Here is a 118,199-nt window from a genome sequence, read left to right as displayed (position 1 = left end):
GTGGCTTTTCATTGTTTCTGGAGGAGCCCCGAGGGTAGAGATTCAATCTCCTGGCTCGGCCAATTGGGGTTTTGCCAGAAGACGTCATAGACGCCTGTCCCCCCGGGGCCTCCGGCACAGACACAGACAGACATACACAGACAGACACAGACACACACAGACACATACACACATACACAGACACACACACACATACACAGACACACACACAGACACATACACACAGACACATACACAGACACACACACAGACACACAGACAGACACAGACACATACACACAGACACACACAGATACACAGACACACACAGACACACATACACACAGACACATACACAGACAACAACAACAACCGCCATTCGCCACTAAGCGGCGGTGACGTCACCACGACGCTTGTGCCAGGCCATGTGCACCTTGAGGCCACGTGAAGTGTCGAACGCCCGCTGGCAAGAGGTCACAGGGCAGACCCAGGTGCCACGGGTCGACTGACTGAGATGACTGGCTGATGCACCACCTGTGCCCCCTACTGTGCCAACCTGCTGTGCTTTAGCCACCCGGCGCTCCGCTCGTTGTTGTGAGCGTCGCTCCTCCGCCCTCCGTTGTTGTTGGAGGGCGACTGCCTCCAACTGTCCAGTAGCGTCCTTCACGAGCCTCCTCCACAGAGGCCGATCTTGACACCGCTGGTACCAGTCATCGGCAAGTCCACTCAGCTCCACGTCCTCCTGTACCACATCACTCAATCTCTTCTCTAGCCAGTGCCGCGCCCGTCTAGCCCCCTCGATCCGGCCGAACAAAAGCTGTTTCGGCATGCGGTGGTTGGGCATGCGGGCTACATGACCCAGCCAACGCAGCCTTCCCCGCCGGAGGAGCTCACCGATGGGACATTGCCCAGATCTTTCAAGGATTTGTGAGCTCCTCACACAATCCAGCCTGGTTAAACCCAGGATGGATCATAGGTAGGCCGGCCTAAATGTTTCTAACCGGCGAAGATGTTCCATACACAGACACACACACAGACACACACACATACACACAGATACAGACAGACACACACACAGACACAGACACATACACAGACACACACACAGACACACAGACAGACAAACACACAGACACACACACTGACACATACACAGACACACACAGACACATACACACACACAGACACACACACATACACACAGACAGACACAGACAGACACACACACAGACACACAGACAGACACACACAGACACACAGACAGAAAAAGATAAAGACAAAGATCCCCCATATAGCCTTAACAGACTGTAGGGGCAAGTGCTGTTAGCGAGCACCTATGAAGGCCGGAACGGTACACAAGGGGATCGGTGGCCAGCACCAGGGGGGTATACTGTTAATGGATTTCCGCCCACCCTATACACAACACCACAAACACACGTTCCCAGTAAACATGAAACGTTGGACCCCAAAGCTTTCGACCACACTCCAACGTTCACCCAACGTTGACTACACTGTTGTTGTTTTGGGGGTGCAGGGGGGGGGAGCTGCTGTTACATATTTGTACTATGCCGAAGGCCTCCAATTAAGGTGCTCATCTCACTCCACTTGCCCCCATCAGTCCCTTGACGGCTGTACGGGGGGAGGGTATCTTTGTGCGGTGTCGTCTATCTATGGAGATGGACGCGTGAGTCGTGGGTTCTTTCTTTTTTTCTCCCGGCCACCTGTACCGTTGAACTTCTTTCGCACCGTACGTAGTTGACCGCGCGGGAATCGGGAGGTGCGGCGGAAGGACACCAAACTAAACACGCGCACGCACACACACACACAAAAAAACCCCGGTGCTGAACAAAATACAATTTTCAATCTCGACGATTTACAACAACAACAAAAGTGCACAGCTCCACAGTGGCGTCTGAATGTCGGGACGGAAGAACGTTCCAGACGGCCCGCAGAAGCGCATCTGAAAGCGCGCGATGAGACGGCGACCGTCTTTGTTCGATGGGCTGCCAAAATCCGCTGCTGCTGATGATGGTGATCATGACGACGACCAAAGTTCACGCGATTGATGGTTTATGCTCCTCGACGAGATAATCGGCAAGGTAATCAATCAATCAATGAACCGTGGTTGATTTGTAGCGAGCACTAGGTGTTGTAACGAGCGCGACCACTATATTTAACGTATTCGCTCGGCAACCAAGAAGCCGATGCGAGAACATGTTTGGTTTTGATTTAAAGTTCTCGTGACTGCAGGGATTCATATTCTTGGTTCTTTCGGTAAAGTCACCACGTTAGAAGGGAAACAATAAAATAATTAAAGAAAAAATGTTCTTGCAGTTGGTTTTCACACCTGATGATGACTGCTTGCGTTGCAGTCGAAACGTCGTGAGAATTTTATTGTTTTTATATATATTTTATTATTTTATTGTTTCCCTTCCACGTGACTTTACGGACAAAGAACCAAGAATATGTTTGGTTTTCACACCTGATGATGATGATGACGATCGCTTTGTGTCGCAATCGAAACGTCGTGAGAATTTTGTTTTATATATATTTTATTATTTTACTATTTCCCTTCTACGTGACTTTACCGACAAAGAACCAAGAACATATTCTTAGCTCTTTCGGTAAGTCACGTTGTTTTTTTATTGTTTTATATATATTTTATTATTTTGTTTCCCTTCAACGTGACTTTACCGACAAAGAACCAAGAATATTAATTACTGCAGTCACGAAAGCTTTAAATCAAAACTTAACCAAGAACATGTTTGGTTTTCACACCTGATGATGATGATGACGATCGCTTTGTGTTGCAATCGAAACGTCGTGAGAATTTTATTGTTTCATCTGTTATTATTATTATTTTACTATTTCCCTTCTACGTGACTTTACCAAACAAAGAACCAAGAATAAGAATCCCCCTGCAGCTTGGAGGTGCGTGGCCAGGTGGAGGGGTGGGTGACACTCTGCGTTCAAGTGGGCAACACTCGGTCTGGCGGACTGCTGCATTGTCACAGAGCGTGTGTCCGCCAAAACCGATGGCTTCTACTGGCTCAACAGCCTGACTCTCTTTTGTCTGAATCATTACTGACATTAACATTTGTTTAATGTCACCCCGGGGATGGACAAATCCTGGCTCCGCCCCCTTGCAGGCTGCAGTCACGAAAGCTTTAAATCGATGTTTAAGCCGACTGCAAGTTTGGCGTGCCACAGAGTGTTTGCTGCACACAAGCCGCATCTTGATAACGGGGTTTTATTGTTTTATAAAAAAATATTATTTCATTGTTTCCCTTTCTACGTGACTTTACCGACAAAGAACCAAGAATATAAAAATGTTTTTTTGTGTGTGTGTGTCGTGTGTGTTTTGGGCTATAGCCAGACCGTCCAGTTTCAGAGCGGTGACTTTTGGAATCATCCCGAGTCGTCGAGCGACAGCCCTCTTGGTGCACGCCACACCGTCGCCATGGTAACAACGACGACGACAACACCGTCGCCGTGGTAACAACAACAACAACACCGTCGCCTAGGTGATGGACGCGCCGCGCTTTGCTGAAGGCGCGAGGCCTGCTCCGTCGTGATCAACTCGGCAGCATTCAGTGGACCGACTCGCGCGTGCTCCGGTACGTTCATTCTTATTCTTTCAACGCTTTGCATACATCCCTCCACAAACACGGCAACCCGAGTTCGAGTCCCCCGCTCACCGCTGACGATCAACTGAACCAGTAGCTGATCTTGGGTCTCTCTCCCCTAGGTCGACTGAGCCTTAAAAAAACGAGTACCTGGTGCGATGTTGCGGGAGGGGTTGTGGGGGGAAGAGCAGCATTTGTGGGGAGATAAAGGCGACCTGGCGTGGTGCCTATCTTATTACAGAACCAATTCAGACCCTTATTAAAGCTCAACGTTCATCCTACAAGCTCCCATCGCAAGGGAGAAACACAAACTAGACACTCACCACTAGTACACTCACCACTGGTACACTCACCACTAGTACACTCACCACTACAAACCGGTCAACCCCTTATCAGTGCCTACCTTTTTACAGACAAATTCAGGCCGTATTGGTCACCCCGTGCGCTCATACATCTCACCGTTCATCATACAAAGTCCCATCACAAGAGAGAAACACAAATAGACTTAACAAAATTTGCCCGTATTCAAACGGCTGTAAGCCGTATAGACCTGAAAACTCAATTTCCCTGTACAAGAATACGGGGTAAACCTTTATGGGTTGACAGGTGAGCTGTGTGTGTAACAGTATACACACAACTAAGCTACATGGTACTGCATTTGGGTGCAGTGTACCAGCTTATGCAACATGCTGGACTGCAGGTACTATAGCGGCTGGGTTGTTCTATGGAAGGACTTCCCCCGTCATTGTAATGCGGAATGTATAAAACTGCCTCTGATTTTTTAAAATAAAAACATGAGCGCCGTTCCCATGTTCTTTTGATAGGGAAACCACTTTGGATTTTTTGTTTATCACAGCACAAAGGATGCATGGTTTACGTGTACAGCACAGGATATTTGAATACATGATGTTAACATATATCTGAAAAGATTCAAAAGGTAAGCTAATCTAGATCAAAATATAACAGCCCTTTACCAACCTACTGCTGGATAAAGGCCCTATCTACGCCATGTTGGTCATGGGGGTTGTTTGACCATACTTCACCACGGCTGGTCAGTGCGGGTGGTAGGAATGGGAGAGGTGTGGGTAGGACTCGTTCAGAAATCACTCACCACTGATGCTACACGGTGCTGGGAATCGAATTCATCAGGATCATATTGCTAACCACTGTGCTAAGCACTGCTCCACAAATATTTTATGAAGATTCAGTGGTTTGATGACTTTCTTAATGTCGACTTGTTGATGCAGTAAACACATGTAATGTTCAAAACCAATGGCCGGTTGGATAAAATAACTCGAAAGAAACATACCCTCAGTTTTACCATATAAATCAGTGCAACTTAGGGTAACATTCTACTTCAGGTGCTTTGTGCGACTGACCACTACACTAAATCCATTGAGACATCTGGAGAGCTGTAATTATTTACAGACTTTAGCTTACTATTTACAGCACTGTAATTTCAGATAACTTTCAAATTCTGTGTGGGAATATGACACCATCATATTTCCAATTCTCAACTTGTAATGTACAGAATACATATATATATTTTTATGCATAAACATGTTCAGATCACATGAAGTAATTTTATTTTTAAAATGTTCTTTGATGTACAATTTTGACATTTGATTATGTGAATGTTATGGTTGCCCTATGCAGCTTAATAACATCGCTGTCTGTGCAGGCTGCACCAGTTATAATGGATCAGGAAAGTGAAGGTGCCCTCTCCCATCTTCGTGCGAGTGAAGAGGCCATCAACTTCCTCGCCTCCATCGGTACGAACACTGGGTATAAGCTCCTTATATAGTGATCATGAACCTGTTTTAACCCTTTACGACTAAGGTTGGAAACGTTTATGCATTAGCTCTGCCCACCCATCTGTCCGTAATGGGCTGGCACTATGACACTTATATAAATAATCGAATGTTAACTAAATTTGGGACTTACTTTTTTGAAAACTGGCCAAATTGATGAAAAGAAGTTTGCTCAAAACTTGGAGACCCAGTTACATTAAAAAAAATCCTATATGTAAATATACGAATGAATTTTTCCTTGACAGCTACCAGTTGGCTTCCATGCTGCTGATGAAACACAAATAATCAATGCACGTTGAAACGCAATGCATAAAGCAATAAAGCATGCATATTTATTATTTTTCCTGACTTGTTCATCAAATAACAACCTTATCAGAACGGTGTGGGCCGCAACTTTAAATAGGATACACTATTTAAGTTGTGTTGTAAATTGGGAATAGTTTTATTTAGATTTACAGAATTGTTTCATGAAATCTATTGTATTTACATTAATGAAAAAAGGCCATGTATTGCCATGCAGATAACACTAACCTATAGTGGTCCACCCTTATGAATAGCATCACAGCATAACAAACACAGCAGCAGAGCACTGTGGTGAAGGTGAGCGTATGTTCTCCCTTGTGAGTGCAGACCCACAGGAACTGAGCCACTGCCTGTTTGGAGATGAGCTGATGACCATGTCACGGGACGGCACGCACCTGGGCGAATTCAGGATGCGGGTTTATTCTGCGCCATACCGCGAACACCCCGACAGTGGTGGAGGCACGCGCTTCCTCGTGCACGCCACCAGCAAGGGAGCCATCAACGACATTCCATGCGGCACAACCGTGTGTGGTGGGTTTTCACGTGGTGTGCCACTTTTCACCTATTTTTTTTATCACGCAGAATACGCCAGAGCTCGTCAGATCTCTGAAGCTCAACAGGGATGAGCTTGATTAGTACTTGGATGGAATATTTCATGGGTATACCAGGTGTGTGTAAGGTTAGGCTGAAAGGTAGCCAGCAGATAGTAGGACACCAAAGGATTATTGAATCTGTGTGGAACTTTGAAAGTTACTCCCTAATGTGTGAGGGTTTTCTCCGGGTACTCCACTTTCATCACACTTGCCAAATACTCATGAGCGGATTGGCCAAGCAACCCAGTGCAGAACCCACCTGAATAAGAATTGTCATACTCTTTACTGATTAAATAAATAGATTATTTGGTGATACCGCATTGTCAGTGGTGCACAAGTTCCAAAAAACTAATGCATGACATTTCAGGTAATGCCCTTTCTACATAGTACGTGATGGAACACAATAGCTGGTGTTCATAGCACATGTGCTATTAAGAAGGACCATTATCCTTTTGTCACCAATTATATATCTTTATATTAGGGCAGTGTTATTGATAAATGTATTTTTTGGATAAGTAAATTACATGAGCATTAATTAACAAAGTAGTTGTGACAGCTCCGAAAGCAAAATGTAGGGGGTTTGCCTAAAATGGAAATAAGAACAAGAAACCAATGTAATGTAACAACCTTCTTGAAATATATATTCTTGGTTCTTTCGGTAAAGTCACGTAGAAGGGAAACAATCAAATAATAAAAACATAAAACAATAAAATTCTCACGACGTTTCGACTGTAAATTTTCTTGCTGTGGGTTTCACACCTGATGATGAGTGCTTGTGTTGCAGTCGAAACATTGTGAGAATTTTATTGTTTAATATTTTTATTATTTTATTGTTTCCCTTCTACGTGACTTTACCGAATGAACCAAGAATATGAATCCCTGCAGTCACGAAAGCTTTAAATCAAAACCTTCTTGAAACTTGTATAGCTAAACGGTATTCCTGCCAATGGATATAACAAGCTGCTATAAATATCTACATTAGAGGAAATATATTTACCTAATTATTATGGCAATATTGTTTTTCAGCATATGTCACCACCAACCTTGCGACACTGGAACAACACCATCATGAATATCTTGAGGTATGGAAAGTCATTTAAGAAAACTGAAGGGTTTATTGTTAATTCAATTTTGATATCTGAAGCTCTGAAGAAAGTTGCAACATCGTCGGTCATAATGACGACTCATTGCCAATGGCAGAGGCATTAACATATAATCTTTAAATGTGAAAATACAACCGTTTTCTCGAGTGAGATTCTTTTATGAAGACCAATCAAGTTTTACTTCTCCTTTATATTGGGCAAGCCTATGTACTTCTGAGCTCCTCAGATCTCATAAAGTACATGGGGTTGAGGATGAATAGTGCTTGGATGAGTAACCACCATAAAGCAGGTGTTACAGGCTCCTCTGAAACTACTGTATGTTGTGGACAGCAGAGGGCAATGCAAAAAAGTGCATTGTTGTACACTACTCTACTCCCATTCAATTGCTTAACCCAAACCCGCATATAGTCGAATAACCGTCATGACCCACGTCCCATGGGGAGGTCTTCATCCATCAGTGGATTGTAAATGTATAACATTGCATAAAGGCTTTAAGAGTTTCAACAAATATGCTTTTTAATTTATTGCACGTGCCTAGTTTTAGTATGTGCCTCTGGTAGTTATGCAATGTGTTCCCCATATACTGTAGCTGAATGAGCAAGCCCTGGACAGGAAGGTGGAACTGGTGTGGCAAGAAGAGTCACTACTTGTGAACAAGGTCGTGACTGAGGGAGAGGTGAGAATGTATATTTTAATGAAATGATTAATTGCTCTAAAAATGGAAGTTATCACAGTTTTCCATGATACATCATCCATTTCTGTTTCATTGACACTGCTTTTGACAATGGTGCATTATTTTTCTATGACATTTGCTATTTTATCGATTCATTCAAATGATAATACCGTTACACTACATTAATGGAAACATTTGAATGCTTTGACCTAACCAATTTGGCATGGATGATAACATACTGGCTTAATTTAGACTCCTCTTAGTCATATATTGCCGAGCAGCTGGATTGCAGTGTCATTACACCGTTGAAAAAGTGAGTATGAGTTTAAAGTTTTAACGTACTTTTATCAAACTTGTCTTTTTTCCCAAAATGTATTCCATTTGTGCTTTCAGCGGGAATCTATTCAGAACTCGCGCAGAACACTGCATTACCCCGTGATAGAGAATAGATTGCAGAAGGTGATAGCATAGAATAGCTTCTGAGACAATAAGTTGGCAGCACTTTTCCGCCTACGCTGTGACAGATATTTTTTTTCACATGACAGTCAGACCATATGTTAACTGTCAGAGCTGAAGTTAGCCATATTGACTGAAAACCAAATTTATTTATTTATTTGAAGAATTATAGGTGGTATTTGGTGATACTTGAAAACCCAGTTTCATCACAAAGCACCTTGGCGGATTCGAACCCAACATGAAAGCATTTTGTTTTAACAAACTTGAATTATGACATTGGCGTCTTTTTAACATATGGTTTCTTGTTTATGAACACTTGCATGCAGGAGGTACTACGGGAGTCTGTGCGCCTGGAGATGAGCCATCTGGCCGGCTTTCTCTCGGAGGCATCGTGCCTTCTCCTAACCAGGCTGTTGACACGGCGCGCACACGTACCCCATGACCTCACCTTCCTGTGCCTCGACTCCGAGTCCTGCCTTGCGACCTGCACTTTCGTACGTGCGTGCACACCACTCAAGTGGCTTCAATTACATCATTATATTGAAGTTTTCCACCAGCTTCTTGAGCCACTCGTCTAAGCCTGTGTTTATACTTCCTAATAGTGATAATAATCAATATACACACAAATCTAGAATGAAGCGGTAAAGAATCTCACTGGCATTAACCACTGCTATTTTTGTCAAACAAAAATATAATTTTGGGTTTGAAATGTTAATATTTAATTGCTAATAGCAAATAACTCAATTTGATTTGGTGTCACTTTCCAGGTTTTCTAAAGCAACTGCACGAGCAAAATTTAAAGCTCAGAACAACACATTGACAAGCGTCATGCTTGATAGTTCACAGGTAATAGTAGCAATATTTTGGAGGCACATTTGAATGACATAAATAATTAAACAAAACTGTCTTGCCTAGAGATCCTTGGGTACAGAAGAGCTGAGCATTGGCGAGAAAAAGGTAGAAGTGTTTGGAATCGAAAGGACACTCTACTCTCAGACAGCTCCACCAACCACGTGGCATAGCTATTATTTATTAGATGGGTGAGTTGTTTTTTTTTATTGTCACCAACATCATTTGGACTAATATCACTTGTGTTAATTTGAAATAAAATACTTCTAAATGTACCTGCATGTACCAACATCAGAAATACTCTAACACTCCTCTCGGACAGAATGGTTTTGCCCATGGAGGTGCTGCTCAGAATTTGTGTGTGCGCTCACGTGTGAACTTACGACACCTCTGCTTTACAGGCACCTGGTGAGGCGTGAGCAAGTGGGCTCACCTACCACCATGATGATTGTACGCCTGCCCGCACAAACACCTGCAGCAGGTACAGTCATGCTTTTAAAAAATATATTGATGATAATGATCAGAATCACAATCTTTATCCCGGAGAAATCCAATGAGCTATGAAGCTTTTTTCACAGATGTCCAGTAGGGGCCGGTCAGAAAATTACAAGAACAAAATGATGATGGTCATAATCACCCTCGTCGAGTCCAATATTTTACACATGAACAAATTGTAGTTATGCTATTTGAGTCTTGATGTATTGTTGTTCTGCACATGATTATTATTGTCTTCATTTCATAATACAGAGGAGGCTGAGGAGGAGGTTGACACTGATTCAGGGGTGGAGCAGCAGACACTGAATTGGGAGGAAGACATGCAGATGTACTCCCGTTTCCTCGACAGAAAGGTTGTAACCCCAAACATGACACTGCTCCCATTTCATTCTTGTCTGCTTCGATCATAGTGTAATTAGACACAATTAACTCATTATAGACTATAGCACATTTTATGGCCTCTCACCTGGACGTGAAGTATCTGATATATAAATGTAAATTGTATGATAATTATTTCCACAGTTGTGAAATGAACACCGTAAGAAGCATATTATAGCAAATTAGCTTCTTGGACTACGGTGGAGATACCCTACGTAGGCACGTTGATGTAATTTTTTTATTGATTAAAAAGACCATACACTGTTTTATCAAACTTAGTTCATGTGGATTAAAATACGGTATTGCACTTACAGTTCACGGAAAAACTAGATACTCTTCATTATTTTACAGATAGGAAAACTGCAAACTGGAAACATTTCCATGACTTTTGGAAAAATACACCCATTTCCGTTGGATGCCTGTACAACGTATAACTTTTATTTGTATTAAGACTAGATGTTTCTTAGCTTATTCAGGGTTAGTTTGTATACTGTGTAGTTTTATACGAACTGCATTGTCTTTTTGTGATGATTTGTAAATATAATGTTGTATTTATTAACATAAACAACAGCCAATCATCTGTGTGATATTAGCTTTGCTTCCCATTTATCATACCAAAGGAATGACCTTGTGAACAAGGTACAGAACCTGTATTCATTGATGCTCTACCATTTAATAAGCGTAAAAAATACACAGAATGTATGTAAATATCGTATTAGTCATGATCTATTCACTGCTGGATGAAGGCCAACATGCTATCACCATTGCGAATGGCTTTGCGATACAATAATTAATCGACTGCACGAGCTGCTTGCATCACTCTATCTCTGTGGTGAATGTTCCTTCTTTAAGCTGCTTGCGGGAAAACAATAATTATGTCTTTAACTTGGGTTTGCTCTCAAATCCATTTGATCCTCTTCACGTCTCACAATTTAATTCCAAGATTGCACCTCTTCATGCTACTTTGCATACTTGTCAGCTTTCCGTTTTTTTTTGTCGAGTAAATTTTGTATATGTATGTATATTATGTGTATTTTACATCCATTGGGATTATCGTGGTGGGACAGATATAGCAAAATATTTTCCGAATGCAATCACTGCTGTACCTATGACTCAGTCCATAATCGCTGCTTTGTCGATTGAGTACCACTTTATGGGGAAGTCAATAGTAGTTGTCCTATGGAGAGATTGCCCTCTGTCATATGAATGTAAAACTTTCACCGTTGACTCAAGGCTGTAAATAGAAGATGAAGACTGCCTCATTACTCATTTGAGCAGGAAATTACTTTGGCAACATGAGACGCTGTTGGTATCTTGCTGCAGACCGTAGTAATTCGGGAGGCTAGCGTGGCTGGCATGGCTCCTGGCACAATGAATGATTTGGGGCCCATGTCCAATTTCCCACCTTTATAGCTGGGAGCCTGGGCCCTTCCTGTGCGTGGGCCCTGGTGTAGTTGGACTGAAACGCCACTGCTGTAATTTGTAAGCTGGCTGCTGATTAATTATGGACTTTAAATTGTAAGCAATTATTGCCTCATACAGTATTTACTAAGTGATGCAACTTCCTCATGGATGTTTGGAACCTATTTTAAAGGGGTCAGTTTTTCAGGGGTGGGGAGTGGAGAATGCCCTGGCTGGAAACTTTACAAGAGCATCTTCCTTTGTGGAATCCACGGCACTTACCTGTACATGTATCTCCTTGCGTGATGTACAGTGAGGGAAAAAAGTATTTGATCCCCTGCTGATTTTGTACGTTTGCCCACTGACAGAGAAACGATCAGTCCTTAATTTTAATGGTAGGTTTATTTGAACAGTGAGAGACAGAATAACAACAAGAAAATGCAGAAAAACGCATGTCAAAAATGTTATAAATTGATTTGCATTTTAATGCGGGATATAAGTATTTGACCCCCTCTCAATCAGAAAGATTTCTGGCTCCCAGGTGTCTTTTATACAGGTAACGAGCTGAGATTAGGAGCACACTCTTAAAGGGAGTGCTCCTAATCTCAGCTTGTTACCTGTATAAAAGGCACTTATCCAAAGAAGCAATCAATCAGATTCCAAACTCTCCACCATGGCCAAGACCAAAGAGCTCTCCAAGGATGTCAGGGACAAGATTGTAGACCTACACAAGGTTGGAATGGGCTACAAGACCATTGCCAAGCAGCTTGGTCAGAAGGTGACAACAGTTGGTGTGATTATTCGCAAATGGAAGAAACACAAAAGAACTGTCAATCTCCCTCGGCCTGGGGCTCCATGCAAGATCTCACCTCGTGGAGTTGCAATGATCATGAGAACGGTGAGGAATCAGCCTAGAACTACACGGGAGGATCTTGTCAATGATCTCAAGGCAGCTGGGACCATAGTCACCAAGAAAACATTTGGTAACACACTACGCCGTGAAGGACTGAAATTCTGCAGCGCCCGCAAGGTCCCCCTGCTCAAGAAAGCACATATACATGCCCGTCTGAAGTTTGCCAATGAACATCTGAATGATTCAGAGGACAACTGGGTGAAAGTGTTGTGGTCAGATGAGACCAAAATGGAGCTCTTTGGCATCAACTCAACTTACCGTGTTTGGAGGAGGAGGAATGCTGCCTATGACCCCAAGAACACCATCCCCACCGTCAAACATGGAGGTGGAAACATTATGCTTTGGGGGTGTTTTTCTGCTAAGGGGACATGACAACTTCACCAAATCAAAGGGACGATGGACGGGGCCATGTACCGTCAAATCTTGGGTGAGAACCTCCTTCCCTCAGCCAGGGCATTGAAAATGGGTCGTGGATGGGTATTCCAGCATGACAATAACCCAAAACACATGGCCAAGGCAACAAAGGAGTGGCTCAAGAAGAAGCACATTAAGGTCCTGGAGTGGCCTAGTCAGTCTCCAGACCTTAATCCCATAGAAAATCTGTGGAGGGAGCTGAAGGTTCGAGTTGCCAAACGTCAGCCTCGAAACCTTAATGACTTGGAGAAGATCTGCAAAGAGGAGTGGGACAAAATCCCTCCTGAGATGTGTGCAAACCTGGTGGCCAACTACAATAAACGTTTGACCTCTGTGATTGCCAACAAGGGTTTTGCCACCAAGTACTAAGTCATGTTTTGCAGAGGGGTCAAATACTTATTTCCCTCATTAAAATGCAAATCAATTTATAACATTTTTGAAATGCGTTTTTCTGGATTGTTTTGTTGTTATTCTGTCTCTCACTGTTCAAATAAACCTACCGTTAAAATTATAGACTGATCATTTCTTTGTCATTGGGCAAATGTACAAAATCAGCAGGGGATCAAATCTTTTTCCCTCAGTGTACATATCCAACTCCCTGGGGACTCAGATATTGAGGGATATGTGAAAAGGTCAAATATGTGAGCATTTATATAAAATGACAGTTACATCATGCACAAATCTGTAAGTTTACCAGACAAAAACAAATCGCTTACTTTTAACGTACGGAAAGACCACTCTACTTTAAAAGTAGGCGATGTACAAGATATAAAAACAAACATTGCTGCGTATGAAAATGTCAGATTAAGTGAACAGTTATGGAAAATTACATTTGCACCATGGGAAACTACCACACTGGGTGGGGGCAGATAAAGAGTGCCACGGTAGCGAAATGTGAACTACCTCGCCTGGTAAACATGAAGTCGTGGGTTCGATCCCGACCCTGATGCCTGCATATTTGGAGTTTGCGTGTTCTCGCAATTGCGTGGATTTTTGTCCGGGTCCTCTGGGTTTTTCCTCCACATTTAGAAACATGCCTTTCGAGTATTTGGCTACTATACATTTGCACATGATAAACCACTTCGTTGAGCTATCATTTGCGGCCAAATCGCTACTGAAAAGAGCTATATAGCTCAGTGGGCCTTACCTAGTAAAACAATTTAGATTTAATTTGCTGGGACAAACTTGTGATGGTGGAATACACACCGTTGTACGCATCTGTGCCTCGTGGCAGGAGGAGTTGCTCTCAGAGCATGCGGAGTATGCAAGGGCCCACCCTGAGCTGCGGGCTTTGCTCGGCGATTTCCTGCAGTACCTGCTGCTCCGCAAGCCGGCTGACCCTGTGGCCTGCGCCGCGCCCTACTTCGCCTCCTTCTCGGCACTGGACCGCGACATTCCCAGCACTCGCAGCCCTCCCACCCCTCAGTCCACCACCGACGCCACTGCTGCCGCATCACCAGGGGATGGGGTTGTTGCTTAGCATCCACGCATTAGCTGCTGCCAAAGCAATTCTTACAAAATGACTGCGCCTGTTTACAATTACAACACAATGCTCTAATGCACTTGTTTCCCCCCATAACTCAACAATAGGCCCGCTTACTATTTTTTTTACAATTGAAACAATTCACATAATTCAGGGAGTACATAAACATTCTGTAGTTGACTCAGGCCAATTGCTGATGTAATTTTACATGCATGTTATATACTCTACTGTACATTCAACCATTTGTTTAGTTGAAAATCTAATTCCACATCATCTTTTAGGAAATACAGTAAAAGTAGGCCTACGGGAGTGAAATGTAATACGATACAGTACTTACATGATGTACAGGTGTATATTTCCAAAAGATGCAAAGCCTTTATTCTTATTTTGGTGAAATTCATTACTTTTTGGCCAAATGTTCACAATGCAAACTCCTGTATTCAGAAGATCCATTATTCAAGATTTTTATTGGCCACATTTCAGAAAGCACGTGGAATGTGGGCTGTAACCCATCTGCAATTGATTGTTGCCTCTTTCCACCATCTGGCCAATGTACAATTTATACCTTGGGGTTACTGGACAAACATGGTAATATACTGTATATTTGATTTAATGCTTACAGTAAATGTGTAAATACAATATAACATCTACATTGGTTATTAAGCCAACAGATTTAGACGTTAAATATCTGCTGACATGTCTACACGCATAATAAAGTCTTGTTAAAACATTCTCTTTTCTGATTTTGTCGCATAAGTGACAGTGTAATTACATTACTGTATAAAATGTACTACGGTATGTAACATTTTCCAAAATACAAAGCACATCAATGAATGTATATTGAGTAGCAGAGAACGGTGGTATTTTTTGAAGGATTGCATTCAGACATACATGTATGACATTTACTATGCAGTACAAAGTCATATGGGACTTATTTTTGACCAATAATCTCTTTGAAACACAGGGAATGGCATATTGAAATTAACTAGATTTGGGCAGGTGATAAAACTGAGCTGCCACTGCTGAGATTCTAGTTTCGAATTTGGGTGTCAGCCACCTGCCATTAATCCAGGTTCTTCATTTGAAGTACTTGGTCTGAACCCAGTTACCAATTACTATTCGAAATAACATTACATTTAGCATTTCGTTTTAATTTATTCAAAAAATAATTAAAAGTTCAGTTTAACTGCCATACAACGATCGCTCCAACAGGACATGTGAGAAGGTGCAGTCGCCGCCTCGTGTGGATAGGCAATATAACGTTCTATGGTGCCAAACAATAGTATTTCTTATCTTGATTTTAAGCTTTCTTGACTGCAGGAATCCATACTCTTTGGTTCTTTCGGTGAAGTCACGTAGGTATAAAATAAAATAAATCACGACGTTTCGGGCGCAACACAAGCGTCCGTCATCAGGTGGGAAAGCATGGTATTTTTAATGATAAAATAAAACAAATTTCCGTGAGCATTTCAAATAGTCCATGAGCCCAGACCAGATATTGCACTTGCCAATACAACCTGATGTGGGCATAACTTTAGCGGTTCCAATTTGGAGTCGATTATAAAGTTATTCACTCGTATAGCCCATAATTACAATCTGGTATGGCAAACAATGTACTCCCTTAAAGTGATACCAATTTCTGATTTGACCCCATGGACTAAAACGTTATAATTTTGGACTCGAGAGATAAAACTTTGTCTCATATGAGATGTAAACAATAATCTGGACATTGCAGTGGGGGGAAAAGTCAAAATATTGCTGAGCTATTGACCCCATGGACTAAAAAGTCTAAATTTGGAGTTTAGAGACAAAGCATAATTATGCCTCGTACGAGCTGCAAACAAGAATATGAACATTGCGGTGTATGGGAGTCGAAGAAAAAGTCGAAATATTGCTGAGCTAAAGTGTTTTAAGTGGCTTTGACTGCACAGCGGGAGGGGAGGCGTGGCCAGAAGTGGAGAGGCGTGGCCAGAAGTGATGTCATGGGGGGGTCAAAGGTAGCGGCGGCGTTCGCATGGCGGGAGGTTACGAACCCGAAGTGCGTGCAGCTTACAGCGACTTTACAACTTTGCTATTGTTGAGCGAATTAAAGTGTTGTTTAACTGTCGTCGCAGACCGTGCTAAAGGGCCGCTCTAATGCGCAGCGGCGGTGATTTGAAAAAGCTAAGTGGCGGCCGGTGATGAATAGTTTGTATATAAATGTGATGAAGTAAGTTAGTGTGTTCTACTGTACTTGGGTGTTATACTGTACTGCACAGTAAACATAGGCCGAGCGTTCGTGTGTTAAGTTTTAAAGCGAACGTATTGTTCTTTGTGTGCTTATTATTATTGTTGCTCTTGTCCATATTTGACTTGGGCCGCAGTTTGAACGCGTTTGCCCCGTAAATAATTCTCAATTTAAGTGGAATCGCCGATCATTGCACAGAGCTTTGATGAATGTACTGTACGCCGAACTTCTTTCGCACCGCACGTAGTCAACCGTGCTCATCGGAGGTGCGGGAGAAGAGAATCGATTAATCTCTTCATGAGTACGCGAATCTCCGATTGAATAAATGAACAAATGCATACAATCGAATAGTTAGGTGAGTGGATACATGATTGCATGATAGTTTGAATCGGTGAATACATGATTAAGTGAATGAATGATATCCGGAGGAAGAGGAGGTAGGAGGAGCAGAAGGAAACGGGGAGTCGAGGCTGAATACGATGGTAAGGTCCGACACCGTCACCACCACCCATTACAATCCTTATCAATCCACAGCCAGATGAAGGCTTCCCGATGCATTTCAATACGACGATTGACCTTGTACCACGCTGGTCCCTGCAAGTTGGTGAAGGTGATTAACGCCAGGAGTGATTAAAACATTACTCAGCCGAGCTTAGGTTTCCCGGGCTTGCAGCGCAATGCCCTAACCACTAGGCCAGCCGTTTCATCTCCACGCTCCCGTCAAATTTCCATGTGTTCGTTGCTTGGCCACTTCCTCTAAATGTGCTAATTTTAAGATGCACCGTACCCTGTGTCAACCGAATAAACTCGACGGGGAAAGCCTTCCCACATGGATTCTTAAATTACAGTCCCAATAGATGCATAGCAAAAGCCGTTCGCTCACATTGACAGTAATTGAGGAAAGTTTTATAAACATATGTTTAGATTATTTGGGTGCGATTTTCACGTGATAAGCCACTTTGAGTTAGCATTTGTCGCTTATGAAAAATAGCTATATAACTCAGTGGACCTTACCTGGTGAAATAAAATACAATTGTTTTGGTCCATTGGCTTTTTTCCCTTCTAGTTAAATGTACCAATGTTCACTTTTCTTTTAAGTTTAAATTAGGTATTTAACTTGTGTATGTTCTCCAATGCATGTGTTAGTATTAATTAAAGTAAGAAAAGAGTTAATCTTAATTTTGATAATGCGCTGCCGTAATACAGTTTTTGTTTGGACATTTCGAGCACTGTATATTGTATTATTAACGATGTTTTATTTCGTAGGCTCTGGACACAAAAAACATGTTCAGCACGGGGGTTGAGGACTTCGACCTTGAAGATGAGGTATTCATCTCCTCACATGTTCAGCAGACTGTTTGCAAAACTGCAAAGCTTGGAAATATTTAAAAAATCAGCCAGCAGTGTGTTTCTGATGGGGATAAAAAAAGGGTTAAATGTTCTTGCTGACAGGCCTAACACAAAAATAGGCAATTTTATCTGACAACCAAAATAACTCCCTTCTTGCTTCGTCAAAACATTCATGTGACTTGGTGTCGGTTTTTCACAGTGTTCCAAGCCCACATGCATTAACAGTATAATTAACTTGCTTTAGGATGCTGAATGAGGTGCTTTGATAAAATTATTTGTTTTTAAAGTCACAATCCCATTTTGTCACAGGAGTTCATGTCGATGCTGGTGGACGTGGAAGAGAGGATTGCTGGTGGAGGGCGGCCGATGTGCAATTCAACTGGTGGAGCCATGCATCCACCCATTGTGCAGACCGTGACACCATCCACGAGCAACCACCAAGGCCCTGCAGCTTCCGCAATCCATGCTGATGATGTGGCCCAGGGTGTGGCACCACGAGATCCTTTCGGCGATGCGGACTTTTCAGACCTGGATGATGAAGTTTGGTTGAACTTCACTCAGGAACTAGATGTTAACGGTAGAGAAAACTCAGGTGCGAAAGAAACGGCAGGAACAGATGAAACCACGAAATGCCCAACTGTGGGTTCCTGTGAAGCTTCTGACTTTGGTCTGAGTGTTAGGACTATCACTGTCCCACCTGAAAAGAAGCTGCGGATGGCATCAAATTTGGAGAGTGTTCAGATACGTTCTGGACAGAGCACGGTAAGCATTGGACATAATGGGTCAGGCAAGGTGTCGGTTCAGAGGTTAAGAGGACCTGCTAATGAGAGCAGTGAGAAATCGGTTATGTTTATGGCATCTGCACGGTTAAACCCTGTTCCAGTTGCTGATTCAGAAAAAATTGGCCACTCTGGCACGATGCAGGGTGCCGCTTGGACGAATTCCCTTCAGCAGCCAAGGCCATCTTCAGCGCAGATTGCACCATCTCACATTGGACTGCAGAACAGAACTTCCAGGCCGCATGTAGGAATCGCAAGTCACAGGCCGTTAACTCCCATGACAAAATCTCCACTTGTGCAATCATCTCGGGGCCCCGCCTTCTGCAGCCCCCCCATGCGCACCCCTGGTCAAATGAGAGGCCATCTATTTCAGGGCCATGGAGAAAATCCGTGCTTGCCCACCACACCCACGATAAGGCTCCACAACCCGAGTGCATCGGGACAGCGCTCGGCAGCCACTACTCCAACGTGGCTCATGACAAACCGGCTCGTGCAACTCGTCTCGGCCTCCAACAATGTGACTCCCCGGCCCTCGCCTGCTGCTCCCTCTGCAGTGCCAAAGGCACGCCGGTTCCCTGGCCCTGCTGGCCTCCTGCCTCAACAGGTATTTTCTTTGCCATTATGGAAGCAGAATTTGTTTTTGTGTATAATAATTTTAGTGCCTTAGAGTTTTCAGAAAATATGTACATTAAAAAATCCTTTTGTTTCATCCAAACATTTCCAACAGCTGAGCAGAAAAATGGATGACATCATGATTTCTGCTCCACAAACCCCAGCTCATGGAGCCGTCGCAAAGCTTAGCTCATTGGTAATGTCCCTTTGCAGAACCACCGCACATGCTGTTACTTTTCTCATGTGCAGTTCATTGCTCCCAACATGATTTGCTGGACCCATGTGTCTCTCAACTCTCCCATACATGTTCTGTAGCCCTCTTCACAGCAGTCATCATTTGAGGAAGACTTTGGCCGGGGGCCGTGGGTTGCCATGAAAGCAGCACTGGGTGTCGATGAGAGGAACCCTTCCTCTTTTTTGTGCACGCACAGCATCATCATGGTGCTCCGCAAGGTACTGCGGCTTCTGGAGAAAATACTTGTTGTGTGGCATGAGTTTTCTGTTATGTCCATAACCTGCAATGACCACGATTGAACAAAATACTCATTCATCAGGGTATGAAATAGAAAGTCACTGACTTTTCAATTTTTTTTTATGTTATAGAAGCCGTTAAAATCTCACGGTGCTGATATTGGTTTCCTATGAAGTTCAGTGAAACCTTTGGCCACAGATTATTCAGCTACCATTGTGTGTGTCCATCCAGCAGTAACCTAGGCACTGTATTAACTCAAGTGATCCGTCATTTTGTGGGATAAAATGTGGATTCTGGTAATCTGTTCTCACCCATTTCACAACACGATTTGACCTACATTTATCTTGAAGGTGGCCATCTGCCTGCACTTGTGTGAGCAATGTCAGGGCACACAATTATTTTCATTGGTTTTTGTTCAGGCCAGCCTCAAGCAGCTGCCAAAGGGAAAGGTGCCGATCATGTGCATCCTACTGAAATCTCTCGTCCAAACCGGCAGTGATGCAAAGGCCGTCTTCAAAGACCCCACTGGTAATCACATTGAAAACATGAAACGTGTCTTTATTGTGATGCCACTGTGCATATTGCAGAACATGTAGTTATTAAGTACTTAGGGACAATGTGCTTATGAGGCATTGTACAAAGAGTAATAATGGAACTAGCAACCTTTTCCATATACTAAGGCATTGCAAAATCAAGTCCACCGTCTGCTCCATTGAGCGAGTTGTGCGTTTTTTGAGTTTAAGATGTATTTTGTGCATGCAGGGGAGATGCAGGGCACCATCCACAGGCAGCTGGTTGAGCAGCATCAGTCACAACTGAGGGCTGGTGTGGTGTTGCACTTGCAGCAGGTAATAATGCATTTGAACAAATAGGAATGCTACGTGGGGATATGACATACGTGTCTAACATACGTGAATATGAATGTATTTGAGGAGTAGGCCAAGCTGTGAACAGGTCATGGCAGTCATCACTTGTGACTCCAGCTTGAGGAGTTCACAAATGCTAATGTTACTTTTACAATTTCAAATACCACATGCACATGATTAAACTGACTAAATAGTAAGGAAAATAAATGTATTTACAAAGCACACTTGCTAGACTGTCACATTCAAACCTCAGGATATCTTAATGGCTCTGAATTTGCAAAGAATGGTGAAATGTCTCCTTTGAAACTACTGCTGTCATTTGAATACATCCCATAAGGGTTTCTTTCAGTGACGTTGCTGTCAAGTGGACCTCCTGGCTTGCAGTAACAACTACTTGTGTGTGTATGTGTGAACGGACAGGTGGGAGTGCTGTCCCCGAGCTGCAGAAACCACTACCTGAACATCACTCCTCGGAATGTGGTGCGGATATTTATGTCAGAAGGCTGTACCGAGACCAATTCAAGCTGCAGCCAAACAGCCAGTGAAGTAGCCCAGGTAAAGAGAATAACATAAAGTGCACTTGCACGACACAAATCAAGAGATGTGGAACATTGTGTGTATGCATCATATGTAAACTGTTGTTCAAATTATTTTTTGACCTACATAACGTACATTGTCCATAGAAGGTGATCTAGCAGTATATATACTGGTAGTGTGTTTGGATCTAATTTTTAGATTTTGTCTCCTGTCTCAAGATTGATCAAGAAAGCATCCACAAGGTGACAGCTGGGGTAGTGGAAAATCAGGCTGAGAGCTCAGCAGTCACGGAGCGAGGAGGAACAGTGATGAAAGGAGGCTCACGACAAACGGATGACAATCTTTCGGGCTCGGGTAATGCATTGCAACAAATGCCACATTAGACCTCCCTTTGAGCTACAATGATTTTGTGGCCACAAAAAAGGTGCAACTCAAGTGTATGTGTGCGTATGTGCGTGTGAGAACAGATAATCTGGACAGCTTTCTGGAAGACCTTCCAGAGGATGCGTTTGCAGATTTCTGACAATGCAGTGTAAGAAGACCCAGTGCCTACAAAATCACGAAACTTGAAAAGTGCTGTCAATGAAGATTGAAAAGTGCTGTCTGTGGATATGCTTCTCCTTATATATTTAGCATTTTTCAATTTGCATTACAAAAAATGCTGTGTTTGTTATACTTGCCAAGACCAATGTCATTTGATTAACAGTCATGGCAGGAGACTGATTCTTTATCAAATGCTCAGACAGACACATACTGTGTACTTTCAATGCTGTTTATGTCACTTATTACTTTATTTCCCTTCGTTTGAGCTTGTATTTGAAGATCATACACACTTGATGAACATGATCAGTTTTGTCATTTGTTACAGGAGCAATACCAGGAATATACATTTGTTGGCGTTATAGTCAATATTCTATAAAGCATGTCCACGTTTATTAATGTCTATGGTGTCACCTGTCATGTTGAGGTGCTTTACAAGTCACAGCTGATGAATGAAAAAGCTTTCTAAAGCATGACTATCATATTGCATTTCACTCGATCTAAGAAAGCTTCCCACACAAAAATGTACTACAGTACTGTACTTGGCAACGTCAGTACAACGTGCTGGCAAAAACGTGTTTTGCATAAATGTACCAATGGTATATTTTGATTTAAAGCTTTCGTGACTGCAGGGATTCATATGATTGGTTCTTTCGGTAAAGTCACGTAGAAGGGAAACAATAATAAAAATATTTTATTGTTTCTCTTCTATGTGACTTTACTGAAAGAATCAAGAATATGTACTAATGGTTTGTTATAAATTACATGCTGTTGATGAGTTAAGCACATGTTTTTGAAAAGCAACAAAAACATACTCTTACTGAAGTGATTAAAGTGGCATTTTGTTGAAGCTAAAGCAATTTACAGCTCGTCATTTAAGGTTAGCTCTGGACATGTCTGCCGTATTTTTAATTGAGAGGGAGTAATTTTAGTTCCTGTGGTTAGTAATACTACACTGTTCTGTCATTTATCTGGGAAATCCTCAGTACCTCTACATTATTTTTAGGAGAGGGTTTCTGCATGTTTATTAATTATGGAGCATTGCGGATGGAAACTGAGGAATAGCACAAGAACATTGAATTTGTGAGATTTTAGAAAGCAGTCTTACCTGTCAGCAATGCCTTCTAAAAGGCAATGGGAGTGCCAGTTCTCAAGGAGTGGTTTACATGGGGCAAAGAAACAAGTTCCCAAAGAAACTCCACGCATACTTCGGGACAGCATTGAAAGGTCTGCGCAGACCGGTTCACCTCCCATTTTTGTACTGCTATCTGGCCACTTCCAAGCCCGAGGGGATTTGGAGGTTTCAGAAATCTCAGCATGCTCCACAAACTTAATTCCAAAGAGGTGGACCACAGGAATGTGCCACCACACCCGATATGCGGTCGCACATGGTGTCAAGTTCGCAGCCACGTGCTTTCTTGAAGCTTGTACAGACCAGTGCGGTGCGGTCAATGGCTGGGCAGGCACTTGTTAAGAACACGCCCCCCTCGGTGAGGCAGATGTGATCGCTGCCTCCCCTGGTGCTTTTTCATTGCAGTGTTATGACGAGACCAGCGAGCCTAAATATACATACGTGAAATAAGTTACCTGGACTATGGAAGGCGAGGACATGCAATGAAGGGGTCTACAAACATTACATTGGTGACAGAGAGAGATAGTAACAGGCGCAATCAGAGGGGGGAGGCTGAGCGCGTCGCTGCCTCACCTCTCGTCTCTCCCTGTATTTGCGGCGAAGCTCCGCAAATTGGGCGATTTTGACTCGAAAAAATTATTGGAATCATAGAAATTACATTTATAACAAGATCAGTGGAAAAATCTTATTTATTTTATTGTTTACTTTTCGTAACAGCTATGACTGCACGTCCCTGGTACAGACCACCCAGGCTTTACGCCCTATCAACTATTAATCATACACTAATGTGTGCATGTTCACTTGTGTAACAAATACATGCAATATTAATTTACATATTTTGTTACATCTACATAGAGGGTGTGTGGGGGTTAGGAAGGGGGTCTTGTGGTGGTGGAGAAGCGGCCTTGCCCCCACTACACCAACACACACACAGTCAAAACAACCCCCTTGATAAATTATAGCGTGTGGAGGCATGAACATTATTGATTGACAAAGGGTTGTCAATTATGATTACTGACGACCACTACATGATACAAGTACGTTCCATAAAGTGGCGTGTGATTATAGTGCTGAACCATAACGCCCTCGTTACATGGAGGAATCCAACATGTTCTGTTCTGATCTTTTCCGTGGTTCGAGAGCCGGAACAAGTATAGGGCAGTGCACACACACATGTGTGTTCACAACCAGCGGTGGTAATTCCACATTTCCATGACGGGGCAGAAGCAATCAATGGGATTGTCGCTCTTCGTCTGGTGACAGCTTGCCGCACTGATTGCCGCGCGGCGTCGTGATAACGAGTGATGATGCTCAACAAGACGATTACAGACATGTATAGTTGTTGACCTCTAGGGGGCACGAGAACACCACACGTTCCCCGCAACATCCGTGTGTGTGTGTCTGTGTATCAACATAGTTTCTGCACCACCACCACCCCCATAATAATAATACAAAACGTGACATCGGGAAACTCTTTAACAGACCCCGCCGCTCGGTGGCGACAAAACAGTCTCGTGGGAACGCACGCAACTCCGGTCACACTGTAACAACACGCGTTACATAACCATAATTAACGCGATAGAACGTTGTTTTGTTTCGTGTTTTTTAAACCAATATAACACGGGCAACCTTTGCTCGCCCAAGCCAAGCCACCGAGGAGCACAGCTCGCTGCCATCGGCCGCTCGCACAACAACAACAGCAGCTTCAGCAGCAGCAGGAGCAGGAAGTTTAATTAACATCGACAAGCTTTTTAGTTTGTGACTAATCTGAGTTTGGGTGAACCCTGAGAGACTTGAGGGCCCCAGACATGGGACCTGCTTACGGCGTTCTGCTGCTGCGCTGCGCCGGGGTGGACCTTGGGGTCCAATGGGCCCTGGGTCTGGTGGCAATCGCATTGCGCACAGAAGTCTTCTTTGATGCCGCAGGTGAGATGATAATGCTTAAAACTTTGCTTTGTTTTACAGACAACAATGCTTTGCTCCGGGGAATTATATTTGTAGTCTGTGCACGAGTCTTTTTTTTGTTTGGGTAAACCACCGCTTCAAAGTTATTAGGTTACCCATACCTGTCAGCTATTACAGACCAATTCAGACCTTAAAGGTCACCCAGTGTCTTTTACAAATGTCAAAGTTCATCCTGCAAAGTCTCATCACAAGGGAGAAACACAAACAAATCGACAAAATATTATTTCCCCCCCCCCCCAGTATTGAAACGGCTGTACGCCGTATGGCCCTGAAAACTCAATTTCCCTCTACAATAATTCAGGTAAACCGTATGGGTTAACAGGTATAAGTTAAATTTTGTCATGCGTGCCTTTTATAAGTCGTAGTGCCTTACGCCGGTAACCCCAAGCAAGCTTAGCTCGCAGCGTTTCGGACTATATCGAGTGAGATGTGAATCCCTTTGTTGGTAATCGCTTTGACATGGGATGATGGACCTAGCAGGGACAATGGAAGTGCTCTTGTATTTGCGTCGTCTTCTACAGAGGTGAACAAACTCGTGCGTTGTTGTGAAGCATTAATGGACAAAAGCATGTACATTTTCGCAGATTTAAGATATTTTAGTCCATCGCCCAATATTCGGCAAAATTCGTGGAAGCGCACCGCTACAGAATTTATTTGCTGGCAGGTTCATGATCACTTCCAATTTGTTGAGAATATTATCATCAGCCATGATCTATCCACTGCTGATGATGGCCGAGAATAATACTTTATGAAGATACATTTCTTGTTACTCCAGCGTGAATGTTGATCACCGAGTAGAGTTACTCTACCGTGTTTATTAATGTAGATGAGAGTTTATTGAGATTGAGACATGAGAGGGAGTAGGAGTGGAAGTTGTTTTGACCATACTTCACCACGATGGTCAATGCGGGTTGGTGAAGGTAAGAGGGCATTGACGTGGTAGTTTCTAAGTCCGGTATAACAATGGATTTTGCTTCACTACTGTATACCCAAAGTGTAGTAGCCGTGTAGCTTCTAACACATTCTGCATCCAAGAACACCCTATAAACAAATGGGCTGAGAGTTATACATCTATGTGTATAATGCATCTGGTCTCTAATCCGAACACTGCTTAGCTTCTGCGATTTGCCGGTATAATTCCGGATGATTTGGTCGTAGCTGGCGTGTATTAAAGGAAGACCTGTGGTTAAATAAAGAGGCCCACGAGCTGATCTGTAGGAGCTGTAATGCAGGAACATCCCAATATTTACGCAAACATACAAACACACCCGTACACATACACATGGACAGCTGCTATAACATTCTCAAGACTAATGAAAAGCCTAAATATTTGCAGCATAAAAATTAGGTTTTAAAATGTTTTATCAATTTTTCCTAACGTGAAGAAACTGAGTGAGTTCAACCAAAATACATAATACATTTTAAGCTTCAACACATGAGAAATCCCACAACACCTCGTGGGATGGAGAACCTATGATCTGGGCCCATACAACCCATGACTTAATTTCATACGGGCCTTGGGCACATAAAAGCGTCTCACTTCAAAACGACTCATCAACGATATTTATCCGCAAGCATCTTAGCTGCACAAATCGGGTATTAGAGGGGAATATGTTTGACCTGGCAACAATGTTTCTCATTTGAACACGCTCAGTCACTTACGTAAATGCGAGGACTTCATGCAATGACAAAAAAAAACAACTGATGTACTGTATGTGTTAATGTGGTTGTCTGCCAAAGGTGTTTGAAAGTCCTATTTAGCCCTTGGTAATGAATAGGTGTCCCACCCCTGCATTAGCATGTACGTATGTCACATTCTTTTAAATGTCATTTAATGCACTATAATCTCTATGAACTCATTCCCCGTTGCTCCTCTTTAAATCCTTTTGCACTTATGCCCTGACATTGTGGATGCTGCTTTATCTAGGTTCTGGTACATTTCTGCTGCTTACGTACTTAAGCCGGAAATGGAGCAGCACCAAATTCCTGCGCCAGCAAATCCAGAGTGGTCTCGTGTCCGTCTGGGGACTCCGGTGGGTGCATTTGTTCGTATGTGATGTCACTTTATACAGGGAAATAAGGATAACTCTATTCTGCGTCTTCACATAAATAAAAGCATATTATAGTGCACCAGCCTCATTGAGAGGTGATTACACGCTTACTAGTGAATGTTGTACATGTTCAGTCATAAACTTAATACCACTGATGTTTCTTGTTTTAAGGCTGGGTATGTACCTGTTCCTGCGAATCCTCCGCGAGGGGAAGGACAGCCGTTTTGACAAGGTGCGAGACAAACCGTCCATCTTCTTCATGTTCTGGACATTGCAAGGTACCCAGCTGGGAATGTGTCCACCAGAAGTCAATGCAACATCGCATCAGACGACAACACCATATTCAGCACAGAACCTCAGTTTTTTTTTTGCTGCGTTATCTTGGACTTTGAGCAAATGGGCAGTGTCATTTAAAAAAGTATTACGGTTGTCTCCAAAAGTAACTTGACAATTCAGAGCCTTAATCGAGTGAAGCTTGATGAAGCATAAGAATAGCGTGTTTCTGCAATCTCTGGTCAGAGTCTAGCAATGTGAGTGTGCCAACACTTTTTCTGATGCGATCAGATAAGGCTGTAGCATAGTTAGCCTACAGACAAGTAACTAGGCATACCAGAACAACACCAAAGTATATAATGTTCTTACGCTGTCCGTTCCATCCATGGTCGTGGTCTAGCTGTGTGGGTGTTCGTGACGCTGCTGCCCACGCTCATCGTTAACATGAAGAAGCAAGACTCGCCGCTGACACTGCGCGACTATCTGGGTTGGGCTGTGTGGGTTCTCGGCTTCACCGTGGAGATGCTTGCCGATCACCAGAAGTCCATCTTCCGCAGCGACCCCAATAACGTTGTGCGTTTCTTTTCTCTCATGTCATCAAGGGTTGTTGTCAGTGTGTACATAGTACACAATCATTAGCATCCAATGTTGGGCCTATAGTGCAGGTGTGAGGAATATTTTTCCTTGAGGGCTAAAGATGAATTTTAGATACCTATGGCAGGCCACAAATTGACACACACCTTAGTGACTGCAAGAGGCCCTTGCAGTGACAGAATTGATTGAGGGTGCTATAATTAGAAACACAGTATGTTCAAGTGTAAAATATCCCTTCTAGTACCCAATTAGTGTGGTTAAGATGCTTGCAATGATCGATGAATATTGTTGAGGTGATTTTTTTTAAATATTAAATGAAAAGAAAAATAAGTTGTCATGTCATTGCAGAGACATTAAAAAAATTATAGGCCTCGTGGCACGACAGTGCGAAGCAAAGCCACATTTAATGTTTTGATTCCTTAATAACGCACAGCGCTTTTTCAATCTACTACTGGGATGATGGCCTCCCCAAACTGTGTTGGGCATGGCAGTTATTTGTTTACCTTACTTCACCACATTGGCCAATGCAGGGTGATGTAGGAGACCCAAGACGTTTAGCTGTGGCCAGCAATTGAATTAAGATCACTGGCATCATAGCACAATGTGCTAACCACTGCACCACCACTCCACCCCATAATTATTCAATCTTGATGCTTCAAAAGCCACATCACCTTATCGCATGTTGTTAACCTACAACTTTAATTTGAAAATTCCATGCAGGGAAAGTTCATCCAAAGCGGACTGTGGGCATACAGCCGACACCCCAACTACGTGGGTGAGATCCTGCAGTGGCTGGGCCTCTTCGTGTCAGCCTCGTCGGTGCTCTCCGGCTGGGAGTGGTTGAGTGCCGCATCGCCGCTGCTCGTGTGGCTGCTGTTGTCGCACGTGAGCGGCGTGCCCATCCTGGAGCGGCAGGCGATGCGGCGTTGGGGTCTCGATCCCGCATACCGCGCCTATGTGAAGCGCACGCCCGTGCTCTTCCCATTCAGCCCCTGGTGATGACAAGTTTCCAGCAACATCCCCACGGTTGTGGTGCCGTGGGCCATTGCCATGGGGAGGCACCCGCAGGGATAATTTTGTTTATGAATATAGTGATGAAAATACCCATCAATAAAGTGTCTTTTACGTTGCTCAACGATGATTATAAGTGGGCAAATATCATTCAGCATGACTGACTTGTGATCTAAAGACCAAAATATGACTGAACATGAAAATATGAAATTAACTAGTCTGAAAATGAAGACTAAGATAATTTAGAAACTTTAGTTGAAACTGCAGTGCATTAAGGATTGAGGATAGCAAAACAATTGTAATTGGCTATGTGTGGAAAAATATTTATAGAGTTCACTGATTGACATAACATCGGGGAGGTATTTGCGCACCCCTCAAACCAATATTTAATAACTAAGACTTTGAATTATTTTTTTACTGCGATAATAACTTAGTTGATGAAAATAAAAATGTTGCCGCGATATCCACGACTACTGTGTATTTTATAATTTGCCTCGGAAATGTATTTTATTGAGGTGGCCAGGTGGCTCAGTGGGCGAATACCATTTCAGAGCACTGAGCCAGCACGGTTGAGCTGGATTTAAATAGGCATCTGTGAAAAAGAGCTTTATACCTCATCGGATTCTTCCAGGATATATCAAGATTCGGATACAAATTTGGTGTGGGCTATTTAAAGCAGAATCTCGAGTGGAGTTAGTTGATGTTTTCAGTCTGTTCCCCCAAAACTGCCCGAACTTTAGTTTTTTTTTACTTTGGCTTTTTCCTGCTCCCAGGACTAAATATTTTAGTATTTATTTGCAGAATACGAACACCTGCATAGCAGGTACATGTGAGGAGTTGTGTGGATAAGAGGTAATTGAAGAGACCTCCGTAAGTAGTTATGTGATGTCATCTTCAGAGGCCATTCTCGGACAGAGTAATGCACCGCTCTCTGTCATTTCCTCGTATGCATTTATTTGTATCCTATCAAGATGCTGACAGTACATTTAGTGTATAGTAGTGAAAAATACATTCTACAATGAGTCGGTAATGTAAAATTGTCAAAACATTCTTGGTTCTTTCGGTAAAGTCACGTAGAAGGGAAACAATAAAATAATAAAAAAATATAAAACAATACAAATTCTCACGACGTTTCGACTGCAACGCAAGCAATCAAAATGTTGCTGACTTCACTCAATGCCCTCTCCAATTGACAATTTGTCTTTATCCTCTTAAAATATAAACCAGAGTTCATACGTAATAATTGCGCGCTGGTTTCGGGAGGCTCTCATCCAGCGGTAGATTGACACCTACAATTTCATAACGACAAATCTGTTGCCCTTATGTCACAGAATCTATTTTTAAAATATTTGATTTTATACTCTACGTGACTTTACCGAAAGAACCAAAGAGTATGAATCCCTGCAGTCACGAAAACTTCAGATCTAGATTTCACACCAGGTTGCGGTTGCACCCGACTTAAGAGCCGCATGGCTCACAGGGCTATACCTAATAAATGAAACTTGAAATTTATATTCTTGGTTCTTTATGGTAAAGTCACATAGAAGGGAAACAATGAAATAATAAAAATATAAAACAATACATTTTAAAACAATACAAAAATATAAAACAATAAATGTTGTTTTATATTTGTATTCTTTTATTGTTTCCCTTCTACGTGGTGACTTTACCGAAAGAACCAAGAATATTAATCCCTGCAGTTACGAAAGTTTTAAATCAAAATTTAAACTTGAAACTTGTCAAGAGATACCTTGGAGCTGCTCATGCGCTCTACCAAATACAATCTGGCCATTTAGCCCCGCCCCTCGGTGACTTAGCCAATCACATTCTCAAAATATCCTGAGCGTTACCTATGCGCGCTACCAAATACAATATACATACTCGCTGGTTCGAACCTCCGTTGACCTTACGAAATTGTCTCTACCGGATTTAATAATGAAAATTTAACGTACATGTCATTGACGCAATGTTCACGACGAGAGTTTTAGTAAGTTTGGCCTCCATCGCCGAGTGCGGGAGGCCGCGCTCCCTTTTGGTTTTGGCCGATCGAGTAGGCCTGAGCGGGAGCCTACGAACTTTCCTGAGCGCCCTGCCCGGCAGCTGCAGCGGCGCTCGTTCAAAGCCGCCCCCGCGACGAACTCGGACCCCGGGTCGCGTCGTCGTCTGCGCTGGGGAGTCGCAGGGAACGTTTGACTTGAAAGCTTCTTCCAGTGGTGGAGCTCAAGAGAATGTGAGGAATAATGGGTTCTGGTTAATTGGTCACACTAATAACAATAGGTGGAGATTTGATGGTGGTGGTGATGATGATGGCAAGGTCTTTAATGCGCCACTGCCCGTCGCTGCTGCGTTCGGTAAGAGACAACTTTCGTGGGATACTTTTTGTAGAAAAGCTTCGTGATTTAAGTTGCACTATTACTTTTCGTTCACCAACCTGCACCGATGAAGTATGGTCAAACAACTCCCCCCCCTTCGTGACCGGTTGCCGGTCATGACCGCTTGCTTTGACCGCACTGCGTCGAGACACTGTTACAGTAACGTCGATGCAAATTATAATGTAGACGTTATGCAAACGTTCACGTTTAGAAGAAGACGAAAAAAGCGATGTTAAATATCGATGTAAAGCTTTCGTGACTGCAGGGATTCATTCTCTTGGATCTTTCGGTAAAGTCACGTAGAAGGGAAATAATACAATAAAAATAAAACAATTTCTCACGACGTTTCCATTGCAACACAAAGCAATCGTCATCAGGTGTGAAAACTACAGAAAGAATTTTTTTTTAGCTGAAGTGGGAGAGATGCTGTGGTAAGGGGTTATACAAGTTAGAAGGAACCAAGAATACAATGTTAAATACGCAAGGCGTAATTTGCACTGTGCTGCTGGTGTTAATCCTTACACTTCTCACAGGTCTGTCATTCTTGTCAAAGTTCTGGGGCAACGAAGACGACGAAGAGAAGACGCCCGAGGAGAAAATCATTCATTTGCTTAAACAAGCAAAGGTACAATAACCGCACCGGTTTGCGCAACTTAAACCTTGATACAGTACACTTTGGTGTGCCGTTTCCATTTATGGTGGCAATGGATTAAGTAATACGTGGCCACATTTTGGGTTTATAAAAGGCGTTTATAAACGTTTATAAATGGAGAGATACTATCCAGTCGCGTTTTACTGTTTAATGGCTTGATTTGAGGCTATCGTGACTGCAGGAATCCATACTCTTTGGTTCTTTCGGTAAAGTCACGTAGAGTATAAAGTAAATCACGACGTTTCGGTCGCAACGCAAGCGTCCGTCATCAGGCGTAAGAAAGAGGAGACGATTGCTTGTGTTGCGATCGAAACGTAGTGATCGATTGTTTGTTCTACCTACGTGACTTTACCGATAGAACCAAAGAGTATGTTTAATGGCTGTGTTGATGTTTTGCGGTCACACACAAAAAAACAGCACGTTGTCAATCCACTGCTGGATAAAAAAAAATTCCCCACGCCGTGTTGAGATCATAGGATTTTAGTTCGCCATACTTCACCATGTTGGTGTGGCTCGAAGGGGGAGGCCCAAGAAGGAGATCTGTTATCGCACCTCCGATTAGCACGGTTGGCTACGTACGGTGCGAAAGAATGTCAACATACAATACATGAACATGCCTCGTCGCTGACAATATCCGTGGCCGGAATCGAACTCGGGTGGCCCGGTTTCTAAGCAATTTGCCACCGCTTCACCCCGGTTTTATCTCCCGGTGTCGCAGTTAAAATAATCGGCAAGTTTCTAAAATATCCCTGCCTCCGTGCAGCCATGGAGCTACGAAAGGGTACAACCACACAGCGTGTAGATCGGCATGTCGTGTATTGGTTGGGAGTGAAGTGCCAGTTCTCCCACCTCTTCAACGACGTCTCGTCGGTATGGAAGAGAAGGACAAAAATACACTCTAGAGCAGCGGTTCCCCAACCTTTGCGATTGTGCGGACCCCTCTTGAACTTCCAAACATTTCGCGGACCACCACATGCTACGAGTTGTTGTTTTTACACTCCGTTAGATATCTAAATCTACGGTAATCACAGACAAATAATATGCACTAGGAAATCATTTATAATGTAAACACCTTAAATTGTGAAAATCTTGTTCATTACCTAATATATTTTCGAAGCATAGCTGTACATGTGCGAGAACGTATTTATATTGAGTAACTTAATGAGATGGCTGGTGCTGTTTTCGCTCACTTAATAGACAGAAGTCGGGTACTTTTGTGTGAAGACCACCTTTAAATAGTTGTCATATTAAAATTATGTCGGGCTGTCTTGCTCTTTCGATGTCAGATGTGTGAGCACGTCATTATCAGCGCTCACAAAGCAGTTATAATTCAGTATTTTTTGTTTTACTCGGGGGGGACAGCAAAATGCTCGTGAAGCTGTACTTTGTGGCTTGGCAAGTGTTCCCTAAGGTCACATTTAACTTTGTCTGGAAGATCTAATTGCCGATGTGGCCAAACAACATCTGAAAATTTGGAAATGAATCGTAGTTTGATTGATCAAGTCGACGGGACCACAGATATAATTTCCTAATTATAGCTTCTATTTTGTCCTAAACTTGGAACAGTCGGGGCTTTTCTCTACAGTCATAGGTTGAGCCCATTTAGTTGGCTGAAAACATCTGTCAAGTATGCCAACTTAGCTAACCAAGGAAAATCACTGAAGCAATGTGAAAACTCAAACTTAGTCAAGTAGAAAAATCCTCATTTAGCCAGCCAACTCAAGTAGGTGTGCAAGTACCTTTTTTCTCGAGAAAACCAGCGGACTTCAGGTTGAAGAAATATGGAGTTGACAGTGATCACTACCCATCTCGTCACAGAGAGAAGGAAAATGTTCTTGAATTCAAAGGTCGAGCCTTGATGAAATATACTGATTCCTCCAAAACCGTCTGCAGGTCAGCAGGTATTTTCTTTTTAGCTAGAGTCACCCTGTGGATGCTGCAGTGGATGGATTTGCGAATGGTATCACAGTTTTAACACGGGTAACAACCCCACTGCATTGGCCTTTCAAAGCACAAGTGCTTATTCCAATACATGTTGATAAATCGATATCCATTATATTTCATAACTTCAAAAATAGCCTCTGCAGTTGCACGCATAGGGAACAATTTGTAAAAGAGGTCCTCATTCACCTCTCCATTGAGGATGTTATTTTTTTAATTTTCCGTGGTCCCCCTGAAGTAGCCTCTCGGACTACCAGGGGTGCACGGACCACAGGTTGGGAATGCTGCTTTAGGCTTTCTCGCGCTACTCCACGTGGAGGCCTTTCTGCCAGCAGTGACGTGAGCAGTAGCATTTCAGGGCTGCACTTTTACCATTCTGTATATGTGTGTACTTGTGTTTGTGCTGCCTCAGCTTTGTGTGCTGAAAAAGGATTTAAAGGGTGCAGAGAAGAAGCTGCACGAGGCACTGTTTATGGCTGAGGAGGAGAAGCACACGAATGCAATAATCTACACCTATGACCTGGTAAGCTGACTTCAGCTTTAACCACAGCCCTATCATGGTTGGATTTGACCAGCTCCAGACTGTAAAACCCACTTAAAGCACACAGACCTAGAGTCAAGTACATTAACACCGTTAGCTAAAATAACAATTACATTATAAATCCAGTTCATTATGAAAAACACAATTACAATTATAATTGACCCAAGGTGTGTAGCCCACACATGTCCCATGTGTATGCACCTTGGTTATTTTATCATGATCACAATTAACACTTCATTATTGTTATGCTGGGTATGGTAGCACATGCCTGTGATCAATTATTTTAAAGTTAGAGGTTGATAGATCACACAGATGAGAAACTCAAAAACCTGCAAGGTTGCCAAGAGATTATGGTGGAACAACAAGTGGGGTCCGTGATCTTGTTTCTTGATTTTTTAGTATTATTCCTCCCTTATTTGTGTGGGTTTCCTCCAGAAAATCCAGTTTTTTTTCCCACAAACAACTCTTTAGAAGTCCAACATCTCAATGCAGGACTCATCTGAGAAAAAGTTCTTCAGACTCAGTGAACATTTTCTGGATAAAGAAATATGATTTTTGTGTTTTGTGTGCAGATGGCCAATGTAGCTTTCCTCGCAGGAAAGCTGGACTCTGTGAGTACACGATTTTGCCATTGCACTAGAACATCGTGTCAATTAAGTTAATTAAGTATACATTCTTAAATATGTATAATGCTTCAATGCTTAATTTATGTATAACTAGCTTTACTACCCGGCTTCGCCCGAGACTTGGATTCTTGTCTTGGATTAATACACGGCCGACGTGGAGGGTGGGGGGGATGCGTGACGTCAGCAGGCACACTCCGTGACGCTGCCGCATGCGGGTGATGTCACCGCTCACTTGCCGTGCAAAATATATGCACTATTACGCCCCCCCCTCCCCCCAAATACAAAGTCTATTTTTATACTTTTTGCATTGTGTACAGTCTGGAAGCTACCCACATGCCAAATTTCAAACTTGTTGCATGTCGGGAAGTATGCTAAACATTTCGAACAGACAAACATATTCACAAATTTCACTTTCATATAAATAATATGCAAAATTCTGCTTTCAACATACTGAGCACATCACAACCTTGGTCCCTGCATACCTCACGAATTAAGGAAGCCCCATATGCCCCGTGGCATTTGAGATCCGCAGATTTTTATTTGGTTGTTCCTTTTATCCATAAAAATATTTTCACATGGGAACGTTATTTCAGCTGCAATGCACTCCTCTGGAACGTGCTTCAAGCAACTCTTCTATCAGCCACTATCTTCTCCCGATTTTAGGTCTAAACTAAAGATACAACTTTTCTCTCTATCCTTCCTTTAATTTGTGGTCCACGACTGCGAATGTAATATTTTATTATGTATCCATAATCTCTATACCTTTTCATAATCCACTATTCCGCACCTCCGATTAGCATGGCGGGCTAAGTACAGTCTGAAAGAAGCTCAAATGACATTTGTAAGCAAATCTATAATTCAAAAATAAACCTATAACATAAGTGCAGGTTGGAAAACCATGATTTTCAAGTACAAAAATGTAAAAGCATAGCCTCTGTGAAAATTAAAAAAGCAGGAAATACTGAGGGGTTTGTGTGTTAATTAAGTGGAGTAGACTTTATACTGGTAGGAACGAAGTTGTAAACTGAGTGTACCAGCCTGCAATAGATTAATGTGTCCGTCCGTCCGTCCCCTTTCAATACTTTAACGAAGTGAAATCTCGTGCTGTTGGGTGTAAAATCAGCAATAGACAGCGCAGAGACTTGTCCTACCAGCCCACCCTGCAGGGACCTGTTAAATTCGTATATTGCTCCCTAGGGATCAGTGTTTTACTTTAAATCGCTTCTAGTTTCTTTAGAAATCTGTTTTGCTTAGTTACTTATTTTGTGTAAATTATGATACATTTTCAGGTAGGTGTTCATATATTTTACTGTATTCTTACTAATTGTCCCTTACTCTGGGATATTTCCCACCCCTATATTAATGTATGATAAGGTTGTTTATAAAAGAAAGTTGGATTGAATGACTGGAATGTTTAAACAATATAAAAAACTGAAACACACGTTTTTGTTATTTTTAGGCTGAGACCTTGTTTAAAGCCACATTGGGTTTGATGCTGAGCTCTGGTGTTGAGAAGGTATCAAGTTGGATTACCTTAGACCACACACACACACCACAATGATGCCATTCATTTGCATTGATATTGGGCGATGTATTTACTATTCTCATCCACTACACATGGTAAGAAAGTGAATGTTGTTATTCTGCACTTAGGACAGTAATGCCGCCATTGAGATATCGCTGAAGCTTGCAGCCATCTACGCTATGCAGGGAAAGTGAGTACGATTTCTGAAAACACAGGCTTATGTGACATTTAAGTACCACCAGTGTCAATGGGTTTACATCTCTGATGTCTTTGTTACTGCAGGAATGAGCTTGCAGTACTTGGATATGAGTGGTGCGTGAAGTTGATGGAGGAAAAGCTTGTGCGACTGAAAGAAGTGACCGATGGGAGTTTATCAGGCACGTTGTGAATAGCAGCAGTTGGTGACTAAATATTAAGTGGATTTTGACCGCCCACACCCATCTTCCAGGCTTGCCACTGATGTGCTCATACCTGTGCCTTGGCTTGTGTGTGTGTACAGAGGAGTACAAGGCCAACACACGGCTGCTGCTGGGGATGACGCTCGACTCATTTGGGCGTTACCTCCGGGCCAACGGACACTGGGAGTTGGCGCGCCAGCAGTACGTCAAGGCCCTGGCCATTTCACATGAGGTGCAAGGGGATCAGCACCCACAGGTGACCAGTTTTGGTGTGGAGGACCTTTAAAAATTATTATTCTGTGTACAGTACAGCTTTTTTGTCAATCCACTGCTGGATGAGGGCCTCTCCATGCCGTGTGGGTCATGCAGGTGATTTGACCAGACTGAACGATACTGGTTAGTGCTGGTTAAGGAAGGGAGATAACATATATGGGAATGTGCAGTACAATTGTTCACCATAAGTAACATTTTCTAATTAGTTATTTAAATATGCTACGAATGTTCTTATTCTGTTCTAATATATTCACGTTGGGTTATGTATTACCCCTGATAATACGCATTTGTTAAAATCTGTAAAGCAATGCTGTCCACAGCTAAGACACTTGGATGTTACTTCTGCTGCTCCTACTCAGACAGTGGTGCTGATGAGTGACCTAGCCACCACCTTGGATGCACTGGGACGCTTCGCCGAGGCCGAGGAGTTGTCAGGGCGTGCATGCATCATCGCCGAGGAGACCGAGCATCCGGAGCAGCCCACTGTTTTCCTGAACCACGCCGGAGTCCTTCTTCACCAAGGCGCGGTAACAGGGCATGACGAGACATGACGCAAAAGGGTGGCACAACAGGGTAGGAATGGGGGATGTTTCAAAGATAGCCAGATGATGGTTGACAGATTCATTTATTTGACAGCTATTTGTCAATTCACTGTTGGATTAAGGCTTTCCCATGCCTTGTCAGTCAAAGGGGTTGTTTAATCATACCTCACCATGCTGGTTGGTGTTAGTCAAGGCGGGGAGCATAGATGTTTGAATATAGTACAGTAAAATGGATTTTGGTAGCCTTTTCTCTACTGCCGACCATGTAGTCCTACAACTTTTTTTTGCACGGCGGTCGCCAATCCAAGCACTATTCATGCTCAAGCCTGCTAAAATTCCAAGATCAGACGAGATTGGGCACATTCATTGTGATTTTACCATACAACTGAGACTTAGTTAAGGCTCCATTTTGGAAAAATTCCATTCCTATAGTTTACAAAAAAGAATTGCATCTCATTAATATCTAATGGCGATAAGCAATGTCAATATTGGTATGTTTTTGAAGTTATTTTCCTATTTTTCTGACTTCAGAAAACTACAGCCTGGCCAAGGCCATGTACATGAAGGCATTGCAGTTGGCGCAGAAGCAAAAGGATGCGATCACTGCTCAAGAGGTCAGAAAGGGCCTCGATGAACTGCAGAAAAGAAGAGCAAAAGCACAGATAGCAGCAGTGTGAGGACAGTGGCTGGGGAAGTGATTTATCAGCTGCATCTGAAGTCACAACAGTAAGTGGAGGAGACTGGGTGTGTTGTGTGTGCAACACTACAGACATTTTGAAAATTTTAAAATTCGTTGCACATTCATATCCTTTGCATTGTACGAATAAGGGCATTCCAAGTGTTATTTCAACACAAAACTTACTGTAAATGTTTAGTTTATTAAAATCTGAAAATATATTTGCTAATTGGTTCGTGTCATGTGCAGTATGGCATTTGCAAGTGCTGAAATTCTGTATCATTCTTAGCTAATGATGTATATTAAAACATCCAGTGCATTCAAAGTGTTTTTACTTTTTTATATATATTTACTAGCTTTACTACCCAGCTTCGCCCGATACTTGGATTCTTGTGTTGGATTAATACACAGCCTACGCGTTTGGTGGGGATGTGTGACGTCAGCAGGCACACTGCGTGACGCTGCCGCATGCGGGTGATATCACAGATGCTCACTTGCCGTGCAAAATATATCCATTATTGCACCCCCCCCAAAATACAAAAGTCTATTTTTATACGTTTTGCATTGTGTATTGTCTGGAAGCTACCCACATGCCAAATTTCAAGTTTGTTGCATGTTGGCAAGTATGCTAAACATTTCGAACAGACACACATTTTCACAAGTTTCCCTTTTATATATATAGATGATGTGAAGCATGGGGATGATGATGTCAATTATTATGAAATTATGCGAGATGAAGATGTGATGTGAATGATGATATGTATCCCCATGTACCATTGAAATTATTATAACATTACAGGTGTTATGATAATTAAATAATGTGAGAATGACATGCATGAAGGTGAAGTCAATGCTGATAAGATCCGTGATCAGCGTTATGGTGATGTCATAGGGATGATGAGATGCACGATGGTAATGGTAATGTTGGGTCATCATGATGATGTTAAATGGGTCTCAACCCACCACTCTGGCAAGCATCCTTGAGTTCAGCTCACCTTAGGGCAGGCAGTAGTCATCCACTTGATGAATGACGTATTCAAAGATGATAACCAATACAGTTATATAAACACAAGCCTGGGAAGGGTCAAACTAATACGAAATAAGTAAGCACTGTGTAACCACAATAATAAAAAATGTAAAAAAATCAAACTTAACATGTTAGGCAGTGTACTTTAGTGATATAGTTAATAACTAATGCAGGGAGATGGGTACTGCTCTATACTGTATTTATATTTTCGGAGGGCATAAACTAAAGGTGGCTGAGACTGCTGATATAAGGCGACAGCTACAATAACTTTGTGTATATGACATTTAATTTGTAATGATGATTTGAACAGGTTATATCACGATTTGGAGAGATAATGATGCATGGAGATGATACAATTCAATGCGTTAAAATATCAGGATGTGATGCATCTGGATGATGATTATGTGATGATGGGAATGTGATACGAGGCAATGCATTTAAGGTTTAAAATTATGCTATGATGCCCGGAGGGTTTAAGATTATATGGTTTAGTGGGATAATGATGTGATTTGTGGATGTGTGTCTTCTTCAAGACTTAAAATAAATTGTTAGAAAAAAATATATCCATCCCATACATGACCTTGAGGTGACTTTAATGCCAGGGATGGAGGCTGGAAATATGGAGATCATTCATAAGATCAATATTTAATATTGATGAATCGATGCATTCTGACACCTATTCTTAGCATGTTATGTATGGTGTATTGGCATAAAATGAACACTAATTAGCACAATCTCTGATTATACGTTGTCGGTTTCGATGGTGTCTGCATACAGCGAGGCTCGACCAACCCCGCCAAGGCCTCTGCAGCCTCTGGCGGCCCACCCCTTCCCGCGGTCACATTCCACGGCCTCTGCTCACAGGGAAGCTCCACCAACCCTTCTCGGGCCTCCGCCACTTCTGGCGGTCCGTCGTGTCTACCCAGGTCACACTCCATGGCCTCCAACCATCTGTGCTACAGGCGGGCATCTCCTATTCCTGCCAGCATGCCACCACTACCGCCAGCCACCATTGCTCATCCATCTTGGGCCTCCATCCCTGCCTGCCGGCACCTATGCTCATTGGCGCTCTGCTGTCTCTGGGTACTTAGTGCCAGTTTCTGAGCTCTCCTTTCAGGGCCGTGCCTGGTGCTTGCTCTTGACTGCGGTTTGCTTCCCTCTTTACATCTTGGGCTCGTCGTCTTCGCTTGACTTGGCCGACACTGGACTGCGCACTGCGGCCGTCTGGGCGCCATGCCTGCACATTGGGCTGCCTTTGGTGGTCGCTGGTCGACGCCTACGGCGACCACGAGCAGAGCTCTGCCATCATCCCGCCGCTGTGTCCCACCATCGCCAGCAGGTTTTTTTTTTCCGCCGCCAGCTACTAGCTCCGGCTTCTCCAAGCAATGCATCACCTGCTGCAGTGTCTTGCCACCTCCAGCTGCCTACTTGAAGGCTACCTATCCTACTCATCCACTGCTCCTGATCGGCATCCATCCTCATGCCAGTTCCCCTACCTTTGGGTCATTCCTACTGCATTTACTTTTCTCTTCACCCCGATCTTTCTTCACTCGGCAATACTTGCCAGCTTTGCCTCTTTCGCTGAAACCATAAACGTGGCTACAGAGGTAGCAGGATTACAGCCAGTAACTTCTTGCCTTCTCACTGCTTTCCTCACCACAATCATCACAACCACTACCCTGCACGGCAGGCATCACATTCGGCCGATTAAACATCCCTTTGATCTTTTCCTCATCACCGAACTATGGATCAGAGAGCGAACGCAACATAAAATCGGCTTGAGCAGCACACGTCACTAAGAAAGAATTACCAAGAGTCATTGCATTATACTTTACTGTACAAGGCTGAGAGCAAAAAACTCTGATCGCACTAAGGGAAGCCAATAAAGTACTAGGCTTTTACAGTACATTTTATCACAAAGAAAACCACAAGTAAAATGTATGATGTGATTTTATTAATTGTTTTGTGTTTCACGGTGAAATAAATCCGAGACATTAAACAACATCATGGTTACAGTCAGTTTTTTTATTGACATGGTTTGTATAGAGGAGCACGGGGCTGCACTGGTAGCGCGAGACAAACGAAGCAGCGCGTCCTATCCAGTGGGTCGCGCAATCAGCGGCAGCACTCGCAGTGTTTGACCTAATTGTATTGCTTGGACATGCTACAGCTGCCCCTCCACATACAAAAATACAGTTTTTTGGAGGGGGGGCGCTGGGGGTGTGGGAGGGGACTGGGGGTTACGGGGGGATAGGGGACTGGGGGTGTGGGGGGCTGGGCGTTTTGGGGTTGTGGGGGGTGTAGGGGGGCTGGGGGTGTTGGGGGTTGTGGTGGGGGAGGGCTGGGGGTGTGTGGGGGGTTGTGGTGGGGGAGGGCTGGGGGGTTGTGGTGGGGGTGTGTGGGGGGGACTGGGGGTGTGGGGGGGTTGTGGTGGGGGAGGGCTGGGGGTGTGGGGGGTTGTGTGGGGGTGTGTGGGGGGGACTGGGTGTGTGGGGGGTTGTGGTGGGGGAGGTGTGGGGGGTTGTGTGGGGGGACTGGGGGTGTGGGGGGTTGTGGTGGGGGAGGTGTGGGGGGTTGTGTGGGGGGACTGGGGGTGTGGGGGGTTGTGGTGGGGGTGTGTGGGGGGGACTGGGGGTGTGGGGGGTTGTGGTGGGGGAGGGCTGGGTGTGTGTGGGGGGTTGTGGTGGGGGTGTGTGGGGGGACTGGGGGTGTGTGGTGGGGGTGTGTGTGTGGGGGGTTGTGGTGGGGGTGTGTGTGTGGGGGGTATCCGAAGCACTCTGCACCGCACGTTGCCCCTTTAAAGACACCGGGACGCTGTCGCCATCTTCCTGCGGGCCATGTGCAAGGTGCAGGGAGCGGTCGCCTCGGCCCCGGCGCGTTTACCTCCGCTGCCTCGCTCTCGCCTATCGCTCTCGTCAGCACTTCTCTCGCTCGTTGAAGCGAGCGCGAGCAGTCCGACAACCGTATCGTGTTTGTTTTTTATGATTTCGAGTGTGACTTAAAGAGACATCCGCCATCCTCCTCCTCCCCCCTCGGGACCACGGCCGGACCGGCTAGCCCCAGCCCCGATCCCGCCGGCTTAGGCGCATCGGTTCGGGCGGCGAGGCTAGGAAAGCCGTAGGCTTCGGTGGGTTCTACACTTTACAGACACAGTTTGCGTTTACTTCGTCATTGGAATCATCAACCGTGATCAGTCCACTGCTAGATGAAGCCCTCGCTCCCGGTTGTCCATCGCCAACCCTCACTGTCCTGCGATGTTAACAAGGATCCACTTTGCAAATGATTTGGTGGTGTCGCTCCATCTTCGCTGTTGAATGCCCGCAACATATGAGCACCGTACCGTGCTTAATTGTGGAAGTCCTTTTTTTGTTTAAATATATGTGGTATTAGAATTGTAATGGTGTCCGATTCGCACACGTATGTTGTGTTTTGACTTCGGAAAGATTTGTGGACTCGGAACGTTTAATTGTAGGTGGCTTTGGGTGAAGTGTGAACAGACGCAAAGTTTCACCGTTAATTTGTGAACAGGTCTGCAAATAAATATTGTTGTAGTGAGGACATTTGAAGGCCCCTTAATGCAATCTAACTACGTGCATGGAGTTGTTTTTTAACGTTAATACTGCCGTGCATTTATCCATAAAATCGTGAGTTTTGAGACTTGTTCGGAGTGCCCTGCCAGCTGGTGTCAATGTTTCTTGTCGTCTCTCAAATGTGTGGCCAATTCCATTGTTATAAGAGCGACTTTGTTGCCGTGTGTTAAAGCCACGCAATTAATAACCAGGGGGGAACTTGTGGTGTGAGAGTCAGCTTTCCTGGTATCTTGACTGGGGTTGGGTTAGGTTTGCAGGACAGCCTACAACTGAAGCGTATGGCCCTGAACCACGTATTAAACGACTTACCAGTATTAAAGCGCAGCTGAACACATTGAGATACAAAACATATAAATATAAGTACATTTGCTTTTTCATGTATAACCAAGTTAACAGTTGAGCAGTGGCGGGTTGGTTTCCACACTGTATTCGGAACTCAGTCACCTGGATTTGATTTCCGGCCAGAGCTAATATCAGTGGCGAGTGATATCTGAACTGATTCTGGACCCCACCTTCGTGAACCTACACTGACCAGCGTGCTGAAGTATGGTAAAACAATCCCCCCCCCCCCACACTCAAACAGTGTGGAGATGCCTTCATGCAGTTGTGGGTTAGAAAAGGACTGTGCAAGAAGGCATTACGATTTAATCGTCTCGCTTTAAGGGGATACCTGAAATAGAAAAATGTAGAATGAAAACATGCCGACATTCGTTTGTATGTATGTATGTTGATCTTATTTTAGTACCGCACGCTGCTCACCGTGCTAATCGAAGGTTTAATCTGTTCCAGATGAAGGGGGTCAGCCTTAGGCAGGCCATCCTCCAGGCCTGGAGGGAACGCTGGCCTGACTATCAGTGGGCCATCAACCTCAAGAAGCTGTTCCCCAGGACCACTTCCTGGGATGTGCAGGGCTTGGCGGGTACGATTTGCTTGAGAGGTCGTTTATAACTTTTAGGGTCATGTGCATACCATGCAGTGTTAAATGCATTTGACAATACCAGAGATGGTCATGAAAACTGTAATTCGTGATTCATAATAAACGTTTTTTCGGTTAGATTGCGTTATTTATAAATGTGTCGTAACCCTCCGCCACCCGACACGTCCAATCAGCAAAAAAGTGTCACGTTGACAAAAGGCAAATAGTTCACTACTTTAGCCCACCAGTGTGTTGAGTGAATCCACAACATTAACAGTTTTTTAGTATGATGTTTTGCTGGTCATTACATCCAGCATCATCGGGCAATTCGCCAAAAACGTTTATTATGAATAATATTGGTCACGAAAGCCTACGTGTTCAACTTGTAATTCATGATGTTGGTGATTTATTTGGATAATCGGTTACATTTTTTTCTTAGATCATCTTTTGGAGCAGGCTATGGTTGGCCCAGCTCCGAATGCGCTTATTTTCTCATATCTAAAGTATGCCATCAACTCACAGGTACCTTCCTTTACCTACAATTTGATGTATTTATACTCATCGTGTATTTCTGGCACCATCTGCATAAATAATGAATATACAACAGTGAATGCAATTTTGCGTAATACATTTCCTGAAATTGAAATAATTCTGTTCCACATAGTAATTGTCAAATTTTAAATCTTTATTGCCTCTAGATGGTGTCATATTCAAGCATTCTTCTTGCCATCACAAAGGTAAAACTGATGTTTAATTTTGTATTGATAATTTGCTATTACATATACTCGCATATTTTGGACCATTAATATCAAATGTTACGTCATTGTGACCTTTTAAAAACTTTATTTGGTGTCACCCATGTCACTTGCAAATTAGACTGATCCTTGTCTCTTGAGTTCATATCTAGTTAACAAAATTAGCTGAAACTGTAGTCACTTTAAAAGAACATTATTTTACGATCTGAAATGTTATAGGAATTATTTAAATATTGTTGTTGCAGGAAATATGTTCGGTTTTAATTGATTTAGGGGCATATTTGGTAATAAAACAATGTTTGTTTTTATTTAAGTTTGAAGACACTTCAAAGGAGCTCTGCATGAAGACCCTGCTGGATCTCATTAACAACATTTGCCCAAAATTGAGGTGAGTAATCCATAATAATCGCCTACTATGTAAAAAAAAACAATTCCCTGTTTACTGATAGGTCTGTAGCTCATATTGATGTATTCTCTTCATGCACAGCTGTCATGGAAAGGCAGAGGAGTGCATGGGTCTGTGCCGTGCCCTGCTCAGCTGCCTACTGTGGCTGCTGCAGTGTCTGTCGCACTGCTTGGAGAGGCTCAGAGCCAACGCCGCCAACGCCGCCAATCCCGGTGGTGCCAGTTCGAGCGCCGGCGTCGACAATCTGCTGGGCCCCATCGCCGGGGCACTGGAAAAGCTGCTGGGCACCACAAAGAACCGTGCACTTCTGCACATCGCACGTCTAGAGGAGCAGAGTATGGGCACGCCACCTTATATTCAAATCAGTGGGCACATTGATGCATGTTTAAGCCACAATGACAATTTGTTTAACTATACTTGAGAATTTAAATGGCTGACAATTTCAATATATTACATCCCCAGCACCTTTTATGAATATCTTTGCCAAGGTTTTTTACAAATATATTTTCGTTTTCAAATTCTGTATTTTTAAGTGTGCTTGTTACTATCAGGTCGTCTGTGCAAGTGTTGCCAATGCAAAGTGTTGTTACACTATCATAGCCTGTGGATGTAGCCAATGTGGTTGTACAGGCCCTTGATTGTTGGTGTGATTGGCACGCAGGCATCTGGTCGGTGGTGGAGCAGACCGCGTGGAAGGTTCCCGAGTGCTTGATTGGCGTGAACATCCAGGATGAAGTCCGTACCCACCTGGAGGACAGCATCCTCATAATAAAAGGGTAAAACTAGGGTGTAGCAGACAATCCAGAATATTGGAATAAACTATTTAAGGCAAATGAAGATAGCTTGCCTGTTCCTGACTACCCCGATTTTTATTTTAGAATTACATCATGCCAGTATTAGTTTCCTACATGACGTTGCTTACTTATGACCATATCACCTGGAATGATCTGATCTCGTCAGATTCCGAAAGCCGGGATAGTGCTTGGATGGGTGACCACTTTGCATGCTGGGTTGTCATGGATCTATAGGGCTGAGATGCATAGGTTTTTGAGGACAGTGCAGCAAAATGCACTGTCGCACTACTTGCATATTTTCCGCCTTCACCAAATCGCACTCAGCAGCGTGTTAGAGTATGGTCAAACAATCCCCATGGCTGGCATGGCATGGAGAGGCCCTCATACAGTAGTGGATTAACAACAGGTTGTGATTCTTAAAAAAAAGCACCATTACCTTTGCTGGTTATTACATTCTCAGATACATTTTACCTGGGTGCATTCGTGACTGATCGTGTTTATTGCTTTTGCAGAATTCCTTCGCTGTTGACCATACACGAAGAGCACTCCTACAAAACAGAATACCCCACGGTCCACGCTCTGGTCACACTAGAGGGAACCATGAACCTCACTGCTGACGGCCAACCTCTCATGGAGCACTTACTGCTTGTCAAGAAGATGCAGGTACCAATTGACGCTGTATTATACATTCGAGTTGACTTCAATTGTACTTATTTCGCACCGTACGTAGCTAACCGTGCTAATCGGTGTGAGATGTGTTGTGAATTTCTGATGTTTTACAACATGCTGCACCAGCTGCCTTCCACACCAAAGCATTGAAGCATTGCTTGTTAGCTCATCAGTGCGTCGTTCTGCGTGACTTGTCCGCTGTTATCCTTGCTGACTGTGTTTACTCTTTGCTCTATGCCAGCGGATACCCATGCAGTACCTTTTGCTGGAGGTATGGAAGGCCTGCATGGTGGGGCTCATAGAGGCTCAGGAGGGAATCGAGGAGCTAAAGTGGACGGCATTCACCTTCCTCAAGGTTTCATTGTTTACTAAACGTTTTCTGGATTTGGATTTGAATCTGGATCCAGACTGATGTGCAAGTTAACATAGGCCTCATTGGTTAACTCGCCATCAATTGAAACTACGTTTTGAAAAAACAGAAACTATATCATTAAAAGAGTGAAAATGCTAAAATATGCTTTTATGTCTTTAGGTACGGGGTGCACTGAATATTTCCTATTCTGTCAAATATTTTGTTTAGATATTCTGCCAATCCAATTGAAAGCCAAATAGTATATATTTTTTCAAAATGTGTATATATATAATAAAATGGCTGGTCTTTGTTTCCCTGTCTTTCTCCCTATCATTTTTTGTCTCGGTCTCTCTTCGTTTATGTCTGTGCCTCTAGTATCTCCTTGTCCCTCACACCCTGTCTCTACGTCTGTCTCTTATCTCTCCCTCACTGTGATCGGAGTTGTTGCATAGTAGCTACTATTCCTTTGTATGTTCCTATCCTCCCTTCCCACCCCACCCACACTGCAGGCCTTGGTGGTCAAGTGACTGCAAAAATAATTTTCGGCGTTTTTTTCCGAATATACAAATAAAACTGTCGGTATTTGACCAAATTTGAAGGCAAATAGACATTAGGTGCATCCCTGCCTTTGAGTGTGCAAATTAGTTTTTGTCATGCACATTTAAAACTTACTTAATAATGATATTGGCCATGTTCTGTCCACCGCTGGATGAAGTCCTCCCCATGTAATCACCATCCCTCATGGTCCAGTGATGCCGCATTCCATCTCACTCCTGTGCATGCGTTAATCCCATCACTCCATCTCTGATGATTTAATGTCAAATTATTACGTGTTATTTTTATTTCCAGATTCCACAAGTGCTGCTTAAATTAAAGAAATGCTATAATGGAGAAAAGGTAATCGTGTGATTGTGAAACCCACATTCCAACATTAATTTTGTATCTTTTTAAATTCCTCTGGTGTGTGAAAAGATAGCAGTGACGGATATTAAGATGCTGACTTTTATCCACAGGATTTTTGCGAGGAACTCAACCTTGCCTTTGAGCATTTGGTGAAACTAACCCCACTGCTGGACAAAGCAGACCACAGATGCAAGTATGTACTTCACAGAATCCCTCATTGTAACAAAACCATGAAGAAATGATTCAATGACTTGCATCGTATTTTCTAATTGTCCCCATTGCGTGTACCTTATTTATCCTTGTATGTACTTCAGCTGTGACTGCCTGCAGCTGATACTGCAAGAGTGCAACAAACTGGAACTCCTTTCTGACATTCACATGAAGAAATTGATTGGAGTCAGGTACATGAATATAAAACAAATTATAAATTAAGCAATACTTATTTAAAATGTATTACATCGTAAAATATTTTTTTACACAGGGAGAAAACAAGGTAACGTGTGTGTAAGCATAGGATGGAATTTGTGTGTACAGAACTACAGATCGTGAACAAGTACCTCAGTCCAAATCTCCGGAGAACTCCAACGTGCAGCCCAACCCAGGACTCATCCTCCGAGCTGAGCCCACCGTCACCAACATCCTTAAAGTGAGAACGAGCGGTTTTCCTGGAGCCACAGACCATCACTATTCTACGCGTTGCTTAATTTCACCTCTTATATAAACCTTTGTCATGCTTTTAAATATTCCATCTAATGTAACACATTTTTATTTTATCCCACCACAATTCTTCCGAATAAATTGTATCTTGGTTCAGCAATATAACAGCTTTATCACAATTACACGTGTTTGTAAATAGGTGTCACGTACCTTCTTTCACAGACCATGGACGCAGACCACTCCAAGTCTCCTGAAGGCCTGCTGGGAGTGCTGGGTCACATGCTGTCAGGCAAGAGCCTAGACCTGCTGCTGGCCGCAGCTGCTGCCACTGGCAAGCTCAAGTCATTTGCACGCAAGTTTATCAAGTATGGCACTTATCTGCACAGAAACGGCTCGCTCTAGTAAATAGTTTTTTCATTATTGCCTTTTCACTGTCGTGCACCTAGTTTGGTGTGTTTTATGTTCATATGTTTGACTTTACACCCGGAATTGAAACGACGATCCCCAAAGGACTGGTTTGACATTTATACCATGGCTTATTTGTATTTTTGTTTTCTTCCGCACTTTTGGCTGCATAGGCTGAACGAGTTTGCCAAGCATATGAGTGGAGAAGGAAGTAAGTTCAGACGTCATCATATGTACCAACATACGTGTTGAAGTATGCACCCGTGAATATTCTGGAATAATGATGCACAAAATAAACTCCAAGACAAGGATACTGAGGCTAATCTGCTAATGAAAATGTCCCGGTATATCTGAATTCCAAAATATAATGTACGGTATACTCGTGCTCTACTAAATGAAGCATATTATTTATGTTTTATATATTAAGTTGCGTACGTGTGGCTAATTTGCTAATTGTAAGCTGTTGTTTGCCTTTCAAAGCCAAGGCCTCCCAGGTCCGAGCGTTACTCTTCGACATCTCGTTCCTGATGCTGTGCCATGTTACTCAGATCTATGGCTCAGAGGTAAGCCAACATATAACAGCCTGGAATACCACAACCTCACACTGTGTATAACAATGCAGCACAAGAAGTCTGGCACTGAATGTGCATACTGAGTGCCGGATGTGGTCACTTTGCAGGTGATCACGTCAGACCCATCGGCGGGAGGTGAGCTAACTTTCTTCGAGTCGTGGATGCAGCTGTGCATGCCGGAAGAAGGCAAGAGCCTGAACCCAGAGCATGGGCTCCGCATTGATCCCAGCAAAGTGGAGGCACTCATCAATCACCTCAACTCTTCGGGCGAGATGAAGCTAGTGTGAGTGCGCTTTATATTAGGGCCGTATTGAAGCGTGGACTGATTGACCTGTATTTAGCCCGACTCCAGGTTAAGTCGGGTTGACTTGATTATTTATTCTGAGTCTGTGTCTTTCGGCAGGCAAGTGAAGTGGCACGAGGTGTGTGCCAGTCTGCCGGGGGTTGTGAATGAGGTCCTGAATGCTTGGGAGCATGGACTGCTCACCATGGAGAATGTCCAGGTATTGCCAATGTCCAGGTATTGCTTTGCTTTGTGTTAAAACGTTATTTATAAGGTTATGTTTACACATTGGCATAATTGTTTACATGTTTGTAATTACAACGTAATAACGTTTACCAAAAATGATTTTGCCATTAATAAGGGCCATTAACTGAAACATCACCTGTTATATTTGTGTGTAGGTTATTTGAGCACCACAGCTAATTTTATATCAAGATCGTTTTTTGTTTTACTAATGTACCAAATAAGAAATGTTCACATTGCTGTTTTGTTTTGCTTAAAGCTATCATACCTGTGTTTTTTTTCAGTTGTTGTGGTCGTATTACCACTGGAAATACAAATTATGGTTCTCTATTCTCGATCTGGAAGAGGTGGGTTTTTTTTCTGCCTCCCCCACCCCAGAAAATCACTGACAACCTGAAGGGTAAAATGTGCAGCATGGCCGTGTGCTCGGTGGCGTGGCTCGTGACTCACATCCGGCTCCTGGGGCTGGAGGAGCGGGAGAAGCCACTGCAGCTCATCCAGCTGCTGGTGTCGCCCATCCAGGGAGAGAGCACCCTGCAGTTCTATTCGGAGAGGTGAGACGCGCACACCTACAGCAACACTAGACGCTGCTCGCCACTCACTCAGTGGCAGTGGCATCACTATGACATCTTGTGCCAGACTCGGTGCACTCTGTGGCCACGTGAAGTGCCAAAGGATCGCTAGCAAGAGGTCACAGGACAGAACGAGGTCTGTTATGAGGTTAACTGCTTGAGATGGTGGCAGATGTACTATCTGCACTTCCCACTGTGCTACCTTGTCGTGCTTCAACTGACTGGTGCTGTGCTCATTATCCAGAGTGTCATTCCTTCGTTTTTCCCTCCGTTTGCTACCACTTAGTAGTAAACTATTTAACAACTATTGCACTAACATCAGCTGTTTCGGTCGTTTTAAGGTTTGGAATTGTTCACGTGTCTGCCTAGCGTCAGCTAAAGCTGCTCCGCCGCCCCACCTCTACCCTCCCTCGTGCCCGCAGGGTGATCATCATGAGCTCCATCCTGGAGAGGATGTGCGCCGACGTGCTGCAGCAGACCGGCATGACGGTGCGCTTCCCCGGCGGGGCCCCCAGCGAAGGATCTCCGGCACCGGTGACGCGGGAACTGCTACCCGGGGCGCGGCCCGTTCGCGAGCTGCTCTCTTCCACGTTCTCGGCCTCCATGGCGCGGGGGCTGCTGCACACGCGCGCCCTGCACGCGCTGGAGGCCAGCCTGCACATGGGCGGCCTGCACTGGTTCACCAACAACCTTGTCAAGGTGGGAGCCCAACGGGGTGCCGCCTTTGGGAATGTGTTTTTCTTTTGTCTTGTTTTAGTTGTGCTTTAAAGAATGTGAAATATTCTCAAGGTCAGGGGTTGTATTTACATGACATTGATGTTTCTGTCCATCACACATTGTTGACAGTAATCACCGCACAATTTCAGATTAATATGATTAAAACTAGTGCAAATAAAACTATGATGTTACTGAAGGCCTGCCAATGTAGATCCAAAGATGCCTGTATTTTTTTTAAAGTTATTAAAAATGTTTTAATCTGCATGTATCGGCCCACTGTTGAGCAGAGGTCTCACAAAACGTTTCCCACTCATTGCTGCCAAACTGTTCTTTCCAACCATTCCCTCCAGTATACTTGTCAATGTTGTCTCGCCATTTATATTTCTGGAATCCTGTTCCTTTTCCAATATTGTAGTGTCCAGTCTGTTGTGGATATCGTCCAACAGTCATAAGTTACTCTTTACACTTGGCTTTCCCATTTCCATTTGAGTATTCTCGCTGTAATAAATGCATCAATTACATAATTATTTTAAAATATTAAGGCTTGCTAATTGGGGCACACAACTCACCGTGGCCTCTCACAATGCACAGGAACTGCTGCAGGAGACTCGCAAGGAGAGTGCGGAGACAGCGGTTGAGCTCCTGTACAGCATCTTCTCACTGGACATGCACCAGCTAACGCTCTCGCTCCTTGGCCATGTTCTGCCACCCCTGCTCACCAGCCCCGCCAAGTGGCCATTGCTCACTGACCCGCCAGGCCGGGCTCTTGCCAGGTTTGCCTGCTTGCAGACGTCCACAACACTCATACCATAACCACTCATTTGTCCACTTGTTTTGCTGCCACTTAACAATTGTCATTCATGTTCGAAATATGTAATTTTTTTGCCATAAAATACTTCACTTCCTCAAGTGTATGAAGGTTAAATTTTGATTTAAAGCTTTCGTGACTGCAGTAATTCATATTCTTAGCTTTTTCGGTAAAGTCACGTTGAAGAGAAACAACAAAATATATATAAAACAATAAAAAATTCTCACGACGTTTCGACCATAACTCAAACGGTCATCATCAGGTGTGTCGGTTTGCATAAATTTATTTTGAAAACGGCATATTTATTTATTTATTTATATATAAATAACGTTTGCGTCACGCGCAACGATTGGCTGTTTGCCAGGACTAGTCCATCTATTTTTTGAAAAGAGGAGGGGGGAGATGAAATTTGTTTTTATGTATGCTGTCTGAAAGCCACTGTAAGCGTGAACAATCAATCAAGAACTGAAATGATTTATCAAATCTTTCCAATGATTGCTAAGATAGAATCCATCTTCTCGGTTGAAATTGTCTCTGTGTTTGTATATGTGGATAGCCTCATGAACGAATCTCTCATGGAAGCCAGATGGCTTACAAAGAACCTCCGTCTTGGAAAAGTCAATGGCATGTGAGCCTACTGAATTAGAACAATGATCTAACATTTTCATGGAGAAATTTGAGACTGACGCCATCCAGACTGCCACTCTGCGCCCAACCTTATGGAAGAGGTACGTGGATGACACTTTTGTCATCTGGCCACATGGCCGGCCTGCTCTAGACCAATTCTTCGACCTCATCAATTCCATACACCCAGCCATCAGATTTACCATGGAAGTCGAAATAGATGGCAAGATACCTTTTTTGGATGTCCTAATTAAAAAGAGACCTCAGTTTAATCACTGCACCTGATGAGTTAAGTGATGACGTCACTCTTCTGCTCTATATAAAACCGGGAGCAAGCGAGGGCTTTACCATTCTGGCGAATTGCCCGATGATGCTGGAAGTATTTACCAGCGAAACGTCGTACTCAAACTGTAAATGTGGATTAACTCTTCAACACACCGGTGGGCTGAAGTAGTGAATTATTTGTCTTTTGTCAACGTGACACTTATCTTTGCTGATTGGCCGTGTCGGGTGGTGGAGGGTTACGACACATTTATAAATAAACGCGATCTAACCCAAAAACCTTTATTATGAATAAAAAGAGACCTGATGGTTCAATGAGCCACTCTGTCTACAGGAAAGCTACCCATACGGATGCTTATCTGAAACCGGATTCCCACCACCATCCATCACAGAAGAATTCTCTCATCAAGACTCTGTATCATAGAGCCCAATGCATATCCGACCAGGAACACATAAGCAGTGAACTCAAGCACGTACACCAAGCTCTTAGGGCTAATGGTTACTCCGACTATACAATCCGCAAAGCTATCACTCAAACCATGAAGAAGAACCCTCTTGAGGAGCCTTTCAAAACCATCACTTTACCCTACATTGCTGGGATCACAAAAAAGATCTCCAAAATCTTGAATAAACACAAGATCCAGGTCCGTTTCAACACATTACATAAAATCCGTGATCTGGTTCCGTCTGTAAAAGATGTGATTCCGGACATACAATACCCTGGTGTCTACAAACTAAGTTGCCTCTGTGGTAGTAGTTACATTGGAGAAACCAAACGCCATATCTCGGACCGCATTCGTGAACATAAAGCAGACCTTAAACACGGTAGGACCAACACCTCGGCCGTAGCAGATCATTGTTCTAATTCAGTAGGCTCACATGCCATTGACTTTTCCAAGACGGAGGTTCTTTGTAAGCCATCTGGCTTCCATGAGAGATTCGTTCATGAGGCTATCCACATATACAAACACAGAGACAATTTCAACCGAGAAGATGGATTCTATCTTAGTAATCATTGGAAAGATTTGATAAATCATTTCAGTTCTTGATTGATTGTTCACGCTTACAGTGGCTTTCAGACAGCATACATAAAAACAAATTTCGTCTCCCCCCTCCTCTTTTCAAAAAATAGATGGACTAGTCCTGGCAAACAGCCAATCGTTGCGCGTGACGCAAACGTTATTTATATATAAATAAATAAATATGCCGTTTTCAAAATAAATTTATGCAAACCGACACACCTGATGATGACCGTTTGAGTTATGGTCGAAACGTCGTGAGAATTTTTTATTGTTTTATATATATTTTGTTATTTTGTTGTTTCTCTTCAACGTGACTTTACCGAAAAAGCTAAGAATATGTATGAAGGTTGTTGATTTATTGGTCTTTCTGAATTTTTGTTCGTTACAGTGAAACCTTGGATTGCGAGTAACTTGGTCTGCGAGTGTTTTGCAAGACGAGCAAAATTTTTAAATAAATAATAATTTGATAAACTAGCGATGTCTTTCAATACGAGCAGTACGTACAGTATAACGCTTTGTCCGCCGAGCGTCACGTGATCACAACTGAGCCAATGGTTCTTCTCTCTCGCTGCGGGATTGTGGGTAATCATCTCCCATGCTCGGTCTCAGTCGGCGTGCCTCACTCGTATAGTCAACATCCGTGCGAGCGTACAGTATACTGTTTACTACAGTACTATAGTGTTGTGACCACGTGTGTGCATAAAGCATTTTTTTTATTTTGTGTCCAAGTGTAGTGACTGTTCTTTAGTAACTGTACTGCAAGTGAAAGTCGTCCTACACAATAACCCCCCTCCTCCTCCTCTCTCTCGTCTCTCACACCAGCCACGATAAAATGTAATTAATAAATTTGATTACTTTATATTAAATTTAAATAATAAAAATATAAAAAGGTATTTTGTATTAATCATTTTTATATGAATACAGTATTTTTGGGTTGTGGAACAAATCATCTGAGTTTCCATTATTTCTTATGGGGAAATTCGCTTTGATATACGAGTGCTTTGGATTACGAGCACGTTTCCGGAACGAATTATGCTCGCAATCCAAGGTTTCACTTTACCTGTTGGTTAACCAGTGGTCGTTGTTTTGGTGTTCGGTTTAATGGTTGGGAGTGCGGTGAGCATTCAATTAACAGCCTACTGTGTGACTTGGCAGGCTGGCAGTCTGGTGTGCCATAACCTCATACTCCGTGTACAACCGCAGTCAGACGTCTGCTCGCTACAGAAAGAGACCCCGGGAGGACATCGAGGTAAAGTACTGCCCTATATGAGCAGTCTTATACGAAAGTTTTTTTTTTCAATTATTCCACAGTATACTTAACGATTCTTAAAGAGTGGTATTTTAATCCACAAATGGCTGAGTTTTTCTTAATCTGTGCAATTGTACTTGTTAATTTGATACTGTTTGGCTGCGAAGTCCTAGAGTTCAAAGCCACTGCCATAACTATTGCTGGATTAAATAATTTATATGAAGTTGCATTTTGACATTTTCAACAGGATTATGTCAGCCTCTTTCCGTTGGATGACACGCAGCCGTCCAAACTCCTGAGGCTGCTGAGCTCCAATGAGGAAGACCCCAGCATTTTGTCCAGCCCAGGTGACCTACGATGTGCTGCCCTACTATGCACTGCCATTTTTGAGTAAAAAAAATGAGATCAGCTGTATTATATATTTTATTGCAGTAGACTTGTGGTTATCCTCATAGTTGTGCGTGTCTGCATTCTATCCTAAAGGTGACCGATCCATGAGTAGTTCTCTCTCAGCTGCTCAGCTCCACAACATCAACATGAAGGAGCCTCTGAACCGTGTGCTGGGTGAGTGACACCAAAGTGATGCTTAGGGTAAAGCAATAATGGGACAAATTCATCTCGCATCCTTTTGAAATGCTTCAAGTCCAAAAATATTTAAGATTTCCTACTCCGACAACCCTGTGGCCCACAAATGGTACCATTTTCAATTCCATAATGGCTTCCACATATATTATGACATTCTTGAGCGGCCATTATTTATAACGTATGTTTCGTGGAGGTCAACATGTCATCGCAGCCAATGCCATCAGTTCCTTTTGCGAGATTCTATAGTTAAAAATTACCTCCAATGTGTCCTTACAGCATCCAACCATCTGGATTTGAGTTTCAGTGTGTACAGTAAAAGTTAAAATGTTCAGCCTTTTTCTCAATCGATTGGTGGGTGAAGGCCACCCCATGCTGTCTCAGTGATGGGAGTGTGTTGATCTTCACATTGGTTGAATTGGGGGAAACAAGACTGGTTTTTAGATGTCATATGCCACTGATATGAGTCGTGCAAGGGGAACCGAACTTGGGTTGCCGACTCATCGCGCAATGCACCAGCACATTGTGTAGGCTGCATCTGTTATCATTCATTGTGGTGGACAACATTCAGCTTGTGCTTCATTCATTAACACTTAAACGTGCAATAATTCTCACAGCGATCTTTTTTGTCTCGTTTTTACAGCGAACCTCTTTCTACTGTTTTCGTGGAGCCTCACGTCCAAGGTGGCTGGACCTCAGACTCAGTTTGTGCAGTGGTTCGTGGAAGAGTGTGTGCAGTGTGAGCAGGGCAGTTGTACCAGCATCCTCCACTTCATGCCCTTCACCATGGTTAGTTCCCCACACAGATTTAAGACAGTTGTTAGGTATTTTGATTTAAAGCTTTCGTGACTGCAGTAATTCATATTCTTAGCTCTTTTGGTAAAGTCACCTTGAAGGGAAACAATAAAATATATATAAAACAAAAATTCTCACGACGTTTCGACCATAACACATAACACAGCTGATGATCGTTTGTGTTATGGTCGAAACGTCGTGAGAATTTTTATTGTTTTATATATATTTTATTTTATTGTTTCCCTTCAACGTGACTTTACCGAAAGAGCTAAGAATATAGTTGTTAGGTAATTCTGTAAAATGGTACGTACAATTATACAGTATGCGATCAAGGGCAGGAATAATTTTAGGACCGCGCTCTGTATATTGTAAATACGAGCGGAGTCTCACATTCTCATACACCTTGGAATTATCCGTGAATATTAAAAATATATTCAATTGATAGAACGTTATTGGATATATTCAATTGATAGAACGTTATTTTTCATATTCATATATAAAGCAGTTGCAGTTCCAGGACTGAATTGTGCAAAAAAGTGTACTATATTATTTCCAAGTCAAAAAAATAATGTTCAGGTACACGTTTAGAATGGCTAAGATACCTGCAGAGATGGATATAATTCGTGGGCATTTTTGAATCGGTAGGCCTCATGCGGCTGCAGGCCCTAGGTTCCTCACCCCTGCTTTAAAGTGATCGAGTTGAGCTTTTTTCAGTCCTTTAGAATGCTGGCCATCACGATTGAAGTACATCAGCTTTCACGTTAAAGCAGTGACGAGCTCATTAGCAGATGAGATCCTTTTCGAGGACCTGGCTGTGCAAACGGCATTGGGAGTTGTCTGTAAACGTTTAATGTGCATGCTTACCACTGCTTTTGTCACAGGTGTCAGAGCTCATGAAGCTGCCTGGCATGAACAATCCCAAGCTCATCCTGGCCATCACGGACCTCAGCTTGCCACTGGGCCGACGCGTTGCAGCCAAGGGGGTGGCGGCTGTGACACTAGCCCTGTGACTGGCAAGCGCAATGATTGTCTTGCAGATCATGGTAGTGACAAGTGTGAAAATTGTTAATTCGTGATTGTCCATTGGAAGATTAAGTGCTTGCAAAAAAAATATTTATGCAGGCCGGTTCATTTAGCTGTTCCTCACTTGTTGAGGGCCAGTGCCTCAGTAGCCACATGTCCAAAAACACATGGCAATTCACATGGTTTGCATTGTCCCTATTTTTAGCAGACCACTTCTTCCTCCTACACTTACCACGGATAAAAGCGAGTTTACGATACAGTTTTTTGTATACGACGAAAAACATGTGCAGCAATGTTTATTTTATTTACAATTGTATCAAAAGTACATTGAGTTCACTGGTAAAATGTTTTCAGGCATAGAAAAGGCGATTCCATGTTACTCTTAATGGTCACCATGACACTTGTGTATCTAGTAATGTGCTGCGAAAAAAAATACTCTTTGGCAATAATGTAACAGATGCTGTGTCCACAGATGCCTATTTATTATGGAGTGAAGTGTAATACATTTTTGTTGGTGACATTGCGTGTTACAAATGTAATGTATATATGTAAAGAACAAGTAACTTTTGTAAGGTTAGTTTTTTTGTATTCAGAATGTGCCCGTGTTTTCATAGCCATTATCTACAAATGATATAATTAAACAGTAAAAAAGGCCTGTAATTTCCAATGAATAAAACTATTAACATTCTACAGAATTGGTATGCATTGCAGAGGGTGACGAATACCAAGGTGTTTGTGTACAAGGTATCACTCGTATATCACTGGTATATATCCCAAGACTGGCATTGCATCTTTGCTGTGCGCCAATATGCAGTCAGGAAGGGGGTTACAGGTGTCTAAAACAGTGGAACTAGTCCTCTGTCCAGAGACTCCCTCTCAGTGGTGGTATCTTCCTTTATCCAGGAACAACGTTTTCAGCTTCTTTGGATAATTGGCCATATCTGTCACTGTTAAGGACAATATATGCTTGAAGAAGATGCACACCCAAATGCTACATATGGGTCAGAAACCTACTTGCTGTACAGCATTCTGTAGGCACACTGGTGCCCTGCAGGTGGGTTTCTCGCACGTAGTGCCTCCATGGCAGCACGATTCGCCAACTCGCTGGATTCTCCTTGTCCATCACTGCACATCTGTGATAAAGCACTTCATAGCTCATCGGATTTCTCCAGGATAAAGATTCTGATTTGCCTTGAGAGCCTGAGGCACAATCTGTAGAAAGGGGTCCAGGCCCTCAATTAGTCAATGGCATTCAAAAGGTGTTTGAGGAGAACTTCTGTGGGTTGCACTTCTGCGCTTAACTGCCCAATGTCATGTTTCTTCAGAAGCTGAGGCAGATAGATGTCGTGCAGGACATCAATTATCTCTGCAGGACACGGACATTGAGAGGCACACACTTTGCATATCAATTATTGGTCTCTCAAAAATTAATACATCTGACAACATTTTTTTACAGATTGATTTTTTTTTGCATTAGGTTTATCAAATAGCAAAATAGCATCGAAGGGTTACATACCTCCAAAGGTCTTATTTTTCCAGTTGGGAACGTGGAAAAGTTTCAGTTCGTACAACTTCCTTTGTAGCAACCATGGTGGCATCCTAGGGACAAAGTTTAAAGCGACTTCATGAGATATTGATTGTCACGATTCTAGGCCAGCACCTGAGAATTTGGGTTCCAGCCCACGTGGTTCAGCATGTTTGCCGTTTCAGTTCCTGAACAATATCCCAGCATATGGAGGGAAATGTGAGACATGCCGAATACGCGGTAAAACATGAAAACATAACAATGCAGCACACCCATGAACACCTATGCAGTAGTATTTTAACGTGCTCTTGTGTAGCGAATGAGATTAAGTCTTGATAACTGCACAAGCTCATCTTGATGTTTGTTTTGTGTGAATGTGCCCTCGCCAAACAAACGGAAAGCTTTACAAAGGTGCATCACGAGTATATTTCAATCGGATTTCATTGCTTACTACAAGACGAATGGTGCATTACTCACTTCATTTTTTGGCCGATTCCATCCCAGTCAATATCCGCACTGTCTTCAACTTCCAAGTTGTACAAACTGCTCGTGAACAAGGACAATTTCCAATAAACGTTAGTACTAACAAAAAAACACGTGCAAATCGTTTCTCCAGTTGTCCAGTATCGACAAATACCTCTGAATGAGTTGTATTCTGGATGTATCGCCTTGCCATCCATACGCCAGTGGTGTGATCTTTGTCAACCGATCGCAAAGAACGGCCATCCTAAAAAAATATAGTTCAGTTTAAACAAATATATGTAATGTACAAAGACTATATAGTTTATACACACGGCTCTATGGCAATAGATAAGACTCATGCTCCACAAAGATGTACCCTAAACTTGTGGCAATAAGGTTATACAAATCTGCCCGCACACTGGATTACAAGACGCATCCTTAACATTTGAATTAAAATACGGGTGAACTGTCAATCTGGAGAATAAGGAAAAGATCAGTTGAATTTCATATTGAGTACCATTTTGTCCTGCACTGGTGAGAATTTCTGTTGTTCACTTTGGCGGAAACGTGTCTCCAGGGAATGTCGGAGTAGAGAAATCTCTGCAGGATACGGATCGTATGTTCGGAATCTGTGTTGAGTTGGTCCACCCCATTGTGCTGCTGCTGCTGAGCTTGCAGGTAGTCCTTCATTGCCTGCAGCAGACTCTCAACCTCCCCATCACTCCAAACGCCCTTGGCCGAACCTCAAACCACACACAACCAAGACAATCTGAAGTTTCAAGAACTAGTGACCAACAAACCACCATTGGAGACTTTTCCCATACCTCTGAACATGTCAGTAGAAGGCAGTGTCGTGAAATCCACTGAACTATACTTCCAACGTCTATACTCCGCCTGTACCCACCCACATTGAAAAGCGTGAATTATGGTCAAGTAACCCCCACAGCCCATACGGCGTGGATGGGGGACCTCATCCAGCAATGTATTGACAAAAAGGTCTGCACATATTTAGAATACAATGTAATTAGCAATTGGCTTTACCCAGATTGTGCATGAACCAGACAATGCAGGCACCAGAAGTCCTTACCATCGTTAATCAAATTGAATTTGACGGACAGGTTCTTCTGCCCGCGCTGCATGATTTGTGAAATGCGAGTCCAATTTGGACCCAACTCCCGGGTGAGCTGTGTCAGCTGCTTCAACTCTTCTTCCGAGTACCTTTTCCAAGAGAAGTGTTGCACATTGCCATAGACTTAGTCACGAGAAAAAAACAACTATTTTGCAAACAAGTTCATAAGCAAGAAAATGTGGACACTCAGTCCTCAATTTACAAACACCGAACTTACATATACTTGCACTTAGGAACCAGCTTCCATTAAATATGTAAATATATTATATTGAATTCAAAACACGAACTCGCAATCGCAAACTGAACTGCGGAAGTATTTTGTTTAGCGGAACGATCCTCTGTAAGATGTAATGAGTCGGGCTCGCGCTGGGAGTGAGTTTGTGAGTGAAATTGAGTGTGGGTAACGGTTAGCGCGCTGTGCTACTAAAGCGGTGACCCGAGTTCGATTCCCGCTCACTGCCAACGCCACTGACGATTACCTGAACCGGTCATGGGTCTCCCCCTGGTCGACTCAGCCTCAAACGAGTATCTGGTGCGGTGTGTAAACATCACCACTGGAGAGACAAAGGGTTGGGTACTGACCACTAACCCCCTCGTGTGCCGTGCCGGCCTTCATAGGCATTGCTCACTTAACAACATTTGCTGTTCAGGTCATACAGGGGATTGTCGTTGGTGTCTGCACGTGATTGTATGCAATTGTGGTGAGTCATAGTTCCCCCTTTCGACAATAAGGCCAGCATCAGGATTCAAGGCGAGTGAAAATTAAGAACAATTATATTCCTGTTACTTTGTTACTGTACAGTATGTTTCGTAAGAAGAGCACTTCTCGTACTTACCTTCCAGATTTCAGGTCTTGGCCTTCATATAAAGTAATCCCACGTTGGAATATCTGTTTCATTGGTCTTGAAATACCCCGAACTGCAAAACGAAGAGAGAACGACCTTACCTCGTATGTCACTTGAGCAAACACAAGCCAATGCTGTACTCGAAATATCTTAATTATAGTTTCCCCTGCTGTAAAGTGGATATTTAAATACCTGTAAAACTGAAGTAGGTGATGTGTTGTGCCAGTGTACACGTACAGCACCTTTTGTCAATTCAAGGATGAAGGCCTCCCCACACCATGTGGGGCATCGTTAAGATGACCGCACTTACCACACTGATCAGTACAGATTGGTAAAGGTGGGCGAGCAAAGACTCGGAAGCATTGTACAAGAATAGATTTTTCTGCACTACCCTCTATTAACCATCATATATGACAATAGAGTGTCCTTCAGCTTTCTCCCATATGCCGAACACTCCTGGTTTATCGAAACATCCCAACGTAGTACCTTCCTGAAATGGTTAGCACCCGCATCTCCAATTTTCACGGTTGGCTACGTACAGTGCAAAAGAAGTTCAACATAAATTAAGAGTGGATACTATCTTGGGGGGTGATTAGCTTTATAATGCATTGTAACGCACGCAGGTAATTGAAGAAGTTGTTCTGCAATCGGTACTTTGAGATTAATTTCTTCTCTGCGGGGAAGTACGAGGGCATGAATAGTTTCTGTGGATCCGTGAAGGCACCGTGGTCACGAATAAAGTCGCGCACGTTCATGTGCAGCTGTTCCACCTCTGCCTTGCTGAAACGCCCAAACCGGACCTTGATTCCTGCAAGCCAGCAAGAGCCACACACGCACACACACACACGGTTCCATTATTGCGGGTTATTTTCTACTTCAAATAAAGAACAGCACAATAAAACACACTTTGTGTAAGACTTGTTTACGAGTTATCGGTTTGGGTATCGTACGTTGACCGATATCATACGAGGATACAGTCATATTCCTAGGGGATGAAGGGGGTTGGGAATTCAAGGGGTAAAGTGCAGGACAGATGGGCAAGTTGAAGGCGTGGTGGTGAATTTGTAAGGAATGAACATAGCAAAATCGGTCTACCTAGAAGTTAATTTTCATACTGTATATTATAATTGTCTGAAATGTACATGCACCTTATAAAGTTCAGTAGCAAAAAAATACTAATATTTGTGTTTTGCACTACTGACCTTTCTTTTCAAACTCCTTAAAACGATGATAGTCATATTTGAGGGCGTGAGCAATATACATTTGCGATCTACGTGCAAAGCCAGGAATGAATTTACTCATGAACTTGACCTGGTAATCATAATTCTCAAGATGCCTAACCTCCTCCTCTTCCTCCTCCTCATCCCCCATTTCTTGATCTACTTCATCAACAACCTCTTCAGTGTGGGACACATTTATCTGGCGATGTTCATTGGTGACAGAGTTCTCGGTTCTCAATGTGGGATGTGGCTCAATGGGGAAGCCTTCCTCAAGGTCACGCCGTTTTTTCTTCTTGCCATGCTTCTTGCTCCTTGTGCCCGCAGTATTCTGTGCTATTACACCACCCTGGTCACCTCCAGATTGGTACGCCTTTGCCATCTTCTTCTTTTTCTTCTTCTTCTTCTTCTTCCTGTTGGAGCTTGAGGATGGCTCGGGATTCACGGGCGATTCCATCGGACAACTTTCTGACACAACTGTCCCCTCAGAAGAAGCATGTCCGTCAGGCACCGCAATGCTCATTTCCCTGCGTTTTCTCTTTTTGCGAGGTCTTTCCTGCACAGGAGGAGGCTCAATGTCTTCTAAATGACTTCCTCCATCAGCTGCAGTTTGTTTCCTTTTCCTGCTCGATTTCTTCTCACTCTTCGCAGTTTCCTCTTCACGGTCCGACTGCAAAGCCCCTTCTTCTCGTTGCCAAGTTGGCGTCAAATTGTCGTCAGCGTTTTTCATTTTCTTCTTCCTTTTCACTCCCTTGCTCTCGGCGTCGCCGCTTCTGGAACAGGCACGCACGTCTTCTCTCCGCTGAGGTGCAACTGTCGCCTCCTCCTCACTTCGTCGTCGAGATTTGCCTTCCCTCCGCTCACCGTGCTTGCAATGGTGCTCGCCGCCGTCCCCCGCAACCCGAGAAGAATCGCACCGCGAACCACCATCAGACGTTTTCGTTTGGGCATCGTCACTCCTGGATTCCGCTCTGTGCTTTACACATCTTTTCTTTTGACAAATCTTGACTTGGTCCAAGTCCACGTCATTCGGAGCTTCTTCCAGGCGTGACGATTCATTTCCACGCGCATCTCTTTTCCGTTGGCATTTCTCCTTGTGTTTCTTCATCTGCAAAACGTGAACGTCCAATGTTTTAAGAAATGCTTTTATCTAATTACATCGCCAAAAGGCTTTCCTGACAATTGAATGTCGCGTTTATTCACGCAGACAATAGTTACACAACTGCAATGTACTCATACCTGTCAACCCCTGATCGATGCCTACCTCATTATAGACAAATTCAGATCTTATTGGTCACCCCGTGCCCTTACAAATCTAAAAGTTAATCCTAAATACAAATAGACAAAAAACATTTTGCCCGTATTGAAATGGTTGTACGCCGTATAGTCCTGAAAACTCCTATTTCCCTGTACAAGAATACGGGTAAACCGTATGGGTTGACAGGTATGTTGTACTTCCCCTTTGACGATTCGCTGCTGGATTATTTGACAAACATGTAGTGTAGCAGAACGACACTACTGTGTAGACTCGGTATGGGGGCTGTAGGGAGGTGTCACGGGGGTCGTGTCAGGCCGTGACACTCTGCGTGAACCCAGCAGGACACGTGACCGGATAAAGCTGAGCCAGGGGCCCCAGGGGGGGGGGTCACGTGGTTGGGGTTCGGGCCTTCCCGAAGGATCGGGAAGGGGGGCGTGGCCTGGGGCGAAGGCGGCCACGCCGGAGTGGTTATAAGCGGGGTGTGTACGAGAGCAGGGGGCTGTTCTGTGCTCTTCTGCTGCTGGGTCATCTCTCTGGGATGAAGCTCTCCGCTCTCCGCTAGTGGACCAGGCAACGTGTTGGGCTGTCCTGGGCCAGTGATGTCGTACCCCCGTGGGTTAGCTAAGTTATGAAAGGTGGCTATCACCTTAAGTCGTTATGGTGAGTGTTACCTGGTGTGTTAGCTAATAAATAGTGTTGCCTCCAGAGTCCAGTGTGCGCCTGAATGTAACCCACTACAAATACATCACGTTGGCCAGTGAGGGTCGCTGACAACGAGCAGACTTGGGTGCAAATGACAGTTCTGGAAGTACAGAAAAATACTCTGGTTGCTACTCTTTGGTTCTATTCGGTAAAGTCACGTAGGTAAAATAGAACCAAAGAGTATGGATCCTTGCAGTCACGAAAGCTTCAAGTCTAGGACTCTGGTTGTTCCTGCACTGCCCTCTGCTGACAGCATCTTCAAACGCGTGATTATCCGCTTTCATTGCAGTGGCCCCGCTACACTCGTGTTTACTCTCCTACACGTGTTTATTCCACGTGTGGTTACCCTCTACACTTGTGGTTACCCTCTATACGTGTGGTTACCCTCTACACGCGCTTGCCGCGCGTGTGGTTACCCCCCTCTTCGCGTGTGGTTACCCCGTGTGGTTACCCCCCTCTACGTGTGGTTACTCCATGTGTGGTTACCCTCCTCTACGCGTGTGGTTACTCCACGTGTGGTTACCCTCCTATACACGTGGTTACCCCACGTGTGTGGTTACCCTCCTATACACGTGGTTACCCCACGTGTGTGGTTACCCTCCCCTCCTATACACGTGGTTACCCTCCTATACACGTGGTTACCCCACGTGTGTGGTTACCCTCCTATACACGTGGTTACCCCACGTGTGTGGTTACCCTCCTATACACGTGGTTACCCTCCTATACACGTGGTTACCCCACGTGTGTGGTTACCCTCCCCTCCTATACACGTGGTTACCCTCCTATACACGTGGTTACCCTCCTACACACGCGGTTACCCCACGTGTGTGGTTACCCTCCTATACACGTGGTTACCCCACGTGTGTGGTTACCCTCCTATACACGTGGTTACCCTCCTATACACGTGGTTACCCTCCTATACACGTGGTTACCCCACGTGTGTGGTTACCCTCCTATACACGTGGTTACCCTCCTATACACGTGGTTACCCTCCTATACACGTGGTTACCCTCCTATACACGTGGTTACCCCACGTGTGTGGTTACCCTCCTATACACGTGGTTACCCCACGTGTGTGGTTACCCTCCCCTCCTATACACGTGGTTACCCTCCTATACACGTGGTTACCCCACGTGTGTGGTTACCCTCCTATACACGTGGTTACCCCACGTGTGTGGTTACCCTCCTATACACGTGGTTACCCTCCTACACACGTGGTTACTCCACGTGTGTGGTTACCCTCCTATACACGTGGTTACCCCACGTGTGTGGTTACCTCCATCCACGCGCCGTTACCCGGGCAGCGCGGACGACTTCCGGGTCCGATCCCAGTGCTGCCCGTCACTGATTATATTCCCTAGCGCGCATAGGCAGGTGCTCTCTCTAACGAGGAGCACCATTGGCCCATGCGCCTAGCGGGTCCCGCCTCTCGCCGGGGCGGGAACGAATCGGATCGCGGGATCCTCTCAGTGCTTGCCGGTGCAGTCTGGGAAATAAAAAGCGACGCCCGGATGACCTTTTTATTCTTCCCAGTAGCACTCTTCGCTATTGGTGAAGACCGCGGCCAATCATCGGAGAGCGTGCGATTGGCGGGAACTGGGTTGTCACGTGGCGCGCGGCGAGCACGTGAGCAGTGAGGGGCACGGTTGGAGGTGGGGGGCGCATTGAGTAGCGGGGTACCGGGCGGGCAGTTGGGGGGGGCAGTTGGGGGGGGGCAGTTGGGGGGGGGGCAGTTGGGGGGCGGGCAGTTGGGGGGGGGCAGTTGAGGGGGGGGCAGTTGAGGGGGGGCAGTTGAGGGGGGGCAGTTGGGGGGGGGCAGTTGGTTTTCACACCTGATGATGATTGCTTGTGTTGCAGTCGAAACGTCGTGATAATTTTATGGTTTTATATTTTTATTATTTTACTGTTTCCCTTCTAACGTGGTGACTTTACCGAAAGAATCAGGAATATGAATCCCTGCAGTCACGAAAGCTTCAAATCAAAATTTAATTAAAAAGTTGTTTGAGGAGAACTTCTGTTGGTTCCACTTCTGCGCTTAACTGCCCAATGTCATGTTTCTTCAGAAGCTGAGGTAGATAGATGTCGTGCAGGACATCAATTATCTCTGCAGGACACGGACATTGATAACACACACTTTGCATATCAATTTTATTGGTCTCTTGAAAATTAATACATTTGACAAGATTTTTTTTTTACGGATTGAATTTTTTTTGCATTAGGTTTATCAAATAGCAAAATAGCATCGAAGGGTTACATACCTCCAAAGGTCTTATTTCTCCAGTTGGGAACGTGGAAAAATTTCAGTCCGAACAACTTCCTTTGTAGCAACCATGGTGGTATCCTAGGGACAAAGTTTAAAGCGACTTCATAAGATATTGATTGTCACGATTCTAGGCCAGCACCTGAGAATTTGGGTTCCAGCCCACGTGGTTCAGCATGATGTTTGCCGTTTCAGTATCCCAGCATATGGAGGGAAATGTGAGACATGCCGAATACACGGTAAAACATGAAAACATAACAATGCAGCACACCCATGAACACCTATGCAGTAGTATTTTAACGTGCTCTTGTGTAGCGAATGAGATTAAGTCTTGATAACTGCACAAGCTCATCTTGATGTTTGTTTTGTGTGAATGTGCCCTCGCCAAACAAACGGAAAGCTTTACAAAGGTGCATCACGAGTATATTTCAATCAGATTTCATTGCTTACTACAAGACGAATGGTGCATTACTCACTTCATTTTTTGGCCGATTCCATCCCAGTCAATATCCGCACTGTCTTCAACTTCCAAGTTGTACAAACTGCTCGTGAACAAGGACAATTTCCAATAAACGTTAGTACTAACAAAAAAAACACGTGCAATTCGTTTCTACAGTTCTCCAGTATCGACAAATACCTCTGAATGAGTTGTATTCTGGATGTATCGCCTTGCCATCCATACACCAGTGGTGTGATCTTTGTCAACCGATTGCAAAGAACGGCCATCCTAAAAAAATATAGTTCAGTTTAAACAAATATATGTAATGTACAAAGACTATATAGTTTATACACACGGCTCTATGGCAATAGATAAGACTCATGCTCCACAAAGATGTACCCTAAACTTATGGCAATAAGGTTATACAAATCTGCCCACACACTGGATTACAAGAAGCATTGGCAACATTTGATTTAAAATACGGGTGAACTGTCAATCTGAAGAATAAGGAAAGAGATCAGCTGAATTTCATATTAAGTACCATTTTGCCCTGCACTGGTAAGAATTTCTGTTGTTCACTTTGGCGGAAACGTGTCTCCAGGGAATGTCGGAGTAGAGAAATCTCTGCAGGATACGGATCGTATGTTCGGAATCTGTGTTGAGTTGGTCCACCCCATTGTGCTGCTGCTGCTGAGCTTGCAGGTAGTCCTTCATTGCCTGCAGCAGACTCTCAACCTCCCCATCACTCCAAACGCCCTTGGCCGAACCTCAAACCACACACAACCAAGACAATCTGAAGTTTCAAGAACTAGTGACCAACAAACCACCATTGGAGACTTTTCCCATATCTCTGAACATGTCAGTAGAAGGCAGTGTCGTGAAATCCACTGTACTAAACTCCCAACGTCTATACTCCGCCTGTACCCACCCACATTGAAAAGCGTGAATTATTGTCAAGTAACCCCCACAGCTCATACGGCGTGGATGGGGGACCTCATTCAGCAATGTATTGACAAAAAGGTCTGCACATATTTATAATACAATGCAATTGGCAATTGGCTTTACCCAGATTGTGCATGAACCAGACAATGCAGGCACCAGAAGTCCTTACCATCGGTCATCAAATTGAATTTGATGAGCAGGTTCTTCTTCCTGCGCTGCATGATTCGTGAAATGGGAGTCCAATGTGGACCTAACTCCCGGGTGAGCTGTGTCAGCTGCTTCAACTCTTCTTCCGAGTATCTTTTCCAAGAGAAGTGTTGCACATTGCCATAGACTTAGTCACGAGAAAAAAGAACAACTATTTTGTAAAGAAGTTCATGGGCAAGAAAATGTGGACACGCAGTCCTCAATTTACAAACACCGAACTTACATATACTCGCACTTAGGAACCAGCTTCCATGAAATATATAAATATATATTGAATTCAAAACACAAACTCGCAATCGCAAACTGAACTGCGGAAGTATTTTGTTCAGCGGAACGATCCTCTGTAAGATGTAATGAGTCGGGCTCGCGCTGGGAGTGAGTTTGTGAGTGAAATTGAGTGTGGGTAACGATTAGCGCGCTGTGCTACTAAAGCGGTGACCCGAGTTCGATTCGCGCTCACTGCCAACGCCAGGCAGCTGGGTTGGGTACTGACCACTCACCCCCTCGTGTGCCGTGCCGGCCTTCATAGGCATTGCTCACTTAACAACATTTGCTGTTCAGGTCATACAGGCGATTATCGTTGGTGTCTCCGCGTGCTTGTATGCAATTGTGGTGACTAATTGTTCCCCCTTTCGACAATAAGGCCAGCATCAGGATTCAAGGCGAGTGAAAATTATTTTTTTTTATTCCTGTTACTGTACAGTATGTTTTTGCAGTGTTGCATGCACATTTACAATATTTCTGAGTTTAACAATGCTTCCCTTTTTTGTTGAACCGTAACAAATTTCAAAACAAGAGCGTACGTGCATTTAACTAATACAGCACATTGTGTTCCGACTTACAAACGGGGCCCAGGAACGGAGTGTGTTCGTAAGAAGAGCAGTTCTCGTATTTACCTTCCAGATTTAAGGTCTTCGCATTCATATAAAGTCATCCCTCGTTCTAATATCTGCTTCAGTGGTCTTGAAATACCCCGAACTGCAAAACGAAGAGAGAACAATCTTACCTCGTATGTCACTTGAGCAAACACAAGCCAATGCTGTACTGGAAATATCTTAATTATAGTTGCCTCTGCTGTAAAGTGGATATTTAAATACCTGTAAAACTGAAGTAGGTGATGTGTTGTGCCAGTGTACAATTACAGCACCCTTTGTCAATTCAAGGATGAAGGCTGCCCCACACCATGTGGGTCATCGTTAAGATGACCGTACTTACCACACTGATCAGTACGGATTGGTAAAGGTGGGCGAGCAAAGACTCGGAAGCATTGTACAAGAATAGATTTTTCTGCACTACCCTCTATTAACCATCATATATGACAATAGAGTGTCCTTCAGCTTTCTCCCGTATGCCGAACACTACTGGTTTTATCGAAACATCCCAACGTAGTACCTTCCTGAAATGGTTAGCACCCGCATCTCCAGTTTGCACGGTTGACTACGTACAGTGCAAAAGAAGTTCAACATAAATTAAGAGTGGATACTGTCTTGGGTAGTAATTAGCTTTGTAATGCATTGTAACGCACGCAGGTAATAGAAGAAGTTGTTCTGCAATCGGTATTTTAAGATTAATTTCTTCTCCGCAGGGAAGTACGAGGGCATGAATAGTTTCTGTGGATCCGTGAAGGCACCGTGGTCACGAATAAAGTCGCGCACGTTCATGTGCAGCTGTTCCACCTCTGCCTTGCTGAAACGCCCAAACCGGACCTTGATTCCTGCAAGCCAGCAAGAGCCACACACGCGCACACACACACGGTTCCATTAATGCGGGTTATTTTCTACTTCAATTAAAGAACAGCACAATAAAACACACTTTGTGTAAGACTTGTTTACGAGTTATCGGTTTGGGTGTCGTACGTTGACCGATATCATACGAGCATACAGTCATATTCCTAGGGGATGAAGGGGGTTGGGAATTCAAGGGGTAAAGTGCAGGACAGATGGGCAAGTTGAAGGCGTGGTGAATTTGTAAGGAATGAACATAACAAAATCGGTCTGCGTAGAAGTACATTTTCATACTGTATATTAGAATTGTCTGAAATGTACATGCACCTTATAAAGTTCAGTAGCAAAAAAATACTAATATTTGTGTATTGCACTACTGACCTCTCTTTTCAAACTCCTTAAAACGATGATAGTCATATTTGAGGGCACGATTAATATGCACTTGCACTCTACGTGCAAAGCCAGGAATTAATTTACTCATGAACTTGACCTGGTAATCATAATTCTCGAGATGCCTAACCTCTTCCTCCTCTTCCTCCTCATCCCCCATTTCTTGATCTACTTCATCAACAACCTCTTCAGTGTGGGACACGTTTATCTGGCGATGTTCATTGGTGACAGAGTTCTCAGTTCTCAATGTGGGATGTGGCTCAATGGGGAAGCCCTCCTCAAGGTCACGCCGTTTTTTCTTCTTGCCATGCTTCTTGCTCCTTGTGCCCGCAGTATTCTGTGCTATTACACCACCCTGGTCACCTCCAGATTGGTACGCCTTTGCCATCTTCTTCTTTTTCTTCTTCTTCTTCTTCCTGTTGGAGCTTGAGGATGGCTCGGGATTCACGGGCGATTCCATCGGACAACTTTCTGACACAACTGTCCCTTCAGAAGAAGCATGTCCGTCAGGCACCGCAATGCTCATTTCCCTGCGTTTTCTCTTTTTGCGAGGTCTTTCCTCCACAGGAGGAGGCTCAATGTCTTCTAAATGACTTCCTCCATCAGCTGCAGTTTGTTTCCTTTTCCTGCTCGATTTCTTCTCACTCTTCGCAGTTTCCTCTTCACGGTCCGACTGCAAAGCCCCTTCTTCTCGTTGCCAAGTTGGCGTCAAATTGTCGTCAGCGTTTTTCATTTTCTTCTTCCTTTTCACTACCTTGCTCTCGGCGTCGCCGCTTCTGGAACAGGCACGCACGTCTTCTCTCCGCTGAGGTGCAACTGTCGCCTCCTCCTCACTTCGTCGTCGAGATTTGCCTTCCCTCCGCTCACCGTGCTTGCAATGGTGCTCGCCGCCGTCCCCCGCAACCCGAGAAGAATCGCACCGCGAACCACCATCAGACGTTTTCGTTTGGGCATCGTCACTCCTGGATTCCGCTCTGTGCTTTACACATCTTTTCTTTTGACAAATCTTGACTTGGTCCAAGTCCACGTCATTCGGAGCTTCTTCCAGGCGTGACGATTCATTTCCACGCGCATCTCTTTTCCGTTGGCATTTCTCCTTGTGTTTCTTCATCTGCAAAACGTGAACGTCCAATGTTTTAAGAAATGCTTTTATCTAATTACATCGCCAAAAGGCTTTCCTGACAATTGAATGTCGCGTTTATTCACACAGACAATAGTTACACAACTGCAATGTACTCATACCTGTCAACCCCTGATCGATGCCTACCTCATTATAGACCAATTCAGATCTTATTGGTCACCCTGTGCCCTTACAAATCTAAAAGTTAATCCTAAAATACAAATAGACAAAAAACATTTTGCCCATATTGAAATGGTTGTACGCCGTATAGTCCTGAAAACTCATATTTCCCTGTACAAGAATACGGGTAAACCGTATGGGTTGACAGGTATGTTGTAGGAATAGGATTCACCCTTTTAACTGGCACAAAAACTTACACCTTTATTCAAGGCATCATGTTTGCAATAACCACAACACAAGCAGTCAAAATGCAAACAAAAAAGACAACTTTGATAATAATAATATTGGCACTGTCCTTGAATTTGATTGGTCCACACCCGAGACGGCTTTTCTTAGAGCCTAGTCTCCATTGGTGTTGGACCAGAAGACGCCAAAAGGCGTACAACTCAAAAACAGCGCACCATCAGAGTATTGAGGGCTCGGGGTGAGCATTAACATTATGAGACCTCCTTTGTTTCTGGCAAAGGAGGTCTCATAATGTTAATGTTAGTGGTTACCCCGGGTGGTTACCCTCCTATACACGTGGTTACCCTCCTATACACGTGGTTACCCCACGTGTGTGGTTACCCTCCTATACACGTGGTTACCCCACGTGTGTGGTTACCCTCCTATACACGTGGTTACCCTCCTACACACGTGGTTACCCCACGTGTGTAGGAGTGTGGTTACCTCCATCCACGCGCCGTTACCCGGGCAGCGCGGACGACTTCCGGATCCGATCCCAGTGCTGCCCGTCACTGATTATATTCCCTAGAGCGCATAGGCAGGTGCTCTCTCTAACGAGGAGCACCATTGGCCCACACGCCTAGCGGGTCCCGCCTCTCAAAGGCGCGCACGGACGAATCGGATCGCGGGATCCTCTCGGCGCTTGCCGGTGCAGTTTGGGAAATAAAAAGCGACGCCCGGATGACCTTTTTTTTCTTACCAGTAACACTCTTCGCTGTTGGTGAAGACCGCGGCCAATCAGCGGAGAGCGTGCGATTGGCGGGAACTGGGTTGTCACGTGGCGCACGGCGAACACGTGGGCAGTGAGGGGCACGGTTGGGGGTGGGGGGCGCATTGAGTAGCGGGGTACCGGGCGGGCAGTTGAGGGGGGGTGCATTGGTATGGGGTCATGGGTATGGGGTCATGGGTATGGGGTCATGGGTATGGGGTCATGGGTATGGGGTCATGGGTGTTGGGGCATGGGTATGGGGTCATGGGTATGGGGTCATGGGTATTGGGGCATGGGTATGGGGTCATGGGTATGGGGTCATGGGTATGGGGTCATGGGTATTGGGGCATGGGTATGGGGTCATGGGTATGGGGGCATGGGTATGGGGTCATGGGTATGGGGTCATGGGTATTGGGGCATGGGTATGGGGTCATGGGTATGGGGTCATGGGTATGGGGTCATGGGTATTGGGGCATGGGTATGGGGTCATGGGTATGGGGGCATGGGTATGGGGTCATGGGTATGGGGTCATGGGTATGGGGGCATGGATATGGGGGCAGGGGTATGGTGTCATGGGTATTGGGGCATGGGTATGGGGTCATGGGTATGGGGGCAGGGGAACGTTATTCAGAGACCGGTTGTAAGAGATTAAGATGCGGAGGGAACGCGGCCGAGAAATCGTCTACCGAGGAGATGGAGCAATGAAACGTGTCGGTGAAAAAGCGAGATAGATGGTAGGCACCATTAAGAACGAGTGAATTATTAATTGAATTAATAATTCACTCGTTCTGAATAATTAAATTAATAATTCGCTCGTTCTTAATAATTCACTCGATAACGAGGTGAGGGAAGCGAGATAGGTTGGGGTGAGACCATGGAGAGATTTGGGAGCCGTGAAGGGGGATAAATTGTCAAGAGTCAGAATCTTAATTTGAGAGTGGAAGAATCCTATGATTTATGAAGATCGTTTTCACAGATGTCCAGTCGGGGTGGAACAGAAAATTATAACAACAAACAATACAGAAATGTTTAGGGAGACAAAGGCGGCCGGATGTGGTGCTGTCCACCCACCCCCTACGTGTGCCGCGCCGGCCTTCAAAGTACTTGAAAGGAAAGCCACAAGCAAGTCACGTAAATTAAAATAAAATGTTAATTCCTACCGAATAGGGGTGGGGTGGTTTGTGACATAATTTGCAGCGGCTCAACCATCGTCCCGGTGGTCTGACCACTTTTATTCACAGACGGATGTGCTCCAGGTACACGCGTGAGTGTTGGCTTGTGATCGGCGTCTGTGAGAGCGAAATATTCCAGCCAGCTCTGCCCATTCATTTAGAACATCAGAAAACTTTTCCTGTGCGTCAGCCCAAGGGCAGCGCTCAATAAATAATGTAAGTACCCATCTGCATGTAGCAACGCCCACCGCATTGTTTCACTTCTGTTAAACTGTTATTATTAATCGGGGAGGTCAAGCGGTTTCATGGCAAGAGTTTATATTTATTTATTATCGTGTGTCCTTTAAGATGTTTTTTTTGTTTGTTGCGGTTGCACCCGATTCAAGAGCCGAATGGCTCACAGGGCTATACCAAAATAAATGAAACTGAAAACTGAAATACGTGCCCCAGTATCTTTTTGTCATGAAATGCTCGCCATTCATCAACTCCCTGTGTGAGCGATGGGGCAGTTGTGGAGAGAGTGGAGAAGTTTTCCGCACCTGGGCAGTGTTGCATTTAACCGGCTCCGATTTGGCAGCCGAGGTCTCGCTCCGAATCAGTCGAGCGGCATTAACTTTTCATCAGATCCGTAACGCTGTGTGGAAGCTACCTGGTCTGTCGCTCCACGCGAAGCTCCGGGTCTTCTCGGCCAAAAGTCACGCCATCCCTTCTCCATTGCTTGCGAGACGTGGAGCCCTCTCTAATGGAACTTCTGCACCGGTTTGAAATCGTCGGGCTACATTGTGCGAGGAGTTCACAGATCCTTGAAAGATCTGGACACAGTTCCCATCGGTGAGTGAGACTGCGTTGGCTGGGTCAGAAGGGGCCGAACGGGCGCGGTACGGGCTAGAGAAGAGATGGAGTGATGCGGTACAGAAGGATGCGGAGCTGATCGGACTTTCCTATGACTGGTACCAGCAGTGTCAAGATCGGGCTCCTGTGGAGTAGGTTCGTGAAGGACGTTGCTTGGGAGTTGGAGGCAGTCGGTCACCCTCCAGTAACAGCGAAGCAGAGGCGTGACACTCACTATGAGCAGAGTGCCGGCTGGATAAAACCAAGCAAGTTGGCATGAGGAGCAACACAGTTGGTTCAATCTGCCAGCCATCTCAGTCAAAGTGCACCTAGCGTGGCACAAGTGCCGTGGTGACGTCACCGCCACTCAGTGGTGAACGGCGTTTGTATTAATGAATGAGTGAGAGAGTGACTTGACGTCATATTGATTAAGTGTACTCTTTCTGCTGATGATCATGGCCCTTGGGGCCGTCCATAAATGACGTCACGCACCTAGGGAGGGGAGGGGGTCAGACATTTGTGACGAGGGGGGGGGGGGGGAAGTTTGAGAAATGTGACGTCACATCAAAATGCGCAACTTTAAATATAGACAACACGTTCTACTTAATTAAATATACTTTTTAATAAATGTTTTCTCCTACAACATCAAAGTGCAGCGCCACATTAAAAACGCACTACAATGACAATAGTTTAAAGCGATTTGAAGCATGTTTTTTTGGGGTGGGGGGGGGGGCAGAGCTTTGTGACGTCATATTTGAGGCGGGGTCTAACTTCTTGTGACGCCGTGTGACGAGGGGGGGGGGGAGTCAAAATTCGTCCAAAATCGCGTGACGTCATTTATGGACGGCCCCCTTCTGATGTTCCTGATATTTCTCTTGATACTTATTTTTCTGCTCATGCTTCCACTTCTGATGTTACTGCTGATGCCGCCGTAGGCTCTGCTGGCCCAGAGAGACGGCCGTGCTCGGGGCTGCTGACTCTTGAGACGGCTGCTTCTGTTGGACAAAGCCCATTCACCTCGGTGTCCACCCTTGCCAAGCGGTAAACATCATCACCTTCCTCTCGGGCACACAACGCTCGCAGTCATCTGCTGTGTGAGGTTGTTCGAGACTGAAGGTGGAGCGGTGGTGGAGTGGTTGGCCTCCTTGCGCTGCGAGTCCAGTTACTTGATTTAGTTTCTCAGCCACGGCTGACATCCGTGGAGTATTATCTGAATCGGTTTCTCGGTGTCCCCTGGGTCGATTCAGCCTAAGAATCACCACCTGGTGTGGTGTGTAAACATCAACACTGGGGTGTAGTGGTGGGCACTGCACCGTGTTGGCTACCATTCATGTGCACCAATAGGCTGTTGAAGGCTACATTGGGGGATCTTTATTTACGTCAGAGCTTCGTGTCACAGTCTGTGGTCACTGAAGCAGCCAGCTTTTCCCCACCGCGTGCCAGTGATCCAGCGCTTTTGGAGACGAGGTTTGGTGGAACACATAGATGGCTACTCTTTGGTTCTTTCGGTAAAGTCACGTAGAAATAAAAAAAATAGAATATGATGTTTTGATTGCAACACAAGCAACCATCATCGGGAACAAATGCATGAGAAATAAGAAGTTAAGTGTGAAACAAACAAGCACGGCAAACCCTCGCCGTAGAGGTGGTTCAAACTAGATTCGAGGCTTAGCAATCTTTGGAAGAATGTAATCAACCAGGCTATGCGTTAACTGTCTGCTAACTGACTATGTGTTGCATTGCATTACACTTCCTTATTTTACAAAATTTTCTTTCTACCGTGCTTGTTCCGTGCAGGAATTCCACACAGCGCTCAATGCTTGTTTCTTTAGAAGTCCAGTGTCCAGCTCGTCTGTCCGCCATGGGCAGGAATTCCGCACAACTCCCCCTCTGCCCACCCTCTCTCTCTCTATGTAAGGCCTCGACACAGAGACGTTGTCTTTCTGTATCTATGTTTTGTCTCTCTCGCAAATTGAGCAATCTTTGGAAGAATGTAATCAACCAGGTGGAGTGTTGACTGTTGTGTTGGCCGACTCTCTGTGTTGTATTGCATTATATTTCCAAGTTTGAGGTTTGTTTTCTCATTCATTTGTACCTGATGATGGTTGCTTGTGTTGCAATCGAAACGTCGTATTATATTATTATTTTATTTTATTTATACGTGACTTTACCGAAAGAACCAAAGAGTAATTCCTGCAGTCACGAAAGCCTCGAACATAGATAAGTAATATTCTCCCGTCGTAAAATGTTTTTTTCCAGGTACGGAAGTTTGTGTTATTATCACACAAGATAAAATACTTTTAATATTCGTCTTTTTTCCTCATTTTTTTTCCTGATTGGGCTGTCTGTCATGAGATGAAGTTTCCATTCTAATCTCACAGTGCAACATTTCATATAAGCAAACACTGTAGTCTATGAATATCACAGAATTTCCTCGGAAATGCCTTCAAACAACTGGGAATAATATTGATCGCATAAGAGGCAAACTGATATTTGTAGTTCTCAGAGATGAAATGTAGCCAGATGAAGTACTGAACCAAATTGAATGTTTTTTTTCTGGTACAGTCAGTGGTGACTAGGCTGAGATCATCATCTCGCTTCACTTGAGAACCCAGTATCTCGGTGGTGCCAGCTCAGCGTTCCGACCTTTGAGACACCTGTTCAGCTAAAAAAAGGTGACATTTCTAAAAGGAAATTAATAAAACATCAGAATACAAGGACCTTCAAAAAGAGTCTTGAGACTCGGTCAGATTTCTCATGAATGAAAAGCATAATTGAATTTAAATTTATAACAGCAACATTATTGGATAACCTCAATTAAAATGTAATGACAAAAGTAATTTCCTACTGAAATGAGCATTGGGGTGGTGTTGATCTGCGTATTGTTTTGAGTCGGTGGAAATTCCTCATTCCTACGGTGGGTGAAAGTCTATAGAGCAACGGCCATTGACTTGCCCACATTGACCCCAGAGAGATGATGACCCAAGTCAGCCTAAACCTGTATTTGAACTCGCGCGCCACCGCTTGTTGCAGAGCCGTGGCGCCAGGCCAGATCGATGAATGCATTTGAAAATGATTAAAATAGCGTGTGGTTGAAATTATTAACATGAAAATTACTTTTCAAGCATTAAAGTGTAATTATAAAGATTTCGAATTAGAAAAATTAAAATTATTTAAATATGATGTAACGTTAAACTTTCCTGATTAACTTTGCATACAAATAATTTAAAAATATTGCAAAGGTTTACCAATGAGATGTAGTAAAACAACTTCAGGAAGAAAACAAATTCTGACATTTGCCTTAAAATTATCCAAAATTAAAATCTCAAATGCTTCATCCGTATACATCTTCAGAACAATGCTTCTAACATCCCATAAATAAAAATACAGTTTTGATCTCATGGGGTTTTACATTGTAGATTTAGATATAGGTGCTCATCGTATCCGTGCCTCCATTGGTGCTCCTTGTTTATTATATCCTGGAATCGCCACCGTTCCTAATGGATACTTTAATTGTGTGCTGGGCTTAATATCTTACTGAAAAGTTGTGTGGCTCTCTGATAGATTGGAGTAAGCCTCGAGATTGGATGAGACTAGCAGCCATAGAAATATGTATACTGGATGTGGTCTGCCGAGTGGAGAAATGTTTTCCCATAGACTCGGCCGAAATTAAGTTCTGCATGTGTTCCATGTTCTTCTCTGATATGAGTTTTATGTATGCACGTTGAAACTTCTTTCAGACCATACGTAGCCAACCGTGCTAATCAGAAATGCGTGGGAAGTAACACAAACTAAACACAAAATGCAGTTTTAAAGAACTGAGTTTTCAAATTTCGATTTAAAGCTTTCGTGACTGCAATGATTCATCTTCTTTGGTTGTGAGAATATTATTGTGTTATTTTATCAATTTATTATTTTATTCTCATTCTACGTGACTTTACCGAAAGAACCAAAGAAGATGAACTGAATTTTCAATTTAGACGTAATAGTGCATAGCGCCAATGGCTTCCTAATATAAAGAGGAAGAGCATTCCAGACCGCCATAAAAGTGCATCTGAAAGCACACGATTCAGTGACCTGAGTTCACCTGAAAACTGCATAAACACCGCTATAAATTGTACAAAAGGTATTACAGAAGAACCCCTCTTATCTGTGGCACTATTACCCACCATTCATTATTCGCAGCAACAGTAGGGCCCACCAACCTTATACACAGGCCCTATTAAATTTTGATTTAAAGCTTTCGTGACTGCAGGGATTCATATTCTTGGTTCTTTTGGTAAAGTCACGTAGAAGGGAAACACCTGATGTGGTTTTCACACCTGATGATGATTGCTTGTGTTGCAGTCGAAACGTCGTGAGAATTTGATTGTTTTATATTTGTGTTATTTTATTGTTTCCCTTCTACGTGACTTTACCGAAAGAACCAAGAATATACAGGCCCTATTATTCGCGATTATCTGCGACTTTTACCAATACTCTTCGCGGAATGGCATCTTATTTATTATATATATTTTTGCTGTGAAATTAAAAACATTTTACCCCACGAATGAGATGAGGAAAATCGCGGATAATTCCACGGATCATAGGATCCGCAATATAGTTCCCTCATATCACCGCGGAAAAAGAGGATTTGTATACATATACGTCTGTATTGTGGGTAATAGTGAAATTGGAGTTGTTGCTCTGCATCTACATCAGCCATACAAAAGAAGAAGCAGTAAAGGTGTCGACCTGCAATATGTTGTTCACGTCACTGTTGGCGGAAGGTCATCCACTAAAGGGAACTCGAAAGAGCTTCTCTATTTGGTATTTGGCCTGCTCTTCAATCCAGGCCAGACGCCTTGGACGGGGTGGGTGTACCCACTCGTTTTACCCCACCACATGCTATCTATCCACCTTGTGGTGTACTCATTCATACTGCTGGGTGGGGTGGAGTGGGGGGGATATGGGAAACCCGATTAAAAAAAAACACACATTAAGATCCATCACCCTCACGGGCCAGACTGCTGATGAGACTCAGAAATGTGAAGCCATTGGATAGGTGGCCTGCTCGTACAAATGCCGCTGAAAAACTTTGATCTGGAAGGCCAGCAGGCTGACATTCTGATGAAACCTAAACATTTGTGTTCCCTTTTGTTGTTTTGCCATGCCACTAGCTATAAATATGAGTGTGAGTCAAGCAGTTGACCTATACTTGGACAGGTTTCTTGTCAAAATGTCACGGGGTGGGCCACGATCATCAGCCCCCCCCCTGCACCTGGAGTGGTTTTCCTGTGCCTCATCAATATTATTTATTGCCACATTTCACCAACGTTTAATGGGACCTTCAGAGACGGGCAGTCACGATACCTCCAGTGGAATTGATTTATTTCAACTTTTTCAAAGGTGAACCTTAGTCATCCTTTGAGTGGAATTGGTGCGAGTTATTGTAAGTAAGGAACTGACCTCTGATACACAGCCCAATAATATACACAGCGTACTTCGTATATATATGTTTGCACGTTTTATTTCGCGTTTTGGTGGCACGCACTGCGTTTCAAAGAATGGTCACGGTAAAGCATGTGGTTTCGCTGCCATTTATACATTTAGTACATCTCGTATATTATGTGCTTTTTAAACAAACTAATCCGTGCATGCGCGTCACATGTTAATGAAACCACACCTCATCATGTGTTTACATATACAGTACATACAAAGACATTTCGCAATCCACTGCTGGATGAGAGCCTTCCCACTTCGTGTGTGTTTGTGGGGAAGGGGCGCGGGGTGGTGGGGGGGTCATTTGCCCATAATTCATCGTGCCGGTCAGTGCGGGTTGAAGGCAGTGTTGCGTAGCTGTGGGATCATAGAAGTGCAGTACAACAAAGGATGTTGCTGCTCTGTCCTTTGTTTCCCACAATGCGGTTCAGTAGCCTATAGCAACTGTTATGCACGTGATCATCCATCAAAGCGTTATTTAGGCTCTGTGCGACTTTGGGTTTCTGAGGTGCCCATGAAATTTTATTCCGGTGGATTTGATCGCAGCCTACGCAAGTCGACGAGGCAGAACGTTAAACCAATGGACATTATGAATATACGATTTAAAGCATGACCTATATTACAGTGCTAAATAAACATTCGAGGCGAAATAAATACACATCACGTCCTGATCTTGTGTTACGCGTGTAAAGAATGCATTAAAAATCGATCATAACAGACGGCATCAGTACCACATCAAGTTGTAGGTAATTATCAAACGTCGGACTTGGGTCCTTTACAGATGTAGTGTTTTATTTTCAAGTGTTGTGGTTGTACGTATTGCAGGCGCAATATGTATGCGATATCTGTTCGTAGCTTCTTTGTACAATTCTGCAGTGTGTGGCGGGCCAATGTTGTTCCTTGTCTCTTAACGCAGAAGGAAAAGTCTTAAGGTTTATTGTACAAGCTGTTATTACATTGCTACGTCTATTATCTACCTATAATGCTGTAATTGTAATGTCCCTATAATCATGCACTTCCATTCCATGAGATTGTAACTTGCAGTACTGTGTATTAATAAGTTATACAATGCAGGACATGATCGTTCTTGATGGCAAGATATTATACAGGGGTAGAGTGGTATCAAGACAGCAAAGTATGGTTTGTGATAGCAAACCAAATATATCATGAAAACACAATTTAACTCGCTTTTACGAACGTGTCGAGAAGGGGACAGCATGCGGAAGCCTCGAGACGGATGAATAGGAAGAGAAATTAACGAACGTGATTTTTAAAAATTGCGTATTTTTGTTGAAACGGAAACAAACATGCAATTATTTTTCCTTTCATTTGAATCGTACTGGTACAGGGTTCGTTTAGGGGAGGTCTTAACGCTTTCTTAAATATAAAATAACACTTGTCAAAAACGGGAGGATGATCTGCCTTCGCGGGAGCTTCACACCGCTTCTCAATAAATTATCTCCGATGAGCGATGCTTCATGCGCGGCATCTGCTGCAGCTGCAAAATAAATAAAAACATGTTGTTTAAAGCAAGAACCTAAGTCTAAATGGCACTTTAATTCATCATCATCATCATCAAAATACAAATTGGCACGTGTACTATTGCAGCCGAGGGATGGAAGGCATCCCAGAGGATGTGGCCACCGAGGAGATGGAGCAATGAAATCGGTTTTTGTGCAGGTGTGCAACCAAAAATGAAACTTGAAAACATAGGTGGATGAGCTTTCTCATCCGCAGCCCCTGCAGTCTGGAATACCCTCCCACTCCACATCTGACAAATTAACTCCACCAGTATTATTCAAATCTGAACTAAAGGCCTTCTTGTTACTCCAGGCATACGCTGAAAAATAGGTAATCACTCTTTGGACATTGGATCGATTTTGGCACTCCACCACTGCCCCACCAGCGAAGGTTTCCTGCCTTGGTTAGGAAGTTGGGATTGTGATCTGGGATGTGTTGACCTAATGATACACTTTTTTGTTGTTTGTGCTTCTTGTTTTGGTTCAATTTCTTCATTTGTTTATTCATTTTTTATTTTGCTTGGTAGTAGGGGGTTTTCATTTGCTTTGTAGTGGATTTCTATGGGATTTGGTCCTTATATAATTAATGTACAGCATTATGGGATGCTGTTAGGATGAATGACGCTACATAAAATGAAAGTATTATTATTATTACATTGCAGGATCACGAGATAGTGATTTGGTGGGAGGCCTTCATCCAGCAGTTGATTAACCATGGCTGATGATGATATTGCATAACATTTTGGAATGTGCTATAAAACATATCGCATCACACATTAAGCACCGGAGCATGTAAACAACAGCACGTACCATATTCTACATACAAATTACATGTTAACCATTGTGTAATTTTTCGACACTTCAAAAAACCGACTTGTCACAGACCCCAAAGCCATCGTTAATGAGTAGAGAGAAGTCCGTCACCCGTTTATTTATGAAGTTAAACACAAAGATGAATGTCTAACCCCAGCAGTTAGATTATGAACCCCTTATTTTGTTTTCCTTATTTTCTTATTTTGTTTTCATAATCGGCTCGTGTAAGTTGCAAACCTACCATAATTGTAACAACAATGAAAATTCGGGATGATGTCTATGTTGTGTGTTAACTTTATTGCATGCCCTTTAACCAAGTGGGCACCTGTTGATATTCACGATCTCTTCCACGCTAGAGGGAAGTTGTCAGTACATTTTACTTAATATGCAAACACACATTAACATGTATGCATATGCTATATATTAGTATATAAATATAAGGTTGTACAAAGCAGTATATTATGCTCAGTCTAAGTGGGAATAATATTGCTTTTGTGAAATTAACGTGAATGCAATAATTGCAATTCCATCACATGATTAATATACTTTCTTTATTAGGGTTTTTCAGCGGCATTTGTTTTAGCATGCAAACTCCCAATGAGACTCAAAGTCAAAACTGGTACTGAATTTGACTGCTTAAACAAATGCTGCTGGGTGAATATTGATCCAAAACAGATGGACATAATTGTTTTTGTTTTGGTGGTGCAACAGATCCATCCGTATCTGTTTCCGAATTTACTGCCACCTAAAATCCATCAAGACAAAGCACAAACAAGAATAAAATACCGTGAGCTACGTGTAAATGAATTGGACACTAGGTTATTGTTCGTGTAAAAATGTGTTGACTTTTTGTTGTTATCCCTCTTTGACAGCCCTAGTCAATCCAGGGCTGCTGAATGGCTCTGTAACAAAACAAAAAATGTTGTTCCTGGGTAGTAAGTGTTATTTCCTAATTGCTTATGCATCAAAAATACAGAAACTGGCTATTATTCCCCACAAACTTTGCTTTTGTGACCAGGACAGTGATATTTTGAAATGTACCTATTTTCAATGAGAAAACGTGGTGTGCATTTGTGTCTTTCCTTCACATAAAGTCCTGGTCACAAAAGCAAAGTTTGTGGGGAATAATAACCATTTTCTATACTTTTTAGGCATAAGCAATTACAAAATAACACTTAGTACCCAGGAACAATAATTGTGTTACATAGTGAATTATCATGATTAGTAAATTGGGTCATTTGCTCCACTCACTGTGGCGCTATGTTTCCGAGACGGGTATAGTCTCCCAGGCGAAGGGGATGTTGCTATGTTGCTTTGACCCAATTGGGAAATCAGATAATGAAAGCCTTCCCCATACCGTAGTGCCCGTGGTGGTTACGTCTCTTCTTCCATTTATAATTATGTAAATGACAAACTAGGGAAAATGCCACTCAAGCTGTAGTAAATTTTAATCTGCTATTTTTATTGAGTGACAGTATCGCTGTCTTGGTGTGTTCTGGGACTGATCTTACTATTATTTTGCTACCTAGCCCAAGCTTGAAAATTGGTGTACTTATAAATTTTTTTAACATATATAGTCAATCTATTTTACGCATTTACTTTTTCTCAATTATACTTTACACACTGGGCGGTTTTTTTTTCTTCTAACTTTCTGACCTGCCCCGAATGGACGTGTAAAAAAAAAGAGTTTCATAGCACATGGGATTTTCCCCGGGATAAATAAAGATTCTGATTCTCGATGCATCTGACCGGAGGTGTTGGGTGGCGGCAGGTGGCCCACTTACCCATCACGGCCTGCTCATGCGTGGGGGGCTCACCGGGAGCCTCTCTCCGTCAGCAGCGATCCGTGGCACCGAGCACGGGTCGCCCACAGCGGGACAGTGGCATGCGCGAAAGTGCCACGTGAGGTAGTGGCATGGGAGGCATCGTATTGTCGGGTTTCCTCCGAGAGAAGTAGTCGTTTAGCAACTGCAAAAACTGTCGCGGCGCACACGCGTGCGCATACACGGACACGGAACAGAGGTGAAGATCGTTGTGTAGCCATAGGGACGGGTTGGGACAAGTGCAGTCGTCGCTTTGTCGGGAACTTCAAAATGAAGGCCGGCACGGCGCACGAGGGGGTGTTGCGGCCGGCATCACGTCCGGTAGACTTTGCCTTCGCTGTGCTGATGTTCCCACGGCGCATTAAGTGCTCGTTTAATCCCGAAGCCAAGGACGTGTTTAAACACCAGTGGCCAGTGATGAAATTGCTGATGTATTTAGGAATTTCGTGTTTTGGAAGGGCGATAAGACTGCACTCTTATAATGTTTTGTTTCTGAATGTCAACCAATGCATGTCACCACGACACTGTGCGACTGGTCAGTGCTGAGAGGGTCGTTACGGGAACCGTGGCGCGGTGCGGGGCACCACGACATTGGGGGCAGCTGAGGATCACGCAAGGCGGCAGCGAGGAACCAGTGTAGTGCAAGCAGGGTTTGGGTTCATTCTGCACACACTAAGGAAATGTTAAGTCTCAGGATAAATGAAGATTCTGATTCTGTTAAGTCCCATTAGTTCGGAAACTGGATCAGGATAACCGTGAGCACCGTTCAGTTGTTTTACACGAAGAGGCATAACTCCGTGCATCTGGGCTGCAAAGGAAACATTGCGTTTTTACAGAAAACCGAGTGCAAAGTGAATGGTAACAATTAATAATGTATGCAGTTCCTAATTCTGTATGTAGCGAACTCGCATAAACGTAATCAGAAAATATTAAAATCTTTATTTTCTTGAAAGGAATGTAATAAAGTTAAAAATTATAAAACTAAAATTAGGACACATTTTACTACTGGTCTGTCTCGTGAGTATGCGTGAACATTTTAAACGCGAACACCAACTCGTACAATCCCCAATGGTGTGTGCCTTTATGAGCTTTATGTGGTCGTGGGAATGTAAAGGCATCACAAATGTATCCAAGTATAACGGTAGAACTCAAAATCAACCTTTCATACAGTCACACGCTAAAAAACACGCCCGTATACGCACGGACAGAGGTGCACGCTGGATGGGGGATTTGCATGTCAGAGGCCATCCTAACATAAATGTAAAATTAAGTAACTAAGAAATATTGACATAAAATTATTTAACATGAAACATTGCATAATGAAAACTTAATTTACGTTTAGTCCGTCCAGTTTGTTTCTTGATATTATTTATGCATGTACGTTGAACTTCTGTCGCACTGCACGTAGCCAACCGTGCTAATCAGAGGTGCAGGGGGAAGGACAACATCGCTGGGTGTTGCCGCTGTGCGTGTATGCCACAGAGCCAGTGCGCGCCACCCGCTCTGCGGAGACTCATCTCCGCCGGAGCCACACCGCAGTGCAGATAGGGTTGCCACGTCTTGGGGTACGGATAACTGGGACGTGTCACAGGAAGAAGAATGTCTCGCCGTAACCGACGAGGGCGGAACTACACGTTCATAGCATTGTCTTGAGTGGGGGTATTATTTCACGACTGATAATAAAAACTGGGACTTTTAATTAACTAAAAAACTAAACTTTTATATTCACCAGGTAAGGCCAACTGAGCTGTATAGATCTTTTTCATAAGCGACCTGGCCACAAATGATAGCTCAACGAAGTGGCTTATCACGTGGAAATTTATAGCATCCAAACCCTCTAAACGCATGTTTCTAAAAGTGGAGGGAAAAACCGGAGGACCCGGGGAAAAATCCATGCGGCCACGGGGAGAACACGAAAACTACAAATATACAGGTGTCAGGGTCCGGATCAAACCCATGACCTCCTGTATATCAGGCGAAGTGATTAATACCTCGCCACTGGAGCACCCCATGTGTCCTCGGAAGATTTAACAAATTTCCCAGGAACGCTACTGCAAAATGATGAAGATCCTGGGAAAACCAGGAAGGATATTTGGCGACCGTAGCTCTCATGTTGACAACACAAATCATCCATAAGTAAAGTAGTTGGATCTTGATTTATTTTATTTTATACCTACGTGACTTTACCGAAAGAAGCAAAGAGTAAAGTTGTTGGGTTTGAGCGTGGTTAACTCAAAAAGAGGACATTCCTGGCTAAAAAAAAACCAGGACAGGTGGCAACCCTAGGTGGAGTACGCAGATTTCTCACCAGTTCCTGGTTGAACGGCTTGTCCAGGGACTTGAGCTCGTCCGCCACGGCCATCGAGCCACGCTGCGGTGAGCCGCACGCTAACAGCGCCAGCATCGCCATCCATGCCGCCACGCAGGCAGCCCCCATCGTGGCCATGGGCGACGGGCTGCAGGAAGCTACAGGGGGACTGCTCGGTGGGTAACCGTGGGGCGGCAGCGAGGGATGGCGGAAGGGAGGGGTGCGGGCTGGCCACTGCCACCGGTGCTGCGAGAAGAGGAGGAGGAGGAGGAGCAGGCGACGAGCGGTGCGAGCGGCAGGGAGCTTCGGGGTCCCCTGTGTGCGCCGCTTGGGTTTTTATCGTCCCGCTCGCCCCCCCCGCCGTTGAGATCGGGCCGAGGTGCGTGGGCGAGGGACGGCCTCCGCGCGACGTGGAGTGGCACCCAACCGTCCCTCCCTGCTCATTCCCAATCCCGACGCCCACTCCGCAGTGGCCGGAGTGTCGCTCCTCATGCCGCGCACTTACTTAACCGCCTAAATTTAACGCAAACACATTAACGGCGGAAGCAGAAATCAGCAGGGAGACCTCTAAATCAAAGCACATTCATGAATTGTGATCTTTGTGTGAATTATGGTTGTTAAAATTGGTATTGCATGCTTTGCCTGTAACCGGATGAAAATAAAATGTTTATCACTTTGTCACATGTTAAAGAAATTCACGTTTTTAACTGGAAACGAAGAGAGATGTTGTGGTGTCACGGTCAGCATTTTAGAAGTCGCCGGTTCGATTTGATCTCCTGACAAGGCAATTGAAAATGTCTTAAACAATCTCTGCCTCTGTCCACCCAGCAGTATAATTGTGCGTATACACCACAGTTAGTCCTTGGGTAGGTCACGTGTGGTGGGAAAAAGTGTGGGTATGCCAATCTCTTCCAAGACATCTGGTCAGTTTGGATTATTAGACCACTATATCACTTCTAGTGTTCCCTCTATTGGAGGCACCTCCGCCATCAGTGGCGTAAGTGATCGATTGAAGGGTTGCATCTTTACCGCTTAACTTTAACTGAGAAACGAGGGCAAATTAACCACTCGGTGGCCTACGCCACCTTATCGTTTGTACTCCCCCGCGCGTGCCAATGGGTGCGTCCATTCCTAAAATTCCACGGGAAACGATTACCTGTTCTCAACTTTGGAACCGCTAACCGATTGTGATAAACGCTTCCTGGTTATTGTGTAATAGCCCTCGTAACAAATGCGAAACAAAGAGGACTTACTTTAGCTAAAGTATGTTACTAAATCTGAGACTGTACATTTGCTTCGTGATGCAGAAAATGAACCCAGGTTTTTGTGTATTGACGTGTTATTAATTATTATTTTAAAAATAAACACCAGTCTTACTAGTAGAGCCATACTTCAAATTGTGAATTGCATAATGTTTGTATGCACACAATGGTTAAAAAGTAACCACACATGACATTACAAAATGAGGTTGCCATCGTACTCAACCATCAGAGATGGGATATGCTGCGCAAAAATATGTACATATGAAACACATAAAAATAATATAATAATTTATGCCTCTTTGTTAACCTATTGTTGGATGAAGGCGTCCTTGTGCGTTGTCGGGGATTGATTGAATATACTTTGGTCAGCGCGGTTTAGTGACGAGGGAGCCAGGACTTGTTGAGATTTCACCCGCTACTGATGTTGGCCTCTGCCAGGAATCAAACTCGGGTGGCTGGGTTCATAGTGCAGTGTGCGTGCCACTCCTATCATGGAAATTACATTTAGCATTTGCATGTACGTACGTTGTGTAGTCATACACACTAATTTGGTGAACCGTGAACTTGTAATCAGTTTTGGGTTTAAAGGACAAATATACGTAATATAACCTACGTGGCCTCATACCAAATCTCCTGATCCATGAATTATTAAAAGCAAAACCCGAAAAAATACTTTAATGCTCTTTTAATATTTAAAAGACCCCCCCACCTTCCAAAGGTGTTGAGAATGTTTCGTATAATTAAATACCAGTCCGCTACCGTGGACATGATGGATGGGAAGGTTAAAGCCATCACACAAATTATTATTATTATTGTATTTGTTTGAAGTTTAACCGAATATTCCTTTACAGGAGCTGTGTCGGTGAGCTCAGTGTGCGAACCAAGGGAGGCCCACCTGGTCGCACAAGGGAGATGATTGCTTGGTGCGGATGAAATTAAAACAAACCACCGTGACGACCTGCGCATTCCGTCTCACCAGCTACAGCGCTGCACATTTTGAGGACCAATGAAAAAAATTGCAACTTTAGCAGCAGCAGAATAATTCTCTGCTGTCTCCGCAGCTGTGGCTATGAAAATGCAAAATACACCCTCTTCCCTACCCACAACTGCGTGGCACCTGAGAAAAGTGCATCGGTGACTCGCAGTGGAAGAAGGTCTGTGTAAGATGCGTCTGTAGATGGTGAGCTTTGATCAATTTACTGATAAACTCGACACAACAGGTGACGTTTTTTGCAGTGGCACTTCTTCATAGCACACAATTGAATTTTTAAAAATATGCTATGAAGAAAGACCATTGGCCAAAAAGAGTCGCCTGATATATTTTCCCTTTTAAAGCAGTGCTATCGACATTTGTGTTTCGTTTTTTTTGTTATTTTGTGTGAGTGCACCACTGCCGATGAATCTGCGACGAACAACGTTATAATTTTACGGCATCTGTATTGTTACTGAAAGGGAAATTTCGTTTTGCTCAGTGTATTTTTATTGTCGTGGTTGTCGTTTATGAAAAAGGTTTTCCCCTTTTTTCTGGCAAGAAACAGGTGTTAAGATGTTAAAACACCAAACTTAAACCTTTTACAAGGAATCATGTCTGCATTAACCACAATACTTGTGGTCAGAATTCAAACAAAAAACATACTCTGATCATATATGCATTGTCTTCGAAACGGATTGGTCCACACCAGAGACAGCTTTCTTTTGAACCTCGTCTCAAAACGGTGTTAGACCAGAGGACGCCAAAATAGCAGAGGCCAAAAGGACACGCCTTTTGGCGTCCTCTGGTCTAAGTCTAAATGAGCAAAGTCTTAAAGCCCCATAAAATCACAGGTGAAGGTGGGCACTGGATATCAGCAAGGTATCTTCTAAATCACAGTTCGTACCAAATTGATGCTATCCCCACAAAAAATAAAATTCTTGCCAACAGGTAACAAATACTGAGTCTGATTTATGTTCGCCACCAACATTTAAAAATTAATGTTTGCGTTGCCTTTTTTTACTGTAATCTGGAATGACACAACTAATGCGATAAATCTACTCCCAGTTGTATATCCAGTTTAAAAGTGGCAGCGTACAACATTTAAACCAAATTCAAGCAATACCGTGTCTTGAGTGTGGGGCTGAGAATTATTTAACCTTTAAGAAGAGATAACCCAGAGGCTTAGGGGGTCGGAGTGTGTGGGGCTGGCTCCGCTGAGATCCTGGGTTTGAGTCCAGGCAGGTTTCCTGTGATTAATCCGGCTTCTCTGGTGGAGTGAGTTGATCGTCCAATGTGGTCACCAATGACCGCACATATAAGCCGTCACTTTAAATTAAACATGTTGAAACTTAATGTGGATCAATTCCAGCTCTTGGAAATAAAAGTGTCGGTTTGATTGTCATGCAATTTATCTCTTACAGAGCAGGTGGGAGAGTGCTGTTAGTGTGGATACTAGATCTCAGCAGTAGTTGTTCTGTGAAGTCTGATTTTGCAGACCCTTCTCTCACATGGGGAGGTTGTAATGCTTGATATGGCACCAATAGCAGAATCTGGATACAAAAAAAGAAAAGGCTATTTTGTTCCGAGAGCTGTGTTATGCCTATATTTGTAGGTGGGAGTGATCTGCTATGGAATTATTTTATCAATCCCAGAGGTACACCTGGAGAGCTTACAATTAGCAAGCACCAGAACAAGAAGTACAATGTATTTAGATGACTTTTGCTGCAATTGTTGCATATATAGCAATTAGAATTCATATTCTGCAAAGTGAGTTCACCGTTGGTTTCCATTACTTTAAGATGTTCAATGGACATCTGCACTGCTCAGGCACAAGGCAATTACATGAAACACAGCTGCAAGAAGTTCATTTGGACTGTTTAATGCCCCTTGTATAACCGGAAAGCCGCATTGCCTGTGATTACATTGTTCAAGAGGCTTTTGCATTGAGACTTTGACGAAATCCATCGATGAGTACTTTGGCATGTGAGGGGAAACCCAAGAGAAACCCCTATGCATACGAGGGGATACTACTCAGAAGTTTCACACCGATGGATACAAGTAGTCATTCCTGTACTTCCATTTCCTGGCCACCTTGCAGCAGCCTGAGTGGGTGTTGGAGATTGACTTATGCTTGTAATGTATTCGCCCTCACCCCCCACAAAGTGTTGGGTTCCAGATGTGCACCACTCATCTCTTAAGTTTACATACGTAATGATGTAATGAGCATTGAAGTTAAGATGTAATGTGGCGTATGTATGTTATTATAATACCATGGTTGTAAAACAAATTTACACCTTTGTGAAATTGGACATTTGGCTGTTATTTCAAAGTAATGTGAATTAACATTGATCCTTCATACAAAATTCAGTACTAAAACTGCCTAAATGAAATACACAATAGTATCTTCTTTGGTTCTTTCGGTAAAGTCACGTAGAATGAGAATAAAATAATAAATTGATAAAATAAAATAACACAATAATATTCTCACGACGTTTTGGCCACAACACAAGCGGCCTTCATCAGGTGAAGGGACGAGACTGTTTGGTAGGACAGCGCTGGAGTGAAAGAGCCACGTTCAGATCACGGCCTTTAAGCTGTGTGAGAGGAACAAACCGCCTTGACAAAGGAATTAGCATATAATTTAGCATTGAAATGGCTGAATGATTAGCTTGTGACTGGTCACAGAAATAGCTATGTTAAAAGTTAAAGCATACACATCCGCAGAGGCACCCCTTGATAAAGGAATTAGCATAGAATTTAGCATTGAAATAGCTAAGTTAAAGCATACACATCCGCAGAGGCACCCCTTGACAATGGAATTAGCATAGAATTTAGCATTGAAATAGCTGAGTGATTAGCTTGTAACTGCTCACAGAAATAGCTACGTTAAAGTCAGAGCATACACATTCACCGAGGCACTTAGTACAAATCAAACAGGAGAATTTAGCATTGAAATAACTAGGCGAATTTAGCATTTATTGTTGGTAGCTTAGCTGATTGGAGAATATAGAGTTTATTGATAACATTAAGGTAATTTATATTTTAGTTTTTTATTGGTTCACTATATAGTACTGTGAATAGCTCAGATGTGTAGGCCTTGACTTCAACATAGTCATTTCTGTGACCAGTCACTAGCTAATCACTCAGTTATTTCAATGCTAAATTCGCCTAGTTATTTCAATGCTAAATTCTCCTGTTTGATTTGTACTAAGTGCCTCGGTGAATGTGTATGCTCTGACTTTATCGTAGCTATTTCTGTGAGCCGTTACAAGCTAATCACTCAGCTATTTCAATGCTAAATTCTATGCTAATTCCATTGTCAAGGGGTGCCTCTGCGGATGTGTATGCTTTAACTTAGCTATTTCAATGCTAAATTCTATGCTAATTCCTTTATCAAGGGGTGCCTCTGCGGATGTGTATGCTTTAACTTTTAACATAGCTATTTCTGACCAGTCACAAGCTAATCATTCAGCCATTTCAATGCTAAATTATATGCTAATTCCTTTGTCAAGGCGCTTTGTTCCTCTCACACAGCTTAAAGGCCGTGATCTGAACGTGGCTCTTTCACTCCAGCGCTGTCCTACCAGACAGTCTCGTCCCTTCACCTGATGAAGGCCGCTTGTGTTGTGGCCGAAACGTCGTGAGAATATTATTGTGTTATTTTATTTTATCAATTTATTATTTTATTCTCATTCTACGTGACTTTACCGAAAGAACCAAAGAAGATGAATCATTGCAGTCACGAAAGCTTTAAATCGAAACACAATAGTATGTTATCTTTAAATCACACTTTGTTTACATTGTATGCTTGACAAGCATAGATAAGCAACCAGGCGTATGTTTGCATTAAATATCTCTTAAGCAAATACAGTATCTCTTGCATGCACGTATATGAAACATTAATGAGTAATAGATCGGTGAGCTTTACCTATAAGGTTGCATGGATTATGGCATTAACGTGTCATTAAATATAATATTGGCTATTGGGCAGTGCCAACAGTGGTGTTCTTATTTAGCTCGAGCTTGAGATTGTCACCCACTCCTTTCCTCTGACCTTTACCCTTTATGGCCAAATCCCAGTTAAATAATGTAGTGTCGGGCAGAAATACCGTTGAAGCCCTATTTGATCATGTGGCTTTCTTGGCCACTGGATAATAAGTCCCAAAATAAATCACGATTATTTCAGTTCTATTCGAAGTCAGTACAAAGTTTTGACCAATCGGTTCGGGAAAAAAACCATCACAATAACTTAATGCTGGACTTAATTTTTGTTTACACTTTTTAGTCTGAGTGCTGCTGTACTGCGTTGGCAGTGGTGCATAACCACAAGCAAAATTCAATACATTCGTCAGTGACAATGCCGTTAAAGGAAAAATATTTAAGAGGTGAATTTCGGCAAATAGATGTAGGAGATATGAAGAGCCATTTAATTTTTGATGTTATTAGTTTATAATTTAGTAGCGTATTTGGTTTAACCCAACCAGAATAGTTAAAAAAAAATGTTGTTTAACTTTGACGATGAAATGAACTTGGTACTTATGGATTTGAGTCCATAATGCTCAATTGCACTGCATTATCTTTGTATGTGTGTACAATATCCTCTATATACGTGTTTGCAATATACAAAATATGGGTGTACATTCCTTATGTGCGTATTTACACTCCTATATGCTATATACACACCAGAGCTGACATTTTTTTGAAACACTCGCAATCATGCCGTCAATTACATTTAAACACAGGCCCTCGTAATTATGGAATGACACACCAACCTATGTACATGAACCACTGTTAACTATTATGAATTACGAGCCCTTAATTACGTGACTCAAATTACCCACCACATGGCATCTGACGCACTTAGAATCATGAATATGGTCCAAACACAATTATTCGCAGCATATTCTCTTGAGTAAGAGCCCAAGTGGTTATTTGATTATGATGGTAAAAACCAGATGGTGCTAATCATGGCCAAAAAACATTTGAAGGAAACATGTTTTAGTGGCATGCTTAAGAAAAGGGGGGGAGACATTTGACTACATCTAAATATACTGTGTGCATAAAACATGGCCATAATTTATCTCTATATACGTGACCATAGCAAGAGGTGTACTGGATGTGGTGTTCCGGGTGCAGATGTTGATTTTGAGTCAATTTGAGCCCATTAGCTCAAATGCACCTAATCACATAATTTGTATGAATATTTTCATGACCCGTACGTTACCAATTCTTACAAACATGATTCGGCACTTGTAAAAATGTTGTTTAATCTACAAATTTATTGAAATACATTTCTGACAGTTACAATATAAGCATGCCTACAAATTAATTTTGCGATAAAGCAGTGATTCGCAATTTGTGATCCGCAGGCCATATCTGTCCACAAGGTCGTCATGGCCGCGGGGGCCTTCCATCCTGCCCTGTCCTACGCCAGCGGCATCAACTGTGGCTCCCGGATCGCCAGTCTTTCCTCGGCCAGGCACACCACCCGATCTTTCCAGCGCGATTGTGGGCGGCCTCTGGGTCTTTTGCCTAGATGCTGTACTTCGAATGTCTCCCGGGGGAGTCTTTCTGTCGGCATCCTTAGTAGATGACTCATCCACCGTAGCTGGTTTCGCTCCACACTCAATAGTGCCGACTGGACGTTGATTCTCTGGTGGATAACCAAGTGGTCTGCCGAAATGTCGCAGATACATTTTTTTTCATAAAACCATATATTTTTTACTGTGTGGCGGTCCGCACACTTTGAGGATTGCCAGTGGCCCTGGGATCCAGAAAAAAATGTTGGGAACCACTGCTGTTCACGATGTTATTACATCGCAGGATTACAAGAGGTTGTGGCGGTTTGGGGAGGCCTTTTTGTGTGCCATCATGAAGGCTTTGGTCTTCGATGGGACAGTGTACTCTGTGCATTCCTCTGAAGTGGCTCCTCCTATCAGTGGGTGATTGTGCCTTCTGATGCACTGCTACCCAGCGGTGGAAAGAGCATCCTGCCCAATGTCATTTGCGATTCAGAGACAATGTGCGGAGTTTAAAACCTGCCCCAACACTCATTTATCTTCTTTTGGTTCTCCAAAATGATCTTTTAAATCTCGATTTGAAGTTTTCGTGACTGCAGGGATTCATACTCTTTGGTTCTTTCGATAAAGTCACGTAGGTATAAAATCAAATATTTTAAAAATAGATGGTGTGACATAAGAGCAACAGATTTGTCGTTATGAAATTGTAGGTGTCAATCTACCGCTGGATGAGAGCCTCCCGAAACCAGCGCGCAATTATTACGTATGAACTCTGGTTTATATTTTAAGAGGATAAAGACAAATTGTCAATTGGAAAGGGCATTGAGTGAAGTCAGCAACATGTTTTGATTGAATTTTGATTTAAAGCTTTCGTGACTGCAGGGATTCATATTCTTGGTTCTTTCAGTAAAGTCACGTAGAAGGGAAACAATAAAATAATAAAAATATAAAACAATAAAATTATTCGTGATCTTTTATACTTAGTTTTTCCTTTCCTTGGGAAGCAATGTATTTATTTTCGTGATATACAGCGATTTGAATACCTTGCAGAAGGGTGCTTTATGTAATTTATTATTCATCTAGCAGTGGATTGACCGTGACTGATATTGATATATAACGTGAAAAAATCTTCCAAATGTTTCCTTTGGATTTTCATGAATGTGCAATTCTACAAATGATAACATTTTCTCTCGGCCTGTATTGGAGGCTGTAGGGTGATGCTCTTACTCCTTTTCTTTTTCAAGTCGCCCCGTGTGTTCAGCTGATGGTTCTTGCTCACCCTCTCTGCTGTCAACAACAATTACATTAAATTTTGATTTAAAGCTTTCGTGACTGCAGTAATTCATATTTTCTCAGCCACACTGCAAAATAGAATCACAGCAGTCGCTCATGAATGTGTAAAGAAAATCTAATGAAGCAAATGTCTTCCTGCTCAATAATGCATTGAGGTGACCATCCCCCGTTTACAGCATGAAAGCTAGTTGTGAAAATTCCACTTTCCTGTGGCAGAACTGCGTACTATTGACCCCGGAGAAATGACGGGCTGAGTCAAACCCCAACCAGGATTTGAACTCGCAACTTTCCAATTGCGAGCCACTTGTTCGACTTCTGGAGCCACCAGACCAGAGAAAATAACACGCCATTACATTTATAAGTGGAGCAGGTTTATTTGTAAAATTGGGATTCTCTTTTTTGTTTGCCATGTATTTTTCTTTTTACACAAGAATGTTCCATCCAACGATGGAACATTATGCCTGGTCCTTTCATTTTAGCAAGTTCACCGAGGTGAGCGCACATTATGCAGCACAAGCGCAATATGAATGAATAATGGCATTTTTCTTGACAGTCGCCGCTCGCAGCCATTATGCAATTTAGAAAATTAGTAAATCTCTTTTTTTCAAAGTGGCAAAAAACATTAAAATTAGCGGGGTGTTTTGCAATTAGAAGAATTTTGGGTGCTTTTCATGATCTCTGGAAAGCTCCTGGGTCCCTGCCCCCCCCACCCCAGTCATAACCACATGTTCTGGCAAAACTCACCGATGGCGTGAAACAGCTCCACTACGTTCATGGCCGCTTGGGCTGACGTCTCCATGAAGATCATGCCATGCTCCCTGGCAAACCTCGCACCCTCCTGCAGCGAGCAAACGTCAGAATTGTTGCATGGACATTCAGTGACAACAACGGCCACAACCACTCACAATGGACCCTTGCATTGTTGGAGTGATGATGATGCTCTTCCATATTTGTTTTTGGGTTAGGCCACGTGGTGGTTTTATGCAGAAAAAAATTATTGTCATTCAGCCTCCACCACCTGCCAAGGTTGTCACGACTGTAAAGATGTAGTTTTTTGTAAATGTGACAATCGGTCAGGTGGTGAAAGGTTAATGGCAATTTTGGTATAAAACCACCACGTGGCTAAACCCGAAAACAAATATGAATCATCGTATTGGCTACGAAAACCTATTTTTTAGGATGACGCTGTTGATTCCTAGAATACAGAGCAGAGTGATGAGATAATATTGCTACACTCACATGTGCCCAACTATTATAGCTGATGAGACTGGATGCTTTCAGGATAATGTAGTCATAGGCAATTAGCAAAATGTTCTTCATGACTATTGGTTCAATAATTACAGATATACGAAGGTCTACATAGGTCAGCCGAGGCATTTGCCATGAAAATGTAATGTACTGATACTACAATTTAGTTGTAAACGATGAGAAATACCACGCGTTGTTCACACGTCTGACATTTCCCTCCACCTGCTGGGGGACCATCTGCAGGAAATGAATTCAGATTCACAGTACAACCCAAAAAAAATATTTCTCAGAGCAATAGAGTACAAGCGCGGAAACATACACAGAGATCGCAAGAAGTGTCAGAGACCATGGAAATGTTGGCGAGTGAGCAGACGTGGGGTGAACGCTGCAGTACCTCGTGCTGAACCTGTCGTGAGACCTCCAGGTCACACTTGCTCCCAGCCAGAGCCATCACCACGTTTGGATGCGACTTCTCTTTCAGCTCGCTTATCCAGAACTGGAGCTTGTTAAAGGACTCCTGGAGAGACAATTTGACACGTTACATTTCTCAATTGTATTTTTTACCGGATGTGGATTTCAGTTTTTGTTTTCTTTTGTTTTAAAAGCAAGTATCACGACTGTGTAGGGTTTTTGTGGGCGTGCTGTGTAGCTCCCCGCGTGTTTTTTTTCCGGTTGTACCGCGCGTTGTTCTGCATGATGTCCGACGTTTTTGCTCCACGTGCTGGGAGCTTCTTCAGCATCATAACTCCATTCAAGACCACCCACGTTAAAAGTCCTGCTTTTTTGTCAGTTGCTTGCCAGTGCGGTACTCAACCAATGAATTTATCGTGAGATATTCTTCTCACGAATTGCCCTCATTTTTTTTTTGTTCTGCAGAGGTGACAAAACCGAGGTGAGGGCTAACAGATATGTGCAGCGTCAGTGCTGGTGGTGCGTCTACGTGCCTGGCTGCTGATGTCGTATGTCAGCACGGCTGCCTCGGCGTTGCGGAAGAAGATGGGGGTGAGCATACGGTGACGCTCCTGCCCGGCCGTGTCCCAGATCTCCAGGCGCACCGGCGCCTCCTCCAGGTGCACGACGTAGCTCTGAAAGGCGACTGCCAAAAGGAAGCCAATCGGAGAGGGCGCAAGTACGTGGCGTTTAAAAAATGTGCAATATATTCGTTATGTACACGTACGGCTCTATTGGCACTGCTGGATGATGGCAACCCCACTCTGTTGAGGTTACTGGGTGCGTGCAGGTTGGTGCTGGGTGGACCAGTTTCCCAGGTTCAGTTCGTGTGTCGGTCACCAGTCATGTTTGCCACGGCCTGAAATCGAACCCAGTTCGCTGGGCCCATAGCACAATGTACTTGTCACTGCTCCACGTATTTTTTTTGTTTTCTGAATAATCCTATTTTTTTAAATAAAAATTTACAAATATACCGCGTGGTCCAGATGTCTTGTGACCCCCAATTAATCGGTATGCAAATTTGGTATTCCCATATATCACGTTTAAGATAATTAAATGGAGGTCACAAGACATCTGGACTACATTGTACATTGTTTGGGTGGAGTGATGCACTGCATAGTGCACTCTGCATGGTGTAGGAAGGCCGTCATCCAGCAGTGGATTGGCAGATGTCTGTGAATTATTCGAAACTGTTTTTGTTATTTTACCAGGTAAGGCCCTCTGAGCAATATCGCTATTTTTTCAGCAGCGACCTGGCCACAAATGACAGCCCAACGAAGTGGGCTTATCACGTGGAACATTCATAGCAGCAGCCAAATACTCTAAACGTACGTTTCTAAATGTGGAGGAAAAAAAAACGCGGAGGACCCGCAGAAAAATCCACGCGACCACGGGGATAACATGAAAACGTATGTTTTACGAAGTACATTGAGCCTGCTTACCTCCTACGGTCGCGACCTCATTGGGAATGAACTGGTTCCGCGCGAGGCGTCTCAGCAGGCTGGTCTTGCCCACGTTCGACTCTCCGATCAGCACCAGTTTGACGCGCAGGCCATGGTCAATCGGAGACCTCGCGGACATGATGGCTTAGGAATCTGGCGACTCGTTCAACTCCTTCCTAGGGCAAGTGGTCGCACATCAAGTGTCTGTGCTGGCAACAAAACAGGTGTGTCCTGTAAACTATTAGCTGCAGCCCAAACGACAATGTACGTGTATGTTTGTTTAACTTCTTTCCGACCCAGCGAATCGGAGGTGCGGATTAGCAGTTGAGAAACATTGCCAATCCATGCTTTGCGGAACAATATATATGCGAAGTCGTCTGCGTCATCCCCAGGTATTGCAGGAATGTAATGTGCTACGGGCACATTACAAACATGTACTGTAGTGCAATTACGCTGACTTAAAGGGAAGTGTTGCGACTTTGCAGCCCAACAGTGAACTGTCACTAGGAAAGACTACCTGGATGCAGGTTTATTATTTGTGGGGTACGTTTATTTCCATTAACTCGTAACGCGGGCTTTAACCGCATAGCCTAACAAGGATGCACGTCAGAACTATTTAGCCCGAGTATTCTACTACGCATTGTCAGCAGGCTCAAAAGTATGTGCTGGATTGTGATGGCCCTTCCTGTCGACATTTACATGATTCCTTTTTTGTGTTATAGCATATTGGTTACCGCATAGTGTAAATATGGTCACGCGAAAAACCTGGAAATGCAAATTACCCCCACTTCCCCGTGTTTTCAGGCCCATGAGAATTTAAGTAGAACTTAAAACAAACTTGAATCCAAAGTTTGTATAGTGTTGAAGAAACAATCCCGTAAGGATTAGACAGATGTAACAGTAACATTACAAAGTATGGGTTTCTTACTTTAATGCTATACAGTGCATTCTCAAGCCACACAGGCAACTAAAAAGCATGTTATCTATTTTTCCAAAAATCCGGTCTCACAACATTCTTCTGTACTCCCCTTGAAGTTTGGGCTGTGTACTTTGAAAAAATATTTTCTGCAACGATGCCGTGTTGAAATGTAAGTCATACTCTGAAAAACTATACCATTCCCTTAACTTTGAAAAAGCATTCTCTTAACAGTTGGGCTGGTGGCACAGACGTCAAGCGCACAGCCGACATCGCCGATATCCTGGGTGTAAATCCAGGCAGCCGCTTGAGATTAATATGGGCTATCAAATGGAGCACGTCAACTTTATCCCGGTCACCAATAATTGAGAAAATACTATCATATACATTTGGTTCTGCCATTAATGTGACAATTCAAGCTATAATGAAATTATTAGTTTACTATCATGCAACGAACATTATTCCTCCCTTACCGCGTCGACCGGATGTTACTGAAAGGGTTCAGATCTAGCTCAGTAATATCCACGTCTGTAGGGACGTTCTTCAACAAGGGCTGCAGTGCTCTGAGCGTTCTGAATGGGGATGCTTCGTCTCATTATTTAATAAGGATACAAATTTGGAAACATTTAAAAAATCCTGTATCTTAAAGATGGCACTGCAGTTGTGCTTCCAGTTTTTATTCATTGCAGGATTAAACGCAGGATATATTTTCATCATGGTAAAAACAAATTTCACAGCTTTCCACATGGCCAGCAGACAAGATTTACCCACCAGGTGAAATATTTATTTTCATAAATGGACTTTATTTCAACATCATTAAAAATGTATTATTCTCAGCAACCGAAAACATGGAACCACTTTAACGCTAAATAGTGTGCACGTTTGATGCGATGTGTTTGTTGTGTAACAGCCATAATACAGTACTTTATTTATATTAAAGAATATTTGAATATGTTCATTATTAATTTTAACATTTAAAAAGTTTTAACTGCTTATATTTGCATAATGCTGCACTTGCATCTTAAGAAATGCAAAACTGAAGTGGTACTTCCTATTTTTATTCAAAATGACATTAGCAAAGCAACACAGGACATTTTAATACATGATCAGTTTTACATAATGATATACTTAACATCTGAGAGAGTTTTTCATGCTGCTGCTGTTTGCACACAAGATATTCAGTTTGCACTCAATATTGTTTAAATTGCTCTCTTATTACAGTACATCTTATTCTGTACTTTTAAGAGGATTTATTCAAATCGGTTAAGGTGACAATATTTTATTTACAATTATATATACTTTTTATAGTTAAAGGTATCTTCGAACATAACCTAAAACATTCAAATGCACAAAAAAAACACGATTTTAATGTTTGTCCCCACTAAAAGAAAAAAAAAACAAATCCCACTCTTCCCGAGGAAAATCAATCACAAAGGTTACACTAACAGATTAGCTGGGTATCAGTCAAGAGGAGCCTCACACAGCTGGTAATAAGTCCACATGAGCCATTCCTTGGTGGGCATTATGCAGACAGGTGGGCAAACACCACTAGAAATTTGAAGCACCAAGGTTGTGCAAGCAAAACCAAAGCTGTAGCATGCAGAAATTGCAGGCACCGCGATATGCTTCCGTGACGGCAGATGTTCCAATATTTTGGTGGATTACTCAATCGTGTTGTTTTTTTTTGCATGGCACTGAGGTTTAAAATGTATATTACTGTACACACAATAGGGATCCCTTTCTGGGAGTGGACACCCAGGGTCTCCACAACCCATAGTAGGGGTCTGAACAGCCAAGGGATCATTAGGGCTTCCAGTTCGGTAGTGGCATCAGACCGAACCAATGCCTACAACGCCAACTATATATCACTGCTCAAAATAATGGGGTCTATATGGTGACTGAGGGACTATTGATAAAAAAAGCAGAGAATCACTGCTGTCATCTATATTGTATGATATCCATAAGAGTTCAGGTATGTACAGTGGATGCTGTGTCTAGACAGATTCAAATAGATTGATGTTACAATGCAACACGTTTAATACAAAGGGACTACAGAATTGCCAACGTCCATATCTCAGATTTCAAAAGAATTTAAAAGAAGTCTGAGATGCCAAGTGGTCTAGTGATGTAGCAGTGTTTCCAAAATGTATCATAGTACTTTCAAAATTATAAGCGATGAAGCTGTAATGCTACTTGGGGGGAAAAATGAGATCATATTCAGTTAGTTTCATTCACCATTAAATGTTTATGCTCCCACGTGTGTGCACACCAGCAACAGAGGGGTAATATATGGGGCCGGAAGTAATGAGACGCAGGAAGGATGCTCGATGGGGGCGATGGTACTGTGGGTAGCGTACACAGGTGGATTCAGCCATGGAGAAGTCATTATGCACAGCACTGGCTTCTGCTTGGAGGAGGAGGCTCGACAGTTAGATTGGCATTTCCGCTTTGCATACTTTGGTCGTTTTTCGGTAGCTTCTTGGCTAAAATATACAAGGGAAAATACATTGTAAAAGGTCTGGCAATAAACGATGCACAAACTGCAACATATATTACATTTTATATACCACATTAATATGATTCTACTACTAAAATAAAGCATTTGAAATATGACTCACAGCAAGCTTTTAAGGAAAATTGCACGTAAAACAAATTGCCGCTATTATAATCTAAATAAAAGGCAGGAATTGTAGTATAACACTTAGGTAACCTTAAAGGAGAAGCCCTGGCAGCATTACAGAACAAACGTGGGTGGAGGTTTTCATTTACCAAGAGGCATAGGAGACAAAACATTTTAACCCCGGGTACTCTTTACATTATCGCTCTGATACATCGTTGTCAACTACACTTATTGCAGTGAAATTACATGCAAGCTATAGAGCAGCAGCTTCAAAAAGCAAGTGTACTTTTTGTTGTACTTCTCACCTATAGCCAAAAATACGTCGTTCACATTCATGGCTGTTTTTGCAGATGTTTCCATAAACAAAAGGCCATTGTCTTCTGAATATCCCTGTGCCTCCTGCAAGGTAAAACATAAAAAAAACGATTCAATTTCAGAACTCATGATTGTTGTAACACCACACAAGCACTGTGAAAACCTGCAGAAATTATGACAGCCAATGTGTTTTAATATTGTGAATGGGCTCCCATTACTTGCAAGCCTTTACCTCAAAATCAACTGTCCTCTGGTTGGCCAAGTCTGTCTTGTTTCCTGCAAGAGCAATCACAATGTTCGGGTTTGCCTGCCGCTGTAACTCTTTAACCCAATTCTTTGCTCTTGCAAACGAGTCCTGCAAAACAAGCACACACACAGTGTTAATATTGGTGATGCAACACAGCCACTCTTCGTAAATTCCCTGAAAATTTAAATACTGCATTATGTATATTACAAAAACCTAGTATGTAAGGTCTCCAGTTAACATTCTTGTTGAATCATCAACATCACCATCTGCCATTATCAATCCACTGCTGGAAGACAGCCTCCCAAATTTGTCATCACCTTATGGTTTTGCAGCTCAATCGATCTACCACCTGCACGTGCAGGAGCTAATTTTGGGTGAACACATCCCAAACAACTTCAAGGGTGTACAAAACCGAATATCAGCTCCTACAATCATTTGTGCCCTGCCACGGTACATGCACGGGCATCTGTTCAAAGCTGTTCTTGATACGTGAAGCCGTGGGGCTTTAACAGCAGGGGCTGTTGGTGATTTTAGTCCAGACCTGGTTAGTTATGTCGTACACAACGATGGCAGCCTGTGCCCCGCGGTAGTACATGGGCGCCAGGCTGTGGTAGCGCTCCTGCCCGGCCGTGTCCCAGATCTCAAACTTCACCGTCGTGTCCTCCAGGCAGACCGTCTGCGTCAGGAAGGCAGCTGCAAAAGATGCCATAAGCTGTTGCTAAATTTTAGAAGAAAATTAACGTCATGTTTACAGTTTGCCCCCTTCCAAACAATTGGCCTGGGTGGGTATTGATTCATTACACTTACCACCGATAGTGCTCTCCTGGAATTCGTGGAACTGACCCTTCACAAACCGCAGCACCAGGCTTGATTTCCCCACAGCCGACTCGCCGAGCAGCACGAGCTTGAACTGGCACATCTTGTTACCAGCAACCTGGCCGTTGGGCCTGCTGGCCATGCCACGGTTTGCCATGACAGCGATGACTTGAGCAGAGGCGAAGCAGTGGGCTGGGAGGAGCCAAAGAAAGTGAAAGTAGAGTCCCAGGAGCAGGAGGATCAGGTGATTCTCACTTAATTGTGGAAAATTAAGATTTTGCAATCAGTCAACGTTGTAGCATCCTGAAAAACAAATAGAAAACATGCTCCACGCTGAATATGTATAGGAGTTGCTCAGTTGTATTTTAAGGTTCATCACGTCTCCCAGTAACATGGTAAAAATACCACCGATCAAGCAAATTCTACATGGCCATGAACATGTGATGCAAAGATGTCAGAAGCGAAACAGGCTGAAAAAAAACAAGTTGCTTTGATCATTACCATTGTCCTACAATAAAATTAAACAGTACGTTAACGAGGCGTCCTGCTCTTATGGGCTATTGTCAAAAACGTTAACCTAGTATTTTGTTGTAAGTCAATGTTCATGAGCAAAGGTGTGTTTCTGGCTGTGTTTGCACATCACTATCAAAGCACGTTCCTTAGTTTTAGTATCGAATAGACGCGATGACTCTTGGTTAGGTCATTTAAATTCCCCGCCCGTCCATTCTAAATATACGTCCTCGCTGGGTTTCCAATGCGTTTTTATTTTCCTCCCAAACACATGCTGATCATTCGAGCAATACATGTCACGAAAACGTATTAAACGCACACAAACAGTAGACCTTACAATGTATTCGACTCAAGTGTGGTAAGACTATATCCCTTTCACAGCCCTTCGTCAGTGGTGGGAATTCACACATTCCTAAGACGGACAAAATTCACTTCACATGACCGTGGCACTGCCGCACAAGTCAAAGAATTTTACCAATGTTCTATTGGAAGGAAGAGGTTGTATAATAGCGTCAAAAATGCGATAGCTCGATATAAGCGATCCCAATTCTGCACTGGAAACTCGACGTCTTCTATTCACCGAAGAAAACCTCGCGAGTCGATTTATTTTTCAGGATTCCGCTGCATTAAGGGGAGGGACGTTCGGCCAATTTCCATGACGAGTTTGTCTGCCATGTAGGAGGAAACGGTAGCATCCGGAAGACAACACGAAAAAAACCACTCCAACAATGACGGGGAAATTCACCCAAACCTCAGCGCAAAATACCCCCACGAACTCGATACTACTGTGGCCAAACTCGCAGCCACACTTGTCCACGTTCCTATGCCGTGGACGTATCGTCAGCCACACTCAATCCGCTGCTGGATGAATGCCTCCCAAAGACGTCACCAACTCTCACGATAATGCGATGTTTCTATACGCTACAACCTCGCCGGCCACCTGTCTACGTTACTACACCGCCGTGTACGTGTCGCCAGTCACGCTCAATCCACTGCTGGACGAACGCCGCCCCCCCACACCACCCAAAGCCGTCACCGCCACCTCGCACGATAGCTGCGATGTAACACACTCTAGCAACCTGCACACGAGCGGATCATTTCACCGCTCCGTCTCCTCCAGCGGCAGGGGGGGGAGGCCGACCCTCGGCCGCGGTTCATTCCCCAGGCCGATGACGTGTCCCGGTGCTTAAGCACGAAGAGCCGATCACGGTTGGACGACGAAGATACTGTCGACTCGAACACCGACCCCAGGCGTCTCAAACGATCGAAACGACAAGGATAACTGCCCACCCAAACAACAACAACAGCGGGGAACGAGCGAGGCGGGTGGGGTCACCCCCGAAGCCGTTTCGCTTTCCCGCAGAGCCTCGGACTCCCCTGACTCAGCAGCCCGGAGAGGAGGCGCCTCGGCCGGCGGAACCCAGAGGCCCCGCGGGGTCGGTCGTCGAGTGGGGGGGTGGGGTGGTAAAACAAACAGCGAACGATTTACGTTTAACACAACGATGACAGCGATTGCGGCGGCGCGACGTGAAGGTTGATTGTCTCGGTGTGTGACTGTCAGCGTTGTTGTTGTTTGTGTGTTTGTTTGTGTGTGTGTGTTTGTGTGTGTGTTTGTTTTCGGTTGTGCGCGAAGCTGCGACTCACCCTGGGCCCGGGCTCCGCGGCGAGGAGTGGGAGGGGCTAGTGGGTTATGGAGGGGGAGGGGCGTGAGAGGGTGGGGCTAGTGGGGTAGGGGGCGTGAGGAGGAGGGGCTAGTGGCGTAGGGGGCGTGAGGAGGAGGGGCAAGTGGGGTAGGGGGCGTGAGGAGGAGGGGCTAGTGGGATAGGGGGCGTGAGGAGGAGGGGCTAGTGGGGTGGAGGGGGTGAGGGGGGGTGAAACGATTAATCGACCACTGGCGTGTCTCGCTTAACGAGCGAGATTACGTTCCGCTCACTAACAAATTCATACCTATTCTTAGTTTTTTCGGTAAAGTCACGTTGAAGAGAAACAACAAAATAACAAAATATATATAAAACAATAAAAAATTCTCACGACGTTTCGACCATAACTCAAACGGTCATCATCAGGTGTGTCGGTTTGCATAAATTTATTTTGAAAACGGCATATTTATTTATATATATAAAAATAACGTTAGCGTCACGCGCAACGATGGCAGTTTGCCAGGACTAGTCCATCTATTTTTTGAAAAGAGGAGGGGGGAGACGAAATTTGTTTTTATGTATGCTGTCTGAAAGGCACTGTAAGCGTGAACAATCAATCAAGAACTGAAATGATTTATCAAATCTTTCCAATGATTGCTAAGATAGAATCCATCTTCTCGGTTGAAATTGTCTCTGTGTTTGTATATGTGGATAGCCTCATGAACGAATCTCTCATGGAAGCCAGATGGCTTACAAAGAACCTCCGTCTTGGAAAAGTCAATGGCATGTGAGCCTACTGAATTAGAACAATGATCTGCTACGGCCGAGGTGTTGGTCCTACCGTGTTTAAGGTCTGCTTTATGTTCACGAATGCGGTCCGAGATATGGCGTTTGGTTTCTCCAATGTAACTACTACCACAGAGGCAACTTAGTTTGTAGACACCAGGGTATTGTATGTCCGGAATCACATCTTTTACAGACGGAACCAGATCACGGATTTTATGTAATGTGTTGAAACGGACCTGGATCTTGTGTTTATTCAAGATTTTGGAGATCTTTTTTGTGATCCCAGCAATGTAGGGTAAAGTGATGGTTTTGAAAGGCTCCTCAAGAGGGTTCTTCTTCATGGTTTGAGTGATAGCTTTGCGGATTGTATAGTCGGAGTAACCATTAGCCCTAAGAGCTTGGTGTACGTGCTTGAGTTCACTGCTTATGTGTTCCTGGTCGGATATGCATTGGGCTCTATGATACAGAGTCTTGATGAGAGAATTCTTCTGTGATGGATGGTGGTGGGAATCCGGTTTCAGATAAGCATCCGTATGGGTAGCTTTCCTGTAGACAGAGTGGCTCATTGAACCATCAGGTCTCTTTTTAATTAGGACATCCAAAAAAGGTATCTTGCCATCTATTTCGACTTCCATGGTAAATCTGATGGCTGGGTGTATGGAATTGATGTGGTCGAAGAATTTGTCTAGAGCAGGCCGGCCATGTGGCCAGATGACAAAAGTGTCATCCACGTACCTCTTCCATAAGGTTGGGCGCAGAGTGGCAGTCTGGATGGCGTCAGTCTCAAATTTCTCCATGAAAATGTTAGCTATAACTGGAGAAAGGGGGGAGCCCATTGGGGTGCCCTCAGTTTGTTTGTAGAAAGTTCCATTCCAAGTGAAGTATGTATTGGTTAAACAGTGTCTCACCAGGGGGGGTACCTCAGTGTTTAGTCCTTGATGAACCAAGTCTTCAATGATTGCAATGGTGTCAGGTACAGGAACCTTGGTGAATAAGGAAACTACATCAAAACTGACAAGCAGGTCGTCTGGGGACAGGGAAATACCCTTGATTGTTGATACCAGGTGAGTAGAATTTTGTACCGCAGAGGTGGTCTTTCCAGTGAAAGGACGCAGGATTTCAGACAAAAAACGAGCTAGTTTGTAGGTGGGGGAGCTGATAGTAGAGACTATGGGACGAAGAGGTGTATCAACTTTATGTATTTTTGGTAAGCCGTATAATCTTGGTGGCCTGGCAGCAGAAGGTTTCAACGAAAACTGTTTAGATTGATCAATTAATGCGGTTGAATCAGAAATTATTTTGTTGGTTTGTGTGACGAGGCTGTTGGTGGGATCTCTTTTTATTTTTGTATAACTACCATCGTCGAGTAATTCTTTAATTTTGTTGTTGTATTCTATTTTATCCATGATAACAGTAGCATTGCCTTTGTCAGCTGAGAGAACTACAATATCATTCCTCTTTTTTAATTTATATAATTCAAAACGCTCATCTTTGCTGAGGTTGCTAGCTGGCATCTTAGCGTTTTTGAGGGTTGCAGCGATTTCAGATCTTGCTACGTCTGCAGCGATGTGACCCAGGCCCCTGAGAGCAACGTCTACTTGGGCAATTATATCATTAACTGGTATGTGTTTAGGTGTGACTGCAAAGTTTAGACCTTTAGCTAAAACGGATTTCAGACCATCGGAAATAGAACTGTTACTGCGATTAATTACGACTTTATTAACGTCTAACTTTTTGGTGTGTGGGTCCGGTCTTTTGTTTAAGAGGAGGTTAAATTTGGAAATCAGGTTTTCCTTACATTTGGTCGACATAGTAGCAGCTGAAGAGGCAGTCATATTGTCTACATGTTCCCAATCCGATGTGGACATTATTGCCGTCAATGATAAGTGTGATTTGTAGAGTGTCTTGTCTAACTGATCTAGTTCTGTGCGTATAAGTCTGATTTTTTCTGAGATAAGAGCTAAGCTAGTTTTGAAAAGAATTCGTTTCGCATTAGAAGAAGTTACAGTAGCAGAGGTGAGTGTAAATGCGATTGGTATTACCCCAGAGTCGCGGCATCTCTTCAGGAAGGTGAGAGACTCGATCAGCTGAGCTTTCTTATCCCGGAGTTTGTTGAAAGATCTTAAAGTTATGTGAAAACCCTCCCCGTAGAGGCGATTAAATTTTGATTTAAAGCTTTCGTGACTGCAGTAATTCATATTCTTAGTTTTTTCGGTAAAGTCACGTTGAAGAGAAACAACAAAATAACAAAATATATATAAAACAATAAAAAATTCTCACGACGTTTCGACCATAACTCAAACGGTCATCATCAGGTGTGTCGGTTTGCATAAATTTATTTTGAAAACGGCATATTTATTTATATATATAAAAATAACGTTAGCGTCACGCGCAACGATGGCAGTTTGCCAGGACTAGTCCATCTATTTTTTGAAAAGAGGAGGGGGGAGACGAAATTTGTTTTTATGTATGCTGTCTGAAAGGCACTGTAAGCGTGAACAATCAATCAAGAACTGAAATGATTTATCAAATCTTTCCAATGATTGCTAAGATAGAATCCATCTTCTCGGTTGAAATTGTCTCTGTGTTTGTATATGTGGATAGCCTCATGAACGAATCTCTCATGGAAGCCAGATGGCTTACAAAGAACCTCCGTCTTGGAAAAGTCAATGGCATGTGAGCCTACTGAATTAGAACAATGATCTGCTACGGCCGAGGTGTTGGTCCTACCGTGTTTAAGGTCTGCTTTATGTTCACGAATGCGGTCCGAGATATGGCGTTTGGTTTCTCCAATGTAACTACTACCACAGAGGCAACTTAGTTTGTAGACACCAGGGTATTGTATGTCCGGAATCACATCTTTTACAGACGGAACCAGATCACGGATTTTATGTAATGTGTTGAAACGGACCTGGATCTTGTGTTTATTCAAGATTTTGGAGATCTTTTTTGTGATCCCAGCAATGTAGGGTAAAGTGATGGTTTTGAAAGGCTCCTCAAGAGGGTTCTTCTTCATGGTTTGAGTGATAGCTTTGCGGATTGTATAGTCGGAGTAACCATTAGCCCTAAGAGCTTGGTGTACGTGCTTGAGTTCACTGCTTATGTGTTCCTGGTCGGATATGCATTGGGCTCTATGATACAGAGTCTTGATGAGAGAATTCTTCTGTGATGGATGGTGGTGGGAATCCGGTTTCAGATAAGCATCCGTATGGGTAGCTTTCCTGTAGACAGAGTGGCTCATTGAACCATCAGGTCTCTTTTTAATTAGGACATCCAAAAAAGGTATCTTGCCATCTATTTCGACTTCCATGGTAAATCTGATGGCTGGGTGTATGGAATTGATGTGGTCGAAGAATTTGTCTAGAGCAGGCCGGCCATGTGGCCAGATGACAAAAGTGTCATCCACGTACCTCTTCCATAAGGTTGGGCGCAGAGTGGCAGTCTGGATGGCGTCAGTCTCAAATTTCTCCATGAAAATGTTAGCTATAACTGGAGAAAGGGGGGAGCCCATTGGGGTGCCCTCAGTTTGTTTGTAGAAAGTTCCATTCCAAGTGAAGTATGTATTGGTTAAACAGTGTCTCACCAGGGGGGGTACCTCAGTGTTTAGTCCTTGATGAACCAAGTCTTCAATGATTGCAATGGTGTCAGGTACAGGAACCTTGGTGAATAAGGAAACTACATCAAAACTGACAAGCAGGTCGTCTGGGGACAGGGAAATACCCTTGATTGTTGATACCAGGTGAGTAGAATTTTGTACCGCAGAGGTGGTCTTTCCAGTGAAAGGACGCAGGATTTCAGACAAAAAACGAGCTAGTTTGTAGGTGGGGGAGCTGATAGTAGAGACTATGGGACGAAGAGGTGTATCAACTTTATGTATTTTTGGTAAGCCGTATAATCTTGGTGGCCTGGCAGCAGAAGGTTTCAACGAAAACTGTTTAGATTGATCAATTAATGCGGTTGAATCAGAAATTATTTTGTTGGTTTGTGTGACGAGGCTGTTGGTGGGATCTCTTTTTATTTTTGTATAACTACCATCGTCGAGTAATTCTTTAATTTTGTTGTTGTATTCTATTTTATCCATGATAACAGTAGCATTGCCTTTGTCAGCTGAGAGAACTACAATATCATTCCTCTTTTTTAATTTATATAATTCAAAACGCTCATCTTTGCTGAGGTTGCTAGCTGGCATCTTAGCGTTTTTGAGGGTTGCAGCGATTTCAGATCTTGCTACGTCTGCAGCGATGTGACCCAGGCCCCTGAGAGCAACGTCTACTTGGGCAATTATATCATTAACTGGTATGTGTTTAGGTGTGACTGCAAAGTTTAGACCTTTAGCTAAAACGGATTTCAGACCATCGGAAATAGAACTGTTACTGCGATTAATTACGACTTTATTAACGTCTAACTTTTTGGTGTGTGGGTCCGGTCTTTTGTTTAAGAGGAGGTTAAATTTGGAAATCAGGTTTTCCTTACATTTGGTCGACATAGTAGCAGCTGAAGAGGCAGTCATATTGTCTACATGTTCCCAATCCGATGTGGACATTATTGCCGTCAATGATAAGTGTGATTTGTAGAGTGTCTTGTCTAACTGATCTAGTTCTGTGCGTATAAGTCTGATTTTTTCTGAGATAAGAGCTAAGCTAGTTTTGAAAAGAATTCGTTTCGCATTAGAAGAAGTTACAGTAGCAGAGGTGAGTGTAAATGCGATTGGTATTACCCCAGAGTCGCGGCATCTCTTCAGGAAGGTGAGAGACTCGATCAGCTGAGCTTTCTTATCCCGGAGTTTGTTGAAAGATCTTAAAGTTATGTGAAAACCCTCCCCGTAGAGGCGATTAAATTTTGATTTAAAGCTTTCGTGACTGCAGTAATTCATATTCTTAGTTTTTTCGGTAAAGTCACGTTGAAGAGAAACAACAAAATAACAAAATATATATAAAACAATAAAAAATTCTCACGACGTTTCGACCATAACTCAAACGGTCATCATCAGGTGTGTCGGTTTGCATAAATTTATTTTGAAAACGGCATATTTATTTATATATATAAAAATAACGTTAGCGTCACGCGCAACGATGGCAGTTTGCCAGGACTAGTCCATCTATTTTTTGAAAAGAGGAGGGGGGAGACGAAATTTGTTTTTATGTATGCTGTCTGAAAGGCACTGTAAGCGTGAACAATCAATCAAGAACTGAAATGATTTATCAAATCTTTCCAATGATAATAATGTCCACATCGGATTGGGAACATGTAGACAATATGACTGCCTCTTCAGCTGCTACTATGTCGACCAAATGTAAGGAAAACCTGATTTCCAAATTTAACCTCCTCTTAAACAAAAGACCGGACCCACACACCAAAAAGTTAGACGTTAATAAAGTCGTAATTAATCGCAGTAACAGTTCTATTTCCGATGGTCTGAAATCCGTTTTAGCTAAAGGTCTAAACTTTGCAGTCACACCTAAACACATACCAGTTAATGATATAATTGCCCAAGTAGACGTTGCTCTCAGGGGCCTGGGTCACATCGCTGCAGACGTAGCAAGATCTGAAATCGCTGCAACCCTCAAAAACGCTAAGATGCCAGCTAGCAACCTCAGCAAAGATGAGCGTTTTGAATTATATAAATTAAAAAAGAGGAATGATATTGTAGTTCTCTCAGCTGACAAAGGCAATGCTACTGTTATCATGGATAAAATAGAATACAACAACAAAATTAAAGAATTACTCGACGATGGTAGTTATACAAAAATAAAAAGAGATCCCACCAACAGCCTCGTCACACAAACCAACAAAATAATTTCTGATTCAACCGCATTAATTGATCAATCTAAACAGTTTTCGTTGAAACCTTCTGCTGCCAGGCCACCAAGATTATACGGCTTACCAAAAATACATAAAGTTGATACACCTCTTCGTCCCATAGTCTCTACTATCAGCTCCCCCACCTACAAACTAGCTCGTTTTTTGTCTGAAATCCTGCGTCCTTTCACTGGAAAGACCACCTCTGCGGTACAAAATTCTACTCACCTGGTATCAACAATCAAGGGTATTTCCCTGTCCCCAGACGACCTGCTTGTCAGTTTTGATGTAGTTTCCTTATTCACCAAGGTTCCTGTACCTGACACCATTGCAATCATTGAAGACTTGGTTCATCAAGGACTAAACACTGAGGTACCCCCCCTGGTGAGACACTGTTTAACCAATACATACTTCACTTGGAATGGAACTTTCTACAAACAAACTGAGGGCACCCCAATGGGCTCCCCCCTTTCTCCAGTTATAGCTAACATTTTCATGGAGAAATTTGAGACTGACGCCATCCAGACTGCCACTCTGCGCCCAACCTTATGGAAGAGGTACGTGGATGACACTTTTGTCATCTGGCCACATGGCCGGCCTGCTCTAGACAAATTCTTCGACCACATCAATTCCATACACCCAGCCATCAGATTTACCATGGAAGTCGAAATAGATGGCAAGATACCTTTTTTGGATGTCCTAATTAAAAAGAGACCTGATGGTTCAATGAGCCACTCTGTCTACAGGAAAGCTACCCATACGGATGCTTATCTGAAACCGGATTCCCACCACCATCCATCACAGAAGAATTCTCTCATCAAGACTCTGTATCATAGAGCCCAATGCATATCCGACCAGGAACACATAAGCAGTGAACTCAAGCACGTACACCAAGCTCTTAGGGCTAATGGTTACTCCGACTATACAATCCGCAAAGCTATCACTCAAACCATGAAGAAGAACCCTCTTGAGGAGCCTTTCAAAACCATCACTTTACCCTACATTGCTGGGATCACAAAAAAGATCTCCAAAATCTTGAATAAACACAAGATCCAGGTCCGTTTCAACACATTACATAAAATCCGTGATCTGGTTCCGTCTGTAAAAGATGTGATTCCGGACATACAATACCCTGGTGTCTACAAACTAAGTTGCCTCTGTGGTAGTAGTTACATTGGAGAAACCAAACGCCATATCTCGGACCGCATTCGTGAACATAAAGCAGACCTTAAACACGGTAGGACCAACACCTCGGCCGTAGCAGATCATTGTTCTAATTCAGTAGGCTCACATGCCATTGACTTTTCCAAGACGGAGGTTCTTTGTAAGCCATCTGGCTTCCATGAGAGATTCGTTCATGAGGCTATCCACATATACAAACACAGAGACAATTTCAACCGAGAAGATGGATTCTATCTTAGCAATCATTGGAAAGATTTGATAAATCATTTCAGTTCTTGATTGATTGTTCACGCTTACAGTGCCTTTCAGACAGCATACATAAAAACAAATTTCGTCTCCCCCCTCCTCTTTTCAAAAAATAGATGGACTAGTCCTGGCAAACTGCCATCGTTGCGCGTGACGCTAACGTTATTTATATATATATAAATAAATATGCCGTTTTCAAAATAAATTTATGCAAACCGACACACCTGATGATGACCGTTTGAGTTATGGTCGAAACGTCGTGAGAATTTTTTATTGTTTTATATATATTTTGTTATTTTGTTGTTTCTCTTCAACGTGACTTTACCGAAAAAACTAAGAATATGAATTACTGCAGTCACGAAAGCTTTAAATCAAAATTTAATCGCCTCTACGGGGAGGGTTTTCACATAACTTTAAGATCTTTCAACAAACTCCGGGATAAGAAAGCTCAGCTGATCGAGTCTCTCACCTTCCTGAAGAGATGCCGCGACTCTGGGGTAATACCAATCGCATTTACACTCACCTCTGCTACTGTAACTTCTTCTAATGCGAAACGAATTCTTTTCAAAACTAGCTTAGCTCTTATCTCAGAAAAAATCAGACTTATACGCACAGAACTAGATCAGTTAGACAAGACACTCTACAAATCACACTTATCATTGACGGCAATAATGTCCACATCGGATTGGGAACATGTAGACAATATGACTGCCTCTTCAGCTGCTACTATGTCGACCAAATGTAAGGAAAACCTGATTTCCAAATTTAACCTCCTCTTAAACAAAAGACCGGACCCACACACCAAAAAGTTAGACGTTAATAAAGTCGTAATTAATCGCAGTAACAGTTCTATTTCCGATGGTCTGAAATCCGTTTTAGCTAAAGGTCTAAACTTTGCAGTCACACCTAAACACATACCAGTTAATGATATAATTGCCCAAGTAGACGTTGCTCTCAGGGGCCTGGGTCACATCGCTGCAGACGTAGCAAGATCTGAAATCGCTGCAACCCTCAAAAACGCTAAGATGCCAGCTAGCAACCTCAGCAAAGATGAGCGTTTTGAATTATATAAATTAAAAAAGAGGAATGATATTGTAGTTCTCTCAGCTGACAAAGGCAATGCTACTGTTATCATGGATAAAATAGAATACAACAACAAAATTAAAGAATTACTCGACGATGGTAGTTATACAAAAATAAAAAGAGATCCCACCAACAGCCTCGTCACACAAACCAACAAAATAATTTCTGATTCAACCGCATTAATTGATCAATCTAAACAGTTTTCGTTGAAACCTTCTGCTGCCAGGCCACCAAGATTATACGGCTTACCAAAAATACATAAAGTTGATACACCTCTTCGTCCCATAGTCTCTACTATCAGCTCCCCCACCTACAAACTAGCTCGTTTTTTGTCTGAAATCCTGCGTCCTTTCACTGGAAAGACCACCTCTGCGGTACAAAATTCTACTCACCTGGTATCAACAATCAAGGGTATTTCCCTGTCCCCAGACGACCTGCTTGTCAGTTTTGATGTAGTTTCCTTATTCACCAAGGTTCCTGTACCTGACACCATTGCAATCATTGAAGACTTGGTTCATCAAGGACTAAACACTGAGGTACCCCCCCTGGTGAGACACTGTTTAACCAATACATACTTCACTTGGAATGGAACTTTCTACAAACAAACTGAGGGCACCCCAATGGGCTCCCCCCTTTCTCCAGTTATAGCTAACATTTTCATGGAGAAATTTGAGACTGACGCCATCCAGACTGCCACTCTGCGCCCAACCTTATGGAAGAGGTACGTGGATGACACTTTTGTCATCTGGCCACATGGCCGGCCTGCTCTAGACAAATTCTTCGACCACATCAATTCCATACACCCAGCCATCAGATTTACCATGGAAGTCGAAATAGATGGCAAGATACCTTTTTTGGATGTCCTAATTAAAAAGAGACCTGATGGTTCAATGAGCCACTCTGTCTACAGGAAAGCTACCCATACGGATGCTTATCTGAAACCGGATTCCCACCACCATCCATCACAGAAGAATTCTCTCATCAAGACTCTGTATCATAGAGCCCAATGCATATCCGACCAGGAACACATAAGCAGTGAACTCAAGCACGTACACCAAGCTCTTAGGGCTAATGGTTACTCCGACTATACAATCCGCAAAGCTATCACTCAAACCATGAAGAAGAACCCTCTTGAGGAGCCTTTCAAAACCATCACTTTACCCTACATTGCTGGGATCACAAAAAAGATCTCCAAAATCTTGAATAAACACAAGATCCAGGTCCGTTTCAACACATTACATAAAATCCGTGATCTGGTTCCGTCTGTAAAAGATGTGATTCCGGACATACAATACCCTGGTGTCTACAAACTAAGTTGCCTCTGTGGTATTAGTTACATTGGAGAAACCAAACGCCATATCTCGGACCGCATTCGTGAACATAAAGCAGACCTTAAACACGGTAGGACCAACACCTCGGCCGTAGCAGATCATTGTTCTAATTCAGTAGGCTCACATGCCATTGACTTTTCCAAGACGGAGGTTCTTTGTAAGCCATCTGGCTTCCATGAGAGATTCGTTCATGAGGCTATCCACATATACAAACACAGAGACAATTTCAACCGAGAAGATGGATTCTATCTTAGCAATCATTGGAAAGATTTGATAAATCATTTCAGTTCTTGATTGATTGTTCACGCTTACAGTGCCTTTCAGACAGCATACATAAAAACAAATTTCGTCTCCCCCCTCCTCTTTTCAAAAAATAGATGGACTAGTCCTGGCAAACTGCCATCGTTGCGCGTGACGCTAACGTTATTTATATATATATAAATAAATATGCCGTTTTCAAAATAAATTTATGCAAACCGACACACCTGATGATGACCGTTTGAGTTATGGTCGAAACGTCGTGAGAATTTTTTATTGTTTTATATATATTTTGTTATTTTGTTGTTTCTCTTCAACGTGACTTTACCGAAAAAACTAAGAATATGAATTACTGCAGTCACGAAAGCTTTAAATCAAAATTTAAATTCATACCTGTCAACCCATATCTTTTACCCGTATTCTTGTAGGGACATTGAGTATTCAGATCCTTACGGCGTACAGCCGTTTCAATACGGGCAAAACTATGTTTTGTTGTCTATTTTTGTGTGTTTCTCCCTTGTGATGGGACTTTGTAGGATGAACGTTGAGATTTATAAGGGTATGGAGTGATCAATGAAGTCTGAATTGGTCTGTAATAAGGTAGGCACTGATAAGGGATTGACTGGTACGCAAATTTCTCGGTAAGCGAAAACTTGTGAAACGATCATCGTTTTCCCCATTGACTCCCGTGTTAAAAGCTGGGCTACGTTTCTGTCCCAACATTTTTCAATCTCGAACATTTTTTTACGTGAGAAATAAAAATTCTTATTTTAAAATAAATGAATATCAAATGTAACACTTATCACACGTGAAGAACCACAGTGCTTGCACGTGCCTGGCATGTAGTTTGAAGGGTAGACGTTATTGGGTGGAGGGAGCAGCAATGCAGGACCTCTGGTTCAAATATCACTCGCCACTGATGTTAGCCGTGGTTCGGAATTGAACTCGGGTTACTTGGTTCATAGCCTCTGCAATTAGCGCCGCCACCCACCCATCACAGTGCCACAAGGCCTCCTCCAACACACAACGAGACATGCAGGCAAGCAAAGCTGGCAAACAAACAGCTGTGGGCCAACGTGCGCCCCCTGCCGCCACGGGAGGCAAATTTATTGATAGGCAAAACAAACATTTGCTCGTTTTGCGAACAAATGGGTCTACATTCAAATTTGCTCGTTATCGCGAATTCTCCGAGGCAGAACGCTCATTAAGCGAGACACGCCTATGCCAGTAATTCGATTACCCTGGGAACAAAGCGTATCAACGATTATTCGATTAATTCAAGTGTTCTTGAACGTAGGAGTAT

General features: G+C 43.4%; 9 protein-coding genes, 2 long non-coding RNA genes and 1 other non-coding gene across 21 annotated transcripts; 6 read left to right on the top strand and 6 right to left on the bottom strand.

Annotated features, from left to right (window-relative positions):
* The first annotated feature begins 3,102 nt into the window (after window positions 1-3,102).
* CATIP (ciliogenesis associated TTC17 interacting protein) lies at window positions 3,103-15,207 on the top strand. Its single transcript, XM_032951596.2, has 10 exons — window positions 3,103-3,596; window positions 5,287-5,377; window positions 6,047-6,250; window positions 7,339-7,394; window positions 8,005-8,091; window positions 8,871-9,038; window positions 9,460-9,584; window positions 9,795-9,874; window positions 10,141-10,241; window positions 14,229-15,207. Exons 2-10 carry the CDS (start codon window positions 5,302-5,304, stop codon window positions 14,472-14,474), a joined length of 1,143 nt encoding a protein of 380 aa, XP_032807487.2. The 5' UTR covers window positions 3,103-3,596; window positions 5,287-5,301; the 3' UTR covers window positions 14,475-15,207.
* Window positions 15,208-16,453: 1,246 nt separating this feature from the next.
* Window positions 16,454-22,716, top strand: HROB (homologous recombination factor with OB-fold). 2 transcript variants are annotated; one of them, XM_076066086.1, is made up of 11 exons: window positions 16,454-16,686; window positions 17,133-17,186; window positions 17,971-18,030; window positions 18,364-19,437; window positions 19,561-19,641; window positions 19,761-19,898; window positions 20,337-20,445; window positions 20,680-20,765; window positions 21,204-21,338; window positions 21,539-21,674; window positions 21,788-22,716. In XM_076066086.1, the coding sequence occupies exons 2-11, from the start codon at window positions 17,184-17,186 to the stop codon at window positions 21,841-21,843; spliced, it is 1,878 nt and encodes a 625-aa protein (XP_075922201.1). In that variant the 5' UTR covers window positions 16,454-16,686; window positions 17,133-17,183; the 3' UTR covers window positions 21,844-22,716. The 2 variants fall into 2 exon arrangements, with proteins under 2 accessions (XP_075922201.1, XP_032807486.2); XM_032951595.2 differs by lacking the exon at window positions 17,133-17,186.
* A 1,710-nt stretch (window positions 22,717-24,426) lies between these two features.
* LOC142924218 (uncharacterized) lies at window positions 24,427-29,349 on the top strand. Its single transcript, XM_076066088.1, has 5 exons — window positions 24,427-24,918; window positions 26,885-26,990; window positions 27,180-27,286; window positions 27,682-27,854; window positions 28,596-29,349. Exons 1-5 carry the CDS (start codon window positions 24,801-24,803, stop codon window positions 28,872-28,874), a joined length of 783 nt encoding a protein of 260 aa, XP_075922203.1. The 5' UTR covers window positions 24,427-24,800; the 3' UTR covers window positions 28,875-29,349.
* A 1,377-nt stretch (window positions 29,350-30,726) lies between these two features.
* On the top strand, window positions 30,727-41,463 carry TTC19 (tetratricopeptide repeat domain 19). 2 transcript variants are annotated; one of them, XM_032951597.2, is made up of 11 exons: window positions 30,728-31,237; window positions 31,792-31,883; window positions 34,264-34,374; window positions 34,965-35,003; window positions 36,478-36,534; window positions 36,672-36,733; window positions 36,826-36,920; window positions 37,043-37,197; window positions 37,574-37,736; window positions 38,288-38,482; window positions 40,237-41,463. In XM_032951597.2, the coding sequence occupies exons 1-10, from the start codon at window positions 30,853-30,855 to the stop codon at window positions 38,431-38,433; spliced, it is 1,305 nt and encodes a 434-aa protein (XP_032807488.1). In that variant the 5' UTR covers window positions 30,728-30,852; the 3' UTR covers window positions 38,434-38,482; window positions 40,237-41,463. The 2 variants fall into 2 exon arrangements, with proteins under 2 accessions (XP_032807489.1, XP_032807488.1); XM_032951598.2 differs by lacking the exon at window positions 40,237-41,463 and having other exon boundaries at window positions 30,727-31,237; window positions 37,574-37,741; window positions 38,288-38,467.
* A 756-nt stretch (window positions 41,464-42,219) lies between these two features.
* Window positions 42,220-58,373, top strand: MED24 (mediator complex subunit 24). Of its 3 annotated transcripts, none has more exons than XM_076066083.1 (26): window positions 42,220-42,305; window positions 43,839-43,968; window positions 44,405-44,487; window positions 44,664-44,702; window positions 45,035-45,108; window positions 45,208-45,461; window positions 45,788-45,902; window positions 46,433-46,583; window positions 46,831-46,944; window positions 47,791-47,838; window positions 47,955-48,037; window positions 48,159-48,245; window positions 48,379-48,490; window positions 48,724-48,866; window positions 49,080-49,117; window positions 49,387-49,469; window positions 49,586-49,761; window positions 49,882-49,981; window positions 50,383-50,558; window positions 50,999-51,275; window positions 51,885-52,066; window positions 55,185-55,278; window positions 55,526-55,630; window positions 55,767-55,842; window positions 56,504-56,649; window positions 57,537-58,373. In XM_076066083.1, the coding sequence occupies exons 1-26, from the start codon at window positions 42,297-42,299 to the stop codon at window positions 57,663-57,665; spliced, it is 3,024 nt and encodes a 1,007-aa protein (XP_075922198.1). In that variant the 5' UTR covers window positions 42,220-42,296; the 3' UTR covers window positions 57,666-58,373. The 3 variants fall into 3 exon arrangements, with proteins under 3 accessions (XP_075922198.1, XP_075922196.1, XP_075922197.1); XM_076066081.1 differs by having other exon boundaries at window positions 48,724-48,867; window positions 49,072-49,117; XM_076066082.1 differs by having other exon boundaries at window positions 42,254-42,586; window positions 48,724-48,867; window positions 49,072-49,117.
* On the top strand, window positions 49,172-49,275 carry LOC116941160 (small nucleolar RNA SNORD124). The gene has a single exon (XR_004402648.2). It is a non-coding gene; the product is annotated as a small nucleolar RNA SNORD124 (small nucleolar RNA).
* LOC142924217 (uncharacterized) lies at window positions 55,541-55,890 on the bottom strand. Its single transcript, XR_012941395.1, has 2 exons — window positions 55,767-55,890; window positions 55,541-55,630 (listed from the first exon to the last, which is right to left on the bottom strand). It is a non-coding gene; the product is annotated as an uncharacterized LOC142924217 (long non-coding RNA).
* Window positions 57,964-66,785, bottom strand: LOC116941035 (transcription termination factor 1-like). 2 transcript variants are annotated; one of them, XM_076066085.1, is made up of 10 exons: window positions 66,649-66,785; window positions 62,842-63,964; window positions 62,259-62,447; window positions 61,631-61,712; window positions 60,753-60,883; window positions 60,183-60,408; window positions 59,841-59,930; window positions 59,681-59,746; window positions 59,195-59,277; window positions 57,964-59,044 (listed from the first exon to the last, which is right to left on the bottom strand). In XM_076066085.1, exons 2-10 carry the CDS (start codon window positions 63,962-63,964, stop codon window positions 58,917-58,919), a joined length of 2,118 nt encoding a protein of 705 aa, XP_075922200.1. In that variant the 5' UTR covers window positions 66,649-66,785; the 3' UTR covers window positions 57,964-58,916. The 2 variants fall into 2 exon arrangements, with proteins under 2 accessions (XP_075922200.1, XP_032807494.2); XM_032951603.2 differs by lacking the exon at window positions 66,649-66,785 and adding an exon at window positions 66,093-66,221.
* Window positions 66,691-72,879, bottom strand: LOC116941036 (transcription termination factor 1-like). The gene is made up of 10 exons (XM_032951604.2): window positions 72,748-72,879; window positions 70,770-71,889; window positions 70,190-70,378; window positions 69,561-69,642; window positions 68,627-68,757; window positions 68,057-68,282; window positions 67,714-67,803; window positions 67,553-67,618; window positions 67,075-67,157; window positions 66,691-66,920 (listed from the first exon to the last, which is right to left on the bottom strand). Exons 1-10 carry the CDS (start codon window positions 72,751-72,753, stop codon window positions 66,802-66,804), a joined length of 2,112 nt encoding a protein of 703 aa, XP_032807495.2. The 5' UTR covers window positions 72,754-72,879; the 3' UTR covers window positions 66,691-66,801.
* A 7,629-nt stretch (window positions 72,880-80,508) lies between these two features.
* LOC116941037 (uncharacterized) lies at window positions 80,509-88,382 on the bottom strand. Its single transcript, XR_004402631.2, has 3 exons — window positions 86,961-88,382; window positions 84,614-84,806; window positions 80,509-81,994 (listed from the first exon to the last, which is right to left on the bottom strand). It is a non-coding gene; the product is annotated as an uncharacterized LOC116941037 (long non-coding RNA).
* A 6,072-nt stretch (window positions 88,383-94,454) lies between these two features.
* Window positions 94,455-100,733, bottom strand: LOC116941039 (ras-related protein Rab5-like). 3 transcript variants are annotated; one of them, XM_032951609.2, is made up of 5 exons: window positions 99,148-100,733; window positions 98,200-98,351; window positions 97,650-97,772; window positions 96,752-96,845; window positions 94,455-96,001 (listed from the first exon to the last, which is right to left on the bottom strand). In XM_032951609.2, exons 1-5 carry the CDS (start codon window positions 99,284-99,286, stop codon window positions 95,883-95,885), a joined length of 627 nt encoding a protein of 208 aa, XP_032807500.1. In that variant the 5' UTR covers window positions 99,287-100,733; the 3' UTR covers window positions 94,455-95,882. The 3 variants fall into 3 exon arrangements, with proteins under 3 accessions (XP_032807500.1, XP_032807502.1, XP_032807503.1); XM_032951611.2 differs by having other exon boundaries at window positions 94,455-95,998; XM_032951612.2 differs by having other exon boundaries at window positions 95,940-96,075.
* A 112-nt stretch (window positions 100,734-100,845) lies between these two features.
* On the bottom strand, window positions 100,846-106,300 carry LOC116941038 (ras-related protein Rab-5A-like). Of its 3 annotated transcripts, none has more exons than XM_032951606.2 (6): window positions 106,216-106,300; window positions 104,053-104,364; window positions 103,787-103,938; window positions 103,231-103,353; window positions 102,989-103,082; window positions 100,846-102,546 (listed from the first exon to the last, which is right to left on the bottom strand). In XM_032951606.2, the coding sequence occupies exons 2-6, from the start codon at window positions 104,216-104,218 to the stop codon at window positions 102,449-102,451; spliced, it is 633 nt and encodes a 210-aa protein (XP_032807497.1). In that variant the 5' UTR covers window positions 104,219-104,364; window positions 106,216-106,300; the 3' UTR covers window positions 100,846-102,448. The 3 variants fall into 3 exon arrangements, with proteins under 3 accessions (XP_032807497.1, XP_032807499.1, XP_032807498.1); XM_032951608.2 differs by having other exon boundaries at window positions 104,053-104,253; window positions 106,216-106,255; XM_032951607.2 differs by lacking the exon at window positions 106,216-106,300 and adding an exon at window positions 106,061-106,209.
* Between the last annotated feature and the right edge of the window lie 11,899 nt (window positions 106,301-118,199).

This window comes from Petromyzon marinus, chromosome 10 (assembly GCF_048934315.1).
Source record: "Petromyzon marinus isolate PM22_M1 ecotype Great Lakes invasive population chromosome 10, UKy_Petmar_22M1.pri1.0, whole genome shotgun sequence".
Classification (NCBI taxonomy): domain Eukaryota; kingdom Metazoa; phylum Chordata; class Hyperoartia; order Petromyzontiformes; family Petromyzontidae; genus Petromyzon; species Petromyzon marinus.
This window is presented reverse-complemented; position numbering and strand designations above follow the sequence as displayed.

Excerpts from the sequence above, each read along its gene's own strand:
- HROB (XM_076066086.1), top strand. Across the intron at positions 19,899-20,336 it reads TCATCATGGTGCTCCGCAAG|GCCAGCCTCAAGCAGCTGCC; the intron begins GTACTGCGGCTT and ends GTTTTTGTTCAG. Across the intron at positions 21,339-21,538 it reads CAGCCAGTGAAGTAGCCCAG|ATTGATCAAGAAAGCATCCA; the intron begins GTAAAGAGAATA and ends TCCTGTCTCAAG.
- LOC142924218 (XM_076066088.1), top strand. The coding sequence starts at position 24,801 with ATGGGACCTGCTTACGGCGTTCTGCTGCTGCGCTGCGCCGGGGTGGAC. Across the intron at positions 24,919-26,884 it reads AGTCTTCTTTGATGCCGCAG|GTTCTGGTACATTTCTGCTG; the intron begins GTGAGATGATAA and ends TGCTTTATCTAG. Across the intron at positions 27,855-28,595 it reads GCAGCGACCCCAATAACGTT|GGAAAGTTCATCCAAAGCGG; the intron begins GTGCGTTTCTTT and ends AATTCCATGCAG.
- LOC116941035 (XM_032951603.2), bottom strand. Across the intron at positions 61,713-62,258 it reads CAACTTCTTCAATTACCTGC|TTCGGGGTATTTCAAGACCA; the intron begins GTGCGTTACAAT and ends TTCGTTTTGCAG. Across the intron at positions 59,931-60,182 it reads CACCAGTGCAGGACAAAATG|GATGGCCGTTCTTTGCGATC; the intron begins GTACTCAATATG and ends ATATTTTTTTAG.
- LOC116941039 (XM_032951609.2), bottom strand. The coding sequence starts at position 99,286 with ATGTCCGCGAGGTCTCCGATTGACCATGGCCTGCGCGTCAAACTGGTG. Across the intron at positions 98,352-99,147 it reads TGAGGTCGCGACCGTAGGAG|TCGCCTTTCAGAGCTACGTC; the intron begins GTAAGCAGGCTC and ends TCCTTTTGGCAG. Across the intron at positions 96,846-97,649 it reads CACGACAGGTTCAGCACGAG|GAGGGTGCGAGGTTTGCCAG; the intron begins GTACTGCAGCGT and ends TGCTCGCTGCAG.
- LOC116941038 (XM_032951606.2), bottom strand. The coding sequence starts at position 104,218 with ATGGCAAACCGTGGCATGGCCAGCAGGCCCAACGGCCAGGTTGCTGGT. Across the intron at positions 103,939-104,052 it reads CCAGGAGAGCACTATCGGTG|CTGCCTTCCTGACGCAGACG; the intron begins GTAAGTGTAATG and ends CATCTTTTGCAG. Across the intron at positions 103,083-103,230 it reads AGAGGACAGTTGATTTTGAG|GAGGCACAGGGATATTCAGA; the intron begins GTAAAGGCTTGC and ends TTTACCTTGCAG.
- CATIP (XM_032951596.2), top strand. The coding sequence starts at position 5,302 with ATGGATCAGGAAAGTGAAGGTGCCCTCTCCCATCTTCGTGCGAGTGAA. Across the intron at positions 8,092-8,870 it reads AGGTCGTGACTGAGGGAGAG|GAGGTACTACGGGAGTCTGT; the intron begins GTGAGAATGTAT and ends ACTTGCATGCAG. Across the intron at positions 10,242-14,228 it reads CCCGTTTCCTCGACAGAAAG|GAGGAGTTGCTCTCAGAGCA; the intron begins GTTGTAACCCCA and ends GCCTCGTGGCAG.
- LOC116941036 (XM_032951604.2), bottom strand. Across the intron at positions 67,804-68,056 it reads TACCAGTGCAGGGCAAAATG|GATGGCCGTTCTTTGCAATC; the intron begins GTACTTAATATG and ends ATATTTTTTTAG. Across the intron at positions 67,158-67,552 it reads GGAATCGGCCAAAAAATGAA|GATACCACCATGGTTGCTAC; the intron begins GTGAGTAATGCA and ends CTTTGTCCCTAG.
- MED24 (XM_076066081.1), top strand. Across the intron at positions 44,703-45,034 it reads TTCTTCTTGCCATCACAAAG|TTTGAAGACACTTCAAAGGA; the intron begins GTAAAACTGATG and ends TTTTTATTTAAG. Across the intron at positions 47,839-47,954 it reads AATGCTATAATGGAGAAAAG|GATTTTTGCGAGGAACTCAA; the intron begins GTAATCGTGTGA and ends TTTTATCCACAG.
- TTC19 (XM_032951597.2), top strand. The coding sequence starts at position 30,853 with ATGTTCACGACGAGAGTTTTAGTAAGTTTGGCCTCCATCGCCGAGTGC. Across the intron at positions 36,535-36,671 it reads TGAGCTCTGGTGTTGAGAAG|GACAGTAATGCCGCCATTGA; the intron begins GTATCAAGTTGG and ends TTCTGCACTTAG. Across the intron at positions 37,198-37,573 it reads AAGGGGATCAGCACCCACAG|ACAGTGGTGCTGATGAGTGA; the intron begins GTGACCAGTTTT and ends GCTCCTACTCAG.